This window comes from Anolis sagrei, chromosome 5 (genome assembly GCF_037176765.1).
Source record: "Anolis sagrei isolate rAnoSag1 chromosome 5, rAnoSag1.mat, whole genome shotgun sequence".
NCBI lineage: Eukaryota > Metazoa > Chordata > Lepidosauria > Squamata > Dactyloidae > Anolis > Anolis sagrei.
In genome coordinates, this window is record NC_090025.1 from 778,100 (window position 1) to 922,278 (window position 144,179).

Consider the following 144,179-nt stretch of genomic DNA (forward strand, 5'->3'; position numbering starts at 1 on the left):
GCAGAACTAACTCAGTTTGGTGCCACTTCAACTGCTCTATGCTAAGAGGTCGTGCATGTTTCCTGCATGGCAGGATGGGATTGGAGTAGCTGGCCCGGGAGCGTGGGGGGGGGGGGGTGTCTCTTCCAACTCGGGTATTACTATTACTATAGGATTCTATGATCCTGGGAATTGTGGTTTCACAAGGGTCTGAGCCTTCTCCGCTGAAGAGGGCCGCCCCCCCCCGCCCCAAACTGCAACTCCCAGGATACCAAGGGACTGGCCCTGGCCCTCAAAGGAGCGTCTATTATTGTTGTTGTTGTTGTTGTTGTTGTTTCAGATATTTGTACCCCGCCCTTCTCACTGCAGCATGCTGACTCTCTCCTGCTCTCCCGCAAAACTACAACTCCCGGGGTTCCTGTTGCCAAGGGCGGCGTGAAAGGATCAGATCTACCTCTCAAACTCCGGGGAGGATCGGGGCCCCCCAGCAACGTTGCCTTGGCTTTGGGAGAAGGAATGGCAGGAGGAGAAAACACAGAAAAAGAGAGAGAGCGAGAGAGAGAGGGAGAGAAAAGAGAGAGAGGGGGAGAGCTCTGCCCAAAGGTGGCAAAACAGCCAGCTTCAACCCTTCCTTCTTCTTCCTTCCTCTTTCCTTCTCCTACTTCCTTTCTTCTTTCCTTCCTTCCCTCATTCTCCTCCTTTATTTTTCCTAGCTTCCTTCCTTCCTCTTTCCTTCCTTTTCTTCCTCCTTCCTTCTCTTTCCTTCCTTCTTTCCTTCTCTTCTTTCCTTGTCCTCCTTCCTTCCTTCTCTTCCTCCCTTCCTTCCTTCTGTTCCTTCTTTCTTTCCTTCTCCTCTATTTTTCCTAGCTTCCTTCCTTCCTCTTTCCTTCCTTTTCTTCCTCCTTCCTTCTCTTTCCTTCCTTCTTTCCTTCTCTTCTTTCCTTCATTCTCTTCCGCCTTCCTTCTCTTTCCTTCCTCCTTTCCTTCTCTTCTTTGTTGTCCTCCTTCCTTCTTCCTTTTCCTTCCTTCCTTTCTCCCTCCTTCTTCCTTCCTTCTTTCTTCTCTTCCTTCTTTCCTTGTTCTCCTTCTTTGTTCCTTCCTTCCATCTTCCTTTCTCCCTCCTTCTTTCTTCCTTCTCTTCCTCTCTTCTTCTTCCTTCTTCCTTCTCTTCCTTCTTCCCTTCCTTCCTTCTCTCCTTACTCTTCCTCCTCCCTCCCTCCCTTCTTTTGCAGCCTGGTGTTCGTTCACACCTTCCTTCCTTGTCCCGCTCTCGCTTCGGGTGTGGCCGGAGGCGGGGGGGGGGGGACTTTCTGCCCCTAGACTCCCTCCCCCCCTCCCGGCTTCTCCTCTTCAAACCCAGGAAAACCCAGCGGGAGGGGTCAGGAGGGGAGGCGCGAAGGCCCCGAAGCCTCCAGATCTCTCCTGTCCTTGGAAGCTAAGCAGGGTCTGCCTTGGTCATTACTTGGATGGGAGGCCGAGGCAGATGGGGTAGGCGCTCCTCCAGAGGCAAAACCTTCTCTTGGGCCCCACCCAGCAGACCCACCGTGGAAGGCCACCAGATCTGGTGGGAGTGGGAGTGGGGCCTAGGAGCGACGGGTTCAAAGTACAGGAAGAGAGGTCCCAACTCAAGAGGAGAAAGGCTCAAGAGGAGCTGTTCAACCCCGGGGGGGGGGGTTGTAGAGAGTGGACTGCCTGGGCTGGATGACCCTTGCGCGGGCGGGGGGGGGGGGTGAGATATGTTCTGGGTGTGTGGGAGCCCCCTTCCCTGGAGGCCCTGAAGCAGAGCCTGGGGGGGGGGGGGGGGGGAGTGCCGAGAAGCCATTCAGCAGTGGAACTCTCTGCCCCGGAGGGAGTGTGGTGGAGGCTCCTTCTTTGGAAGCTTTTAAACAGAGGCTGGATGGCCATCTGTCAGGGGTGCTTTGAATGCAACATTCCTGCTTCTTGGCAGAATGGGGTTGGACTGGATGATGGCCCAGGAGGTCTCTTCCAACTCTTGGATTCTAGGATTCTATGATTCTATGAGAAGGCAGAATGGAGATGGACTAGGTGCCCTCGGGGGTCCCCTCCACTTCTAGGTTGCTCTCGTTCTACAGGCAACAGGCCCAGGGTCCTCTCTCTCTCTCTCTCTCTCCTCCGAGGCCTTTGGGCGGAGGGATTCTGGGGGAGGGGGTCTGCTAATCCGGCTCTGGCCCTCCACCCCTCCCTCTCTTCCTGCCGCCCTTAATAAATCCGGAGCAGGAAGTGCCACCTGGCCCGGGCCCCCCGCAGCGACGCCCCCCCCCCCAAGATGCCAGGAGGGAGGGAGGGGGAAGGGGAGGGGGGCAATGGCGTTCTGGGGTTGTGCAAAGGGCAGCGACCACGCACCAGGAGGCACCCCCCCCCACACACACACTTCCTTGATGTGGCTCCCAAGCCTCTCCTTCTCGGCAGAGAGGAAAGGAGGGAAGGAAGGAATGGAAAAGACATAAGGAAGGAAAGAAGGAAAGAAAAAGAAGGAAAGAAAGAAAGAAATAAGGATTGGATGGGTGGGTGGAAGGAAAGAAGGAATGAAGAAGGAAGGAAAGAAGGAAAGAAATAAGGATGAAAGGAAGGAAGGAAGGAAGAAAAAAGAAGGAAGGAAGAAGGAAAGAAAGAAAGAAGAAATAAGAATGGAAGGAAGCAAGGAAGGAAAGGAAGGACGAAGGAAGAAAGAAAAAAAGGAAGGAAGAAGGAAGGAAAGAAGAAGAAAGGAAAGAAAGAAAGAAAGAAAGAAAGAAGGAAAGGAAGGAAGGAAAAAGAAGAAAAGAAAGAAAAGGAAATAAGGATGGAAGGAAGCAAGGAAGGAAAGGAAGGAAGAAGGAAGGAAGGAAAGGAAGAAGAAGGAAGGAAAAAAGAAGAAAAGATAGAAGGAAAGAAGGAAAGGAAGGAAAGAAAGAAAGGAAGGAAGAAGGAAAGGAAAAAGAAATAGGAAGGAAGGAAGGAGGAGGAAAAATGAAAGGGAGGAAGAAGGAAAGAAAGAAGAGAAGGAAAGGAAAGGAAAGGAAAGGAAAGGAGAGAAGGAAGGCCTGGTTGAACTTTTGCTCCCAGAAGAGGAGGAGGAGGAGGAGGGAGGGGGGGAAGGGGGGAGGGGGAGGGTGCCCCTCCCCCAAACACCGAGCAGCCTCCTTCCCCGCCCACGAAGACCCCGCGAGGCGCCCTTCTGTGGACGGATCTTTTTTCCCTCGTGGATCTCGTGGCCTGGCGTGGCAGCCTCTGGGCAGCTGCCCTGGCTCTAAATAAGGCTCCAAAAGGCCACAACAAACCCACTCCTCCACACAAACATACACGAAGAAGAGGAGGAAAAAGTGTGTTAAGCTGTCTTTAGGATTATTCGTGCATTAATTCCATTTTTTATAGCAACTACAAGCTGATCGTGAGCCCAGAGTGTGATGTGTCGGCTAAAAAGGTGCTGCTCTAGAGCTGTCAGAGCTGTTCAGCAGTGGAACTCATTGCCTCGGAGTCCAATTGAAGCGCCTCCTTTGGCGACTGTTAAAGAGAGGCTGGATGGCCATCTGTGTGTGTGTGTGTGTTTTGAATGGAAATGTTGGGGAACCTGAGCTGTGAGGCTCAAAAATAACCCTCAGTTGGGGTGACTCAACCATAAGTAGAGCAGAGTACCAGAAGTACACTTCATAACCAGGAGAAACTTACATGGGATGAGCTGGGATTGGCGTCTATATCTTCGGCTGGATCGGGATGGCAGAGTCAGAACTTGAGGTCCAAAAATAGGCATTGAAGCAAAAGAAATACATTCTGGATAGAAAAGGTCTTGGAGCGCACTTGCTGACTCAGTCTCATCTTCCAAAGAGGTGAAAGGGTAAAAAGTTAAAAACATCCATGCAGCTACATTTTGCCTAAAGAGAGAGGCAAAATGCGTCCTCACTGGAAGGAAGAAAAAGGCAGAAGAGAACAATGGTGGAGACCACGTGGTCAACCTAGGGCAATACAGCGGAAGTTCCCTCACAGAATTCCATTCCTGTATCATCAAAGGGAGAGGAAGTGGCTAGCAGGGGGAGTAAAGGCAAAGCTCTTTTGGGAAACATGCTTAGGAATGCGGAGGGGGGGGGAGGGGAGGAATCCCTCTAATCCTATCTCTGGTCTGCCTACTCATTGAGGTCTGGAGATCTCATCTTCTAAAGTACCTAAAAGGTAAATAGTCCATGCAGCTAAAGAGAGAGGCAAAATGAGTCCTCACTGGAAGGAAGAAAAAGGCAGAAGACAAAGCTCTTTTGGGAAACATGCATAGGAATGGGGGGGACGGGGGGGGGGGGAGAGAAATCCTTCCCTCCATTGGTATTTCTGTCTACTCATTGAGGTCTGGACATCTCATCTTCTAAAGGATGTAAAAGGTAAATAGTCCATGCAGCTACATTTTGCCTAAAGAGAGAGGCAAAATGCGTCCTCACTGGAAGGAAGAAAAAGGCAGAAGAGAGCAATGGTGGAGACCACATGGTCAACCCAGGGCAATGCAGAGGAAGTTCCCTCACAGAATTCCATTCCTGGATCATCAAAGGGGGGGGGGAGATGAGAGTGGCTAGCAGGGGGCAAAGCTCTTTTGGGAAACATGCATAGGAATGGGGGGGGGGGGGAACGGGACGGAGGGGGGGAGAAATCCTTCCCTCCATTGGTATTTCTATCTACTCATTGAGGTCTGGAGATCTCATCTTCTAAAGGATGTAAAAGGTAAATAGTCCATGCAGCTACATTTTGCCTAAAGAGAGAGGCAAAATGCGTCCTCACTGGAAGGAAGAAAAAGGCAGAAGACAAAGCTCTTTTGGGAAACATGCATAGGAATGGGGGGGACGGGACGGGGGGGGGGGAAGAGAGAAATCCTTCCCTCCATTGGTATTTCTATCTACTCATTGAGGTCTGGAGATCTCATCTTCTAAACGATGTAAAAGGTAAATAGTCCATGCAGCTACATTTTGCCTAGAGAGAGAGGCAAAATGCGTCCTCACTGAAAGGAAGAAAAAGGCAGAAGAGAGCAATGGTGGAGACCACATGGTCAACCCAGGACAATGCAGAGGAAGTTCTCTTACAGAATTCCATTCCTGGATCATCAAAGGGGGGGGGGGGGGGGGGAGTGGCTAGCAGACGGCATATACATACACTTACTAGCTGTCCCCTGCCAGGCGTTGCTGTGGCCCAGTCTGTTGATCTGGAAAATAAAGTAACGAGAAAGTGTTGGTTTCTAATATATGTGATTTCTTTTATGTTTGTGGGTAAACAGTATTTCTTGCTGTTTCTTTGCCAGTGTGGATGTGGAGAGTGTCTGGTTTGCCCACTCTGGAATATGCAACATATCATAGTCCTTCTTTAAAGGTCCCTTTCAAGTCTAGGATACTATATCTCTCTGTGTGTAAATCATATCTATCTATCTATCTATCTATCTATCTATCTATCTATCTATTCCTGTCAGGAGGACTCTGATTACGTTTTCTTGCCCTGATGAAGGAGTTGGACTGGATGGCCTTGAGTATTTTCTGTTGGTCATGCATAGGGGTTCTGTGTGGGAAGTTTGGCCCAATTCTGTTGTTCGTGGGGTTCAGAATGCCCTTTGATTGTAGGTGAACTATAAATCCCAGCAACCACAACTCCCAAATGTCAAGGTCTATTCACCCCAATCTCCATCTGTGTTCATATTTGGGCGTATTGAGTATTCATGCCAAGTTTGGTCCAGATCCATCATTGTTTGAGTTCACAGTGTTCTCTGGATGTAGGTGAACTACAGCTCCCAAACTCAAGGTCAATGCCCACCAAACCCTTCTAGTGTTTTCTGTTGGTCATGGGAGTCCTCTCTGCCAAGATTGGTTCAATTCCATTATTGGTGGAGTTCAGAATGCTCTTTGATTGTAGGTGAACTATAAATCCCAGCAACTACAACTCCCAAATGTCAAGGTCTATTTCCCCCAATCTCCATCTGTGTTCATATTTGGGCGTATTGAGTATTCATGCCAAGTTTGGTCCAGATCCATCCTTGTTTGAGTCCACAGTGCTCTCTAGATGTAGGTGAACTACAACTCCCAAGCTCAAGGTCAATGCCCACCAAACCCTTCTAGAGTTTTCTGTTGGTCATGGGAGTTCTGTGTGCCAAGTTTGGTTCAATTCCATCTTTGGTGGGGTTCAGAATGCTCTTTGATTGTAGGTGAACTATAAATCCCAGCAACTACAACTCCCAAATGTCAAGGTCTATTTCCCCCAATCTCCATCTGTGTTCATATTTGGGCATATTGAGTATTCATGCCAAGTTTGGTCCAGATCCATCATTGTTTGAGTTCACAGTGTTCTCTGGATGTAGGAAAACTACAACTCCTAAACTCAAGGTCAATGTCCACCAAACCCTTCTAGTGTTTTCTGTTGGTCATGGGAGAACTGTGTGCCAAGTTTGGTTCAATTCCATCATTAGTGGAGTTCAGAATTCTCTTTGATTGTAGGTGAACTATAAATCCCAACAACTACAGCTCCCAAATGACAAAATCGTAATTTTTTGCGTGATGGTCACTCCTTGTATTGTGAGACGTTTTGTTGCCAGGGAGGAGGGGGCCTCTCAATGGAGAGGAGGGGCCCCCAGGGGGGATTCCACGCCCCTCTCTTGAGGGACTCCGCCCCTTAGGCGCCCCCCTCCCGCTTTGGAAGAGCTCCCGAGAGACAGATTTTCGGGGTCAGCCTTCTTCTCGCTAGACCTCGATAGACTGAGGGACCTTGGAGAACTACAAGTCCGATTCGGGCTCTCTCTCTCTCTCTCTCTCGCTTTCCCTCGGAGCCTTCCCTGCAGATGACTGGCTCCAAATGGAGAGGCAAGTCCAAAGGGAAGTTACTTTTTTGGAGGGTGAAGCCTTGAGCTTCCTGGGTCTTACCTTAAGAGCCTGGGAAAACTGCAACTCTCTGTGCCTCGATTTCCCCCCAAAAAGGCTGTTTGTGCGGTAAGTGAAATTCTCCCCCCTTTGATTTCTCCAGAAATCCTAACTACTTGTTGTGTATTGTCGAAGGATTTCATGGCCGGAATCACCGCGCTGCCTGGCCATATTCTAGCAGCATGCTCTCCTGACATTTCGCCCACATCTCTGGCAGGCACCCTCAGAGGTTGTGAGGTCTGTGGGAAACTAAGCAAGTGGGGTTTATATATATATATCCCTGTGGAATAATGAACTCTTGTCTGCTTGAGGCAAGTGTGGATGTTTGGGTTGATTAGCATTGAATGGCCTAGCAGTTTCAAGGTCTGGCTTCTTACTGCTTGGGGAAAATAATAAGAAACTTTGTATTGTCGAAGGCGTTCATGGCCGGAGTCAATGGCTTGTTGTGAGTTTTCAGGGCTGCCCGGCCATATTCTAGCAGCATGCTCTCCTGACGTTTCGCCCACATCTCTGGCAGGCATCCTCACAAGTTGTGAGGTCTGTGGGAAACTAAGCAAGTGGGGTTTATATATATATATATATATATATATATATATATATATATATCCCTGTGGAATAATGTCCAGGGTGGGAGAAAGAACTCTTGTCTGCTTGAAGCAAGTGTGGATGTTTGGGTTGATTAGCATTGAATGGCCTAGCAGTTTCAAGGTCTGGCTTCTTACTGCTTGGGGAAAATAATAAGAAACTTTGTATTGTCGAAGGCGTTCATGAGCGGAATCACTGGGTTGTTGTGAGTTTTCAGGGCTGCCTGGCCATATTCTAGCAGCATGCTCTCCTGACGTTTCGCCCACATCTCTGGCAGGCATCCTCAGAGGTTGTGAGGTCTGTGGGAAACTAAGCAAGTGGGGTTTATATATATATATCCCTGTGGAATAATGAACTCTTGTCTGCTTGAAGCAAGTGTGGATGTTTGGGTTGATTAGCATTGAATGGCCTAGCAGTTTCAAGGTCTGGCTTCTTACTGCTTGGGGAAAATAATAAGAAACTTTGTATTGTCGAAGGCGTTCATGAGCGGAATCACTGGGTTGTTGTGAGTTTTCAGGGCTGCCTGGCCATATTCTAGCAGCATGCTCTCCTGACGTTTCGCCCACATCTCTGGCAGGCATCCTCAGAGGTTGTGAGGTCTGTGGGAAACTAAGCAAGTGGGGTTTATATATATATATCCCTGTGGAATAATGAACTCTTGTCTGCTTGAAGCAAGTGTGGATGTTTGGGTTGATTAGCATTGAATGGCCTAGCAGTTTCAAGGTCTGGCTTCTTACTGCTTGGGGAAAATAATAAGAAACTTTGTATTGTCGAAGGCGTTCATGAGCGGAATCACTGGGTTGTTGTGAGTTTTCAGGGCTGCCTGGCCATATTCTAGCAGCATGCTCTCCTGACGTTTCGCCCACATCTCTGGCAGGCATCCTCAGAGGTTGTGAGGTCTGTGGGAAACTAAGCAAGTGGGGTTTATATATATATATCCCTGTGGAATAATGAACTCTTGTCTGCTTGAAGCAAGTGTGGATGTTTGGGTTGATTAGCATTGAATGGCCTAGCAGTTTCAAGGTATGGCTTCTTACTGCTTGGGGAAAATAATAAGAAACTTTGTATTGTCGAAGGCGTTCATGAGCGGAATCACTGGGTTGTTGTGAGTTTTCAGGGCTGCCTGGCCATATTCTAGCAGCATGCTCTCCTGACGTTTCGCCCACATCTCTGGCAGGCATCCTCAGAGGTTGTGAGGTCTGTGGGAAACTAAGCAAGTGGGGTTTATATATATATATCCCTGTGGAATAATGAACTCTTGTCTGCTTGAAGCAAGTGTGGATGTTTGGGTTGATTAGCATTGAATGGCCTAGCAGTTTCAAGGTATGGCTTCTTACTGCTTGGGGAAAATAATAAGAAACTTTGTATTGTCGAAGGCGTTCATGAGCGGAATCACTGCGTTGTTGTGAGTTTTCAGGGCTGCCTGGCCATATTCTAGCAGCATGCTCTCCTGACGTTTCGCCCACATCTCTGGCAGGCATCCTCAGAGGTTGTGAGGTCTGTGGGAAACTAAGCAAGTGGGGTTTATATATATATATCCCTGTGGAATAATGTCCAGGGTGGGAGAAAGAACTCTTGTCTGCTTGAGGCAAGTGTGGATGTTTGGGTTGATTAGCATTGAATGGCCTAGCAGTTTCAAGGTCTGGCTTCTTACTGCTTGGGGAAAATAATAAGAAACTTTGTATTGTCGAAGGCGTTCATGGCCAAGAATCACTTGCTTGTTGTGAGTTTTCAGGGCTGCCTGGCCATATTCTAGCAGCATGCTCTCCTGATGTTTCGCCCACATCTCTGGCAGGCACCCTCAGAGGTTGTGAGGCCTGTGGGAAACTATGCAAGTGGGGTTTATATACCTGCAGAATAATGTCCAGGGTGGGAGAAATATATATATGGGCATGGGCATATAGGGCAACACTATAGATCTTGCCTGCTTGAGGCAAGAGTGGATATTTCAGTTGATTAGCATTGAATGGCCTAGCAGTTTCAAGGTCTGGCTTCTTACTGCTTGGGGGAAATAATAAAAACCTTATTGATATTCCGCTCTATCTCCCCAAAGGGACTCAGGGTGGATTTCAAACATAAAAAGGCAAACATTCAATGCCCGAAGACAACAACAACACATCCATAATAACAACATATATACAACCCAACATATTAATATGAATTATAACTTAACAAACTAAAATTAAATAAAAAAGTGCATCCTGTTATAACAGACATAAGGCGAGACTGTTTTATTGTTTTGATGATTGTTGATTGCTTTATTGCTTATGGATGTTTTGTTTTAATTTGTTTAATTTAATTGTAGTGTGTAATTATAATTGGGTTGTTGTAGGTTTTTTCGGGCTATATGGCCATGTTCTAGAGGCATTTTCTCCCGACGTTTCGCCTGCATCTATGGCAAGCATCCTCAGAGGTAGCGAGGTTGTTGGAACTAGGAAAATGGGTTTCTATATCTGTGGAATGACTGGGGTGGGACAAAGGACTCTTGTCTACTGGAGCCAGGTGTGAATGTTTCAACTGACCACCTTGATTAGCATTTGATTGCCTGGCAGTGCCTGGAGCAATCTTTTGTTGAGAGGTGATTAGATAGTAGTCAGTTGAACCTTCCGGACAGTCTTCAAAGGCAACCCCATGTAGAGAGCGTTGCAGTAGTCTATACGGCCAGCATGACTGCATGGAGCGCTGTTATGTGTCTATACTGACCTTATAATCCGCTCCGAGTCCCTTTGGGGTGATAGAGCGGAATATAAAGTATTATTATTATTATTATTATTATTATTATTATTATTATTGCCCATGCCTGGTCTTATACTGACCATATAAATAAGCCGTATGAGGAGCAGCTTAAAGAGCTGGACATGTTTAGCCTGAAGAAGAGAAGATTGAGAGGAGGCATGATAGCCATGTATAAATATGTGAGACGCAATGGAGCAATGGCTTCAAACGACAGGAAAGGAGATTCCATCTGAACACGAGGAAGAACTTCCTTACTGTGAGAGCCGTTCAGCAGTGGAACTCTCTGCCCCAGTGGGAGTGTGGTGGAGGCTCCTTCTTTGGAAGCTTTTAAACAGAGGCTGGATGGCCATCTGTCAGGGGTGATTTGAATGCAACATTCCTGCTTCCTGGCAGAATGGGGTTGGACTGGATGGCCCACCAGGTCTCTTCCAACTCCAGATTCTATGATTCGATGAAATAAAGTCTTATTGTTGTTGTTATTATTATGATTCCTTGGGAACTCAGACTTGGCCACGGTGATCCGTGTTCTGGTTACATCCTGAATAGATTACTGCAATGCGCTCTACATGGGGTTGCTTTTGAAGACTGTGCAGAAGCTCCAAATGCTCCAACAGTTGGTAGCCAGATTGGATGGCCATCTGTCGGGGGTGCATTGAACGCAATTGTCCTGCTTCTTGGCAGAATGGGGTTGGACTGGATGGCCTATGAGGTCTCTTCCCACTCTATGATTCTATATAATCCAGTGCAATGCAGTTCAAGCTACATTATATGTGTCTATACTGACCTTATAATCCGCCCTGAGTCCCTTTGGGGAGATAGAGCAGAATATCAATAAAGTATTGTTGTTGTTGTTGTTGTTGTTGTTGTTATTATTATTATTATTATTATTGACACAAAAGCATAGCATGTCACAGCAAATGAGATCTATATAATAATAATAATAATAATAATAATAATAATTATTATTATTATTATTATTATGTTGTGTCAGGAGCAACTTGAGAAATAATAGGTTGTTGTAGGTTTTTTCGGGCTGTATGGCCATGTTCTAGAGGCATTCTCTCCTGATGTTTCGCCTGCATCTCTGGCAAGCATCCTCAGAGGTAGTGAGGTCTGTTGGAACTAGGAAAAAGGGTTTATATATCTGTGGAATGATGACCAGGGTGGGACAAAGGACTCTTGTCTGCCGGAGCTAGGGGTGAATGTTTCAACAGACTACTTCAACCAGAGAAGTCAGCCATAGCCGAGCACCTGAGGAACCAACCTGAACACAGCAGATTATTTGGGAACACAGAAATGCTGGACCACTCTCACAACCACCATGTCAGGCTACACAGAGAAGCCACTGAAATACACAAGAAGCAGGTGGACAATTTCAACAGAAAGGAAGAGACCATGAAAATGCACAAAATCTGGCTCCCAGTATTAAAAAACTCAAAAATTACAACAGCAAAACAACAGAGAGGAAACAAACAAGGACATCTAATCACCTCTCAACAAAAGATTGCTCCAGGCACTGTCAAGCCATTATATGCTAATCAAGGTGATCAGCTGAAACATTCACCCCCTAGCTCCAGCAGACAAGAGTCCTTTGCCCCACCCTGGTCATTCCACAGATAGATAAACCCATTGTCCTGTTTCCAACAGACCTCACTACCTCTGAGGATGCTTGCCATAGATGCAGCAGGCGAAACGTCAGGAGAGAATGCCTCTAGAACATGGCCATAGAGCCCGAAAAAAACCTACAACAACCCAGTGATTCCAACCATGAAAGCCTTCAACAATACATTGATGAATAATAATAATAATTATGTAATTCAGTGCAGTTTAATCTGCATGAAGAGGGTCTCCACTGACCGTCTAATGCAGTCCAAAGTGCAAGATATGGCAGTGCGGATGAGGCCCAGGGCACTCTGAGAGCGGTGGGACTCATAGGTTTCCAAGGCCGAGCCAAAGGGCCAGGGTCCTGCGCTGCAAAGCCTCCCTCTAATTGGGACTGGGATGCTGGGTGGCCTTTCCTTGCAGAGGTCACCTCCAGGGCAGATGCCTCTCTCTCTCTCTCTCTCTCTTTGGAATCAAAGGCAGTCTGGCTTGGAGGAAGGAAAGATGGGCGGAGGAGGAGGAGGAGGAGGAGGGGCCAAGGCCAGGGTTCAAGTTAAAGTCAAGGGAGAGATGGGGAGGGGGTGTGGGGAGGGCCAGCTGTGCAGGAACACCTGGAACGACATGGGAAAGAGGAGTTAATCTGGCAACAAAAGCCGGGCGGGTGGGCAGTGATGCCCATCACAAGAAGGTCAGGAGAAGGTCTCAGGAGGCCTCTCTTCTCTGCAGCTGGGGCTCCCAGGCCTTGAAGAATCTCCCCCCCCCCCCAGGATCCTGTGGACAAACCTCTTGCCATGGGGGGGGGGGCTGCTCTTTTGGGTCCCCATCAAGCCACTTCCTCCGTTTCTAGAATTATGGAGCAAGAGGCATTGAAACTCATAGAATCATAGAATCAAAGAGTTGGAAGAGACCTCATGGGCCATCCAGTCCAACCCCATTCTGCCAAGAAGCAGGAATATTGCATTCAAATCACCCCTGACAAATGGCCATCCAGCCTCTGCTTCAAAGCTTCCAAAGAAGGAGCCTCCACCACACTCCGGGGCAGAGAGTTCCACTGCTGAACGGCTCTCACAGTCAGGAAGTTCTTCCTAATGTTCAGATGGAATCTCCTCTCTTGTAGTTTGAAGCCATTGTTCCCTTGCGTCCTAGTCTCCAAGGAAGCAGAGGAGGCCTTCTCCTTCCTATCCAGGAGGAGAAGGCCTTGGCCATGAAGATAAACCCAACCAAGGAGGAAGCCTTGAAGAGGGAGCCATGAGGGTGCCCAGTCGGGTCTTGCCATGTCGTAATGGGGTCTTTCATAAAAACATGAACAAAAATAGGTTCTTGTGGTTTTTTTCGGGCTATATGGCCATTGTTGCAATCCAGAGCAGGGAACGAGGCCCTAAGATAACTCTCCACCACACTTGGCTGTGAAAAACAATCCTTTTTTATTGAAGAAAAATAGTTACAAAATAAAGGAAAAATGCAAGTCAAAAGCCACAGCAAAATCAGCAAACATGAATTTAAATGGACAAAGCAAAACCAAAAGCCTCACTGGGAAATACTGGAACCTGTTAGCAATCCACTAACCGTACTTGATATCCTAGAAATCTTCCCAAACTATGGCCAGGGAACCGGGAGAACTGCCAAGGTCTTCATCAATTCTGAAACGATGCCTGAACTGAGACAGTCAGCCCGGCGGAAGGCAATTAAAACCCAAGAATCGGTTCCGTGAACCGCCCTTCTGTTTTGAAGCCAATGTTTTTAATTCTTGAATTCGGGAGGATCGACGCAAACTGAGTGATTTATTTCTATCTTGCCAAATTTGGCCCCTTCTGTTCTCATTAAGGTTCCCAGGTGCAGAAGGGAGGGAAAGGTCATGGCTTCCCTCTGAAACATTCTCAGGAACACTGGTACTTTCATTTTCCAAATCTACAGCAGTTCCTTCCTCACTAATTTCAGGAGCATTGGCATCAAAAGGTACATTTCCATTAGCATCAGTAAATATACTTTCATTAGCATCAGGAGGAACAAACAGAGAATCAGGTTCAAGTTCAAACTCAGGCTGAACCCCAACAGCCATGTTCTAGAGGCATGCCTCTAGAACATGGCCATATAGCCCGAAAAAACCCACAAGAACCTAGTGATTCCAGCCACGAAAGCCTTCGACAATACATGAACAAAAATGTTTATTGAATTGCAAAAACTTCCTGGGACACCCTGTTCCAATAGCACATTTTGCTATAGTTTTGCAATGAAAATCTCATTGGGTCTCAACCAATTCAATATCATTTCTGGCAGCGAGAAAAAGTTTCTTTCAAAGTAAGGACCGCACAATTAAACAGGAAATAATACTTTCAAACTGTTAGAGACCCTAAATTGGGTCTTCTTAGGTCCATGCAGTCACGGGAACGCGTAAGGAAGGAAACAGTCCCAAAAGAGATGAAAAAAAACAAGGTTTATTTTAATTTCTTTATGAAGAAGACGGACAGCCGGGTAGCATGCGCAGATGCTACCTTTCCAGTGACTGCCGTGCCCCCTTGGCTTTTGACCACCAAATATATAACCTCAAGTAAACAAGAACATTTTTTGTCATGGAAAGTACTCTGTTTCCAGCCCCTCTCCCTTGACCTTTTGATGGAAAGTACCTTCTTGTACATGCAGACTCTGCACTTTGCCACAACCTTTGAAGTTAACCACAACGTATCCCCTATAAGAAAATACCTTCTTGTATCTCTACATGTCACATCTTGTTTCTTAAAAACATTTTCTTCCGTATTGCTCTTTTTTCTACAGAGAAAGGGTACGTCTCTCTTTTGCTGTTAATTTCATTCAAAACCCCTTACTTAGTATTTGCTCAAAGACCCTTTCAAAACCAGGAACAGAAAATATGTCACATTTTGTTACATAGTGTTATTACATGTTTATGGTTTTAGATTATTTTAACTCTTCTGTGCTCTATCTTGTAATAATAATAATAATAATAATAATAATACATTATTATATAATATTATATATATACTAGCTGTACCCGCCACACGTTGCTGTGGCCAACCCCCCCCCCCCTTTCACTCCTTCCTTCCTTCCTTCTCTACCTCTTTCCTTCCTTGCCCCCTTTTTCTTTTCTTTCCTTTTTCTCTCTTCCTTCTCTACCTCTTTCCTTCCGTCCTTGCTTTTTGCTTCCATCCTTCCTTCTCTCTTTCCTTCTTTTCTTCCCTCCCTCTTTCCTTCTTTTCCTCTTTCCTTCACTCCTTCTTTCCTTCCCTCCCTTTTTCTTTCTTTCTCTCCTTTCTTCCTTCTCCACCTCTTTCCTTCCTTCCTTCGCTTTTTGCTTCCATCCTTCCTTCTCTCTTTCCTTCTTTTCTTCCCTCCCTCTTTCCCTCCTTCTTTTCCTCTTTCCTTCACTCCCTCTTTTCTTCCCTCATTATTTCTTTCTTTCTCTCCTTTCTTCCTTCTCTACCTCTTTCCTTCCTTCCTTCGCTTTTTGCTTCCATCCTTCCTTCTCTCTTTCCTTCTTTTATTCCCTCCCTCTTTCCTTCCTTCCTTTTTTCTTCCTTTCTCTCCTTTCTTCCTTCTCTACCTCTTTCCTTTCCTTTGCTTTTTGCTTCCATCCTTCCTTCTCTCTTATCTTCTTTCCCTCCCTCTTTCTCTTCTTTCTTTCTTTCCTTCTTTCTTCCTTCCTTCCTTCATTCCTTTTTTTCTTTCTCCCCTCCCTTCCTTTTTATTTCTGTATTGTCATTTAGCTTTTCGTCATTTAGCTTATTTGGGGTTTTTTTTCTACTGTTTTTGGAAGGGATTTTATGAGTGATGGTCACTTGTTGGTCTGTTAGAGGTATAGTGTCCAAATTTTGTGTCAATTTGTCCAATGGTTTTTGAGCTATATTAATTCCACAAAAGAAGATTACATTTTTATTTATATAGACTAGCCGTACCCTGCCAGGCGTTGCTGTGGCCCACATGGGGGTTCTGTCTGGGAGGTTTGGCCCAATTCTATCATTGGTGGGGTTCGGAATGCTCTGTGATTATAGGTGAACTATAAATCCCACCAACTACAACTCCCAAATGTCAAAATTCTATTTTCCCCAAACTCCACCAGTGATCATATTTGGGCATATTGAGTCTTCGTGTAGAGTTTGGTCCAGACTCATCATTGTTTGAGTCCACAGGGATCTCTGGATGTAGGTGAACTACAACTCCCAAACCAAAGGACACTGCCCACCAAACCCTTCCAGTATTTTCTCTTGGTCATCGGAGAACTGTGCGCCAAGCTTGGTTCAATTCCATTGTTGGTAGGGTTCAGAATACTCTTTTATTGTAGGTGAACTATAAATCCCAGCAACTACAACTCCCAAATGACAAAATCATTTTTTTGAGTGAAGGACATACATTGGACTGTTAGCTGTCTTGTGTCGAAATTTGGTGTCAATTCGTCCAGTAGTTTTTGAGTTCTGTTAATCTCACAAACGAACATTACATTTTTATTTATATAGATTATAACATATATTATTATTATTATTATTAATAATAATAATAATAATAATAATAATAATAATAATATAGTATTATTATTATATCTTGTAGGTCTTACATTGTAAATTGTTCTGCTTTTACTGGGTCTCCAGACAGTGGCTTAGAAATCCCATGAATTGATAGACACAGTCAGCATTGTGGGATAGAAACACAACAATTGGGGTATATATATACACAAAAATAACAAGGACACTCAGAAGCCAGTAACAGTGATGATTGATTGTATTGTGCCATCAAAAACAACCTCTTAGCAAAACACAGTCCCGTGGTTCTCATTAGATCATCATTGCACACATGTACAGAATGCACCAAGCAAGTTAAATATCACGCCAGAAAAGAGGAGACACGACGACAGATTAACCACAGGACTCCATTTTGCTAAGATGTTGTTTTTTCCTTGTCAGTTAAAATGGAACAGTTGCATTCCCTGGATCATAGAATCCTAGAATCCTAGAGTTGGAAGAGACCTCCTGGGCCATCCTCCAGTCCAACCCCATTCTGCCAAGAAGCAGGAATATTGCATTCAAAGCACCCCTGGCAGATGGCCATCCAGCCTCTGCTTAAAAGCTTCCAAAGAAGGAGCCTCCACCACACTCCCTCCGGGGCAGAGAGTTCCACAGCTGAATGGCTCTCACAGTCAGGAAGTTCTTCCTCGTGTTCAGGTGGAATCTCCTCTCTTGTAGTTTGAAGCCATTGTTCCCTTGTGTCCTAGTCTCTCTCCAGGGAAGCAGAAAACAAGCTTGCTCCCTCCTCCTCCCTGTGGCTTCCTCTCACATATTTATACATGGCTCTTATCATGTCTCCTCTCAGCCTTCTCTTCTTCAGGCTAAACATGCCCAGCTCCTTAAGCCGCTCCTCATAGGGCTTGTTCTCCAGACCCTTGATCTGCTCCCTCCTCCCTGTGGCTTCCTCTCACATATTTATACATGGCCCTCATCATGTCTCCTCTCAGCCTTCTCTTCTTCAAGCTAAACATGCCCAGTTCCTTAAGCCGCTCCTCATAGGGCTTAGCTGCTCCTCATAGGGTGGCTAAGGAAACAAAAGACTGGAAACATGACAGATGTTTCCAGTCTTTTGTTTCCTTCCCAAAAGCATTGGAATGGAGGAAGGAGAGGAGATGCTCCTCCAAGGCTTATTATTAACTTTATTTATACCCTGCAAAATCTCCCAAAGGACTCAACGCGGCTTACGAAGTCCAAGGCCACCGACAACAACAACATATAATACACAATAAAACTCATAAGCAAATAATAAACATCAAGCAAACAATAAAACAGTAAAACGATGACACCATGACGCAATTAAAACCTAAAGGCCGGGCCAAATGTAATAGACAAAATTTGAAAGGTAATATGTAGAGATATTATGTGCAGATAATCCTGAATCTCTAACAAAGTGCATTTGGGACATGATGCCAGGAGTTTCCTAATCTGGGAAGGCACACTGGAACAGCCAGGTCTTCAGGCTCTTCCTGAAGACTGCCAATGTTGCGGCTTGTCTGATGTCCTTGGGAGAGAATTCCAGAGTCGGGGGGCCACCACAGAGAAGGCCCTGTCCCTCGTCCCCACAAAACGCACCTGCGACACAGGTGGGATTGTGAGCAGGGCCTCTCCAGATGATCGAAGGAAGCCAGGGCTCTAAGGAGGCCTTCTTCCCCGGAGGGGCCTTTGCAAAAGCAAGGTTTCCTTTCTCTCTTGGCCTGCTTGTGTCTGGAGGGCCGTTCTGCTTGGAAGCAGGAAAGGAATGCAATGGTTGGGAGGAAGAAAGAAAGAAAGGAAGGCGCAGGAAAAAGGAAGGAGGAAAGGGTCCTCTGTGTGACCCTGGGAGCCCTTTGTCCCACTCCTTTGAGGGGATGATTCAAATCCCTTTCTGAGTCCCAATTTATGGAGTTCAGTGTGCAATGAATGTAGATTGACAACAAACTGCAGCATTTTGGAAGCTGCAGTTTGCCCTCCTTGGCAGGAAAGATGCAACTCCGGGACCCCCTCCCATCAAGCAGTGTAGAGGCAGCCAAAGGCACACTGTGGTTGGGCAGTGCATCATCTCCTTCATGCATTGCAGTGTGGGGTCGCCAGATGCGCCACCAAAATTGTGATGCAGAAAAGCAAGCGCTTTTGTATCTCAAAATCAAAGTGCATCTACACTGTAGTGTTAATGAGGTTTGGGACCCCTTGAGTTGCCATGGCTCAGTGTTTTATAACAACAACTACAACAACTACAACAAGACTTTATTTGTATTCCACCCTATCTCCCCAGGGGGGCTCAGGGCAGATTCCAACCAGCAGAAAACACAGAGGGAACCTTCAGTGGCTCAAGACAGAGAAAGGAAAGAAAGGCCATACACCTTTCATAGAATCCTAGAATCCTAGAAGAGTTGGAAGAGACCTGGTTGGCCATCATCCAGTCCAACCCCATTCTGCCAAGAAGCAGGAATATTGCAATGAAATCACCCCTGACAGATGGCCATCCAGCCTCTGTTTAAAGGCTTCCAAAGAAGGAGCCTCCACCACACTCCCTCCGGGGCAGAGAGTTCCACTGCTGAACGGCTCTCACAGTCAGGAAGTTCTTCCTCATGTTCAGGTGGAATCTCCTCTCTTGTAGTTTGAAGCCATTGTTCCATTGCGTCCCAGTCTCCAGGGAAGCAGAAAGGAAGCTTGCTCCCTCCCTCCTCCCTGTGGCTTCCTCTCACATATTTATACATGGCCTTCATCATGTCTCCTCTCCGCCTTCTCTTCTTCAGGCTAAACATGCCCAGCTCCTTAAGCCGCTCCTCATAGGGTTTGTTCTCCAGACCCTTGATCATTTGAGTCGCCCTCCTCTGGACACATTCCAGCTTAGAGTCAATATCTCTCTTGAGTTGGGGATGCCCAGAATTGGACACAAGAAGTGAGTTTGGGACTCTTCTCAGGGAGATTCCTGGTTTTCCCAAAGTGCTTCTGAGTGCCATTTTCCAAAAGGTTATGGAGATTTCCATTTCCCCAAAAGTGGTTCACTACTCGGGGCAGCAGCACCCGTCTCAAGAGGGTGGCATGCCTCATTTTGGGGGAGGGGGTGCTTTTCCTGGGATCCTGGGGCGCCTGTCTTTGCCCAGGCTTTGGGGGCTTCTCCGGCGAGGTCTCCTTGGCCGCCCCCCCCCCCCCTTCTCCATCATCCTCTGGCCTTGGAGGCGCTTCTGCCGGGCTTCTCCTCTCGGGCCAGGTGCGGGTGGCGGGGCGGGTGTCCACACAGGCCTGCCTTGTTCGCCGCGGATGAAAGGACCCTTTGAGCCACTGTTTACCAACCAGGGGGGCCACCGAAAAGAGGGAGGGAGGGGGGCAAGGAGGGAGGGAGGGAGGGAAGCGCCCTGGTGCGCAGGCGCGGGAGGAAGCCAGGCATCAAGGCATTGGCTCCATCCTTACCATCAGGCCAGGATTTTAATTCGGGGGGGGGGGGGTTGATGGGGGGGGGGGGAGCTGAGGATCTACCCTAGCAAACCTTTTGTGTCGTTATCTCAATACTCCCCCCATGCATATGGGATCGATCTATTGAGCATGGGGATCAGATCATGATAAGAAGAAGCATCATAGTTTAAATAATGTACCAGGAAGGCCTTCTCGCGGACCACCATCAGAATTTCGGGGGGGGGGGGGATGAAGCCCCTCACCCCCCCCCCCCCCCCGGCTACATGCCTGATTACCATTATCCTTGTGGAGAGGAAAAGCGGGGTACCAATCAACATCATCATAAACATCACCATCCAGGCCCGTACCCAGGATTTTGATTCGGGGGGATTGGGGGGGGGGCTGAGTCTCGCGGACTACCATGAGATTTGGGGGGGGGGGGGTTCTGAAGCCCCTCAAGCCCCCCCCCCCCCCGCTACATACCTGTCACCATCACCATCACCTCACTCTGTGGACTCCATGCAGCTTTGTATTCGGACCCAAAGCAACCCCATAGATTTCAGGGGCCTTCCTAAGGCAAGGAAGGGACCCCCCCCCGTCCTTGGCGCCTCTCTCCCTCCTCCCCCGTGCCGGCAGGACTGAAGACCGACAGGTCGCAGGTTCCAATCCGGGGAGAGCGCGGGTGAGCTCCCTCTATCAGCTCCAGCTCCTCATGCAAAGGGGACATGAGAGAAGCCTCCCACAAGGATGATAAAAACATCAAATCATCCGGGCAACGTCCCCTGGGCAACGTCCTTGCAGACGGCCAATTCTCTCACAACAGAAGCGACTTGCAGTTTTTCACATCGCTCCTGACACGACAAAAAAAAAATGGAATCAAAGAATAACAGCTCAATGGCCACATTCCCACTTGTGCGCCCAAGTCGCCCCCCTCCTTTTACATTTTGCGGGGCTTAATTTATCTGTTCAGTAGTTCTCAGCCTTCCAAATGCCGTGTCCCCTTAATACAGTTCCTTATGTGGTGGTGACCCCCTACCATAACATTATTTTAATTGCTACTTCACAACTATAATTTGGCTCCTGTTATGAATTATCTTGTAAATATCCGATATGCAGGATGTATTTTCATTCATTTGACACAAATACTCGATACACCCAAATTTGAATACTGGTGGGGTTGATTATGTCATTTGGGAGTTGTAGTTGCTGGGATTTATAGTTCACCTACAATATCAAAGAGCATTCTGAACTCCACCAATGATGGAATTGAACCACGCTTGGGTCACAGAGCTCCCATGACCAACGGAAAATAATAGAAGGGTTTGGTGGGCATTGACCTTGGGTTTTGGAGTTATAGTTCACCTCCATCCAGACAGCATTGTGGACTCAAAACAACGATGCATCAAATACTCAGTATGCCCAAATGTGGACATGTGGTTTGGGGAAGATAGTCCTTGACATTTGGCAGTTGTAGTTGCTGGGATTTATAGTTCACCTACAATATCAAAGAGCATTCTGAACTCCACCACCAAGCTTGGCACACAGAGCTCCCATGACCAACGGAAAATAATAGAAGGGTTTGGTGGGCATTGACCTTGGGTTTTGGAGTTATAGTTCACCTCCATCCAGACAGCACGGTGGACTCAAAACAACGATGCATCTGGACCAAACTCAGATACTCAGTATGCCCAAATGTGGACATGTGGTTTGGGGAAGATAGCCCTTGACAATTGGGAGTTGTAGTTGCTGGGATTTATAGTTCACCTACAATCAAAGAGCATTCTGAACCCCGCTAACAATAGAACTGGGACAAACTTCCCACACGGAACCCCCACAACCAACAGAAAATACTGTGTTTTCCAATTGTCTTTGGCAACCCCTCTGACACCCCCTGGCGACCCCCCCCCCCAGGGGTCCCGACCCCCAGGTTGAGAAACACTGTTAAGTCATCATTTGTGTTGATATGTTGGGTTGTTTACATTTTTCTTTCCGTGTCATTGAGAAACTGCAAGTCGCTTCTGGTGTGAGAGAATTGACTGTCTGCAAGGACGTTGCCCAGGGGACGTTGCCCGGATGTTTTGATGGGTTTTTTTTTTACCGTCCTTGTGGGAGGAAGGCTTCTCTCATGTCCCCTTTGCATGGGGAGCTGGAGCTGACAGAGGGAGCTCACCCGCGCTCTCCCCGGATTTGAACCTCCGACCTGTAGGTCTTTAGTCCTGTTTCCGGCACCAGGGTTGAACCCATTGAGGCACCAGTGGGGGCTCCATGGGTTTGTTAGTATGTTGGGTTGTTTACATTTTGTTAGTCTGAAGGGGTTTGTTGTTGTGTTCAGGCATTTGAATGTTTGCCTTCTGAGTTTGGAATCCACCCTGAATCCTTCCAGGGAGGGAGGGGGGGGGGGTATCAATAAAGTCGTATTATTATATTGATTATTATTCCTCAGGCCAGGGAGACTCCTCTGAAATCAAACCTACCGCACCTTGTCTTCCAGGACTGACCCTGCTTAGCATCCAAGAAAAACACACACACACACACACACACACATATATATCTATACCCACCTAGATATGCCTATATAGCAGTCATGGGCAAACTTCTGCCTTCCGGTAGGCTGTTGGGAATGGTGGGAGTTGGAGTCCAAAACACCTGGAGGGAGGGCCGAGAGGGCTGTTGTGATTGTTAAAACTACAATCACAACAGCCCTAACATGGCAGAGGTTGGACTGGGTGGCCCTTAATTGATCTCTCTTCTCACTCTATGATTCTAATGTCTCCATCATTAATGTCACAATCTTGCCTATTATATGGATATGGTCATTATATTACTATATAAGAAATATATAGTCGCCTTCGGGCTGGTATGGGAGGGATAGAAATAATGTAAAGAAAGAAAGAAAGAAAGAAAGAAAGAAAGAAAGAAACATATAAATCAATTATATGTATATATATATATGTGTGTGTGTGTACACGACACTTGGTGTGCCTTGTAAACAGCCCGAGTCCCTTTTGGGAGATGGTGGCCGGACATAAATAATGATGATGATGATGATGATGATGATGATGATGATGATGATGATGGTTGTGTGTGTATAAGCACACACAGATGCACACATACATCTATACATATTTATACCTATCTATTGTTGTTGTTCATTCGTTCAGTCGTCTCCGACTCTTCGTGACCATCCCACGCCAGAGCTCCCTGTTGGCCGTCACCACCCCCAGCTCCTTCAAGGTCAGTCCAGTCACTTCAAGGATGCCATCCATCCATCTTGCCCTTGGTCGGCCCCTCTTCCTTTTTCCTTCCACTTTCCCCAGCATCATTCCCTTCTCTAGGCTTGGCTGTCTCCTCATGATGTGGCATTCAAAGGACTTCAACTTTGTCTCTATCTATATAGATCCATATTTATATCTATCTATATAGATCCCTATTTTATTATTTATTTATTTGTGACATTTATATGCCACCTATCTCACCGCAAAGGAGACTCAGAGCACAATATCAGTATTATATATTACTATATTATACTACACCCTTCTGTTGTAACATTATTAGTAATATTACATGTAATATAAAATATACCATTATAATACTGTATTATTGTTATATTGCATTACATTATAATAGTAAAAATATTATATGTATATACAATATATAATATTGTATAATATTATTAGCATAGTCCAGGAGACAAGGTGGGACTGTCTTCCTGCCCCCCCCTCTCTTCACTCTGACCCATAATAATAATAATAATAATAATAATAATAATAATAATAGAATCCTAGAATCAAAGAGTTGGAAGAGACCTCCTGGGCCATCATCCAGTCCAACCCCATTCTGCCAAGAAGCAGGAATATTGCATTCAAATCACCCCTGACAGATGGCCATCCAGCCTCTGTTTCAAAGCTTCCAAAGAAGGAGTCTCCACCACACTCCCTCCGGGGCAGAGAGTTCCACTGCTGAACATAGAATCCAAGAGTTGGAAGAGACCTCCTGGGCCATCCTCCAGTCCAACCCCATTCTGCCAAGAAGCAGGAATATTGCATTCAAAGCACCCCTGACAGATGGCCATCCAGCCTCTGCTTAAAAGCTTCCAAAGAAGGAGCCTCCACCACACTCCCTCCGGGGCAGAGAGTTCCACTGCTGAACGGCTCTCACAGTCAGGAAGTTCTTCCTCATGTTCAGGTGGAATCTCCTCTCTTGTATCATAGAATCAAAGAGTTGGAAGAGACCTCATGGGCCATCACCCAGTCCAACCCCATTCTGCCAAGAAGCAGGAATATTGCATTCAAAGCACCCCTGACAGATGGCCATCCAGCCTCTGCTTAAAAGCTTCCAAAGAAGGAGCCTCCACCACACTCCCTCCGGGGCAGAGAGTTCCACTGCTGAACGGCTCTCACAGTCAGGAAGTTCTTCCTCATGTTCAGATGGAATCTCCTCTCTTGTAGTTTGAAGCCATTGTTCCGTGTATATAATATAATATAATATAATATAATATAATATAATATAATATAATATAATATAATATAATATAATATAATATAATATAATATAATATAATATAATTTCGGCCATGAAAGCCTTAGACAATACAATAATAATAATAATAATAATAATAATAATAATAATAATAATAATCTTTATTTATACCCGCCACCATCTCCCCGAAGGGGACTCTGAGCAACTTACATGGGACCAAGCCCGGACAAGAATTACAGTATAACAATACAAATTGCAATCAAATAAACAACATAACAGTAAAATATAAAACATCAAAGCATATAAAACAATATACACAAAACATAGGAACTAAGCATAATGGCAGACAAACAAAGGGTGGGCCGCATGTACATAAAATGGTTCAAAAACTCAGGGTGAGAGAAGGGGGCAGAACTCATTGTAAGGGAGAACTTGTAGAGAGATAGGGTCCCACACAGAACCCCCCACGACCCACAGAAAACACTTAAGGCTGTCCAATCCAACTCCCTTCTTCACCAGGGCAAGAAAACGTAATCAAAGCCTTCCTGACAAAGAGCCATCCAGCCACAGATAGATAGATAGATAGATAGATAGATAGATAGATAGATAGATAGATATGATTCACACACACATAAAAGATATAGTATGATATATTGGAAAGGGCCCCTTAAAGAAGGGCAATGATATCCTGCATGTTCCAGGGTGGGCAAACCAGACACTCCCCACATCAACACTGACCAAGAAACAGCAAGAAATACTGTTTACTCACAAGCAGAAAGGAATTACATAGATTAGAAACCAACACTTTCTCATTACTTTATTTTCCAGATCAGCAGACTGGGCCACAGCAACGCCTGGCAGGGGACAGCTAGTTCTATAATATAGAAGCCCCCGGTGGCACAGTGGGTTAGACCACTGAGCTGCTGAACTTGCTGACCAAAAGGTTGCAGGTTCAAATCCAGGGAGCAGGGTGAGCTCCTGCTGTTAGGCCCAGCTTCTGCCAACCAAGCAGTTCGAAAACAAGCAAATGTGAGTAGATCAATAGGTAGCGCTTTTGCAGGAAGGTAACGATGCAACCTTTTGGTCAGCAAGTTCAAAATGAGTCCACAGCAGACACTCTGCTGGCTGTTGAATTGGATCCCACGTTGGACACTTTCCAAGTTAATTATTATTATTATTGTTATTATTATTATTATTATTATTATTATTAGAAACACAACAAGATGAGTCCACAGCAGACACTCTGCTGGCTGTTGAATTGGATCACACATCAGACACTTCCCAAGTTCCGTATTATTATTATTATTATTATTATTATTATTATTATTATTATTATTTGAAACACAACAAGATGAATCCACAGGAGACACTCTACTGGCTGTTGTATTGGGTCACATGTTGGACACTTCCCAAGTGTCTAGGACTGTGTGATGGATCGGCAAATATTATTATTATTATTATTATTATTATTATTATTATTATTATTATTATTATTATTATTATTTTGTTGTGTTTCCAATAATAATAATAATAATAAAAATAATAATAATAATATCGCAGTTTAAGAAATTAAATAAATGCCATTTTTGCCCCTCACTTCCTCCTCCTTTCAAAGCTTCTTTCAGGAAGGCATTTATAAACCCGAACCTTTCCTGCGTTTTCGAACCGGGTTTTGGGGAACAGTTTCCCTTGCTTGCCTTTTCCATTTTCCTCAGCTGCTTCCAGCTCCAGAATGTCGGAAGAGCAGAACATGAGACGCCCAGTTTGGTTGTACTGCCGGTTTTAATAGTAACTATTGAGATTTACTATTCTATATTTTACACACACACACTAGCCGTCCCCTGCCACACGTTGCTGTGGACCAGTCTCTTTATATGTGTTTTGTGTAGGTATATGTGTGTATATATGCGGTTTTGCGTATGCATTGTAATGCATTTCTTTAATATTTTGGCTTTCTAAGTCTCTTCTGCTGTGTTTTCCAGTGTTTTTATGAGTGATGGTCACTCGTTGGCTTGAGAGGTGCCTTGTGTCCAAATTTGGCGTGAATTCCTCCAGTGGTTTTTGAGTTATGCTAATCCCATAAATGAACACATACACACACACACATATATATTCATTTATGGAGTTAACATAACTCAACAATCATAGGAGGAATTGACACCAAATTTGGACAAATTTGGACACAAGACACCTCTCAGGCCAACGAGTGACCATCACTCATAAAAACACTGGAAAACACAACAGAAGGGACTTCAAAAGGCACAAAATAAAAATACATTACAATGTTCATGCTTATCTTCTTACCTAATTGGATTTACCTATTCCTTTAAAGTGCATTTTACTTATCTACATAAATAAAAACGTCATGTTCGTTTGTGGGATTAAAAGAACTCAAAAACCACTGGATGAATGGACACCAAATTGGGACACAAGGCACCTCTCAGGCCAGGGAGTGACCATCACTCAGAAAAACACTGGAAAACACAACAGAAGGGACTTCAAAAGGCACAAAATAAAAATACATTACAATGTTCATGCTTATCTTCTTACCTAATTGGATTTACCTATTCCTTTAAAGTGCATTTTACTTATCTACATAAATAAAAACGTCATGTTCGTTTGTGGGATTAAAAGAACTCAAAAACCACTGGATGAATGGACACCAAATTGGGACACAAGGCACCTCTCAGGCCAGGGAGTGACCATCACTCAGAAAAACACTGGAAAACACAACAGAAGGGACTTAAAAAGCCAAAATATAAAAAAATACATTACAATGCATACACAAAACCACATATACACACACACAAAACACATATAAAGAGACTGAGCCACAGCAACGTGTGGCAGGGGACGGCTAGTGTGTGTGTGTGTGTATTATTTTATATATATATATATATATATATAATACACACACAGACACATATATAAAAATAATACACACACACACACACTACACACACACACACATAAATAATACACACACACTAGCCGTCCCCTGCCACACGTTGATGTGGCCCAGTCTCTTTATATGTGTTTTGTGTGTGTATATATATGTGTATATATGCGGTTTTGCGTATGTATTGTAATGCATTTTTTATATTTTGGCTTTCTAAGTCTCTTCTGTTGTGTTTTCCAGTGTTTTTATGAGTGATGGTCACTCGTTGGCCTGAGAGGTGTCTTGTGTCCCAATTTAGTGCCAATTCCTCCAGTGATTTTTGAGTTCTGTTCATCCCATAAATGAACACACACACATATATATATATATATATTCATTTATGGGATTAACATAACTCAAAAACCACTGGAGGAATTGACACCAAATTTGGACAAATTTGGACACAAGGCACGTCTCAGGCCAAGGAGTGACCATCACTCATAAAAACACTGTAAAACACAACAGAAGGGACTTCAAAAGGCACAAAATAAAAAAATACATTACAATGTTCATGCTTATCTTCTTACCTAATGGGATTTACCTATTCCTTTAAAATGAATTTTACTTATCTATATAAATAAAAACGTCATGTTCGTTTGTGGGATGAACAGAACTCAAAAACCACTGGATGAATGGACACCAAATTGGGACACAAGACCCCTCTCAGGCCAACGAGTGACCATCACTCATAAAAACACTGGAAAACACAACAGAAGGGACTTAAAAAGCCAAAATATAAAAAAAAATACATTACAATGCATACGCAAAACCACATATATACACACACAAAACACATATAAAGAGACTGAGCCACAGCAACGTGTGGCAGGGGACGGCTAGTGTGTGTGTGTGTATTATATATATATATATAATACACACACAGACACATATATAAAAATAATACACACACACACACTACACACACAAACACACATAAATAATACACACACACTAGCCGTCCCCTGCCACACGTTGATGTGGCCCAGTCTCTTTATATGTGTTTTGTGTGTGTATATATATGTGTATATATGCGGTTTTGCGTATGCATTGTAATGTATTTTTTATATTTTGGCTTTTTAAGTCTCTTCTGTTGTGTTTTCCAGTGTTTTTAGGAGTGATGGTCACCCCCTGGCCTGAGAGGTGCCTTGTGTCCAAATTTGTTCAAATTTGGTGTCAATTCCTCCTATGATTTTTGAGTTATGTTAACTCCATAAATGAATATATATGTGTGTGTCTCTGTGTGTGTGTTCATTTATGGGATTAACAGAACTCATATATATATATATATATATATATATATATATATATATAATATATATATATATATATATATATATATATATATATATATATATATAAACTAGGCTTGGGCAATCCATGGTTCTAAATGGTTCTAAAGTACTTACAAAACTAAAGTTCTGGTGGTGAAAATTTCAGTACTCTAACAAAACTTTCAAAAATTTAATTATGATTTAACTATAGGTGATTTTTATGACAGAACCAATTAGGAACTGCCATTTATAATGAAATTTTGAGAGAGTTGTTAGAGTTCTGAAATTTTCACCAGCAGAACTTTAGTTTTGTAAGTACTTTAGAACCATTTGGAACCATGGAATGCCCAAGCCTAGTTTATATATGTGTATATGTATATGTATATGTGTATGTGTGTGTATGTATATATATATATATATATATATATATATATATATATGAGTTCTGTTAATCCCATAAATGAACACACACACACAGAGAGACACACATATATATATTCATTTAGGGGATTAACATAACTCAAAAATCATAGGAGGAATTGACACCAAATTTGGACAAATTCGGACACAAGGCACCTCTCAGGCCAGGGAGTGACCATCGCTCATAAAAACAGTGGAAAACACAACAGAAGAGACTTAAAAAGCCAAAATATAAAAATTACAATGCAATGCATACGCAAAACCACATATATACACATATATATACACACACAAAACACATATAAAGAGACTGGGCCACAGCAACGTGTGGCAGGGGACGGCTAGTGTGTGTGTGTGTATTATATATATATATATATATATATATATATATATATATATATATAAAATACACACACACACACTATACACACACACATATAAATAATACACACACACACATATATAAATAAATAATACACATATGTGTGTGTGTATTATTTATATATATATGTGTGTGTGTGTGTGTGTATAATGTGTGTGTGTATTATTTATATGTGTGTGTGTGTGTATTATATATATATATATAAAATACACACACACACTATACACACACACACATATAAATAATACACACACACACATTATACACACACACACACACATATAAAATACACATATATATATATATCACACACTATATATCTTGTTAATAATGTTGGTGTGATGTCCTGTGATGCCTTCCTATGGCCCTCTCTTGTGGTCTCTCTGGAAGCCGCCCTTCCAATCCCTTTTGGGAGATGGTGTCGGGATGTAAATAAACGTGTTGTTGTTAATATATATTGTTGTGTTTCAAAAAATAAGGAAAAAATATCTTTCTTAAGAATCATGATTATGACTGGAACAACAACAATAATTTCAGCCAACTCTGTATGAATGAGGATCCTTCACAGAGAGAATCTCCTTCGCCATTCGAGGCAGGAACAACAAGGACAACAACAACAACAACACGGTTATTGTAGAGTTTGGGAGGTCCTCCCCTTAAGGTAAAATTTAAGATGGGTTTGGAGTAGGTTTGGAGTCCACATTTGTATAAATCACCTTTAGGAGAAGGCAGGGATTCCTCTTCCTCTGAAGAATCGGGAGGGTTGCTGGAAACCGGTGTTGTTGTTGTTGTTGTTGTTGTATTAATAACAATGATACAGCTGTGGCGGGTTCTGGAGGTTCTCCCCTCAAAGTGACCCAGGCCCCGATCCAGTCAGTCGAAACTGGATTTGGACCCGGTTTTGAGCTGAAATATTCCTCCTCCCCCCCCCCTTGCACCCAGGAGGGGAAGAATTCTCCTTTCTAAGAAATTGTTGTTGTTGTTATTATTATTATTATTATTATTATTATTATTATTATTATTATTATTAAAACCCTGTGCCGGCAGGACTGAAGACCGACAGGTCGCAGGTTCGAATCTGGGGAGAGGAGGATGAGCTCCCTCTGTCAGCTCCACCTCCTCATGCAGGGACATGAGAGAAGCCTCCCACAAGGATGATAAAAACATCCAAAAAAATCATCCGGGCAATGCCCCCTGGGCAACGTCCTTGCAGACAGCCAATTCTCTCACACCAGAAGCGACTTGCAGTTTCTCAAGTCGCTCCTGACACGACAAAATTATTATTATTATTATTGGAAATCATTATTGTGTTAATAATAATAATAATAATACGCCACACAGTCCTAGACGCTTGGGAAGGGTTCGACTTGTGATTTTGTGATAAGAAATCCGGTATAGAGATGTCGTTTGCTGTGACATACTGATATAATAATAATAATAATAATAATAATAATAATAATAATAATATAATGAAATATAATATAATAATAAGGGTTAATTCGAGGCCAGATGTCAAAGGGTAGAGAATAATAATAATAATAATAGTAATAATAATAAATCACACAGTCCTAGACTCTTGGGAAGGGCTCGACTTGTGATTTTGTGATACGAAATCCAGCAGAGAGATCTTGTTTGCTGTGACATACTGTGCTTTTGTGTCAATAATAATAATAATAATAATAATAACCCTCACTACCTCTGAGGATGTTTGCCATAGATGTAGGCGAAACGTCAGGAGAGAATGCCTCTAGGCCATGGCCATATAGCCCGAAAAAACCTACAACAACCCATCGTTATTATTATTATTATTATTATTATTATTATTATTATTATCCCTTCCCTGGCCTTTGTTTCCTTCCCTGAAAGGGGATCCGACTATACATAATAATAATAATAATAATAATAATAATAATCCTCATTCCCTCTGAGGATGCTTGCCAGAGATGCAGGCGAAACGTCAGGAGAGAATGCCTCTAGGCCATGGCCATATGGCCCGAAAAAACCTACAACAACCCATTATTATTATTATTATTATTATTATTACTATTATTATCTCTTCCCTGGCCTTTGTTTCCTTCCCTGAAAAGGGACCCGACTATACATAATAATAATAATAATAATAATAATAATAATAATAATAACCCTCACTACCTCTGAGGATGCTTGCCATAGATGCAGGCGAAACGTCAGGAGAGAATGCCTCTAGACCATGGCCATATAGCCCGGAAAAACCTACAACAACCCATTATTATTATTATTATTATTATTATTACTATTATTATTATTATTATTATTATTATCCCTTCCCTGCCGTTCCCTGGCCTTTGTTTCCTTCCCTGAAAGGGGACCCGACTATACATAATAATAATAATAATAATAATAATAATAATAATAATAATAATAGTAATAATGTGGGAATTTAGGTGGTTCCTCCCTGAAAGGGAAAGGCTCCGATTCAACCCATTTCAACTGAGTTTTGACCAGATTTGAGTAGTTACATTTTCCTTTCACCGCCTTCAGTTCAAAACGTTGGAATAGCAGAATTGGGGGGGGGGGGGGGGGGGATAAAAAGAATTCTTCCTTCTAAGAATCGTGAGCGTTTCTGAAAGTCGGGACTGTATTGTTGTTGTTGTTGTTGTTGTTGTTGTTGTTGTTGTTGTTGTTGTTGTTGTTGTTGTTAGCAGGGCAATGTTTTGGAGGCTGGAAGGGAAAGGTCCCGATCCGGAGAGCGTCAGCTGGGTTTGGGCTGGGAAGATCCGGCCTTCCTTTGTGGACTCAAAGGCTGTGAAAAGCGTACTGAGGGAGGAAAGGAAGGAAGGAAGGAAGGAAGGAGGAAAAAGAGAGAGAAGGAAAAGAAAGGGAGGAAGGAGGAAGGAAGGAAAAAAGGAGAGGGAAAGAAATAAAAGGAAGGAAGGAAGATGAAGAAATAAGGAACGAAGAAGGAAGGAAGAAAGAAAGAAAGAAAGAAAGAAAGAAAAAAAGGTGAGGAAAGAAAGGAAGGGAAGGAAGGAAGAAGGAAGGAAGGTAGAAGGAAAAAGAGAGAAAGGAAGGAAGGTAGAAAGAAAGAGTTAGAAAGAAAAAGGAAAGAAGGAAAAAAGGAGAGGGAAAGAAATAAAAGGAAGGAAGAGGAAGAAATAAGGAAGGAAGGAAGGAAGGAAGAAAAAAGGAGAGGAAAGAAAGGAAGAAAGGAAGGGAAGGAAGGTAGAAGGAAAAAGAGGGAAAGAAAGGAAAGGAAGGAAGGGAGAAAGAGTTAGAAAGAAAAAGGAAAAGGAAAGAAGGAGAAGAAAAAATAAAAGGAAGGAAGGAAGAGAAAGGAATAAAAAGGAAGGAAGAAGGAAAAAAGGAGAGGGAAAGAAATAAAGGGAAGGAAGGAAAAAAGAAAAAGGAGAGGAAAGAAAGGAAGAAAGGAAGGAAAGGAAGGTAGAAGGAAAAAGAGGGAAAGAAAGAAAGGAAGGAAGAAAGAGTTAGAAAGAAAAAGAAAAGAAGGAAAAAAGGAGAAGGAAAAAATAAAAGGAAGAAAAGAAGAGAAAGAAATAAAAAAGGAAGGAAGGAAAAAGAAAAAAGGAGAGGAAAGGAAGGAAGGGAAGGAAGGTAGAAGGAAAAAGAGGGAAAGTAAGTAAGTAAGGAAGGAAGGAAGGAAGAGTTAGAAAGAAAAAGGAAAAAAGGAAAAAAGGAGAAGGAAAAAATAAAAGGAAGGAAGGAAGGAAGGAAGAAAAAGAAATAAAAAAGGAAGGAAGAACGAAAAAAGGAGAGGAAAGAAATAAAGGGAAGGAAAGAAGAGGAAGAAATAAAAAGGAAGGAAGAAGGAAAAAAGGAGAGGGAAAGAAATAAAGGGAAGGAAGGAAGAGGAAAAAGAAAGAAAAGAAAGGAAGAAAGAAGGAAGGAAGGTAGAAGGAAAAAAAGGAGAGGAAAGAAAGGAAGAAAGGAAGGGAAGGAAGCAAGAGGAAGAAAAAAGGAAGGAAGGAAGATTTAGAGCAGGCAAGATTAAAAAGAGGAGGAAGAAAGCCCCTTTTGATTTCCCAGCTCACCCAGTCCATAACGCTGGTTGATGTATTGTTTTAATTGTGACTTATGTTTAATTGTGGTTTTACTCTTGTACTTGTTTGTATTGGCACCCAAGGAAAGGCATTGAATCTTGCCATTATCTATGTGTAAACCCCCCCCCCCCCCCCGGTGAGAAAGGCGGGATAGAAATATTGTACATAAAAATAAATATAAATAAATAAATAATAAAATAAAGAAATAATCAAGCCGTGCATTTAAATTTACATTTGATTGGCATTACATTGGCTTGTTTACTAGGAACCCCTCACTCGAGACTTGGGGCCAGGAGGACTGCGATTTGTTGTTGTTGTTGTTGTTGTTGTTGTTATTATTATTATTATTATTATTATTATACTGTTGTCGTTGTTGTTGTTGTTATTCTGTTGTTGTTGTTGTTGTTATTATTATTATTATTATTATTATTATTATACTGTTGTTGTTGTTATTCTGTTGTTGTTGTTGTTATTATTATTATTATACTGTTGTCGTTGTTGTTATTATTATTATTATTATACTATTGTCGTCGTCGTTGTTGTTGTTATTATTATACTGTTGTCGTCGTTGTTGTTATTCTGTTGTTGTTGTTATTATTATTATACTGTTGTTGTTGTTATTCTGTTGTTGTTGTTGTTGTTATTATTATTATACTGTTGTTGTTGTTGTTATTGTTGTTGTTGTTGTTATACTGTTGTTATTCTGTTGTTGTTGTTATTATTATTATTATTATTATTATTATTATTATTATTATTATTATTATACTGTTGTTGTTGTTGTTGTTGTTGTTGTTCCCTGGTCCGCTTTGGGGGGAAGACCACCCAGAGAGCAGCGCGCCTCCTTCCCTCCTTTTTTCACCTCCCTTCTCCCTTTTCGTCCTTCTTCCTTCAAACGTTCCCCTTCCCTTCCCTTCCTTTCCTTCTTTTCTTTTATTTCTTTTATTTCGCCTTTTTTTCTTTCGGTTCTTCTTTCTCCCCCTTTTCAATTATTTCCTTCCTTTCCCCTTCCTTTCCTTTTTTTTTTTGCCGTTATGCCTTTCCTTCCTCTCTTCCTCCTTCACCTTTTTTCTTTCTCCTTCATTTTCTTTCTGTGTTTTCTTGTTATTTCTCTCCCTCCCTCCTTGCTTTCTTTTCCTCCCCCCCTTCTTTCTTCTTTATCCCTTTCCCTTCTTTCTTGCCGTTGTTCCTTTTTCTCTTTCTTTCTTTCTTTCTTTCCTTCTTTCTTTCTTTCCCTTCTTTTTTCTTTCTCCCCCCTTTTCTTTCTTTCTGTGTTTATTTCTTGGTTATCTCCCTCCTTCTATTCTTTCCCTCCCTCCCTCCCTCCCTCCCTCCCTCCCTCCCTCCCTCCCTCCCTCCCTCCCTCCCTTCTTTCTTGTCTTTCTTTCTTTCTTTCCTTCCTTCCTTCCTTCCTTCCTTCCTTCCTTCCTTCCTTCCTTCCTTCCTTTCTTTCCCTTCTTTTTTCTTTCTCCCCCCTTTTCTTTCTTTCTGTGTTTATTTCTTGGTTATCTCCCTCCTTCTATTCTTTCCCTCCCTCCCTCCCTCCCTTCTTTCTTGTCTTTCTTTCTTTCCTGTCTTTCCTTCCTTCCTTCCTTCCTTCCTTCCTTTCTTTCCCTTCTTTTTTTCTTTCTCCCCCCTTTTCTTTCTTTCTGTGTTTATTTCTTGGTTATTTCCCTCCTTCCATTCTTTTCCTCCCTCTTTCCCTTCCTTCCTTCTTTCTTGTCTTTCTTTCTTTCTTTCTTTCTTTCTTTCTTTCTTTCTTTCTTGTCCTTCTTTCTTTCCTGTCTTTCCTGTCTTTCCTGCTTTCCTTCCTTCCTTCCTTCCTTCCTTCCTTCCTTCCTTCCTTCCTTCCTTCCTTCCTTCCTTCCTTCCTTCCTTCCTTTGCTTTTTATCCCTCCCTCCCTCCCTTTCTTTCCTTCCTTTTTTCCTTCTTTTCCTCTGGGACTGACTCGCGAGGAGACCCCTGATCCGGGCTCTCTTCCATCCTGGAGGGAGACCCCCCCCCCCCGGGCGCTGCTGCCGCTGCTTTCAACACACGCCTCCGCCCATGAAATCTCCACGCGTGCGCCTGGACCTCCTACTTTTCCTCTTCGCCGCAGCATTCCCACATTTTTGAGAAAAGGAAAGAGGGAAAGAGCATCTGTCTTGGCGAAGAAGCCCCGAATACACGGAGGTGGCCTTTTCAGCCCCGAAGTTGGCGAAACCGATGGGGAAAAAAGGAAGGAAGGAAGGAAGGAAGGAAGGAAGGGGAAAGGGGAGAGGGAGGAGGTCCGCCAGACCCAGCTCTTTCCTTGTGCCAGGAACTGGAAGAAAACCAGCCCACCCAGTGCGGAACTGGGGAAGCATGGGACCTCCTGTCCCCTAAACCCAATTCGGGATTAGATGCTGCGTCCACACGGCGGAATGAATGCAGTTCGGCCCCTGGGAGCTGTAGTTCGGCGAGGCGCTCTTGGAAAGCGAAGGGCCTTGAGGAACTGCAACTTCCAGGATCCCACCGCCTTCGTGGCAAGGGGCCTGCGTGTTGTGTCAATGCGAGACACCGAGGCCCCTGGAAGGTGGCAGGGGAGGGGGCGGGGGGCTTCCCTGGAAGGCCTTCTTAACCCGGGTCTCTTTCCTGGCCAAGGTGGGACTCCCAGGCTCTCCTTCGCTCAAGTGGCCACCTGGGAAGGGGGAGGGGTCGCAGGTGAGGGCATTTCCGCAGGTGAGGAATAATAGAATCCTAGAACCCTAGAATCCTAGAGTTGGGAGAGACCTCGTGGGCCATCATCAAGTCCAACCCCATTCTGCCAAGAAGCAGGAATGTTGCATTCAAAGCACCCCTGACAGATGGCCATCCAGCCTCTGTTTCAAAGCTTCCAAAGAAGGAGCCTCCACCACACTCCCTCCGGGGCAGAGAGTTCCACTGCTGAACAGCTCTCATAGTCATAGAATCATAGCATCCTAGAGTTGGAAGAGACCCCCTGGGCCATCCAGTCCAACCCCATTCTGCCAAGAAGCAGGAATATTGCATTCAAATCACCCCTGACAGATGGCCACCCAGCCTCTGCTTAAAGCCACCCAAGAAGGAGCTTCCACCAGACTCCCAGGCAGAGAGTTCCACTGCTGAACGGCTCTCACAGTCAGGAAGTTCTTCCTCATGTTCAGATGGAATCTCTCTTGTGGTTTGAAGCCATTGTTCCCTTGCGTCCTAGTCTCCAGGGAAGCAGAAAACAAGCTTGCTCCCTCCTCCTCCCTGTGGCTTCCTCTCACATATTGATACATGGCTATCATATTTCCTCTCAGCCTTCTCTTCTTCAGGCTAAACATGCCCAGCTCCTTAAGCCGCTCCTCATAGAGTTTGTTCTCCAGACCCTTGATCTGCTCCCTCCTCCTCCCTGTGGCTTCCTCTCACATATTTATACATGGACCTCATCATGTCTCCTCTCAGCCTTCTCTTCTTCAGGCTAAACATGCCCAGCTCCTTAAGCCGCTCCTCATAGGGCTTGTTCTCCAGACCCTTGATCATTTCAGTCGCCCTCCTCTGGACACATTCCAGCTTAGAGTCAACATCTCTCTTGGATTGTGGTGCCCAGAATTGGGCACAATATTCCAGGTGTTCCAGATGTTTGATATTGCTTGTTTTCGATGCTTATTTAACCTGTTTTATTGGGCATGTCCCTTTGTACCTGCCCTGAGTCCCTTCTGGGAGATGGAGGCTGGGTACAAAAATAAAGTTGTTGTTGTTGTTATTGTTTTATTTACATTATTTCTATCCTGCCCATTTCAGCTTCCTTACCATTGGAAATTACCTAGGGCCGCCTCTGATGATATGGCATCATGGGATTTGTAGTCTGGTGAGGTGCCAGAGAAGGCTCAAGGCCTTGCAAAAGTACAACTTCCAGGATTTGTGCAAAGTCAGTGACAGTGTGGTCCAATTTCTGCAAAATTAAGATTTTACTCTGATCTTTAAGAGTTTTCTGTTTTCTTCTAGCTTTTGGTTAAAAAAAAAATACAGACCAAAAGGCAAGAAAAGACTCCTAATTCCTATGAAATATATTTCCTCCCCTCTGTGTGTGTGTGTGTGTGTGTGCTTTGCTCAAATAATGTATGTTCCAGTTGCACATCTCTGGGAAGAATGCCACTTGAGCCATATTTAAAGCCACCAGGAAGGCCTTGCCACTCAAAAATATGGATTTCCTTCCCGATTTGGGCCCTGCTTTTCAACTCTCAAAAATCACTTTATAATTACGATCCGCCAGATAATGCCCCATCCCACTGATACATTAAAATCCAGTAATTTAAATGAGCAGGGGCAATTGGTAATGCTAATGAGCAAAGAAATAATCAGGGAAATGGCTGGGTAAAGTGATAAGTCCTTAATTAATGTTGGAATCGCTCAGAATCAGTTATAATTAGCCAAGGCAGAGCACTGCATCCACAAAAGATAAGTTTAAGCTGGAATTAATGTTTGCAGAAATTCGACAAAGCTGTGGCTGTGAAATTCCCCTTTTGCATGAATCTCAGTGCTTTAGACGAGTGAGTCTGGGAGCTTAGATATTTCATTCAGGTGTCACTTTAATTAATTCCTAAATTGCAAAAGTTATCGTCTGTCAGATTCCCAAAACGGTTAGGTGAAAATGCCCAACGATGGCCTTCCAGATGTCAAACATTGCCAGAAATGTGCGCATGAAACAACACCTGAGGCCAAAATCCAATAATATTGGCCATAAAGAAGGCAGTGTACAATGAATCACACTGCTGTGCCACCAAATTATAAAGATCCGTGGGGAAAAGTAGGGAACTCTATTTGATAATAAAAGTCCCAATGCGGCTTCACTAAAATTATAACGACCACACAGCAGCCTACCAAATTATAATGATGACACCACTCCAGATTTGCTCATTAAAAATATAGAGGGAGAATAGTTGTTGGGCCAACTGTCTATTTAACAGTTAGGAACTGGGAACCACTGGAACTGTGAGAGTTAATTTATTTTTATTTATTTAAATTGTGGCCAAGTTTTCTATACCGGCCTTCTCACCTCAACGAGGGACTCAGGTCGGTTTACAGCATATAGGCAAGTACAATAATATATAAGTACAACAAAGTGCAACGTCATTACATATTAAAATAGTACAATAGAATACAATAAAAACATCATCATCCCAATTACCTAAGCCAAGTCGTCAGTCCAGTCATAGTCATAGTCATAATCACAGTCACAGTTCATCATCCTTCTTCCTTGTGGACGGAGGTTCTAGGTTCAGTCTTCAAATGCCACATTCCAGAGCCAGGTCTTTAGTCATTTCCTGAAAGTCAGGAGGGAGGGAGCAGATCTAATCTCTAGTGGGAGGGAGTTCCAAAGCCGGGGAGCCACCACCGAGAAGGCCCTGTCCCTCATCCCCACCAAACGTGATTGCGAAGGTGGTGGGACTGAGAGCAGCCCTCCCCGGAAGATCTTAATAGCCTTGATGGTTCATAGGGGAGAATCCGTTCGGACAGGTAAACTGGCTTTATAGGTCAAAACCAGCACTTTGAATTGTGCACGGAAGCTAATTGGCAGCCAGTGGAGCTGGCGTAACAGAGGGGTCATATGGTCTCTGTACCTGCTCCTGTTAGCAATCTGGCTGCCACTCGTTGGACTGATTGAAGTCTTCAGAGGCAACCTCACGTAGAGAGCATTGCAGTAGTCTAAACGGGATGTAACCAGAGCGTGGACCATTGTGGCCAAGTCAGACTTCCCAAGGTACTTCCCAAGGTTAAAAGAATTCTTTAAAAGGTTTCCGCTGCCACCATATTACTAAAGAAGAGGCTGAGGCACTATTGCGAGTTTGTTCAGTAACACACTCTGTGTTACTCTAGTTTTCTTAGAGGCTGATAAAAAGCCGACTTGAATAACACTTTTGCCACAAAAGTATTCACACTGAGGCTGATATTAGTTGGCTCCCTCCTCCTCCCTGTGGCTTCCTCTCACATGCTTATACCTGGCCCTCATCATATCTCCTCTCATCCTTCTCTTCTTCAGGCTAAACATGTCCAGCTCCTTAAGCCGCTCCTCATAGGGCTCGTTCTCCGGACCTTTTATCATTTTAGTTGCTCTCCTCTGGACACATTCCAGCTTAGAGTCAATATCTCTCTTGAATTGTGTTGCCCAGAATTGGACACAATACTCCAGGTAAAGTGGTCTAACCAGAGCGGAATAGAGCATGGGGAGCAGGACTTCCCTGGATCTAGACACTAGGCTCCTCTTGATGCAGGCCAAAATCCCATTGGCTTTTTTTGCCGCCACATCACATTCCTGGCTCATGTTTAACTTGTTGTCCACATCTTTTTCACACCTACTCCTCTCCAGTCAGGCATCCCCCATTCTGTATCTTTGCTTCCCTGGAGACTAGGACGCAATGGAGCCATGGCTTCAAACTACAAGAGAGGAGACTCCACCTGAACATGAGGAAGAACTTCCTGACTGGGAGAGCCGTTCAGCAGTGGAACTCTCTGCCCCGGAGGGAGTGTGGTGGAGGCTCCTTCTTTGGAAGCTTTGAAACAGAGTCTGGATGGCCATCTGTCAGGGGTGCTTTGAATGCAATATTCCTGCTTCTTGGCAGAATGGGGTTGGACTGGATGATGGCCCAGGAGGTCTCTCCCAACTCTTTGATTCTAGGATTCTAAGCCTACACTTGGAGGAGGATCCTTGTCTTGGAAGATCTCTACTACATACATCTCTGCGCCAACGCTGCCACCTACAGGCCGGCTTGGGTACTACGCCAGCAACCAGGATGCCAAGAAGGAAGCTGCACCTGCCTAGGGAAACCTCGGCCCTCTCTCCAGCTGTTTTGGACTTCAACTCCCACAATTCCTAATAGTGAGTTGCAGTCCAAAACACATGGGGGGGGGGGGCGAAGTTGGCCCAGGCCTGGTCTAGATGGAGGGAAGCCCTAGCTGCATTCTCTTCTGCTTTGGTCAAACCTCCTCACCTGGGATAGAACCATAGAATCCTAGAGTTGGAAGAGACCTGGTTGGCCATCCAGTCCAACCCCATTCTGCCAAGAAGCAGGAATATTGCATTCAAAGCACCCCTGACAGATGGCCATCCAGACTCTGTTTCAAAGCTTCCATAGAAGGAGCCTCCACCACACTCCAGGGCAGAGAGTTCCACTGCTGAACGGCTCTCACAGTCGGGAAGTTCTTCCTAATGTAATAAGACTGTGTCTAGTTCTGTGCAAAGCAATGCAAGGAGATGGAGAAGAACAGTGCGGTCCAGAGAAGGGCCACCAAAGTGGTCGAAGGCCTGGAAACTATAAATCCCTTTGAGGGGTGACTGAAGGGGCAATTTGGGAGTTTTAGCTTGCAGAAGAGAAGGTTGGGAGACAGGACATCACGATGGCCATGTTTACATACCTGCAAGGAGGTCCTATTGAGGATGAATGGGCAAGGCCTGTTTTCCGCTCCTCCAGAGACTGGGACCCAATGGTGCTATGCATTCCAATGGCAGGAAAATACATTCCTTGTACACATTAGGAAAATATTTTCCTGGTGGTAAAAGCTGTTTGAGGGCAGAATACGCTGCTGCCTGGAAGGCCGTTGGGAGTCTCCTTCTCCAGAGGATTTTAAACAGAAGCTGGGTGGCCATCTGTCAGGAGAGCTTTGACTGTGTTTTCCTGCACAGAAGAATATGATTGCACTGCAGAACCTTTGGGGTCTCCTCCCACTCTATATCATTCTATGATCCTTGGGATCTCTTCCAACTTAATGGCTCTCTGTCCTGCAAACCTGGCTCTCCTGCAAGGTCAGTTTTGAGGAAACTTTGTGTTTGTGTTTATACCTGTTTGGCTTGATTACCTGTCTGGCCACTTGGTGTCGCCCGCAGTGGTTTCCAAGACGGACATCACAAAATCCCTACAGGAAAATCCGAAATCGGTCCCCCTTCTTATGCAGAAAAGCCATTGCTTGTGAATGATGATGATGATGATGATGATGTTTCAGGAGGAACGTGGCAGGGCCTTCCTAACCCAAAGGCAGCAGTGAACATAGAATCCCAGAATCCTAGAGTTGGAAGAGACCTTGTGGGCCATCGAGTCCAACCCCATTCCTCCAAGAAACTGGAAAATCACATTCAAAGCACCCCTGACAGAGGTCCACCCAGCCTTTGTTTCAAAGCCTCCAAAGAAGGAGCTTCCACCACACTCTGGGGCAGAGAGTTCCACTGCTGAACAGCTCTTTCTCTCTCTCACTGTCAGGAAGGTCTTCCTCATGTTCAGGTGGAATCTCCTTCCTTTCCTGTCACTTGAAGCCATGGCTCCATTGCGTCCTAGTCTCCAGGGCAGTGAGTGAATGCAACGCCACACAACCAACATGGGATGGCATTACCGTTCACCTCTTCACGTTGCAAAGGTTGTTGTTGACCCTTTGCCATAAACGTAACCTATAAAAGGGCGCTTCACTTGTCACAAGCTCAATGCTGGAGGACATCTACACGAGAGGATGTGATAATGCGGATGGACACAGTCCTAGAGATTAAACCATTTGCAAAGCCCTGTTCTTTGACTGTGTTCTTTATTTGTGATGCGTGTGTTATGGTTTGAAATGGGATGAACTGTACATTGATGCAGGAAGCTGGTTTCTTAAACCCAAGGGAGTTATGCGATGGAAGGCGTTGGACACGTTTGCGCAGCAGAAGCAGAGATGCACAGGCGAGATGTCCAACCCGAGCCAGTAATGTCCTTATTGAAACTGGCAGTTGTGCTCCTTTGCTTGCGCATCCAGTTTTGCAGTGTCCAGCATGGCACCGTTTGTGTGCTAAGTCCACAATTTACAAATATGAAAATAGCAATGCGCAGGCAATATGTGCAATTTCAGCCAATGCGCTGATGCCTGTCCTTGCAGAAATTGCGGGTCTTTGCTTTCACATCCATTTGTGAAATGGCACAATTGAACAAGAGAAAGCACTTGACCATTTATGGCACTTCTGATGGATAATAATGCATGTGGAGTCCCTCATATCAGATCTCAGTCATTATTGACTCTTAGTTGAGCGCATGTTCTTGATGGGTCAGCAAGGATGGTGCTGGTTTTGGCCCAGTTGGCCATAGCCAGAATACTGGACATTGGCCTGAGCATGGCCTCATGGGGGCCTTAAGGATGGTTAAAGGGTGATAGCCATGTTGGCACATGGAGCAATGCTCAGGTGTCATTCTCCAAAATAGGAGTTCCAGAAGGAATCCCATGCTCCCATCAGGTTGTTTGGGAGACAGAGAAAACATCCTAGTCATTTTATGTGCTGCGATCACACTTTAAAGCAGGCATGGGCAAATTTTGGCCCTCCAGATGTTTTGGACTTCCACTCCCACAATTCCTAACAGCCAGTAGGCTGTTAGCAGGGGCGGTTCATCCATTACGCAAAGTAAGCGGTTGCAGTACACTTTTTTTGCCAGGAGCGCAGGTAGGCTGTTAGGAATTGTGGGAGTTGGAGTCCAAATCACCTGGAGGGCCAAAGTTTGCCCATGCCTGCTTTAAACCAAACTCAGGACCTTTCCCCAGCCAGATGTGGGCCTTGTATTGATTGACTGGACATTCGCATACCTGTGGAAAATAGGGCACATGGAAAGGAAATGATGTGGGCTCATTGGGGAACATGGAGGTGTTTGCAAGGTGGCTGCTCAACACCGGCATTCATTCTGTTGCTGTTCGTTTGGCTTCCTTGAAGGCAAGGCAATTCCCACCTGTGGTCATTACTAAAATGCCCTGGAACAGGAGCACCGTCCTCTCCATGCGCTCCTCTTGAGGAAGTGTGCTTACGAGAGATGGCTGACAGGAAGGCGGCCTTTGATATTTTGGGGAGGCCTCTCCTACAAACACTGTCTTGCGGCGCATCTACACTGCAGGATTCATGCAGGTTGACTCCACTTCAACTGCTCTGGTGGAATGCTATGGGACCATGTTGTAGTTCCACAAGGACTTTAGCCTTCTTCTGACCAAGAGTGTTGGTGCCTTGTGTCAAACTGCACTCATCCTACAACAGGTATGGGCAAGCTTGGGCCCTCCAGGTGTTTTGGACTTCAACTCCCACAATTGGGCCCTCCAGGTGTTTTGGACTTCAACTCTCACAATTGGGCCCTCTAGGTGTTTTGGACTTCAACTCCAACTCCCAGTAGGCTGTAAGGAATTGTGGGAGTTGAAGTCCAAAACACCTGGAGGGCCCAAGCTTGCCCATGCCTGCTATGTCCCAATTGGTCCCACAACTGACCAGGAGGACCACTGTCTTGTCTGGATTGAGCTTTGGCTTGGGAGCTCTCACCCAGTCCATCATAAGGACCAAGCAGAGGTCCAGGAACTGGGGAGCTTCCTTGCATTTGGGTGGAAAGGAGTAGTAGAGTTGTGTGTCATCTGCGTATCTGTGTCATCACACTCCAAAATCCCTGACGACCCCGCCCAGTGGTTTCATATAGATCAGGCCTGGGCCAACTTGGGTCCTCCTTCCCTCCGGGTGTTTTGGACTTCAACAATTCCTAACAGCTGACCGGCTGTTAGGAATTGTGGGAGTTGAAGTCCAAAACACCTGGAGGGCCACGTTTTGTCCATAAGTGTCCTAGAGTGTTGATACCCCTTTCATTCTTGTCAGTACTTGACCATTTCGAGCACTTCTGATTGATAATAATGCACGTGGAGACCCAACTCCATCACTTGAAGGTCCAATTTTGCCATTCCCTCCTCCCCATGGTATAGCCTCATTGGAGTGGGGCTCCGGCCACCTTGTTCCGGGGTCCATGGCCCTTGCAGGGCTGGGCTCACGTCCAAACAGGTGCCTTTCAGGTGAACATGGGTGCCTTCGCAGTTGGCCAAGTCCTCCTCCAATGGGTTCTGGCTCCAAGTCCTCACACGGTGCTGGTGCAATTCTGCCCGGGGTCCTCTTCTTTGGGGGTGGTCTCTGCCTTCATCTGCAGTAGCCGCCGATAAGACCAGCAGAAGCGTCTCGAGGATGGAGGGGTCTCAGTCGTTTGGTCACTCACTGCCATTTGGTCACTCACTGCTGTTTGGTCACTCAGCTGTGGAAAGACCCAAGCGAGATGGTGAGACACACTCTCTTTACTCAAATCTCAGAGTTCAACAGGGACAAATGCAAGAGACTCCACTTTGGCAGAAAAAACGAAATGCAAAGAGACAGAATGGGGGACAATGTCTGGCTTGAGAGCAGGACGTGTGAAAAAGATCTTGGAGTCCTCGTGGGGAGGAAGGTGAACATGAGCCAGGAATGTGATGTGGCGGCAAAAAAAGCCAATGGGATTGTGGCCTGCATCAATAGGAGCCTAGTGTCCAGATCCAGGGAAGTCCTGCTCCCCATGCTCTATTCCGCTTTGGTTAGACCACTTTACCTGGAATATTGTGTCCAATTCTGGGCACCACAATTCAAGGGAGGTATAATTGACTCTAAGTTGGAATGTGTCCAGAGGAGGGTGACTCAAAGGATCAAAGGTCTGGAGAACAAGCCCTATGAGGAGCGGCTTAAGGAGCTGGGCATGTTTAGCCTGAAGAAGAGAAGGCTGAGATATTATGAGAGCCATGGATCAATATGTGAGAGGAAGCCACAGGGAGGAGGGAGCAGATCAAGGGTCTGGAGAACAAGCCCTATGAGGAGCGGCTTAAGGGCTGGGCATGTTTAGCCTGAAGAAGAGAAGGCTGAGAGGAGATATGATGAGGGCCATGTATAAATACGTGAGAAGAAGCCACAGGGAGGAGGAGGGAGCAAGCTTCCTTTCTGCTTCCCTGGAGACTAGGATGCAATGGAACAATGGCTTCAAACTACAAGAGAGGAGATTCCACCTGAACCTGAGGAAGAACTTCCTGACTGTGAGAGCCGTTCAGCAGTGGAACTCTCTGCCCCGGAGTGTGGTGGAGGCTCTTTCTATGGAGGCTTCTAAACAGAGGCTGGTTGGCCATCTGTCAGGGGTGATTTGAATGCAACATTCCTGCTTCTTGGCAGAATGGGGTTGGACTGGATGGCCCAGGAGGTCTCTTCCAACTCTTTGATTCTAGGATTCTATGAAATCTAACCCTCACCTTTTTTGGCTTGATGACTTTGACAAAATTAGAGTGTGCATTAGATGGGTGCCCAGAGCTACAATGATGATGACGATGGACTGCAATGGTGTAAAGCCCAAAACACCTGGAGGGCCAAAGTTTGCCACTACCCAGTTCTAGGGGATGCTGGGAATTACATCCAGAAGGCTGGATGATGTCCATCATAGGACGATAGCCTGCTGAGATAGCTTCAAAAACAACGCATGTGCAAATGCCTGAGCATTAGGGGTGATTTGTATGCAATATTCCTGCTTCTTGGCAGAATGGGGTTGGACTGGATGATGGCCCAGGAGGTCTCTTCCAACTCTTTGATTCTATGGTTCTATGATTACCCTATTTACTCAAATCTAATGCTCACCTCTTTTGGCTAAGTTGCCTCGCTAAAGTTGGGGTGCGCATTGGCTTTGTGTATTACAATATGGCAATCATCATGCTGAATAATAATAATAATAATACTTTATTTATACTCCGCTACCATCTCCTGAGGGACTCGGTGCGGCTTACATGAGGCCGAGCCCACAACACATCAATACAAGCAATAACAACCACAATACGAAGCAAAATAGAAATACTAGGTAAAGGTAAAGGTAGTCCCCTGACATTAAGTCCAGTCATGTCTGACTCTGGGGTGTGGTGCTCATCTCCATTTCTAAGCCGAAGAGCCAGCGTTGTCCATAGACACCTCCAAGGTCATGTGGCCACTGGCATGACTGCATGGAGTGCCGTTACCTTCCCGCCGGAGCGGTACCTATTGATCTACTCACATTTGCATGTTTTCGATCTGCTAGGTTGGCAGAAGCTAGGGACAAAGCAATTAAAATAAATCTCAAACACAAATAGCATAAACATTGAACAATAGCACAATACACATTTAAAATCTATGGCTGGGCCAAATGTAATTAAAGTTAAAAAATAATGCTGGCCATGAACAAGATGGAGGAGGAGGGGCGTTGGTGGAAATGTACAAGCAGTCCTAAGTTGGTATAAAGTGCTTTTGGAGGACATAATGCTAAGGGTTCAATATTCTGGGAAGGCACACTGAAACAACCACATTCTCAGGCTCCTCCTAAAGACTGCCAGAGTTGGGGCATGCCTGATGTCCTTAGGGAGAGAGTTCCAGAGTCGAGGGGCCACCACCGAGAAGGCTCTCTCTCTCATCCCCACCAATCGCGCTTGCAATGCCAGTGGGAGTGCAAGTAGGGCCTCTCCAGATGATCGGAGAGATCGTGTGGGTTTGTACACAGAAATACGGTCACACAGGTAGGCAGGTCCCAAACCATTCAGGGCTTTGTAGGTAAGCACCTGCACCTTGAATTGGGACCGGAAGATGAACGGCAGCCAATGGAGCTCCTTCAAGAGGAGGGTTGACCGCTCCCTGCAAGGAGCCCCGGTTAACAACCTGGTCGCTGCCCGTTGGACCAACGAGGAGAGGTGGGCACAAAAAAAAATCATTGTTGTTGTTGTTGTTGTTGTTGTTGTTGTTGTTGTTAATATCTGCTTTCCTCTCATAAATGAGAGTCAAATCAGCTGGCAACACTAAAAATACTACAAATTACAATTTCGAATCGACAACATAGAATCCTGGAGTTGGAAGAGATGTGGTGGTACATCCAGTCCAATTCCATTCTGCCAAGAAGCAGGGAAATCACATTCAAATCACCCCCGACAGATGGCCATCTAGCCTCTGCTTCAAAGCCACTGAAGAAGAGGGATTCCTGGGAAGGAATCTCACGGGAGCATTGCAGTGCATCCAAATAGCTGGGAGTCACTCTGGACCGTGCTCTAACCTACAAGAAGCACTGCCTGAACATCAAGCAAAAAGTGGGTGCTAGAAACAATATCATACGAAAGCTGACTGGCACAACCTGGGGATCACAACCAGACACAGTGAAGACATCTGCCCTTGCGCTATGCTACTCTGCTGCTGAGTATGCATGCCCAGTGTGGAACACGTCTCACCACGCTAAAACAGTGGGTGTGGCTCTTAATGAGACATGCCGCATTATCACGGGGTGCCTGCGCCCCACACCACTGGAGAAATTACACTGCCTTGCCGGTATGGCACCACCTGACATCCGCCAGGAAGTAGCAGCCAATAGTGAAAGGACCAAGGAAGAGACATCTCCATCTCATCCCCTGTTTGGGTATCAGCCAGCACGTCAACGACTTAAATCAAGAAATAGTTTTCTAAGATCTACAGAGACACTCGCTGGAACAACTCAGCAAGCAAGAGTCCAAAAGTGGCAGGCTCAAACCCAGAACCTCAATCTATGGGTGATACCAGATGAGAGACTCCCCCCTGGGCACAGAGAAGACTGGGCGACTTGGAAGACGCTGAACAGACTGCGCTCTGGCACCACGAGATGCAGAGCCAACCTTCAGAAATGGGGCCACAATGTGGAATCCTCGACATGCGAGTGTGGAGAGGAGCAAACCACTGACCACCTGCTGCAATGCAACCTGAGCCTTGCCACATGCACAAGGGAGGACCTTCTTGCAGCAACACCAGAAGTACTCCAAGTGGCCAGATACTGGGCAAAGGACATTTAACCAACTACCAAACTCACAAATGCTGTATTTTATCTGTTTGTTTGCTTTGTTCTGTTAGAAATGTAATATAATTGACTGGTTGATCTGACACGACAAATAAATACTGAAGAAGAAATGGCTAAATAGTTAAAATAACCTAAAACCATAGAAAACAATTAAAAGCACAGCACCCTCTGCTTCATTCTAAACTCACCAAACTACAAACCCCATGAACCCAGAGCACTGAGCCATGACAGATAGACAGGCACCCAACTGCGCTAAGTGCATGCAGTGTGGCTGCACCCAAGGACTCCTGCAAGAAGGGGGGCTTCCAGCTCTGGGGGGCAGGGGCTCTTTGCACCTGGACAGTCTCCTCCTCTTCCTTCTTCTCCTCTTCCTTCTCCTCCTCTTCATTCTCCTTCTCTTCCTTCTCCTCCACCTCTGTCTCCACCGCTTTGGGGCTCTTGCGCTGCCACCCCTTCCATCCCGAGAAGCCCTTGATCATCCTGCAAAACACAAGAAGCATTGGAAGTTCAACAGGGACAAATGCAAGATGCTCCACTTAGGCAGAAAAAACGAAATGCAAAGAGACAGAATGGGGGACAATGAGGCCTGGCTCGAGAGCAGTACATGTGGAAAAGATCTTGGAGTCCTCGTGGACAGGAAGTTAAACATGAGCCAGGAATGTGATGTGGCGGCAAAAAAAGCCAATGGGATTTTGGCCTGCATCAAGAGGAGCCTAGTGTCCAGATCTAAGGAAGTAATGCTACCCCTCTATTCTGCTTTGGTTCGACCACTTTACCTGGAATATTGTGTCCAGTTCTGGGCACCACAATTCAAGAGAGATATTGACAAGCTGGAATGTGTCCAGAGAAAGAGGGCGACTAAAATGATCAAGGGTCTGGAGAACAAGCCCTATGAGGAGCGGCTTAGGGAACTGGGCATGTTTAGCCTGAAGAAGAGAAGACTGAGAGGAGACATGATGAGAGCCATGTATAAATATGTGAGAGGAAGCCACAGGGAGGAGGAGGGAGCAAGCTTGTTTTCTGCTTCCCTGGAGACGAGGACACGGAACAGTGGCTTCAAACTACAAGAGAGGAGATTCCACCTGAACATGAGGAAGAACTTCCTGACTGTGAGAGCCGATCAGCAGTGGAACTCTCTGCCCCGGAATGTGGTGGAGGCTCCTTCTTTGGAAGCTTTTAAGCAGAGTCTGGATGGCCATTTGTCAGGGTTGATTTGAATGCAATATTCCTGCTTCTTGGCAGAAGGGGGTTGGACTGGATGCCCCATGAGGTCTCTTCCAACTCTTTGATTCTATGATTCTATGAGAGAACAAGGGAAGGAGGAAAGGAAGGGAGGTAGGTAGGTAGGAAGCAGAGAGGTAACGACAGGAAGATAGGTAGGAAAGAGAAAAAAGGAGAAAAGGGAGGGAACAGAGAGGAAAGGAAGGGAAGGAAGAAAGTTAGGTAGGAAAAAGAGAGGGAAGGGGAAAGAAAGGGAAGGAGGAGAGAACAAGAGAAGGAGGAAAGGAAGGGAGGTAGGTAAGTAGGTAGGGAGCAGAGAGGTAAGGACAGGAAGTCAGAAAGATAGGTAGGAAAGAGAAAAAAGGAGGAAAGGGAGGAAAGAAGGAAACAGAGAGGAAAGGAAGGGAAGGAAGAAAGGTAGGTAGGAAAAAGAGTGGAAAGGGAAAAGAAAGGGAAGCAGGAGAGAACAAGGGAAGGAGGAAAGGAAGGGAGGTAGGTAGGTAAGTAGGTAGGAAACAGAGAGGTAAGGACAGGAAGTCAGAAAGATAGGTAGGAAAGAGAAAAAAGGAGGAAAGGGAGGAAAGAAGGAAACAGAGAGGAAAGGAAGGGAAGGAAGAAAGTTTGGTAGGAAAAAGAGAGGGAAGGAGAAAGAAAGGGAAGCAGGAGAAAAAGAGGAAAGGAGGAAAGGAAGGGAGGTAGGTAGGTAAGTAGGTAGGAAACAGAGTGGTAAGGACAGGAAGATAGGTAGGAAAGAGAAAAAAGGAGAAAAGGGAAGAAAGAAGGAAACAGAGAGGAAAGAAGGGTAGGTAGGTAGGAAACAGGGAAGGATGGGAAGACAGAAGGATAGGTAGGAAAGAGAGAAAAGAAGAAAAGGGGGAAAGAAAAGGAAGGAGGGAAAAGAATGGGAAGTAGAAAAGGGAGAAAGAAAGGGAAGGAGGAAAAAGAGGGAAGGAGGAAAGGCCGATCCCTTTTGAATAAATCTTGACAAGAAAACTCTGTGAGGGGGTCACCCGAGAGCTGCCCTAAGTCTGAAATGACTTGAAGGCACACAACAACGACAACAACAGAAACTATAGTCTGGCTCCCCAATGGCCTGAAGGATCATGAACTGTCCCTCTGCACAAGAAGCTTGAGGACTCTTGCACGAGAGGGCCAAAGTGTGTGGACCAAGGCTCCAGAGGGATCTCAATGCAGGCAGGAACCAAACATTTGTGCTTCTGGGTTGACCCAAGGAAGGCCATATTGTCTTGCTTGTTTCCTGGAGTGAAGAGACTGCATTTGGCCACAATAGCCTCAGCGACCCAGCACGTCTTCTGTGTTTAGGACTATCAGAACTTATGGATATCTCAGAAGGGTGAGGTTCCTCAAGAGAGAGTAATGAGGCTCCATCAAGGGAATGGAGTAGACTCAACCAGGACCATTCAGTGGGGAAGAGGGTCTCACAGATCCTTTCTCAGGGCGCGTCCATACTGTATACTTAACACAGATTCACCCCACTTGAACTGTCATAACTCAGTGCTATAGGATCCTGGAAGTTAATGAGGCAGTCGCACTTTTTGGTACAGAAGACTCAAGACCTTAAAGCTTTATCTTCCCAGGATTCCATAGCGTTGAGCTGTAGCAGTTCAAGTGGCACCAACCTGCTTCAGTTCCACCGTGTGGATGTGCTTTCGGAGTATAGGTTCAAGGCTGAGAGGAGACATGATAGCCATGTATCAATATGTGAGAGGAAGCCACAGGGAGGAGGAGGGAGCAAGCTTGTTTTCTGCTTCCCTGGAGACTAGGACGCAATGGAGCCATGGCTTCAAACTACAAGAGAGGAGATTCCATCTGAACACGAGGAAGAACTTCCTGACTGTGAGAGCCGTTCAGCAGTGGAACTCTCTGCCCCGGAGGGAGTGTGGTGGAGGCTCCTTCTTTGGAAGCTTTTAAGCAGAGGCTGGATGGCCATCTGTCAGGGGTGATTTGAATGCAATGTTCTTGCTTCTTGGCAGAATGGGGTTGGACTGGATGATGGCCCAGGAGGTCTCTTCCAACTCTAGGATTCTAGGATTCTATGTTGACTTGGAAGGGTCCCCAAGGGGTCATCTAGTCCACCCCACTGCAAGGCCAGGGGTGAATCTTCAGCGGAGACTTACCGGTGCCAGTTCTTTATCACCGCAAAGACCAGGCCGGAAAAAAGAGCCACGCATACCAAGGCCACGAAGAGTCCGGCCAGGATCTGGAACAAGCGGAGCTGGGAAAGCGCTGCAGGCGAAGAGGAAAAGACAGTGACTTCCGTGGGAAGGAAGACTGAGGCCAGAGCCATGAGACCAAGTTGGGATCCCCAGGACTGCAACTCCCAGTATCCCCAGCCATCAGGGAATAGTAGCCACCCTGGGCTTTATCACAGCAGGCTGGGAACGCGCAATTGCAGCAGGATCTGGTTGGCATTGTGCTTGAATCTCGACTCATTTGCAGGAATGGCATCATCCTGATGGCTAACTGCTAGGTCAGGATGAGACAGCGAGTTTGCATGTACGATGCAAGGCCATGAGTGAGTTAGTGTCTGTCTAAGCATCAGGGAGGATGCAACACAATAAGTGATTGGCTGGGTTTTGTAGAGCAGCCAATATGTTGTATTTTAGTGGGTTGATGTTGTTATTATTATTTATTATTATTTACAGCTTTTCTATTCCGCCCTTCTCACCCGGCAGGAGACTCAGGGCGGATTACAGTGTACACATATATAGCAAACATTCAATGCCAATTTTTGACATACAAACATATACAGAGGCTATTTCACTTTTTTTCTGGCCACCAGGGGAGCTGTCGCTTTCATCGTCCATCTGCGACGCTGATGATGCATTTCCGCATTCCCCGCATGCTTCCCCGCTGGAATGCTTTGTTGGAGTCTTCTTTATGGCCCCATAAATCAGTTAATTTAGCCTCCCCACACTTTTTAAAGGTAGTACCTAATTTTCCTACTTGACAGATGCAACTGTCTTTTGGGTTGCAAAGGTCGACAACAGGATACACACAATTGGTTGGAAACCCACTCCAACCCGGGCTGGCTTCGAACTCATGACCTTTTGGTCAGAGTGATCTTAATGCAGCTGACACTCAGCCAGCTGTACCACAATCTCAGTGTTGGTGTGTTGCTGATCATTGATGGGCTTTGAGAGCAAGAAAGAGAGATCTATGTGGGACTATAATGGAGAAAAGGCTGATAGTAAGGTAAGGAGAAACTGTGATTTGTATAGACCTGTGTGTATTTTTGCTCCTGAAACTTCAAGAGAAAAGCCTTCCTGATTTGGAAGGAACAACTCTGCTGTTGGCTTGTGTGTTCTCCTAACCAGGATCCTCCCGATTACAGAGAGACTTGGAGCTTTCCTCACTCAAGGTTGAGCGCAAGAACGTTCCTACAAAAGCCACATCAATGAATTCAATGCGCCACTCTTCCTTATGTGATCATGTCCTTCTGCTGCACCTCCTTCTTGTGGGGATTCTTTCAAGAGACCCCCCCCCCCCAATGCAGAAGGATGAGATTTGAATTTCTTTTTCTTGCACTGCTAGTTTGTATGAATTTATTTAGCCACGCATTTTGCAATCGGGTAGCTTCCCCAGGCTGCAGTCATAGGGCCAGCAACCTGGCTATCATCGTTAGTCTTTAGACCCACCCCTTTCCCCAGGGTTTTGGAAGCAAAGGAGGACTTTTGTTCAGTCTCACTGTTTGGAGCCTAACAGCAGGACGTGTGGGCTTCTCTTTCCCACCTGCACAAAGGCTTCACTCCTCACAGCTCTGCTGGGGGTGTTCTGTCGCACACTGGGTCTGAACAAATTGTCTTTCTTCTATAGGACATATACTTTAACCCAGTGGGAAGCCGGGGTGCCTCAAAGAGAGATTCTTAGGGAATTCCTGAAGTAGTAGTCTTTAGGGTCTTTAGTGGTACAACAAAGTCTTTATTAAGGAACAAATAACAACTCTTCAAACCAAGGCTTGTATTGTCGAAGGCTTTCATGGCTGGAATCACTAGGTTCTTGTGGGTTTTTTCGGGCTATAGAGCCATGTTCTAGAGGCATTTCTCCTGACGTTTCGCCTGCATCTATGGCAAGCATCCTCAGAGGTTGTGAGGTCTGTTGGAAGTAGGAAAAATGGGTTTATATATCTGTGGAATGGCTGGGGTGGGGCAAGGAGCTCTTCCCTGCTGCAGTTAGGTGTGAATGTTTAGCTGATCACCTTCATTAGCATTTGAAGGCCTGCCTGAGCCTGGGAAAATCTGTTGCTGGGAGGTGTTTTTAATACTGGCTACCAGTATTAAAAAACTCTAAAATTATAACAGCTAAACAACAGAGAGGAAAAAACCAGGCACAGATTAACACCTCCCAGCAACAGATTTTCCCAGGCTCAGGCAGGCTTCAAATGCTAATGAAGGTGATCAGCTAAACATTCACACCTAGCTCCAGCAGGGAAGAGCTCCTTGCCCCACCCCAGCCATTCCACAGATATATCAACCCATTGTCCTACTTCCAACAGACCTCACTACCTCTGAGGATGCTTGCCATAGATGCAGGCGAAACGTCAGGAGAAATGCCTCTAGAACATGGCTCTATAGCCTGAAAAAACCCACAAGAACCTACTTCAAGGCTTTCTTATTCTAGTCTTTAAGACACTGGCACTGACTTGGATTAACTGTACTTTCTCAGCATGAGGAAGAACCCTTTATAATCTCTCCCAGGCTGTCTATCATCTGGGCCTCACTGGTCTGGGTCTTACTACTGATCCCAAATGCGTCTGGACATCGAGTAAACCTACCAGCCAAGGCTTGGAGATACTTCAGCTGGAATTCCGTGGTTCTGTAATGCTGTCCTGTGGGAACTTCAGGGCTGTTTTCCCCTCTGGTGCTGTGAGGCTGAGAGGCTGTGAGCTCTCAACCAGAGTCTTTGGGATCCTTTCCTTCTGTTCCTGTTTCCCTGGATAATCCCCGGATGGTCCCCGGATGGTCCCCGGATGGTCCCCGGATGGTCCCCAGATGGTCTTGAGGAATGAAGCTTTTCCTACGGGACGAGCTGTCTGCGTCCTATAGACTAGCTTCCTTGTGTGTGACTGACTAGAAATAGCTCCCTTCCCTTCTCTAAACCCAAAAGGGGGCGGGACTAGAGAACCTAATGATGATGAACAGGTGGCCTGCCCTATAACTGCAAACTTTAACAGGAAGCCACCCTTCTGCAAAATCCCAAGCCTTGGAGTGCAAGCAAACACTTAATACAAGGCAAATAGAGTTGGAGCTCCTGGTACAGCTGCACCAGAACAGGGGGAGGAAAGGGATAGTTCCACAGCTTTTGCTGGAGGAATACAGCCAGCCTTTGCTGGGCAACGGGACCGTTCCTACAGCCTTCGTGGAGTAATCTAAGGGACACCTTTTCAGCTTGGCAGTTCTACAGCAACCTTGCCTGGTAAGGGACCACTCGGGCAATCCATAAAGCAGCTTGGAACCAGGAGTAGGGGCCTCACGCCAGCAAGGTAAAGAGAGATTGCCCAGGGAGGAAGAAAGGAACAGTTTACCACCAGTTGCCTGCCCTTGATAGCAGATTGAGGAAGCTACCGGTTTTCCAAGGTTATAAAGCATTTAATTCATTTGTTTGAAGATTTAAGTCCAAAGAAAGAACTTTGTTGAACTTATTTTGGGAAGTCTGACTTGGCCACGGTGGTCCATGCTCTGGTTACATCAGCTTAGACTACTGCAACGCTCTCTACGTGGGGTTGCCCTTGAAGACTGCTCGGAAGCTTCAAATGGTCCAGTGCTCGGCAGCAAGGTTGCTAACAGGAGCGGCACTCAGGGAGCACACAACTCCTCTGTTGCGCCAGCTCCACTGGCTGCCAATTAGCTTCCGAGCACAATTCAAATGCTGGTGTTAACCTATAAAGCCCTAAACGACTCCGGCCCTGTTTACCTCTCCGAACGTGTTCTCCCCTATGAACCATCAAGATGATTAAGATCGTCTGGAGAGGCCCTGCTCTCAGTCCCACCGGCCTCGCAAGCGCGTCTGGTGGGGACGAGGGACAGGGCCTTCTCGGTGGTGGCCCCTCGACTCTGGAACTCTCTCCCACTGGAGATCAGAACCACCCCGTCTATCCTGACATTTAGGAAACAGGTGAAGACCTGGTTATGGAGACAGGCATTCGATGAGTGAGCCAGATATGGATGGAGGATGATGAACAACGAGTTAGTGTGACGACTGACCATTGTAGTTATTGATTGTAATGGCTGTTTTAATGTTTTACTGTAATATGAATTATGATGTTTTATGGATTGTATGTGATATTATGGTTGGAAACCAGTCTGAGTCCCTCAAGAGAGGTGAGAAGGCCAGTATACAAAACTTTTAAATAAATAAATAAATATAGCATTTAACTCATTTGTTTGAAGATTTAAGCCCAAATAAAGAACTTTGTCGAACTTATTTTGCGCCTCAATAGAACTTTGTGTTGGGAAATCCAAGGGGCCCTTCAGCTGAGGCACCCCGGCTTCCCATTGGGCAATACAGAGAGCATGTCCTGTAAACAGACATTATTTCAGGCTTAGCGTGCGACAGCACAGACGCCCCTTTCTTTCCTCTGAGTCGTACTCACTCTCTGCACTGAAGTCAATGGTGCCAGTTGCTTCGCCAAACTGGTTGCCAACCTGGCAGACGTAACTCCCAGAATCCCCCGCCACAACGTCTTGAATCTCCACCCGGAGGCTATTATAGGATGGGAAGGGCACAAAGCGGCGTCCGGCTGACGACTGGGAGCCGTTGGTGCTGGCCAGCAGCCGTCCTCCTTTGTAGAGGGCCAGCCAGGAGCGCGGGTGGCTGTCCACTTGGCAGGAAATGATGCCCACCTTCCCCTCTTGGTTGTCCAGGTAGGCGCCCAGGGAGGGGCTGTCGGGTGGATCTGGGGGTCAAAGGGCAGAATTGGGGCAAAGCATTAGCTCGGTAGGTGCAGTCACTCCTGCAAAGAGAGGTGGGCTCTCCTGTGCAGGGTGCTTAGAACAGCTGCCACTCAGAAAGGCTTTAACTGGGCATTCCCGGTTAGAAGCACAGAACCCAAGAGTTGGAAGGGGTCCCCAAGGAGCATCCAGTCCAACCCCGTTCTGCCATAAAGGAAAGGCAGCATTCCCAGCAGATGGTCCTCTCCCCTCCAAGAGATGTTAGACTGGCATTGCTCTCTGGCCTGGCAAACCGGTTGGGCTGGGCAGCTCCTGAAATGGGCAGCAGCCTTTATTATTTATTATTTACAGCATTTCTATTCTGCCCTTCTCCTCACCCCGCAGGGGACTCAGGGCGGATTACAGTGTACACATATATGGCAAACATTCAATGCCAATTTTTGACATACAAACATATACAGACATACACAGAGGCTATTTAACTTTTTTTCTGGCCGCCAGGGGAGCTGTCGCTTTCATCGTCCATCTGCGATGCTGATGATGCATTTCCGCATTCCCCGCATGCTTCCCCGCTGGAATGCTTTGCTGGAGTCTTCTTTATGTCCTCATAAATCAGTTAATTTAGCCTCCCCACACTTTAAGGTGGTCCCTAATTTTCCTACTTGACAGATGCAACTGTCTTTTGGGTTGCAAAGGTCGACAACAGGCTACACAATTGGTTGGAAACCCACTCTAATCCGGGCTAGCTTCGAACTCATGACCTTTTGGTCAGAGTGATCTTAATGCAGCCGACACTCAGCCAGCTGCGCCACAATCCCGGTGCTAGCAGATCTAGTTATGTGGGGACCTTTCTAGATAGAAAAGGGATCCTATTGTGCAAAATACAGTTCTGATGGACATGTGGTCACATGCCTGCAGAATGATGAAGTGGCTAGTGATGTCTCACCTAAGGGGCATGCTGAAAAGGCTGAGTGTTGACCATGGGACAGTCGTGACAAAGGGTTGCACCATTCATTGTGTCCCTGGCTGATGACCAACAAGCAGTGGGTATAAAAGGCGGCACTAAATGCTTGTTCTTTCTCCTGCCATGCATCTCTTGCCAACGTCGCTTGCCTGTGCGTTTCACTGAATGTGTCTGTCGCCTGCATTGTGAGCATATCACTGTATATGCCACTGACTGACTGTGAATCAGGGGGTCCTGATCTGTGTGTGCATATCTGTACCCCTCTATCCTGTCTTGGTCAGGCCACACCTGGAATCACACTGTGTCCAATTCTGGGCACCACAATTCAAGAGAGATATTGACAAGCTGGAATGTGTCTAGAGGAGGGTGACTAAAATGATCAAGGGTCTGGAGAACAAGCCCTATGAGGAGCTGCTTAAAGAGCTGGGCATTGCTGCTATTGTATTAATTTGATTGTTTTAACTAGTTATAATTGTTGTTGTTATACTGTATTTTGTATATTGTATTTTGTGAACTGTTGGGCATCGAATTGTGCCTTTTGTAAGCTGCCCTGAGTCCCCCTTAGGGGGTTGGGAAGGGCGGGGTAGACGTACACGAAATAAATAAATAAATAAATAAATAAATGTTTAGCCTGAAGAAGAGAAGGCTGAGAGGGGATATGATAGCCATGTATAAATATGTGAGAGGAAGCCACAGGGAGGAGGAGGGAGCAAGCTTGTTTTCTGCTTCCCTGGAGACTAGGACGCAATGGAACAATGGCTTCAAACTCCAAGAGAGGAGATTCCACCTGAACATTAGGAAGAACTTCCTGACGGTGAGGAGAGCTGTTCAGCAGTGGAACTCTCAGCCCCGTAGTGTGGTGGAGGCTTTTAAACAGAGGCTGGATGGGCATCTGTTGGGGTAGCTTTGAACGATTGTCCTGCTTCTTGGCAGAATGGGGCTGGACTGGGTGATGGTCAAAGAGGACTCTTCCAACTCTAGGATTCTAGGATTCGATATCGAGCAAAGTGTCAAGACTAAAAGCCTCCTGAGCTTGAATGAAAACTGAACCAATGAATTTTTTCTAAAGAGTGAGCAGCACAAGGTTAGGCAGTGCTGTTTGACTCTGCAGATCAGCACTCTGCGGTATTTGTGTTTCTGCTCGCTTCTGAGACATTCAGTCCAGTGCACACTGTTTCCAGGGAGGATGTGCTTGGGAAACTATAAATCATGCACATATCCCACCTCAACAGAACTGGGGCTCCAAAAACATTTAGGATGCCACCCAATTCCCACTCGTTGCTTCCATACACTTGTGAATCTTGGCTAGAACTAAATCAATTGAGCCCGGCATCCTCAAGCTGCAGTCCTCCAGCTCTTTTGGACTCCAACTTCCAGAAACCCCTATTGCCAGCTTGTTTGATGGCCAGGAATTGTTGGAGTGGGAGGAGGGAGCAAGCTTGTTTTCTGCTTCCCTGGAGACTAGGACGCAATGGAACAATGGCTTCAAACTACAAGAGAGGAGATTCCATCTGAACATGAGGAAGAACTTCCTGACTGGGAGAGCCGTTCAGCAGTGGAACTCTCTGCCCCGGAGTGTGGTGGAGGCTCCTTCTTTGGAAGCCTTTAAAAAGAGGCTGGATGGCCATCTGTCAGGGGTGCTTTGAATGCAATATTCCTGCTTCTTGGCAGGGGGTTGGACTGGATGGCCCATGAGGTCTCTTCCAGCTCTATGATTCTATGAGTTTAGCTTGTGATTGTGTCTAACAATCAAGGTACTCTGCATGATGGGAATGACAATGAGGTTCATGTGTCTAATGATGAGGTTGCTCTAGATGCAGAGAATGACAATTCCTGTTCAAAGTGACTCTTCTGATGGGAGGGTTCCTGAAGGGTTTGGGGATGATGGTCTGTTCCCTGGGCCTGAATAGCTACCAGAGGATTCCCAAGGCCTTGAGCCTGAGAAAGGCTCAATGCCTGGTCCAGCTGCAGAAATTAATGAGCCAGTAGATAGGAGAAATGCTTTCAGTCAGCACAGAAAAACACACCAGGCTCTCAGGTGCTCTGCCAGATTGCAGGAGAGACTGATAGCTGATTCAAGGCTGAGAAGAAACCCATTTCTGGCCACTTGGGAAATTAGAGGGATAAAAGTGCCAAGTATAGAATCTGTAGCCAGACGAAGCAACATTGGAATTAGGTCAAGATCTCATCTTAGGTTCCTGGATGCCTTGCCTTGGAGAGATTCCTGAATTCAGTGCCTTGTTATTTCATGTGGAAGTGCTTTGTTTGATTTATGCTCAAGTACTTGGGAGTTTTTGCCTTGGAAGTTCCAGTATTTGTTTTCATGGACTCTTATGGACTAAGTTCCTGGATTATCTGTTCCTATCTGCCTTCTCTACCTATTGGGATTCACCTTTTACTGTGGATTGCTTTTTATTGCTACAGCTTTTAATTATCTTCAATAAACTGCTTGCATTTTACTTAGCTATGTGGTGTTTGAAGTCAGAGGGTTTTCTAGCTTAGAGTGCAACAGGAATCCTGGGAGTTGGAGGCCCAAAGAGCTGGAGGGCCGGAGTTTGGGGGTGCCTGCGTGATGCAGATCCCTTTCTCGCAGATCCCTTTGCACTCACAGAGCACGTTCAGGCTGACCAAGGGAGAGGTCACTTGTCCAGCAGCACCCTCCGCCTGGCACTGGTAGGAGCCGGCATCCGCTCTGGCCACGCGGCCCAGGAGAAGCTGTGGATCGGGTCCCTGGCGCACGTGCTTCCCGTTCCTGTACCAGGTGTAGTTCATGTCCCCCGAGGCCCGGCTGGACACTGCACAGGTCAAGGTGGCCGAGGCGCCTTCCTGGGCATCTGGCCCCGGATCAAGGGCCACCCTTGCGCCTGAGGAGAGAGAGAGAGCAGCGTGATACAGATGCCAGTCTCATAGAATAGAACAGATTAGGATGACGACAACAACGATGAGGATGTTGTAGGTTTTTCCGGGCTATATGGCTATGTTCTAGAGGCATTTTCTCCTGACGTTTTGCCTGCATCTATGGCAAGCATCCTCAGAGGTAGTGAGGTCTGTTGGAACTAGGAAAAAGGGTTTATATATCCGTGGAACAAAGGACTCTTGTCTGCTGGAGCTAGGTGTGAATGTTTCAACTGACGTCCTTAATTAGCATTTGATGGCTTGGCAGTGCCTGGGAGAATCTTTTGTTGAGAGGTGATTAGATGTGCCTAAAACGTGGCTATTCGAGCAAGCTTTTAGAAATACAGAGTAGCTAATATAGGAAATTGAATGACCTGACAATGGAACTGGGCATTGCTTGAGAATAATGAGACGCTGATGATGTTGCTTTTATTGCTTTTGGATGTCTTATACTGTTTAATGTTTTTTTTATCTATATTATGTTTTATGTGTACTGATTTGTTGGAAACCACCTTGAGTCACCGATTGGCTGAGAAAGGCGGGATACAAATACGGTAAATAAGTAATAAATAAATAAATTTGTGACTGAATCTGTGCAAAAACAAAAAACAACAGCATTGCATTCGTTTGATTTGTTGTTTTCTGTGCAGAAAACATTTGTAATAGGAGAAGTATTCTGTGCAAAATCACACATTAGGACAGAAAATGGCATTTTTGGTCCAGGAAACAATATTCCAACCGAGACATTTGTTACATAGGAAATATTGACTCCAGTGTAGACAAATGCTGATTTCTATGCCAAACCATCATGCATTAATTTTTGTAAGTCCCAATTTGTGAAAAGGCCCCCAAATGTGTATAGTTTTGCAAAGGTTTCCTTGCAATGGGGAAAAAATGTTTCCGTTCCTTGTTGCTTCCTTCCAGAAGAAACGTCTCTTTTTATCAGTTGCATACTTATTAGGCCTGGGTAACAACGGAAAAATTTGTTTCTAAAATCGATTCGTTTTTTGGGGGTTTTTGCGTTTCGATATTTAAAAGAATTCCGAAATTTTCCTTAAAAAAAGTTCGATATTTACGAAATTTCATAAATGGTAAAAAAAATTACAAAACAATAACGAAACAATAACGAATCGATTCGTTAATGGCGGCCGCGATCGCACAATACGCTAAAAAAACTTCTGAAGCTTCCCTCTCCCTCTGTTGTTGACTGTTGGTGTGATATTATAATTTTTTTTCACTAATTAAACAAAAAACAACTATAAAACTTGCCCCAGACATGCGGAAATAATAACGAAACGACCTCAAACCAATAACGAAACGAATACATAACGAAATACGAAGCATTTACGAAACGAATTGAAAAATTCATTTCGTTTTTAAGTTGCTCCAGAATGGTTTGTTATCGCTTCGTTAACAAAAAAATAATGAATTTTTAACGAATTACGAATTAATGAAACGAAACCGCCCAGCCCTAATACTTATGTGTGCAATGTTTCTGACACGAAATAATATAAAAGACGAAACTTAGTGGGCAATTACATCCCTAAATGTCATATTCATTGGCTACTCTGCAGTATGTGAGCAAAGATTCCAACCAATGTGCATGAGAATTTCTGCCAGCGATGGCCATCTATGCGCCATCCAATTCATGCTCTGCGCTATTTACATCCCCATTGTGTAAATAACATTGAGGCAGTTCTGCATTGTAAGTCGCATCCATACAACACTTCAATGCATGCAAAAGAATCCTGGCCAGTTGTGTGCATGGCACAGGTTTTGGGCAACCATTCCCAGAATCCCCCAGCTGGCATCCTGAGAGTTGTGGTTCTCAGAAGAGAGCAGTGTTTCTAGGTGCTGTTGCAATCCAGAGCAGGGAACGAGGCCCTAAGATAACTCTCCACCACACTTGACTGTGAAAAACAATCCTTTTTTATTGAAGAAAAATGGTTACAAAATAAAGGAAAAATGCAAGTCAAAAGCCACAGCAAAATCAGCAAACATGAATTTAAATGCACAAGAACAAAACCCAAAGCCACACTGCAAAATACTGTTACCTGTTTAGTGATTCACTAACCGTACTTGATATCCTAGAAATCTTCCCAAACTATGGCCAGGGAACCGAGAGAACTGCCAAGGTCTTCATCAATTCTGAAACGATGCCTGAACTGAGACAGTCAGCCCGGCGGAAGGCAATTAAAACCCAAGAATTGATTCCGTGAACTGCCCCTCTTCTTTGAAGCCAATGTTTTTAATTCTTGAATTCGGGAGGATTGACGCAAACTGAGTGATTTATTTCTATCTTGCCAAATTTGGCCCCTTCTGTTGTCATTCCAGTTAACAGGTGCAGAAGGGAGGGAAAGGTCATGGCTTCCCTCTGAAACATTCTCAGGAACACTGGTACTTTCATTTTCCAAATCTACAGAAGTTCCTTCCTCACTAATTTCAGGAACATTGGCATTTTCCAAACCTACAGCAGTTTCTTCCTCACTAATTTCAGGAGCATTGGCATCAAGAGGTACATTTCCATTAGCATCAGTAAATATATTTTCATTAGCATCAGGAGGAACAAACAGAGAATCAGGTTCAAGTTCAAACTCAGGCTGAACCCCAACAGGTGCAAAAAATGGGGAAGAGAGGAGAAGCGCTTACTTTCCACACTGAAGTGTATGGAGGCCTCGGATCTCCCGAAAGTGTTGTTGGCCAGGCAGCGGTACTGCCCTTCGTCCTGCAAGAGGACCTCCCGGATCTCCAGTTTCAGGGAATTCTGGGCCAAGTGGACCCTCAGGCGCCGGTCTGGCTGGGCGTCTGGACCACGGCTGGAAGCCACCGCCTTGCCTTCTCGGAGCAGGGCCAGCTCTGAAGGCGGGTAGCTCTCCACTTGGCACTGGATGACGGCCCGGTTCCCGGTCTGCGTCTCCAGGAAGGAGGTCAAGGAGGGCCTCTTGGGAGCATCTGCAAGGGAAGAGGACAGGCCCAGGTCAGAGGCAAGGAGCTGGAGGCAAGGACCCACCACGAGAAGGTCACTCAGAGATTGCTATGTGTAAAGGTACAGAATTGTATATAAGGAAGTCATGTACAGTGTATTCTCTCTCCTTGTGCTGTGATGCTGTTCGTCAAAGGCTCTATGTAATTGATTAAAAGAACCTGTCTGCTAAGACAAGATATAACCGTTTGCTGTGGTAAGTTTGTAGTGTCATCTAGATTGGAGGGGAAAACAATGGTAAAACTGACAATGGCTGGGCATGTGCTCAAGTGTCTGTAAAAGAGTTCCAGAGTGACTGCAGTTTGTGGGAAGAGTTGACTGAAAATACTGTGCAGGAAGAAGCTACTGGAAAGCACTGAAGTTGTGCAACTGATCTGCTGCTGAATTGTGAAATTAATCTCAACATGTTCTTTATCTGCTGTTATGATTTTAGAGTTTTTATAAATACTGGGAGCCAGAATTTGTTATTTAGGAAATTATATTTATAACCCAGGGACAAACACTACGTTGCATAGTGTAGAGGTCCAGCAACACCTGGAGGGCGGTGCAGCTCTTTCCCTGCAGGTGCTTTGGGAGATGTGCTCCTCTTCCTCCACCTCCCCTCCAGGCCAGGCTGTGACCACCCACAACCCATGAGATGATGTCCCAAAGGCTGAGGTACTTACAGAGCAGGCGGAGGGCCACCGGTGGAGAGGCCCGACTGCCCTCCAGGCTCTGGACTTGGCAGGAATAGGTGCCGATGTCCGCGGTGGAGGCCTCCTGGAGCAGGAGGGAGGGGGCCGGCCCCTGGGACAGCCACCTGGCATCCTTGTACCAGGTGAACAGGGCCCCCGAGGAGGAGGAGGAGGAGGTGCCTTCATCTTCGCAGGTGAGGGAGACTGGGCTTCCTTCGCACACCTCCGGACCAGGACGGATCACCACCCGAGTGGCTGCAGGGAGAGGAGAGGTAGGATGAAATGGGGGGGGGGGGGCTCTACACCCTCAAGGGGCTGATTGAGCCCAGGTGGACGCGTGAGGGAAAGTCCCCCAAAACAGCAGAGTATTTCATAGAATCCTAGAATCAAAGAGTTGGAAGAGACCTCCTGGGCCATCATCCAGTCCAACCCCATTCTGCCAAGAAGCAGGAATATTGCATTCAAATTACACCTGACAGATGGCCATCCAGCCTCTGTTTCAAAGCTTCCAAAGAAGGAGCCTCCACCACACTCCCTCTGGGGCAGAGAGTTCCACTGCTGAACGGCTCTCCTTACAGTCAGGAAGTTCTTCCTAATGTTCAGATGGAATCTCCTCTCTTGTAGTTTGAAGCCATGGCTCCATAACATCCTAGTCTCCAGTAAAGCATAGAATCCTAGAATCCAAGAGTTGGAAGAGACCTCCTGGGCCCTCATCCAGTCCAACCCCATTCTTCCAAGAAGCAGGAATATTGCATTCAAAGCACCCCTGACAGATGGCCATCCAGCCTCTGCTTCAAAGCTTCCAAAGAAGGAGCCTCCACCACACTCCCTCTGGGGCAGAGAGTTCCACCGCTGAACGTCTCTCACAGTCAGGAAGTTCTTCCTCATGTTCAGATGGAATCTCCTCTCTTGTAGTTTGAAGCCATGGCTCCATTGCGTCCTAGTCTCCAGGGAAGCATAGAATCATGGAATCCTAGAGTTGGAAGAGACCTCCTGGGCCATCATCCAGTCCAACCCCATTCTGCCAAGAAGCAGGAATATTGCATTCAAAGCACCCCTGACAGATGGCCATCCAGCCTCTGTTTCAAAGCCTCCAAAGAAGGATCCTCCTTAAAAATGCAAGAAGAATCCTTAGTATATAGAGCATTCCACTCATAGCAAGTGGAAACAGTATGGTGTGGTTGCAAAGAATTCTTATAATAATAATATAATAATAATACTTTATTTATATACCGCTCCATCTCCCCGAGGGGACTCAGAGCGGTTCCCAGGTAACATCACAAAACATACAAAGTAAAAACAACATAACTATAAGATTAACAAAACAAAATATAAGCATAAAAATTGTCACCAGAACACACATCTATTAAAAGTAATCCTGCCTGTTCAAGGCAATTAAAAATGTAAAAGGCCGGGCCAAGATTTGTGCAAGCCCCAAAATTCGAGGGGCCCCGGGAATAAAGTGCAAATCTATGGCAGGCAACAATCATATTAGACACGGGGTCTGTGGCTGTTCATTCCAGGGCCGATTAGAGGAAGTGATCTGGGTAATTGATAGAAAGAATAAGGCCATATTCGATAATGTGTGGGGTTGAGTTAGAAATGGTCATTTTCAAAGGCTTGTTGGAACCACCAGGTCTTCAAGCTCTTACGAAAGGAGGGGAGGGATGGGACCTGTCATTTCCCTTGGAAGGGTGTTCCAGAGGCGGGGGGCTACCACTGAGAAGGCCCTCTCCCTTGTCCCCACCAACTGTGCTTGTGATGGAGATGGGACCGAGAGGAGGGCCTCCCCAGAAGATCTTAGAGTTCATGCCGGTTCATAGAAGGAGATAGGCGGGGAGGGATGGGGCCTGTCTTATTTCCCTTGGAAGGGTGTTCCAGAGGCGGGGGGCCACCACCGAGAAGGCCCTCTCCCTTGTCCCCACCAACTGTGCTTGTGATGGAGATGGGACCGAGAGGAGGGCCTCCCCAGAAGATCTTAGAGTTCATGCCGGTTCATAGAAGGAGATAGGCGGGGAGGGATGGGGCCTGTCTTATTTCCCTTGGAAGGGTGTTCCAGAGGCGGGGGGCCACCACCGAGAAGGCCCTCTCCCTTGTCCCCACCAACTGTGCTTGTGATGGAGATGGGACCGAGAGGAGGGCCTCCCTGGAAGATCTTAGAGCTCATGCCGGTTCATAGAAGGAGATGCGATTGCGGGGATAGGCAGGGAGGGATAGGGCCTGTATATTTCCCTTGGAAGGGCATTCCAGAGGCGGGGGGCCACCACTGAGAAGGCCCTCTCCCTTGTCCCCACCAACTGTGCTTGTGATGGAGATGGGACCGAGAGGAGGGCCTCCCTGGAAGATCTTAGAGCTCATGCCGGTTCATAGAAGGAGATGCGATTGCAGGGATAGGCAGGGAGGGATGGGGCCTGTCTTATTTCCCTTTGAAGGGTGTTCCAGAGGCATGGGGCCACCACCGAGAAGGCCCTCTCTCTCTCGTCCCCACCAACCGTGCTTGTGACGGAGGTGGGACCGAGAGGAATATCTTAGAGCTCGTGCCGGTTCACCAACCGTGCTTGTGACGGAGGTGGGACCGAGAGGAGGGCCTCCCTGGAAGATCTTAGAGCTCATGCCGGTTCGTAGAAGGAGATGCGATTGCAGGGATAGGCAGGGAGGGATGGGGCCTGTCTTATTTCCCTTTGAAGGGTGTTCCAGAGGCAGGGGGCCACCACCGAGAAGGCCCTCTCTCTCTCGTCCCCACCAACCGTGCTTGTGACGGAGGTGGGACCGAGAGGAGGGCCTCCCTGGAAGATCGTAGAGCTCATGCCGGTTCATAGAAGGAGATGCGATTGCGGAGATAGGCGGGGAGGGATGGGGCCTGTCTTATTTCCCTTGCAGGGGTGTTCCAGAGGTGGGGGGCCACCACCGAGAAGGCCCTCTCTCTCGTCCCCACCAACCGTGCTTGTGATGGAGGTGGGACCGAGAGGAGGGCCTCCCCGGAAGATCTTAGAGTTCATGCCGGTTCATAGAAGGAGATGTGATTGCGGGGATAGGCAGGGAGGGATGGGGCCTGTCTTATTTCCCTTGGAAGGGTGTTCCAGAGGCAGGGGGCCACCACCGAGAAGGCCCTCTCTCTCTCGTCCCCACCAACCGTGCTTGTGACGGAGGTGGGACCGAGAGGAGGGCCTCCCTGGAAGATCTTAGAGTTCATAGAAGGAGATGCGATCATGGAGATAGGCCGGGCCCGAACCGTTTAGGGCTTTCTAGGTCATGACCTGCACCTTGAATTTGGCTCGGCAACTTATCGGCAGCCAATGACGCTGTTTTAATAGGGGTGTTGTATGCTCCCGATGGTTTGCTCCAGTAAGGAGCCTGGCTGAAACCCATTGTACCAGTTCAAACTTCCAGGCGGTCTTCAAGGGCAGCCCCACATAGAGCGCATTGCAATAGAGCGCATTGGATGTAACCAAGGCATGAGCTTAAGGGAGTGAGGTGCAGAAAGAGGAGGGTGTGATGAGTGGATTGAATGGATTGTATGACCGGGGTCTGGCGGGGGCCTCTTAAGGTCTGCCAAGGCTGAAGACACCATCCCCCAAAAATCTGGAACTTGGAAAACTGCATGATGGAGAACAAAGGAGGTGAAGCATTTGGTGGACTTGGGCATGAAAAGTGCTGAGGCGAAATCCAGAGGATTGGCCTGAGAACCTGTTTACGTAGTCAACTCCTTTATCTGTGCAACCACCACTGGGTCTGCATGCCTACTTCTGTCTCTCCCACTGAAAACAGATTAATGAACATGTTAAGGTTCAAGAACCATTCATGACATAGGGATGTGCCCCCATCACTCACTCTCCACCACGAAGTCCAGGGAAGCGCTGGCCTGGCCAAAGGCGTTGCTGGCCCGGCACTCGTAGTCCCCTTGGTCCTCTGGGCCGACCCCTGGGATCTCCACCCGCAAGGCGTTTGGGGAGGAGGAGGCCACCCTCCGCACCCTCTGCTCCGGGTTCCCTCGGAAGGCGCTGGAGGCCAGGACGGTCTCTCCTCGGAGGAGCAACAGCGTGGAGGGTGGGTTGCTCTCCACGGAGCACTCGATGGCCGCCAGCCTCCCCTTCTGGGTCTCCAGGAAGGACTGCACACGGACGTTCCTGGGTGGATCTTCCAGGAAAAGGAGACAGAAAGGGAAACAGAGTGAATCCACAGCTCCCTTGAGACAGAGCTTGGCAGCAAAGTGTGACAAAACATACACTTTTTTGATGCACACATGGAGGACACACAAAAATATCATGACTGTCGGGACTCAGGAAGGAAGACCTTGCAAATATGCCTTTCCTGGTTACAAATGTGCTATTCCAACGCTCAAGAGATTTTGGAACCAAGGTCAAAAAGAACTTTTCTAGGCAGTGCTTGTCGCTCATTTCACCCGCCTTAGTTCCATAGCTAACATTACCAGAACACATTAAAGTATTGTTGTTGTTGTTGTTGTTATATTTATTTATACCCTACTTTATCTCTCCTGAAGGAGACTCAAAGAAGGGAAGAAAGGAAGACAGAAAGAAAGAAAGAGATGAACTGAACCATCCAAACTGGGCTCTCCAGGCCAAGGGAGACTCCACCTCGGACCTCAGAAGAGCTGCAAGAAAACCGAGAAGAAGCCACGAGAGTCAAGACAGAGGTCCACCCAGAGGGAAAGGGTTCTTGCCAGACATCAAGGGAACCACTGACCACAGAGGGAAGAAGCTGAGGAGGAAACACAACATACAAACCATCTCCAGACCCACCAAGGAAATCCAACCAATGCTCCGTTCAGCAAAGGACAAGAGGGATCCTCTCACTTCTGCAGGAGTCTACCATTGTATCCCATGCAGCTGTGGACAAGTCTACAGAGGGACCACCAAATGTAGCGTGGCCCAGACATGAATCAAGGAACATGAAAGGCACTGCAGACTCCTTCAACCAGAGAAGTCAGCCATAGCAGAGCACCTGAGGAATCAGCCTGGACACAGCAGATTATTTGAGAACACAGAAGTGCTGGACCACTCTCACAACCAACATGTCAGGCTACACAGAGAAGCCATTGAAATCCACAAGCATGTGGACAATGTCAACAGAAAGGAAGAGACCATGAAAATGAACACAATCTGGCTACCAGTATTAAAAGCTCTAAAATTACAACAGCAAAACAGCAGAGAGGAAAACAGGCAGGGACATCTAATCACCTCTCAACAAAAGTTTGCTCCAGGCACTGCCAGGCAATCAAATGCTAATCAAGGTGGTGAGTTGAAACACTCACCCCCTCGCTCCAGCAGACAAGAGTCCTTTGTCCCACCCTGGTCATTCCACAGATATGTCCTAATTCCAAGAGACCTCACTACCTCTGAGGATGCTTGCCATAGACGCCGGCGAAACGTCAGGAGAAATGCCTCTAGAACATGGCCATATAGCCCGAAAAAAACCTACAACAACCCAAAGAAAGAAATTGCTGGAATGAAGATAGCTAAGAGGCGCCGAGAGAAGGACAAAGAAGCAGAGTGTGAATGAGAAAAGGATTGTGTGTTCATGTTTGGAAACTTCAGAAACCCCTATTATAAAAAGGCCGAGTTGCATCTCAGTCGCGTGGCACCATTTTCCTGTCGCACACCCAACAGCTTTGCCTGGCCAAAATAAACCTATTGCATTGGATCTCCTCACTTCTGATTGAAACAGAAATTCTAGAGGTTTTGGGCAGCACCCAGCAAGCCTCAACAATTCACCCAAGAGTGGCATGGCTCTCATTTGGGGGAAACTAAATTGGGGAGCAGTTCTCCCCCAAACCTCCCCTCCTCCCTTAAGCCAAAGAAGGGGTCATTTATGAGTTGTTTCCAAGCCCAGGGACTTACAGAGGACGCCCAGGGTGCCCAAGGTGGAGTTCCGGAGCCTTCCCTGCGCTGTCTTGACGGAGCAGTAGTAGGTCCCAGCATCCGCCACTGTGGCCCGGGGCAGCACCAGGGTCTTGGAGGGGCCCTCCGCACACCGCCGACTGTCCTTATACCAAGTGTAATGCCGTTCTCTGTCCACGCTGCTGTCCACTGAACAGGTCAAGTTCACCGCGTTCCCTTCCCGGACATCCAGAGGAGAGATCCAGATCCTCGCCACTGCAAAAAAGGCAGTTTCAATAAAGGCTATTCTTAGAATCATAGAATCATAGAATCAAAGAGTTGGAAGAGACCTCATCGGCCATCCAGTCCACCCCCATTCTGCCAAGAAGCAGGAATATTGCATTCAAATCACCCCGACAGATGGCCATCCAGCCTCTGCTTAAAAGCTTCCAAAGAAGGAGCCTCCACCACAATCATAGACACAATCATAAGCTGAACTCATAGAATCATAGAATCATAGAGTTGGAAGAGACCGCTTGGGCCATCCAGTCCAACCCCCTACCAAGAAGCAGGAATATTGCATTCAAATCATCCCTGACAGATGGCCATCCAACCTCTGTTTAAAAGTGCTAAGTGGTGAGGAGGAAGAAAAAGGAAAAAAAGCTGGCAGATATCAGAAATCCCTACATTTTAGGAACGTCAAAGGGAGAAGGAAGTCTGAAGGAGATCAGGCAGGCTAGCAGAGGAAACACTGAGCAATCCAACCCCATCCTAGAGACAGCTGTGCTGGCTGCAACTGATCTATATCGGGAGAGTTTCTGTTCCAAGCACCATGTCTCCTTCCAACATGGCATGATCATCAAGTTTGCAGACGACACCAAATTGGGAGGGATAGCCAATAGTCCAGAGGACAGGAGCAGAATTCAAAACGATCTTGACAGATTAGAGAGATGGGCCAAAACTAACAAAATGAAGTTCAACAGTGACAAATGCAAGATACTCCACTTTGGCAGAAAAAATGAAATGCAAAGATACAGAATGGGGGACAATGCCTGGCTCGAGAGCAGTACGTGTGAAAAAGATCTTGGAGTCCTCGTGGACAACAAGTTAAACATGAGCCAACAATGTGATGTGGCGGCAAAAAAAGCCAATGGGATTTTGGCCTGCATCAATAGGAGCATAGTGTCTAGATCTAAGGAAGTAATGCTACCCCTCTATTCTGCTTTGGTTAGACCACATCTGGAATATTGTGTCCAATTCTGGGCACCACAATTCAAGAGAGATATTGACAAGCTGGAATGTGTCCAGAGGAGGGCGACTAAAATGATCAAGGGTCTGGAGAACAAGCCCTATGAGGAGCGGCTTAGGGAACTGGGCATGTTTAGCCTGAAGAAGAGAAGGCTGAGGGGAGATATGATAGCCATGTATAAATATGTGAGAGGAAGCCACAGGGAGGAGGGAGCAAGCTTGTTTTCTGCTTCCTTGGAGACTAGGACGCGGAACAATGGCTTCAAACTACAAGAGAGGAGATTCCATCTGAACATGAGGAAGAACTTCCTGACTGTGAGAGCCGTTCAGCAGTGGAACTCTCTGCCCCAGGGGGAGTGTGGTGGAGGCTTCTTCTTTGGAAGCTTTTAAGCAGAGGCTGGATGGCCATTTGTCAGGGGTGATTTGAATGCAATATTCCTGCTTCTTGGCAGGGGATTGGACTGGATGGCCCATGAGGTCTCTTCCAACTCTTTCATTCTATGAAAGAAGGAGCCTCCACCACACTCCGGGGCAGAGAGTTCCACTGCTGAACAGCTCTCACAGTCAGGAAGTTCTTCCTCATGTTCAGATGGAATCTCCTCTCTTGTAGTTTGAAGCCATTGTTCCATTGCGTCCTAGTCTCCAGGGAAGCAGAAAACAAGCTTGCTCCCTCCTCCTCCTCCCTGTGGCTTCCTCTCACATATTTATACATGGCCCTCATTATGTCTCCTCTCAGCCTTCCCTTCTTCAGGCTAAACATGCCCAGTTCCCTAAGCCGCTCCTCATAGGGCTTGTTCTCCAGACCCTTGATCATTTTGCATTTATTTATACCATGAAGGCTGGTATAAATGAAGGCTGAGAGGAGATATGATAGCCATGTATAAATATGTGAGAGGAAGCCACAGGGAGGAGGAGGGAGCAAGCTTGTTTTCTGCTTCCTTGGAGACTAGGACGCGGAACAATGGCTTCAAACTACAAGAGAGGAGATTCCATCTGAACATTAGGAAGAACTTCCTGACTGTGAGAGCCGTTCAGCAGTGGAACTCTCTGCCCCGGAGGGAGTGTGGTGGAGGCTCCTTCTTTGGAAGCTTTTAAGCAGAGGCTGGATGGCCATCTGTCAGGGGTGATTTGAATGCAATATTCCTGCTTCTTGGCAGAATGGGGTTGGACTGGATGGCCCAGGAGGTCTCTTCCAACTCTAGGATTCTATGATTCTATGATTCTATGTTTCTTGTCTCAGAATTCACGGTTAAAAAGCAATGCAATTAAAGACAAATATTCAAATGGAATTGTAAAAGATGGAACTCCGTCGCTCTCCAAGGCAGTTGAACAACTCTTGGAAAGGTTCTTCCTAATGTTTGGGTGGAATCTCTTTTCTTGGAGTTTGGCTCCATTGGTTTGTGCCCAAGGGTGCATCCACACTGTAGAATTGATGCAGTTTGGCACCACTTCAACTTGGTTAAATGCTATGGAATCTGAGGAGCTCTAGTTTTACAAGGTCTTCAGCCTTCTCTGCCAAAGAAGGATGGTGCTTCACCAAACTACAGCTCACATGATTCCATCACATTGAGCCATGGCACTGGCCTCAGGGAATGATGGGGGTGTCTAAAAGGAAGTGGTGGTGGGAAAAGGTCAGTAGTGTCTTTCTTTGCTGCAGAGATACAAGCAATATATTCATTTCAAAGCAAAACCGGCTTGTGAGTGGTTATTTAATATTGCTATATAAAACCTACAGTCTTACAGGACATTGCAGTCCAACAGCATCTGGAAGGCTCCCATCTCTGCTTTATAGAACCACAGTTTCCTGACCATGGTCACAGTCATGATGATGATGAAGCTGATGATGATGATGATGGGACGCAATGGCCAGCAGTCCATCAGCCAGTCTTAGGGAACATTGCAAATTACAGTCCATTAAGATCTGAATGGATGGACATTGCCCATAACTGCAAAGATTATATTGGACAGCAACAATCCACAAGCCAGTCCTAGGGGATGCTGGGAAATGCAGTCCATTCACATCTAGAAGCCTGGATGAGGTCCATCATAGGACCATAGCCTGTGATATAGCTACAAAACCAATACATGTGCAAACGATTTAGAATTACCCTGTTTACTCACATCTAATGCTCACCTTTTTTGGCTAAATTGCCTCACCAAAATTAGAGTGTGCATTAGATTTCCATAATATGGTAATCTTACTGCAGAGCCGAAGCAAAAGGAGAAGCTGTTCAGGAGCATCTTGAACTGCTATTTGAGGGACATCATCTCTCATTTAATGGGCCAAAACTAACAAAATGAAGTTCAACAGTGACAAATGCAAGATACTCCACTTTGGCAGAAAAAATGAAATGCAAAGAGACAGAATGGGGGACAAGGCCTGGCTCGAGAGCAGGACGTGTGAAAAAGATCTTGGAGTCCTCGTGGGGAGGAAGTTAAACATGAGCCAACAATGTGATGTGGCGGCAAAAAAAAAAGCCAATGGGATTTTGGCCTCCCATCAAGAGGAGCCTAGTGTCTAGATCTAAGGAAGTAATGCTACCCCTCTATTCTGCTTTGGTTAGACCACTTTACCTGGAATATTTTGTCCAATTCTGGGCACCACAATTCAAGAGAGATATTGACTCTAAGCCGGAATGTGTCCAGAGGAGGGCGACTAAAATGATCAAGGGTCTGGAGAACAAGCCCTATGAGGAGCGGCTTAGGGAACTGGGCATGTTTAGCCTGAAGAAGAGAAGGCTGAGAGGAGACAGGATGAGGGCCATGGATCAAGAGGTGAGAGGAAGCCACAGGGAGGAGGAGGGAGCAGGCTTCCTTCCTGCTTCCCTGGAGACTAGGACGCAATGGAACAATGGCTTCAAACTACAAGAGAGGAGATTCCATCTGAACATGAGGAAGAACTTCCTGTGAGAGCTGTTCAGCAGTGGAACTCTCTGCCCCAGAGTGTGGTGGAGGCTCCTTCTTTAGAAGCTTTTAAGCAGAGGCTGGATGGCCATCTGTCAGGGGTGATTTGAATGCAATTTTCCTGCTTCTTGGCAGAATGGGGTTGGACTGGATGGCCCATGAGGTCTCTTCCAACTCTTTGATTCTATGATTCTATGATTCTATGAGGAACATCATCTCTCAGTGCTATGGGACCCTGGGATTTATAGTTTGGTGAGGCATCAGCCTCCTTTGCCAGAGAAGGTCAAGGTCTTGTAAAACTACAGCCCCCAGGATTCAATAGCATTGAACCAAGGCAATTCAGTTGGTTTCCTTCTGCAACAGAGATGCACCCAAGGTTTCCTTTTCTGTTGATGGAAACTTTAGTGTTTTAAGGAAGGAATCCTAAGCAGGAAGCCACTGGAATGTGAACCTTTTTCGGCCAAATGACAAAGAGTGCACTTCTTTGTATTGTTGAAGGCTTTCATGGCCGGAATCACTGGGTTGTTGTAGGTTTTTTTTCGGGCTATATGGCCATGGTAGGAGAGAATGACTCTAGACCAGTGGTTCTCAACCTGGGGTCCCCAGATGTTTTTGGCCTTCAACTCTCAGAAATCCTAACAGCTGGTCAATTGGCTGGGATTTCTGGGAGTTGTAGGCCAAAAACATCTGGGGACCCAAGGTTGAGAACCACTGCTCTAGACCATGGCCATATAGCCCGAAAAACCTAAAACAACCCAGTGCACTTCTTGTCACTCCATATTACACTCAGCAGCAAATACTTTTTTTGTTTACGGGTTTTGAAAACTGAGGTGCGCATTAGAGTTGAGTCTGTTGCGATCCTTCTCTGAATTGCAGCATCAGGGTTTGTGTCTGCTGCAATGTCGGGGTGGAAGCTGCCAAAGACTGGGATGCATACCGTTTGCGGTGAAGGTGGCGCTGGAGCTGGCCTTTCCCAAGGCGTTGCTAGCGGTGCAGACGTACTCCCCTTCGTCCTCCATCACCACGTCCCAGATCTCCATGCTCAGGCTGTTATAGGCGGTGGAGGCCTTGATTCGAGGGCTGTGAGTGGGGCTGGTGCTGGAGGCCAGGACCTGCTTCTCTTTGGAGATTTCCAGGAGGGCCTGGGGCTCGCTCTCGACCGCGCACTGCAGGACCGCCATTGGCTGGCCCTCCGTCCGGAGGAAAGAGGTCACCTGGGGTTTCCGGGGAGGGTCTGTGGATGGACAGATAAGGAGTGAGAGGCCCCATATTTCCTTCCCAAATGAGGGCTATCTGCTGTGGTTTATTCAGAACCTAGTCCATCAAAGACAGCGTAGCTTCACACAGTTGAAAGAGGAAACATACATTTACTCTTATTCAGCAGAGTCAAAAGCAAAAACTTGTGGCATTGCATCAAAAATAAATTCTACAGAGTAACAAACTTACATACTCCTTGTATGCATCACAAACCACAGAGAGTATGGCTTCCAACTCCCAAAAGAGAGCATCCTAAAGTACCTCCAGATAAACTCCACTGAGTGTGGCCCAAACTTACTGGGCTTAATGAGCACCTGCATATAATGATGACTCCTAGAATCATAGAATCCTAGAGTTGGAAGAGACCTGGTGGGCCATCCAGTCCAACCCCAGTCTGCCAAAAAAACAGGAAAATCACATTCAAAGCACCTCCGACAGATGGCCATCCAGCCTCTTCTTAAAAGCCTCCAAAGAAGGAGCCTCCACCACATGGCCAGAATGAGGTTGGTTCCTTAACACTACTTAATAGGCACGGGCAATCCATGGTTCTAAATGGTTCCAAAGTATTTACAAAACTAAAGTTCTGGCGGTGAAAACTCAGGGGCGCTGGTGCTTCTACAGTGTTGCTAAAGTACTGGTGGTGAAAATTTCAGAACTCTAACAAAACTTTTGAAATTTCATTATTATTTTGTTATTGGCGATTTTTATGACAGACTCAATTAGGAACAGCCAATTATAACAAAATTTTGAAAGTTTTGTTAGAGTTCTGAAATTTTCACCACCAGAACTTTAGCACCACTGTAGAAGCAAAGCACCAGTGCCCCCTAGTTTTCACTGCCAGAACTTTAGTTTTGTATGTACTTTAGAACCTTTTAGAACCATGGATTGCCCAGGCCTACTACTTAACCCTATCTACTCCAACCTTGGTGTTGATGCTTGCAAAACTCACCATTTTCAGTATACCTTAACACTATCCTCACTGTTGTTGTTGTTATTCTTCTTCTTATATTGGGGAGGGGGGATATGGGAAAGGTTGACCTACACAACCAATTCGGTCTAGGGAATGAGAGAGGGTACTCATAGTGCCAAAACGGTGTCCTGACATGCTAAAACTGAGTACCCAGGATGGCAGTCCCTCTGGATTAAGGTGGGGCTATTGAATGGCAAGTCTGTAAATGGAAAAACAGCTATCATCCAGAACCTAATCCTGGATGAGCATGCAGACTGTTGGGGTTCAGCCTGATCCTGATCTGTGTGAACAGGATTCTCGGATAGTTTTTTAAACTGAGCAAGCTCTCCCTGACTCTGACAGTGTGGAATCTGTTGTTGATGCAGAGGTCAGTGGGAATGAAAATGAAACCCAACAGTTAGAAGAGAATGTTTTGGAAGTTAGCCGTGATATCTCCCCACCTGGGCTTGATAATGAGGTCCGAAGAGAACAGATAGTCAGAGATAGATTTGTTTCCCAGTCTGTACGAAGGTCACAGCGCCTTCAGCAGAAAGAGGCCCAAACAGAAAAGTCAAGGGGCGTTTCTAAGAATAGCTTCTTTGGTTTAAGAGCATCCCTGCCGGGTGCTTCTTTAGGTCAAGCAACGTTCGGGACTGTGGCTGGTCTTGGCAGAATTCCTGTGTTCCATGGCCAGTAATCCCAGAGGCTTCTGTTTCCAAGTTCATGGTTAGTAAAAGGCTAACAGACTCCTGGTTATTGTTTTGTGGCTTTTGAAGTTTTGCTCAAGTTCAGAGATCCTATTGACTACTGTGTTTTTTTGTGGCTTTTTTACTCTGCATTTACCTTTCTTTTGTAACCAATTTTTCATCAATAAACAAGGATTGCTTTTCCTACAGTCCAGAATGGTGGATTTAATCTTATGGTCTTGTTTCTTGAACTGGGATGCAACACAGACGTGTGCATAATGAAGACCTGGTTGGATGAGGTGCTGGGGGGAGGGTAATCTCTCCCTGCTTTGTCCTATCAGCTGTTAGGAATTGTGAGAGGTGCAGTCCAAAACACTTGGAAGGCCGAAGTTAGCCCATGCCCACTTTAGAATCAAAATAGGGGGGTGCACAAATTTTGTTATGACAAACTCTGCTGGTACGGCTGTACCAGGAGCTACAATTTTATTTGCTTTGTATTAAATGTTTGCTTGCAGTCCTAAGTTTCAGGGTTCTGCAGATAGGTGGCTTCCTTTGGTTGCAGTCATAGGGCAAGTCACCTGTCCATCATCGTTAAGTTTTGGTTCCGCCCCTTGCTCAGGGCAATTGGGAAGGGAAGGGAGCCATTTTTTAGTTAGTCTCAGCAAGGAAAACCAATGTACAGGATGTGTGCAAGCTTCCCCTGTACAAAAGCTTCAACCCTTAAGACTTTCCAGGGGAGAACAGTCTTAAGAGTCTCCAAAGATTTCCAGGGAAACAGCCCTAAAGACCAAAGAACTCCAGCTGGAAAACATCTAAGCCTTTACTAGTAGGTCCACTCGGTGCTCAAGAAGCAGTTTGACCCGGTAGCAGAGCCCACATCAGTAAGGGTTAGATTACAGTCAGCCTGGGAGAAGTTAAAAAGGGGACTTTCCTTTAAAGTAAAGAAGTTATTGAAGACAGTTGCCTGTCCTTCGTGGGCAAGATTAGGAAGCCACCAGTGGCATAAAAGCCTGGAATCATTTGTTTAACTTTCTAAAGACAAGAGAAGTTTCTGTTTGTTCATTAATAAAAGACTTTGTTATACTTCACAAGCCATCTAAAGACTATTTGGCCACGGTGGTACACGCTTTGGTCACATCCCGCCTCGACTACTGCAACGCTCTCTACGTGGGGCTGCCCTTGAAGACGGCCCGGAAGCTACAGCTAGTCCAACGCGCGGCAGCCATGGTGTTAACGGGAGCAGGACGCAGAGAGCATACAACGCCCCTGCTGTCCCAGCTCCACTGGCTGCCGATTCGCTACCGGGCCCAATTTAAGGTGCTGGTATTATCCTACAAAGCCCTAAACGGTTCCGGCCCAAAATACCTTGCAGACCGCATCTCGGCCTATGAGCCCACGAGGGCCTTGAGATCTTCCGGGGAGGCCCTTCTCTCGGTCCCGCCTGCCTCACAGGCACGTCTGGCGGGGACGAGAGAGCGGGCCTTCTCGGTGGTGGCCCCCCGGCTGTGGAACACCCTCCCTGTTGAAGTTAGACAGGCGCCCTCCTTGTTGGCCTTTCGTAGGGGCCTGAAAACATGGCTCTTCGAGCAGGCCTTCAACTGAGAGTATCTTGAACGACACTGGAATGGACTAGGATTATGAAATTTGGCTATGACCCCAGGACTTGACGAAGCGGATTTTTTAGTATAAGTATATGTCATGTTGTATTGTCTGGTTTGTATTGTCTTGATTTTTGTACACTGTCCTTTATGTTGCTGTTCACCGCCCCGAGTCGCCTTCGGGCTGAGAGGGGCGGTCAATAAATGCAAAAAATAAATAAATAAATAAATAAATTTGTGGTGGAAAACCTCTGAGAACTTCTCCTTGGGCCCCCTGGCTTCCCGCTGTGCAAAGGTTGCACGTCCTGTCTTAAAGGAAATTCTTTACAGGCCCAGCGCGCGACAGAACACAAACGAAATAGCTTTTTTTAGCTGTGCACACCCCTAATAGGAAACAACACTTTCAAACCAAGGACAGAACATTTTTCAAATTTTGTTACATGGTGCTATTACCATTAAAGGGCCACTTACACACAACGGTGATGCTGACCGACGGGGAGATGTTGGTCCCGGTGCCGTTGGGTGCTTGGACCTTGCAGTAGTAGGACCCGGTCTCTTGGCTGGTGATGCTATGGAAGGCCAGTGTGGCCTCGCTGCTGCTGCTTCCCCCTTGAACCCGCTTCCCGTTCCTGAACCAGGAGAAGGTGGAGTCCTCCGGAGCACTTCCCATCACGTCACAGGTGAGGGTGAGGTCACTTCCTTCCCGCACCTCCGGAGATGGAGAGACCAGAACCCGGGCCGCTGGTCCAAGAAGAAAGGCAGAAGAAAGTAATGGGATAATGGTACAGGCCACTCCTGAGTTACAGACATCCAGCTTACAAATGACTCACAGTTAAGAACAGGTCTGAGACGAGAAAGAGTGGGAGGAATCTCCCCCTCGGAAGGAAGCGAAATCCACTCCTGGAAGAGTTATTATCATGGGGAAAGGGGTCTCCTGTTACACTCTAGCACTGAAACACCTTTTCACCCAGGATCGCACCAGAGTCCAATAATACTATCTAGAAATGTTTATTAAGCAAAGCAAGTACAAAGGGATAAAGGGGCAATTCCAAAAGAATCAGTAGAATAGAAAATACAAAATACCAGTAATCAAAAAATGGCAAAGGAAATGAAGTCAAGAGAAGCAGTTATGCAAACATGAATCCATAAACCAGAAAACAGGAGCTTCTTCCAAGGCAACCCCTTACAGGAACAAAGACATGAACCAGAACATGAAACATGAAGCATGAACTTGAGAACAGAGACAGGAAAATCTTCCTTTCGCAACACTATCTCCTCGGAGAAGCTTGAAGCCAAACTACTTAATTTAAGCCTATCAAGCCACCCATAACATCATGCCGAACACACTTGGACTTCAAGGTCTTCAAAGACTTCTTTCGGATTCTGTGAGAATATCTATTTTTTACTCCCTCCATTCTCATGCCTAATCTAGTTTCCAGGGAAAACTCCCCATCAGCCCAATGACTTTCACTTTCCCCTATAGCTTGGGAACCAGCACCAGAATCCAAAACAATGGCTTCCTCTGCCTCGGTCTCATCAGCCTGCAATTCTCTCCGATCTGAGCCCTGCAATTCTCTCTGATCACACACACAGGCTCCTCATTATGAAACCCATGCTCCTCATCCTTTGACAAATCCTCAGGTGCTTGCTCTGCTACAGCATTTCAACTGAAGCCGTCTCTCCAATCCTTGTTTTCATAACAAGCCAAATTTTCCAAAACCAATTCTTACAGGGTCAGAAAGTGGGGGAAAATCTATCTATCTATCTATCTATCTATCTATCTATCTATCTATTAGGGCTGGGCGGTTTCGTTTCGTTAATTCGTAATTCGTTAAAAATTCGTTATTTTTTTGTTAACGAAGCGATAACGAACCATTCTGGAGCAACTTAAAAACGAAACGAATTTTTCAATTCGTTTCGTAAATGCTTCGTATTTCGTTATGTATTCGTTTCGTAATTGGTTTGAGGTCGTTTCGTTATTATTTCCGCATGTCTGGGGCAAGTTTTATAGTTGTTTTTTGTTTAATTAGTGAAAAAAATTATAATATCACACCAACAGTCAACAACAGAGGGAGAGGGAAGCTTCAGAAGTTTTTTTAGCGTATTGCGCGATCGCGGCCGCCATTAACGAATCGATTCGTTATTGTTTCGTTATTGTTTTGTAATTTTTTTACCATTTACGAAATTTCGTAAATATCGAACTTTTTTTAAGGAAAATTTCGGAATTCTTTTAAATATCGAAACGCAAAAAACCCAAAAAAACGAATCGATTTTAGAAACAAAATTTTCCGTTGTTACCCAGGCCTACTATCTATCTAGACACTTAAGAAATGTCCCTGTTCCAACTTACATACAAATTCAACTTAAGAACAAACATACAGAACCTATCCTATTCATAATTTGGGGATTGCTTTATGAAGAGCTTTCCAAACTGTGTGTCATGGATTGATGTTGTCACTTTTGGGGGGGGGGGGATACCTTGTTTTTGTCTAAACTTTTTAAAATCCCCCAAAATCTGTAGATGTGTGAATCTTTCTGAAACTTCTGGGGATGGATGCCCCGGTTATGTTGTGCTATCTCCAAGTAAACAGCTGCTGTAGTTTTTTTTTTTAAAAAAAGTTTATAAAATCTTTGAAAATTCCCCCCAAATCCGTGGATAAGTGAAACATTCTGAAATTTGGTAAACGTGTTCTACCATTGGAGCAAATTTCACTCCAATAGCTTTAAAAATGAGGAAAAGTTAGTCTGTCCATACCCCCCTATTACCCCACTTTTTCCCCTCCTTTTTTTTTCTTTTACCTTTCCCCCTAAAAATTCAATAAAATTACTTTTAAAAAAATGAGGGAGAAAGGATCCCCGGAAAGTTTGCCCAATTATAGTAATTGTCTCCTCTGAGAAGCTTGAAGCCAAACGACGTAATTTAAGCCTATCAAGCCACCCATAACATCATGCCGAACACACTTGGACTTCAATAGTAATGAAATAGTAACACATTTTCATTACTCTTGTTATAGTAACAATTTTTTCCCTAACTCTACTTTAGAAACACTTTAGAAACAAACCGCCAGCACCCTTGTTTTGTAATTATTTTTGAACTATTTTTAATAGATTGCACATGCCGAAGAGACAGTAACAATGGCTGCACCAGCACTGGAGGTTGCTGATCAACATGGACTCACTTTGGACGTGGAAGTAGAAAGGCCGTGAGGAGGACCCATAGGGGTTGGTGGCTGTGACGTTGTAGCCGCCTTCGTCCGCTGGGGCTACGTCTCGCAGCTCTACCCGAATGGCGTTGGGGGCTTGGGATGTGATGCTGATGCGCTCGAGTTGGCTGTGGGCCCTTGAGTCGCTGGAGGCGATGAGGTTGCTCCCTTTGTACAGAGCAAATTGGGCTGGGGGCTTGCTGTCCACAGAGATTTCAAAGATGGCCACCCGTCCCCTCTTTGTCTCCACGAAGACGGCCACTTCGAGTTCCCCTGGGGGGTCTGGAAGGGAAAACACGCAGAAATAGCACTGCATTGCAACCAGCAACAGACACAAGTGTTGAGGCTCTGTGCCCCTAAGCCAGGCATGGGCCAACTTTGCCCCTCCCTCCAGGTGTTTTGGTAGGCTGTGAGGAATTGTGGGAGTTGGAGTCCAAAACACCTGGAGGGAGAGTCGAAGTTGGCCCATAGAATCATAGAATCCTAGAGTGGGAAGAGACCTCCTGGGCCATCATCCAGTCCAACCCCATTCTGCCAAGAAGCAGGAATATTGCATTCAAATCCCCCCTGACAGATGGCCATCCAGCCTCTGCTTAAAAGATTCCAAAGAAGGAGCCTCCACCACACTCCCTCCGGGGCAGAGAGTTCCACTGCTGAACGGCTCTCACAGTCAGGAAGTTCTTCCTCATGTTCAGGTGGAATCTCCTCTCTTGTAGTTTGAAGCCATTGTTCCCTTGCGTCCTAGTCTCTCTCCAAGGAAGCAGTTTAGGGCCCATGCCTGCCCTAAACTCTAGAGCAGTGTTTCTCAACCTTCCTAATGCCATGACCCCTTAATACAGTTCCTCATGCTCTGGTGACCCCCCAACCATAAAATTATTATTTTTGTTGCTATTTCATAACTAATTTTACTACCGTTATGAATCATAATGTAAATACCCGATACACCCAATTTTGAATACTGGTGGGGTTGGTGGGGGGGGGGGGGCATTGATTTTGTCATTTGGGAGTTGTGGTTGCTGGGATTTATAGTTCGCCTACAATCAAAGAGCATTCTGAACCCCACCAACAATAGAATTGGGCCAAACTTGGCACACAGAACTCCCATGACCAACAGAAAATGCTGGAACGGTTTGGTGGGCATTGACCTTGAGTTTGGGAGTTGTAGTTCACCTACATCCAGAGAGCACTGTGGACTCTAACAATGATCAATCTGGACCAAACCTGGCATGAACACTCAATATGTTCAAATGTGAACTCTGGTGGAGTTTGGGGGGAAATAGACCTTGACATTTGGGGGTTGTAGTTGCTGGGATTTATAGTTCACCTACAATGAAAGAGCATTCTGAACCCCATCAACGATAGAATTGGGGCAAACTTCCCACACAGAACCCCCATGACCAACAGAAAACATTGATGGTCTTTGGCGACCCCTCGGACACCCCCTGGCAACCCCCCCCCCCCCCCCAGGGGTCTCAACCTCCAGATTGAGAAACACTGCTCTAGAGTATGCTTAAAGACTTCAGTAGAAACATTAGGATCAGTTTTACTTTAGACTTCAGTAAGAACAGTATGTTTTCAGACTTCAGTAAGAACTGTATTGCTTAGAGACTCCATTGGACTTTCCGACTAGACAGAGACTCTGTTAGACTCTCAGAACAGAGAGATGCTTTGGACTTTGGGCTGTTGGTTGAAGAAAGATACCCTGTGTTTTCTGCACAGAGAAACTACCTCAAATTCTACCTGTAACTGGACTGATATGCAATGCCCCTGTATGCTGAATACATGAAGTTTGTGAGTAAACCAACTCTGTTACTTTTAAAGAGATCTGCTTATTTTTTACTCTTGAGAGCATGGTTTGAAGGCAAATATCTTTTAAGGGAGAGTAGATGTTTTGGGGCAACCGAAAAAAACACTTCTGAAACTCTGCTGCATTCTTCAATGTGTTTTTGTGCGCTGGCATATCTTTATCCCTAACAGTTCAAAGAATTACCTAGGTTGAACAGCTGAGCAACCCAACTGCCTTGCGTGAATGCCATTTCCCCAAAAGGTGATGCCTCTAACAGGTCTTGTTTTTGACCAAGAGGTTAGGGCATCCTTTTTCGAAAAAGTTGTGACTGGGCTCCACAATTGAAGGGAGATGTTGACTCTAAGCTGGAATGTGTCCAGAAGAGGGCGACTAAAATGATCAAGGGTCTGGAGAACAATCCCTATGAGGAGCGGCTTAAAGGGCTGGGCATGTTGCGCCTGAAGAAGAGAAGGCTGAGAGGAGACATGATAGCCATGTATCAATATGTGAGAGGAAGCCACAGGGAGGAGGAGGGAGCAAGCTTGTTTTCTGCTTCCCTGGAGAGATACTAGGATGCAATGGAACAATGGCTTCAAACTACAAGAGAGGAGATTCCACCTGAACATGAGGAAGAACTCCGTGACTGTGAGAGCCGTTCAGCAGTGGAACTCTCTGCCCCGGAGGGAGTGTGGTGGAGGCTCCTTCTTTGGAAGCTTTGAAATAGAGGCTGGATGGCCATCTGTCGGGGGTGATTGGAATGTAATATTCCTGCTTCTTGGCAGAATGGGGTTGGACTGGATGATGGCCCAGGAGGTCTCTTCCAACTCTAGGATTCTAGGATTCTAACAAGGCCATGCCTTTCCAAAAATCTCAAAATCTCCCAGAGGTTCTGGAGATTTCTATTTCAGTTGAAACTGAATATTTGAATGCCGGGCTCGATAGGCATTTGGTTGAAACTGAATGGTCATTAACAATGACAAATGCATCTCTGAAGCAATGTTGGCTATTGCAAGTAGTCACTAGATAACAAACACTGTATTTGTTGGGCCCAAAGCTAAATAAAGACCTCTTTTTACAGTCATTGTGTCACGTTGGGAATCACTGACCCCGTATTTTCCCCTGGATGTGTCAGATACATGGCTGTCAGCTGCACCCCGGGTTGGTGTAGGTAGCCAACCGTCAGCCCTGCCCACTGCTTACCTAAGCAGTTCGAAAACAGCTTTGGCTGCAATTAGAGAAATTAGGTACCGCTAAAAAAAGCAGGGGAGTGTTTTACAATGCCATAAAGAAAAAGAAGATCGGAAAATGCCGGAATGGGGAAGTCCTGATGGCTCTTCGTCATAGAGGATGGAGTGACAGGACCCCCCGTGGCACGACACAAAAACCTCCTGTTCTGTCTGTGTACTGTGTACTGTGTATACAAATGGCATTGAATGTTTGCTGTGTATGTGTACTTGTGATTCGCCCTGAGTCCCTTTCAAGGTAAGAAGGGCAGAATATAAATAAAGTATTATTATTATTATTATTATTATTATTATTACTATCTGAAACACCACAAGGTGAGTCCACAGCAGACACTCTGTTGGCTGTTGAATTGGTTCACACGTTGGACCCTTCCCAAGTGTCTAGGACTGTGTGATGTTTCGGCGAATAATGCATGCAGATCCCAGTAGGGTGGCCTTCTGTCAGCGCCGATTGTGTTTAAGTGCAGGCCAAGGTCTTGAGGCACTGCACCCAGTGTGCCGGTCACCACTGGGACCACCAATAATAATAATAATAATAATAATAATAATTATTATTATTATTATTATTGTATTGTCGAAGGCTTTCATGGCTGGAATCACTCAGTTCTTGTGGGTTTTTTCGGGCTATGGCCATGTTCTAGAGGCATTTCTCCTGACGTTTCGTTTGCATCTATGGCAAGCATCCTCAGAGGTAGTGAGGTCTGTTGGAAATGGGGAAAAAGGGGTTTATATATCTGTGGAATGACCAGGGTGAGACAAAGGGGCCTTTGTAAGTTGGGCTGGGTGTGAATCTTTCCACTGACCACCTTGATTAGCATACAATGGGCTGACTGTGCCTGGAGCAAACTCTTATTATGATTATTATTATTTGCAGCAGTCTGAGGAATAATGGGTTTTGTAGTTGAACACATTACCCAATAATATATATATATATATATATATATATATATATATATATATATATAGTAAAGGTCAAGGTTTTCCCCTGACATGAAGTCCAGTCGTGTCCGACTCTGGGGTGTGGTGTTCATCTCCATTTCTAAGCCGAAGAGCCAGCGTTGTCCGTAGACACCTCCAAGGTCATGTGGCCAGCATGACTGCATGGAGCGCCGTTACCTTCCCGCCGGAGTGGTACCTATTGATCTACTCACATTTGCATGTTTTCGAACTGCTAGGTTGGCAGAAGCTAGGGCTGACAGTGGAAGCTCACGCCGCTCCCCGGAATCGAACCTGCGACCTTTCGATCAACAAGCTCAGCAGCTCAGTGCTTTAACCCACTGCGCCACCGGGGGGCTCCCATATATATATATATATATATATATATATATATATATATATAATTTAGCAATGAAGACGAAACGGGGTAACCTGCTCCCTTACAGAGAACGGAGAGAGCGATGGGATCGGAGGTCTTGCTGGCGGTTGGGGTCTCCACTCGGCAGAGATATGTCCCAGCATCCTTCCGGGCCAAGGGGTGGAACTCCAGGGAATCCCCAAAGGCCTCCGAGAGAGGGAGAGCATCCTTGAACCAGGTGAAGTTGGAGGAAGAGGAGGAAGCGTTGTTGCTGCTCTGGAGGAGGCAGGACAGGCGGGCGGACTCCCCTTCGCGCACCGAGGAGGACGGCGAGACCAGGATCCTGGCCGCTAAAGAGATGAAGCAGCAAGACAGCACAATCATGATCCAGGCCGTTGCAACCAGGAGAGAGAGAGAGACAGGACGGTAGAGAGATTGACTCAAGTCTAATGCGCCACTGAATCTAATGTGCATCTAATGTGTTCTATGTTTCTACACTGCATGTTGACCCCACTTTAACTGCCAAGGCTCAAGGCTCTGGGAATTGCAGTATGGTAAGGTGCCAGCCCCCTTCGGCAGAGAAGAAAGACCTTTGCAAACTGTAACTCCCAGGATTCTATATCATTGAGGTGTGGAACTACAACTCACATGGCTGTTAAAGCAATGCCAAACTGCATTCATTCAATGTATTGTCGAAGGCTTTCATGGCCGGAATTATAGAATCATAGAATCCTAGAATCAAAGAGTTGGAAGAGATCTCATGGGCCATCCAGTCCAACCCCATTCTGCCAAGAAGCAGGAATATTGCATTCAAATCACCCCTGACAGATGGCCATCCAGCCTCTGCTTAAAAGCCTCCAAAGAAGGAGCCTCCACCACACTCCGGGGCAGAGAGTTCCACTGCTGAACGGCTCTCACAGTCAGGAAGTTCTTCCTCATGTTCAGATGGAATCTCCTCTCTTGTAGTTTGAATCACTGGGTTGTTGTAGGTTTTTTCGGGCTATATGGCCATGGTCTAGAGGCATTCTCTCCTGACATTTCGCCTGCATCTATGGCAAGCATCCTCAGAGGTAGTGAGGTCTGTTGGAAATCGGAAAATGGGTTGATATATCTGTGGAATGACCAGGGTGGGACAAAGGACTCTTGTCTGCTGGAGCTAGGTGGCAAGCTACCTCTGAGGATGCTTGCCATAGATGCAGGCGAAATGTCAGGAGAAATGCCTCTAGAACATGGCTCTATAGCCCGAAAAAACCCACAAGAACCTAGTGATTCCAGCCATGAAAGCCTTCGACACTAGGTGTGAATGTTTCAACTGAACACCTTGATTAGCATTTGATGGCCTGGCAGTGCCTGGGGCAATCTTTTGTTGAGAGGTGATTAGATATCCTAGATTGTTTCCCCTCTGCTGTTGTGCTGTTCTCATTTTAGAGTTTTTTTAAATACTGGTAGCCAGATTTTGTTCATTTTCATGGTTTCCTCCTTTCTGTTGAAACTGTCCACATGCTTATGTATCTCAATGGCTTCATTCAACCTCACAACAGGTTCTGTCTTAGGGTCGGCATAAATCAGAAATTACTTGAAGGCATGTAGCAACAACAACTAGTGAGAGCTACTGGATGGTGGAGTTGCCTGTTGCCTGGGAGTCAATTGGAATCTCCTTCTCTGTAGATTTTTATCCCGAGGCTGGGTGGCCATCTATTGGGAGGGTTCGGGTTGCTCATCTATTCCTTGGGTTGGACCGAATGGCCCTTGGGAGTCCCTTCCAACTCTAGTGGAATAGAGACAACCTGGGAGTCTGGCAAGGTCTCCTTCTCTCTCTGGAGGTTTCTAAGCAGGGGCTGAGTGGCCATCTGTTAAGAGGGCTTAGGTTGTGTTTACCTGCATAATAGAAGGGAGTTGGCTTGGGTGATTCAAGACTGGGTGTTTTGGACTTCAACTCCCACAACTTCCAGTGAGGTGGTGGATCTACCTCACTGGATCCTATTCTTGGTCTAACGTTGAGTCACTCCTGTCAAGTTCAGACTAAAACCAGGAATGGATTAGCTATGTCCCCCAGATGCCCCTGAAGATGGGTCTTACCTTCCACCACAAAGTCGATGGACGTGCTGGCCTCTCCGTAACGGTTCTGCGCGGAGCAGACGTATTGCCCTTCGTCCTCCAGGCCCAGGTCCTTGATGGTGGCCTTCAGGGCATTGTGGGTGGCGGCCAGGGTCACTCGGGGGTCGGTGGAGGCAGGGTTTCCGGTGCTGGAGCCCAGGGGGGCGTCGCCCTTGAACAAGGCCACCTCGGAGGGGGGGTCGCTGTCCACTGCGCACTGGATGACCCCCAGGCGGGCCCCCTGCGTCTCCAGGAAGGAGGTCAACACCAGTTGGCGAGGAGCGTCTGTGGACCGGAAAGTTCTTACAGTTTAATAAACTTCTCCCATGTCTTTATGATAGAAACAATTAGGAAATGACATTTTTCACCCAGGAACAAAAATCGTGTTACATATTATTATTATGTTTATGTTTATGTATATCCCGCTTTTTCTCTCCACAAGGAGACTCAAAGTGGATTCTGGAGATGGGCCTCTGAATGCTCACTAGGACTTCAATGGCCCAAGGAAGGGAATCAGTTGGCCAACGCCCTTCCGAGAACACATTGGAGGGCAAAGTATGACCTATGGAATGACCCAAATGGAGCTCCACTCACAGAAGACACGCAGCGTGACAGGTGGGGATGTGCGGAGGCCTCCCGTGCTCTGGGCCGCGCAATGGAAAGTGCCGGAATCGCTGCCGTTGGCCTTGGGGAAGACGAGGGCGTCCTCCTTGCCCTCTTGGAGCCACTTGCCATTCTTGTACCAGGTGAAGCGGGGCTCCTCTCCAGGGACCACGGTGGCCACGCAGGTGAGGGAGACCTGCGCACCTTCCGGAAGCTCCTTGGAGGGTTGGACCACCACCCTGGCCGCTGGGAGAGAAGAAGACAATGGGGGAAAGTTCATACAACCACACCCCAATTCTGGAGGAACCACTCTGGCTGCCTCTCAATAGAGTTCATGCCAGCATGAGCATGGGCATCTATGGGGGTGCCCTTGTGCATGTCTCGGAAACGGGGGAAATACAAAATGACATAACACACAAGAGGGTCTTCTCTATGGCTATGGGATGTCCTCCTCTTGGTGGAGTTATGGGCCAGGAAAAATCATTCCCAAGACATGGAATCCTAGAATTGATATCAAGCTGCTTTTAGGAGGATCTCCCTGAGAGAGAGATCCCTGAGGACTGCACCAAAGAGAGTCCTTAATAAACCTTGGTGAGGCCAGAGAAGGCCAATTTCAGCGATAAAAACATTTAAAATAATAAATCCTCACCAAAGCGGAGGAAGTTCAGCAATCGAGGTGTCTTTATTAGCGATTCAGCTGAGATCGGATGCATTGTAGGAATAATTCCACCACAAGCATAACGCTAGTGATTTTACAGAAATATTTATAGCGAAAATACAAAGGAAAACAATTCAAAACTCCCGCCCGCCCTCTGCCTCTGGAGGGCCAATCAGGAGGCTTTCCTTGCTTCTGAGGATGGACGAGTCAGAAGCAGGCAAGGCGGGACAACCGCAGACAATGAGGAAATGATGGGATTACAGATATCCTGCCAGCTGTGATGATTGTCTTTGTTTCTGGCCGGCAAGATACAATCTCTGTAAACAAAGGTTGTTCTGTCCATGATGAGTTTCGGTTGAGAATGACAACAGGGTGGACAGCGGACCTCAGGGGGTCAACGCTGCCCCTTTGTAATTTCAATCATTTTTTTCCTTGTCCTCAGGAACCCTTCTCTCACCAGACAGGCTCAGAAAATGAGAGAAAGAAGACATGGCTATTGTTTCATGCAGATCATAGAATCATAGAATCAAAGAGTTGGAAGAGACCTCATGGGCCATCATCCAGTCCAACCCCATTCTGCCAAGAAGCAGGAATATTGCATTCAAATCACCCCTGACAGATGGCCATCCAGCCTCTGCTTAAAAGCTTCCAAAGAAGGAGCCTCCACCACACTCCCTCCGGGGCAGAGAGTTCCACTGCTGAACGGCTCTCACAGTCAGGAAGTTCTTCCTCATGTTCAGATGGAATCTCCTCTCTTGTAGTTTGAAGCCATTGTTCCATTGTGTCCTAGTCTCCTGGAAGCAGAAAACAAGCTTGCTCCCTCCTCCTCCCTGTGGCTTCCTCTCACCTATTTATACATGGCCCTCATCATATCCCCTCTCTGCCTTCTCTTCTTCAGGCTAAACATGCCCAGTTCCCTAAGCCGCTCCTCATAGGGTTTGTTCTCCAGACCCTTGATCATTTTAGTCGTTAATCAACAAAAGTTAATCAACAAAAAAGAGTATCAGGGGAGGCAGGGGGTCTCCCTCGGGCATTTCCACATTTCCTGGTCACTTTTAGTAGGGCAAAAGTCAAGGGGGAAAGGGGGAAACAAACTACATTTCATACAATAATTTCTTTATACAAAGTTCATATAAAATTTCCCTTCCCACCCCACATCTTTATTTTATTACAACATTGATTTATTAAAAAGAAACTAGAAATCCCATGCCTCTGGGGAAGGTTTATGGAAGCGGAGGTGGCTTGTGATCCAAATCAGGCAGCAAAGAGTTATTTCTCTTGGTAGAAGTCAGCGGATGGGTGCTGAGTTGATAGATAACATGATCCATTGCTCGGTCCTTGGGGGAACTATAACTCTCACAAAGGGCAGAAGTCACTATCCCTTATTTGGGGGGGGGGGGGTGCTCGACATCATTATCGTAGAGTTGGAAGAGACCTCGTGGCCCATCCAGTCCAACCCCATTCTGACAAGAAGCAGGAAAGTGGCCTTCAAAGCACCCCATGTCCCTGGTAGGATTGGCACCTGGGATGTTAAACTGATCCGAGTGTGGAGAGGCTGGACCACAAATATCATATCCGGCCGGGCAAAAGTGACCAGTCCAGATGTCATGTCCGGGAGTGTCAACAGAGATAAGCAAGGAGGGGCAATCTATCTATATATATAAAAATGCTCTGTGCATAATGAGTACCTTAAAAACAAAAGAACCAATGAACGAAATCACACCAAATTTGGCAACAAAACGTCTCACAACACAAGGAGTGACCATCACTCAAAGAATTATGATTTTGTCATTTGGGAGTTGGAGTTGCTGGGATTTATAGTTCACCTACAATCAAAGGTGCCTTCCCCTACCCTGTTATACGCCTGCAAAACGTGGACTGTACAGAAGTCAACATCGACACTGAAATACAACACCGCCTGAGCTCTGCGAGTGCAGCATTTTTCTGAATGAAGCAGAGAGTGTTTGAGGACCGGGACTTCCATAGGGAGACCAAGGGACTTGTTTATAAAGCTATAAAGCTTCTCGGTGGTGGCCCCCCGGCTGTGGAACACCCTCCCTGCTGAAGTTAGACAGGCGCCCTCTCTGATGGCCTTTCGTAGGGGCCTGAAAACATGGCTCTTCGAGCAGGCCTTCAACTGAGTGTATTGGAATGACAATGGAACGAACTAGGACTACGAATTTTGGCTATGACCCCAGGACTTGACGAAGCGGATTTTAGTGTGGGTATATGTTATGTTGTATTTGTCTGGTCTGTGTCGCCACGGCTCACTGTACACTGTCTGTTTGTTGTTGTTCACCGCCCCGAGTCGCCCTCGGGCTGAGAGGGGCGGTCAATAAATGCAAGAAATAAATAAATAATAAATAAATTCCCCTCCCAACCCTGCTCTATGCCTGCGAAACGTGGACTGTCTACAGACGTCACATGCAACTCCTGGAACGATTCCATCAGCGCTGCCTCTGGAAAATCCTGCAAATCTCCTGGGAAGACAGGCAGGGAAACCTCAGCATGCTGGAAGAAGCAAAGATCACCAGCATTGAAGCGATGGTCCTTCGCCACCAACTCCGCTGGGCCGGTCACGTTGTCCGGATGCCCGACCACCGTTTCCCAAAGCAGTTGCTCTACTCTGAACTTAAGAATGGAAAACGGAATGTTGGTGGACAGGAAAAGAGATTGAAAGATGGGCTCAAAGCCAACCTTCAAAACTCTGGCATAGACACTGAGAACTGGGAAGCCCTGGCCCTTGAGCGCTCCTGCTGGAGGTCAGCTGTGACCAGCAGTGCTGCAGAATTTGAAGAGGCACAAATGGAGGGCAAAAGAGAGAAACATGCCAAGAGGAAGGCACGTCAAGCCAACCCTGACTGAGACCGCCTCCCACCTGGAAACTAATGCCCTCACTGCGGGAGAAGATGCAGGTCAAGAAGAGGTCTCCACAGCCACATACGGACCCACCCCCTGGACACCGAACTTGGAGGACCATCATCCTCAGACTATGAGGATCGCCTAACTAACAATCAAAGAGCATTCTGAACCCCACCAACGATGGAACTGAACCAAACTTGGCACACACAACTCTCATGACCAAACAAAAAACACTAGAAGGGTTTGGTAGGCATTGACCTTGAGTTTGGGAGTTGTAGTTCACCTACATCCAGAGAACACCGTGGACTCAAACAACGATGGATCTGGACCAAACTTGGCACAAACACTCAATATGCCCAAATATGAACACAGATGGAGTTTGGGAGAAATAGACCTTGACATTTGAGAGTTGTAGTCACTGGGATTCACAGTTCACCTACAATCAAAGAGCATTCTGAACCCCACGAACGACAGAATCGGGGCAAACTTCCCACACAGAACCCCATGACCAACAGAAAATACTTAAGGCCATCCAGAGCAGCCAACTCACTTTGGGCGCCGAAGAATTGCTCGGCGGTGGCACTTCCGAGGGTGTTGGTAGCCTGGCAGCGGTAGTCGCCCTCGTCCTCTGGAGCCACTTCCCGGATCTCCAGCCTCAAGGAGTTGCGAGCGGAGGAGACGCTGACCCTCTGGCTGGGCGCCGAGTGCGAACTGGTGGAGGCCAAGAGGTGCTGGGCCCGGAAGAGGCTCAAGGCGGAGGCAGGGTTGCTGTCCACCGTGCAGTGGACAATGGCCGAGCGGCCCTCCTGCGCCTCCTGGAACAAGGCCAACCAAGGGGTCCTGGGAGGGTCTGCGGAGGCAAAGAAAGTCCTTACATGAGCATCCTGTGAATGGGAGTTGTAGTCCAACACTGCTTTGGACGGGACTGCAGGGTAATGGACACTTGAGCTATGGCAGGAGTGATAATGATGATGCTGATGATGAAGGGAGCTAAGGTAGCTGTGGAGTGGCCAGATCTGCAGCTATGATAAGGGGACCTAAGGTAAGTGGTAGGTGATGGGAGTTGTAGTCCAATACATCGAGAAGGGGCTGCATTGGACGTGACTACGGGATGATAGACACTTTAGCTGTGGTGGGAGTGATGATGATGATGATGATGAAGGGAGCTAAGGTAGCTGTGGAGTGGCCAGATCTGCAGCTACAATAAGGGGACCTAAGGTAAGTGGTAGGTGATGGGAGTTGTAGTCCAAAACATCGAGAAGGGGCTGCATTGGACGTGGCTACAGGTTGATGGACACTTTAGCTATGGTGGGAGTGATGATGATGATGATGCTGATGATGAAGGGAGCTAAGGTAGCTGTGAAGTGGCCAGATCTGCAGCTATGATAAGGGGACCTAAGGTAAGTGGTAGGTGATGGGAGTTGTAGTCCAATACATCGAGAAGGGGCTGCATTGGACGTGGCTACGGGTTGATGGACACTTTAACTATGGTGGGAGTAATGATGACGATGATGCTGATGATGAAGGGAGCTAAGGTAGCTGTGGAGTGGCCAGATCTGCAGCTACGATAAGGGGACATAAGTGGTAGGTGATGGGAGTTGTAGTCCAAAACATCTAGAAGGGGCTGCATTGGACGTGGCTACAGGTTGATGGACACTTTAGCTATGGTGGCAGTGATGATGATGCTGATGATGATGATGAAGGGAGCTATGGTAGCTGTGGAGTGGCCAGATCTGCAGCTACGATAAGGGGACATAAGTGGTAGGTGATGGGAGTTGTAGTCCAAAACATCTAGAAGGGGCTGCATTGGACATGGCTACAGGTTGATGGACACTTTAGCTGTGGTGGGAGTGATGATGATGATGAGGATGATGATGAAGGGAGCTATGGTAGCTGTGGAGTGGCCAGATCTGCAGCTACCACAAGGGGACCTAAGTGGTAGGTGATGGGAGTTGTAGTCCAAAACATCTAGAAGGGGCTGCATTGGACGTGACTACGGGTTGATGGACACTTTAGCTATGGTGGGAGTGATGATGATGATCATGATGATGAAGGGAGCTATGGTAGCTGTGGAGTGGCCAGATCTGCAGCTACCACAAGGGGACCTAAGTGGTAGGTGATGGGAGTTGTAGTCCAAAACATCTAGAGGGGGCTGCATTGGACGTGGCTACGGGTTGATGGACACTTTAGCTATAGTAGGAGTGATGATGATGATGACAACAGGAGCTATGGTAGCTGTAGAGTGATGGGATTTGTAGTTTGTGGATGAATAGGGTTGTAGTCCAAAATGGGACTGTGTTGGAGCTGGTTGTGGGATGATTGAGGCATCAGCTACAGTGGGAGCTAGGATGATTGGAACTATGGGATGATGGGACTTGCAGCTATGATAACGGGACCTAAGGTAAGTGGTATGTGATGGAAGTCGTAGTCCAACATGTCTGAGGGACCTTCCACACAGCCCTATATCCCAGAATATCTGCCTTGAACTGGGTTATCTGAGTCCACACTTAGATAATGTGGGCTTTCCTGCCTTGATATTCTGGGAAAGAGGGCAGTATGGAAGGGCCCTGGATGGGGGATGTAGTTTGTGGATGATAGGGTTGTAGTCCAAAATGGAACTAAGTTAGAACTGTCTGTGGGATGAGAGGCATCAGCTATGGCGGGAGTGACGATGATGGGAACTCTGCTGGCTGTGGAGTGATGGGATTTGTAGCTTTCCATGAGGCTGTGATAATGGGGGCCTGTGGTGGGTGTTGTAGTCCAGTGCTTGCAGGAGGGACTACCCTGGACCTGGCTGTGAGGTTATGGAGGCTCAGTGTCTCCATCACCTCACAGTGTCTCCATCACCTCTGGCGCCCCACGAAAGCCCTGTGATTGGCCCTGATGCATGGCAAAGACCCCTAAATTCCAGCTCTATAGCACTATGATAATGGGGGCCTGTGGTGGGTGTTGTAGTCCAATGCTTGCAGGAGGGACTACATTGGACCTGGCTGTGAGGCAATGGAGGCTCAGTGTCGAAGCCCAGCATGTCCAGAAGGTGCATCGCTATGTGCTGGGAAAAGGAGGGACTCACAGAGGACGTTCAAGGGGAGGGCCTGGGAGGAATGGAAGATGAGGCTCCATAATCCACTCCAGAATGCATTGTCTCCCTTCATCCCGTCTCCCTCCCTTCTCATTCGCTGGAGCATCGAGGCAGCAGGAGCCTCCTGATAGGCTCTGGCACCCCACGAAAGCCCTGTTATTAGCCCTGATGCATGGGGGATGGCCAAGCCTCCCCTGATTGGCCTCTGCCTCCTGACAAAGACCCCTAAATTCCAGCTCTATAGCACTGTGATAATGGGGGACTGTGGTGGGTGTTGTAGTCCAATGCTGGCAGGAGGGACTACATTGGACCTGGCTGTGAGGCGATGGAGGCTCAGTGTTGAAGCCCAGCATGTCCAGAAGGTGCATCGCTATGTGCTGGGGCAAGGAGGGACTCACAGAGGACGTTCAAAGGCAGGGCCTGGGAGGCCTCGCTCCCCTTGTCGTTCTGCACTTTGCAGGAGTAGTAGCCGGTGTCTCCGACCGCGGCCTCCTGGAAGACGAGGCTCTGCGCCGTGCCCTCCTTGATCCAGAGGTTGTTCTTGTACCAGCTGTAATGGATGCCTTGCTCCTCTTCCCCGGGGACATCGCAGGTCAAGGTGACCGCTTCCCCTTCCCGGATGTCAGAGGAAGGGCTCACTGACAACACCGCGGCTGGGGAAAGAAGGAGGAAAACAAGAGAGAAAGGAAATATAAGTATTCCAGTACACTCACTCTCAAAATCATAGGACTATAGAGTTGGAAGGGACCCCATGTTGCAGTTGCAGAGTAGGCTTCACCTTGCTTCCAAACACCACCACACAAGAGCTGTAGTTTTATAGTTTATTGAGGAAAAAATCCAAGTCAAAATAAAGAATAAGCATTGTAAAGTTCCAAAGATTAAGGTTAAAAGCAGAATATAGTTCCAAAGATCTTCAGGTAAAAGCAGGAGACACAATCCTATTGGCAAAGTCCAAACCAGAGTCCCAGGTACAAGCAATGAAACAATTGCCCCATGAATCACAATGCAAGAAATCCCAAGCGTACTGCTTTCCAGGCTAAGGTTATTCCTTGAAGCTTTCAGGCTAATAAGCTATGTTGAACTGACACTTTCCCTCGGTTTGCAAGAAGCCTAAATACCTTTCTAACATGAAAACATTACATGAAATCATTGCAATGACCTTTCACCGAGCTGTCCTCTCATCTGCCAGCCAGGCGAGAACTCCGCCTGACCCTCAAATCAAGACGAGTTTGCCGGGTCAGGTCACTATCAAGGCTTTCAGTACTTTCAGTATCAACGTGGGAAGGAAGCAAATGCCTCCCCACCTGTTCACTATCTCTTTCGTTAAAATTCTTTTCTCCTGAGAATCGCTGTGTTGATGTTGACTCTGCACTGTCTTTGCTGTCTGTGGGAGCCACAGGCCCAGAGATCTGAGGCACAGAAAAAGAGCCAGGAATCTGAAACCCATCATCCTCATCATCACAGAACATGTCAGCCACAACACCCCAGGGGTCATTCTTAAACTGTTTGGGATTCGCTTTCCTCAACGTTTGGGTCACAACAGTAAAAAGTTCATGATTGCCAACCAAGTGGCTGTTTTAGATATGTACACTGTAATGGAAAAGCTAATTATAATGGAGGGTTTTTTTTGTCTATATTTATTTATTTATTTATAATTATTATTGTTGATATTATGGTAAGGGCAATCAGGAGCTTGTTACATTTGATTGGTCGTCGTGTTACCATGAATCCATAGCTTTTGCAGTAGAAATGCATCCATTTTAGAGTGGCTAGCAAGAAAAGGGGCGGAGCTAGAAGAAAAAGGGAACATTTTAAAAAGTAGTGAGTCTCTAGCCAGGAGCTAGAGGGAAGAGGATCGGTATTTAAGTTTGTCGCTTTCATTGTTATATTGAAGTAAAGAAAAAAAACTAATATAAGTCAAAATGCTCAGTTAGGTAGAACTGAGAAACAGATATTCCTTTAGAGACTAAGTTTTCAGTTAAACTATTGACGGAAGAGAGTGACTCAAAGTCAAAAGCTAAACAACCAGGAGGCTGAGGAGAAATATATTTTGAAGGAGAAGAAAGTGTCTTAACAGAGTGGAAACAAGGTAAACTGTTTTGAAAGTTATGTAATAACATTTTTTTATGTATTCAACAGAGTGAAAGACAGTTACAATAATATCCAAGTGGAACTGAAGTAAAGTACTTTGTAACAGATAAGCTTATGTGCCAAAGAATTCATAAATAAACATATTTTTGTTTCAACATATATATTAAAGTCTCGTGTCAAGTTACAGGACGAAAGTTACGTGGCTGGAAATCAGTTGGAGATCATATTGATGTAACCTGTGAGGAGTAGTTGGAAGCTACTCCAGGTTTCGGTTACACATTGGATTAACAGAGTAGAAACAAGTTAAACTGTTTTGAAAGTTATGTAATAACAATTTTTTTATGTATTCAGCTGAGTGAATGACAGTTACAATAATATCCAAGTGGAGCTGAAGTAAAGTACTTTGTAACAGATAAGCTTATGTGCCAAAGAATTCATAAATAAACATTTTTTTGTTTCAACATATATATTAAAGTCTCGTGTCAAGTTACAGGACGAATGTTACGTGGCTGGAAATCAGTTGGAGATCATATTGATGTAACCTGTGAGGAGTAGTTGGAAGCTACTCCAGGTTTCGGTTACACATTGGCTTAACAGAGTAGAAACAAGTTAAACTGTTTTGAAAGTTATGTAATAACATTTTTTATGTATTCAACAGAGTGAAAGACAGTTACATTCATATCCAAGTGGAACTGAAGTAAAGTACTTTGTAACAGATAAGCTTATGTGCCAAAGAATTCATAAATAAACATATTTTTGTTTCAACATATATATTAAAGTCTCGTGTCAAGTTACAGGATGAATGTTACGTGGCTGGAAATCAGTTGGAGATCATATTGATGTAACCTGTGAGGAGAAGTTGGAAGCTACATAATGACTCCAGGTTTGGGTTACACATTGAAGAAATATGCACAGACATCTAAAAATTGCATCATGTAACAAACATATATAAAGAAAGGTGACACAGAGAAAGAGATAGTGTGTTTCAGGTGAGAACTACAAGACACTGAATTCGTGAGGTTTGATTCCTCACTCTCCTCATGTTGCCTCATTGCCTCACATGCACATACGTATCTATATAAATAAAAATGTAATGTTTGTTTGTGGGATTAACATAACTCAAAAGCCACAGGACGAATTGACAACAAATTTGAACAGCATACACCTAACAACCCAATGAGTGTTCATCACTTCTAAAACACACACACACACAAACCAGCAGAACAGACTTAAAAAAAACCCAAAATACACCATATATACATATACACATGCACTCATATACATATTAGGGCTGGGCGGTTTCGTTTCGTTAATTCGTAATTCGTTAAAAATTCGTTATTTTTTTTGTTAACGAAGCGATAACGAACCATTCTGGAGCAACTTAAAAACGAAACGAATTTTTCAATTCGTTTCGTAAATGCTTCGTATTTCGTTATGTATTCGTTTCGTTATTGGTTTGAGGTCGTTTCGTTATTATTTCCGCATGTCTGGGGCAAGTTTTATAGTTGTTTTTTGTTTAATTAGTGAAAAAAATTATAATATCACACCAACAGTCAACAACAGAGGGAGAGGGAAGCTTCAGAAGTTTTTTTAGCGTATTGCGCGATCGTGGCTGCCATTAACGAATCGATTCGTTATTGTTTTGTAATTTTTTTACCATTTACGAAATTTCGTAAATATCGAACTTTTTTTAAGGAAAATTTAGGAATTCTTTTAAATATCGAAACGCAAAAAACCCCAAAAAACGAATCGATTTTAGAAACAAATTTTTCCGTTGTTACCCAGGCCTAATACATATACACATACATACACACATACATACACACACATATATATACACAAGCACACACAAATATACACACATACATATACATACACATATATATCATTAACACACAAATATATACATGCTCACATATATGCACACATATATACATATGCACATGCACACAAATATACATATACAAATACATACACACATGTGTACACAGAAATATGCATATAGACAAGTACACGCATATACACAATACATATATATACACCCATATATATATACCGTGTGTGTGTGTGTGTATGTGTGTGTGTGTGTGTGTGTGTGTATACACACATACACACACACATATATACACACACACGCAAACACACATATATACACATATACACACACAGAAAACACATATATACAGACTGGGCCACAGCAATGTGTGGCAGGGGATGGCTAGTATGTTCTATATAGGCAGAGGTGGGATATCCAAGGTCTTGGTATACAGTCCCTTGGGAATGCCCGCCCTGTCTCGTTACATACATCAGTCTGTAATGCAGTATTTACAGTGGACTCTGCAGAAGATACCTCAGCTGTCCTTCATATAAGGCAGTGGTTCTCAACCTGTGGGTCCACAGGTGTGTTGGCCTACAACTCCCAGAAATCCCAGCCAGTTTCCTAAGCTGTTAGGATTCCTGGGAGTTGAAGGCCAAAACATTTGGGGACCCACAGGTTGGGAACCACTGATACAAAGGGACATCAGCCTACAAATGAAAATTGCAAATGAAAATGGCTGTTTTCAAAGACTCTACACATCTTTTTAGCTGAAAGCATGCACCTGGCCTTCCTCTTTGATACTCACAGAAAACGTGGAGCGTGACGCCTTCCGCCACTACACTGCCCACGGGGTTCTCAGCCTCACAGCGGTAGAGCCCATAATCCCCGCGGGCCACGCTCCGGAGAGTCTTCACCTGTGCGCCTCCAGGGAGAAGGAGGCCGTCCTTGAACCACTTGTAAGCACTGACTCCAGGGAAGCTGCTGTTGACGCCGCAGGTGAGGGAAGCAGTGTCTCCCACCCGGATGTTCTTCGCGGAGGGGCTCAGCGACAGCGTCACCCCTTTGGGGACATCTGGGGGCAAAGGCAACACAAGCTGAGGCTGCGCCCACAATGCGGAATGAAGGCAGTTTGGCACCACTTGAATGTTAGATAGATAATGCATTGTTAGACAGGAATGTGTTGGTTGTAACCCTATTGTCGAAATACAGTTCTTGTTGGGACTCAGCCTGGGCTTGAACCTGTGAATGTGTTTCAGTCTCCTGATGTTTCTGTGTCTGATGTGGGTAATGAGGAGGGAAATCCGACCCCTGTTGCTTCTGATGTGGGGGATGCTGGGCCTGACTCTGAGGTGCAAGATGGAGACACTTTGGTCAATGAGTTTCATGCAGACATTGACAGAGAGGCTTCGGTGCAAAGGGCAGATTCTCATGAGAATGTTTCTGTCAGGCCTTGGGAGAAAGGTTTACTCCCTCCGCCTGTGAGCTCTCCAGATTCTAGTTTGGAAAACAGTCTGACACCTGGGAAAGTTAATGAGGAGTCAGATAAGCAGAGTCGGCGGCTGGAGATGAGCCAGAATCGACAAGAGGACCAATGTTTGTGTAGATCCGAAAGAATGTGTCAGTTAAGGTCAAAGACTGGAGGAAAACGAAACCAGTTTTTGGGATTTAAGATTTGCCTTTAGAAAATCTTGTCAGATCAGGCATCGCTTGGAAACCAAGTGCAAGCCTCATGGAATTCCTGTTTAAGTAGTCTCATCTTCATGGATTTTTCTAGCCTTTCAACTTAACTAGCAGCATCTGGTCTGTTCTTGCTTCATGTTTGATTCCTGTCTGGATAATCATTGCCTTGGATTGTATTTTTATGCTTTTTGAATGTTGCTTTTGATTGCTACATTTGGACACTGTTTTATCGTGCTACCTTTGAATGCCTTATTGCTTTTTGGAATCTTCTCTATCTTTACAAGCATTTATTTCTACTGGCTTTTTTGCTAAGCTTTAATAAAAAGGATTGTTCCTTCACTCAACGTGTGATGTGTTTATAGTCAGAGGGGCCATTTCCTGCTCTGGAGTGCAACAGTTCTAATGGATATGTGGTCACACACCTGCTGAAGGGTTAAGTGGGTGGTGATGTGTACCTGAAGGGACATGCAAAGGAGCTGAGTCATGACCATGTGACAAGCATGATGAGAGTTGCGTCATTCACTGTTGTCCCTGTTTGATGACAGGAAGCAATGGGTATAAAAGTGGGCAGCAAGCATGTGCTCTCTCTCATGCTATGATTCTCTTGCTTCTCACTGTTCATCCATTGTTGCTGTCTGTTACTTTCGTGAGTATATCTCTGTATAGGTGATCAGGAGATCCTGATGTGTGTATATAGCTGTACATAAAACAATATGTCAAGATTAAAAACTCCACCGAGAGCTTTGGAAGAAAATTGAGTCAATGTGTTTTCTAAAACAGTGAGCGGCACAAGGTTAGGCTGTGCCGTAAAACTCTGCTGTCAACTGATAAAGGACTCTGCTATGTTTGGGTTGAGTTTTATAGCTTGCCTCTGAGACAGTCAGGTGCGCAATGTTAGGGAGAGTGTGATTAAAGAAGGAGTAAACTGTACATCATGCACCCATCATGCTGTTTTCCAACACAAATTGAGTTCATGCTCCAGTGTGTGAACCCTAGTGAACCATCCATGCCTGCATCTGCGCTATAAAATGTCTGCAGTTTGATCCTGCCTTAAGAGTTGAGTTGGAACTCGCAACCTTCTTCAAGCCTTCACTAGTTATTTGTTTGTATATAATTCAGATTGTTTACAATATTGTCTATATGTGTATGGGTTTGCAGCTTTCCTTAAGTCTTTGTTGTGGGAGGGGCTACAGACCATGTGATCAGAACTGGGGCTGTTCAGGACTCAGACTCCATTTTAGAGACAGTATGCTTTCAGACGCTAGTAGAAACAGTACAGTTTAGAAGACTGTAGAAACTGAATGTTTTTAGAAATCGGGATTGTGGCGCAGCTGCCTGAGTGTCCGCTGCATTAAGATCACTCTGACCAAAAGGTCATGAGTTTGAAGCCAGCCCGGGTTGGAGTGGGTTTCCAACCAATTATGTGTAGCCTGTTGTCAACCTTTGCAACCCGAAAGACAGTTGCATCTGTCAAGTAGGAAAATTAGGTACCACCTCAAAGTGTGGGGAGGCTAAATTAACTGATTTATGAGGCCATAAAGAAGACTCCGGCAAAGCATTCCAGCAGGGAAGCATGCGGGGAATGCGGAAGTGCTTTATCAGCGTCGCAGATGGGCGATGAAAGCAACAGCTCCCCTGGCGGCCAGAAAAAGTGAAATAGCCTCTGTGTATTTCTGTATATGTTGTATGTCAAAATTGGCATTAAATGTTTGCCATATATGTGTACGCTGTTATCTGCCCTGAGTCCCCTGCGGGGTGAGGAGAAGGGCCGAATAGAAAAGCTGTAAGTAAATAAATAAATAAAATAATAAAAACTGAACGCCTTGGAGAATAGAGACTCCATTAGCCTCTCAGAACAGAGAGGTGTTTGAACTTTGGACTGTTAAGATTATGAGAAAGATCCCCTGTGTTATCGGCACATAGAAACGACTTCAAATCCTCTCTGTAACCAGACTGATGTACCTGTATGCTGAATACATGAAGTTTGTGAGTAAATCAAGTATATTACTTTTAAAGAAGTCTGCTTATTTTTGGTCTCTTGAGAGTATGATTTAAACCAAGATGTTTTAAAGGAGAGGAGATGTTTTTTGGACAACTGAAAACAACACTTCTGAAACTCTGCTATATGTGTGTGTACGTGTGCACGTGTGTTTTTGTGCATTGGCATATCCTTGTCCCTAACAGTTCAAAGAGATACCTAGGTGTATCTGTTTAAGAGCTGAGAGACCTAGTTGCCTTGCATGAATACTAGTGGAGATTTACTATTAAGGAGAAGGTCAACTCAAGCAAATTTTTAACTCTTCTCAGGGAGATTCCTGGTTTTCCCAAATAGTTCTGAATGCCATTTTCCAAAAGGTTATGGAGATTTCCATTTCCCAAAAGGTTATGGTATGATTTTCCCAAAAGGTTATGATTTCTAACAAGGTCATGCCTTTCCAAAGATCATAATTCTCCAAAATGTTGTGTCTCAATGCTATGGAATCCTGGGAGATGTAGCTCGGCCCTCTTGTGTAGAGAAGGCTGAAGACCACGCAAAACCGCAACTCCCAGAATCCCATCGCATTGAGCCATGGGAGTTACACATGGTGCCAAAGAGCATGAATGCAACGGTGTGGATCCACGTACATTTGACGCTGAGGGTGAGCCTCCCTGCCGCCGTCTGTCCCCCGACGGAGAGCTCGCAGCTGAGCTTCCTCCCGTGGTCCTTCCAGGAGGGAGTCAGCCGGAGGATCTGGCGCTTGACCGCTCCGCTGGTGTCCAGCTGGACCTCCTCGGTGACCTGAGTGTCCTCCGCGACGTAGCCCACCCACCGCAGGGCGCTGCTTTCGTCGAAGGGACAGACGTAGGGGCTGGAGCACTTGAATTCCGCCGGAATCCCCTCGCGGAGCTCTTCTGGGGAGGAGACGCCGGGCCGTTCTGGGGCGTCTAAGGAAAACAGAAGAGGAATTACCTGTGTAACGAAGCCTCCCTTCTGCTGACACCAAAGAAGTACTATTTCCACTGAATGTGAGGAAGTACTAATTTTCCTTGATGCCAACAATATTTGTAATGAACCTTCTTTTAGATATCAATTAAGCTGCCACCAATATGTTTAGAGACGCTGGTTTATGTCTCTGTTTATCTTTAGTTGTATTGTGAGGTGACGTTGGTAGTGTGGAATGTACCAAGCATAAAAGCAATGGAGAAGGCAGGTTTGAAATACAAAGAGAACAAGTTTTATTGTTAACAGAACATAATTGTTGCAGTTTTGAGAATTTGAACTTGGCACAAGGCTTGATGTTACAAAATGGCTGGTTTGAGATACATTCAAGCTTCTGATGTTACAATTCTATAAACTCCTTCTTTAGTGAAGTGCTTTTTATTACTTCAGAGTTCCCTATTGTGAATATTCCACACTGTTTGTCCTATACTCGGATCAAACCACTTTCCTTACTGGCAATCCTTAAAACCCCTTCTGTTAGATTCTTTTAACCTAAGCAATCTAACAAGGTAACACTTTCAGCTCTCTTGCTGAAGAAATATTCACAAATCCTAAGAACTAACTGAATTCTCACAGCTCCACAACCCAGAGCCCTAACTGACTCTGATCCTCTTCCCCGGGTCTCATCCACCGGACTAAACTACTTTTCCCAGAGTCCTTTCTTGACTCTGCTATTTCCCAGAGCCCTTAACTGGCTCTGCTCTTCTCCTCAGGGTCTCTTCCTCCTGACTGGAAATTAACTGACACTTTCAAACCTTTTTCTCCTTAAGCTCCGCCCACCTCCTCTTCTGCCTTGTCTTGTCATGTCACCATGGCAACCTATCCCTCACAGCTAGGCCATGGCAATAAATGTAATACATAAATACAGTTTAAACACATTATAAATAACACTTTATAATAAACATTATAAATACAGTTTAAACACATTATAAATAACACTTTATAATAAACACATCTCTACACCTGCATTGCCTCCAGTCTCATGCACCACTGAATCTAATGCGCACGTCCATTTTCCAAACCCGGAATTTGTAAAAAAGCTGGCAAATGCCATGCACAGTGGCCAAACGTGGACTCTTTACAATTTGGCCAAAATAGGTGTGCGTTGCAGTTGCTGCCGGCTTAGGACACCTTCTTTAAAACACAAAAGTGTTACAACACCAAAGATTCCAGCAACATAAAGCAAAGATGTATCATCAAAGGCTTTCATGGCTGGAATCATTGAGTTGTGGTAGGTTTTCCTGGCTGTCTGGCCATGTTCTAGAAGCATTCTCTCCTGACATTTCACCTGCATCTAGGGCATTCATCCTCACCTCACAACCTCTGAGGGTGCCTGTGCTGGTATGGCTGTACCAGGAGCGCTGACTTCATTTTCTTTCTCTTAAATGTCTGCATGCATTCCAAGGTTTCAGGCATCCTGCAAAGGGGACTTCCCTCGGTTTGCATTTATAGGGCCAATGACCCATCAATCATTGTTAAGTTTTGGTTCCGCCCCTTTCCCCAGGGCCCTGAGAGGAGAGGGAGCCATGTTTAGTTCAGTCTTACAGAAGGAAATTAAGCTACAGGACATGGACCAGCTCCACCTGCAGAAAAGCTTCATTTCCTACAGCTTCCGGGGAGAAATAGTCCCAAAACACTGGCTGGGAACTTACAGCCTCTCAGCCTTACAGCATTTGGGGGAAATAAAGCCTTGACTGGTAGGTCTGCTCGGGACCCAAGAAGTAGTTTGGAACCGGTAGTAGGACCCACGTCAGCAAAGCCTAGATAGTAGATTGCCGAGGAGAGGTTAAAAAAGGGTTTTCCTTTCAAAAGAAAAGAAAGTTCTCAAAGCCAGTTGCCTGTCCCTTGTAGACAAGATTAAGAAAGCCACCAGTCATTTGTATGATTGTCGCTGAAGACTGAAGAAGTATTTGTTTAATTTGTTCAACAATAAAGGACTTTGTCGATTGCTGAAGTTCCCTCCTCTCAGGATATTTCTGCCTCTTTGCAACCCTGGAACATGTGATGAGCTCCGTGCTTCTCCATGCTTGCAAAGGCTGGCGTGTTCTATGAGGGGGAATGTCTCAGTGTGATGAGGTTGATTGCCAGAGTTTCCTCCTTTCAGGACACTTCTGCCTCTTTCCAACCACGGAGGGCTACGCATAACTGCCAGAAGTAGTTTAACTCATGTGATGAGCTCCATGCCCCTCCATGCTTGCAAAGAGGCTGAAGTGTCCTTCCAGGGGGAATGTCTCCATGTGATAAGGCAGATAAACACCCAAGATGGGAGGGCTTGGCTGGTGCCTTCCTGCCTGGCAGAAGAGGATCAGACTGGATGACCTTTGGGGACCTCTCCCAACTCTGTTATTCTAGGCCAGTGGTTCTCAACCTGGTGTCCCCAGGTGTTTTTGGCCTTCAACTCCCAGAAATCCTAACAGCTGGTGATCTGGCTGGTATTTCTGGGAGTTGTAGGCCAACAACCTCTGGGGACCCCAGGTTGAGAACCACTGTTCTAGGCTTCTCCTCCTCCTCCTCCTACTTACCAGCCACAGTCAGCTGAAGGGCCTTCTGCTCGGTCCAGCGGTTGCCCTCACTGACCTCAAAGCGGAAGTTGTAGCTGCCGGCGTCCTGGCCGGTGAGGCTCCTGAGGAGCAGGGTGCAGTTGCGCCGGAGAGGGTCTCCCAGCAGCTCGGTGCGGTCCCGGAACTGGGCCTCGGCCATGTCGGGTCTGGCGGAGTGGAAGGCCACCACCTTCTTCCCAGCCTGGTCCTTGTACCAGATGGCGGCGATGCCCTCGCGGGGGACGGCCACGTTGTTCGGGAAGAAGAAGGTGCAAGGGAAGACCGCGCAGGAGCCCCGCACGCTCTTCAGGCTCCCCGGGTACGAGGCGCCCCACGAGGCCCAGGCTGCAAGGAGAAAGACTTCAGCAGGGGTGAAAGGTCACAGAGGGAGAGCAGACGGAGCACACCTGCCTGCCCACCTGTCTGCCTGCCTGCCCAGGAGAGAGTTCAGGTGCATACAGCTTGCAGAGAATGGCCAAGAAGAAGAAGCATGAAAGTGCATTGAGGGTGACACTGCAGACATGTGTCACGTTGAAGCCAGGCTTCTCCAAGAGACCACCTCTGGCAGCAACACCACAGGCCCTGTTATTTGCTCTTTAGAGAATTCTGTTGGAGTCTTAAAATATACTAACTATTCTGGAGAGACAATGCTGGGTCACTTTAAGCATTTTAAGTGCTGATTCACAGTGACTCAGCATGAGGATAAGGAAGCCCCAAAGTTAGCTTTGCACCAGGTGGAAAAGATAACACAAGCATGAGTGGAACATGACAGTTGCAGGAAGAGAGTCCACCTACACATCAGGAAGAACTTCCTGCTTCCTGGGAGTCCAGTGGCATCTCCTTCCTTCTCTAGAGCAGTGGTTCTCAACCTTCCTAATGCCACGACCCCTTAACATGCTTCCTCATTTATGGTGACACCCAACCATAACATTAATTTCGTTGCTACTTCATAACTGTCATTTTGCTGCTCTTATGAATAGTAATGTAAATATCTGATATGCAGGATGTATTTTCATTCACTGGACCACATTTGGCACAAATATCCAATACACCCAAATTTGAATACTGGTGGGATTGGGGGAGGGTATTGATTTTGTCCTGTGGGAGTTGTAGTTGCTGGGATTTATAGTTCACCTATAATCAAAGAGCATTCTGAACTCCACCAACGATAGAATTGAGTCAAACTTGGCACACAGAACTCCCATAACCAACAGAAAATACTGGAAGAGTTTGGTGGGCATTGACCTTGAGTTTTGGACTTGTAGTTCACCTACATCCAGAGAGCACTGTGGACTCAAACAATTATGGATCTGGACCAAACTTGGCACAAATTCTCAAAATGCCCAAATATGAACACTGATGGAGTTTGGGGAAAATGGACCTTGACATTTGGGAGTTGTAATTGCTGGGATTTATATTTCACCTACAATCAAAGATCTTTCTGAACCCTACCAACAATTGAATTGGGCCAAACTTCCCACACAGAACCTCCATGACCAACAGAAAATACTGTGTTTTCTGATGGTCTTTGGCGACCCCTCCGACACCCCGTGGCGACCCCTCCAGGGGTCCCGACCCCCAGGTTGAGAAACACTGCTCTAGAGGTTTTTCTAGGAGAGGCAGGATGGCCATCTGTCAGGAGGGCTTGAAGTGTGTCTTCCTGCCTGGTAGAGTGGGTTTGGACTAGATGTCCTTTGGGGGTCCCTTCCGACTTGGATTTTAAGTTTCTATTTTCTGTGGTTTCTATTTCCCCTCCGTCCTCCCTCCCTCCCTGCTTTGCAGAAACAGTCGGAATTTGGGTTTTTTGCGTGTTATCTAAAATAGTGTAAAATATAATGAAATGGATAAACATTTTAACTATGAAATCCCCAGGAAGCTCCCTCTTTGGATGCTTTTAAACAGAGGCTGGGTGGCCATCTGTCGGGAGAGCTCTGGTTGTCTTTTTCCTGTATGAAGGCAGATTGGGGTTGGACTAGATGGCCCCTGGGGTCTCTCCCAACTCTAGAATTCTATGGGGACCGTGAAGGGGTCTCCATAAGTTGGGAAGGCCCTGAAGGCACGCAATGAGAAGAACATACCTTGGAGGACATGTTGAGACAATCCCAAAATGAAGAGGATCACCGGCATCGCGATCCTTGCAGATTAATCCCGGGCCAAGTCCTGAAACAGGGAGAAGGAAGAGGAAAGCAAAAGTCATGGCGAGTTAGGAGGGGCATGTGGCTTAAAGAAGGGGGTTGGACTGGGTGGCCTTTGGGTGCCCCTTCCAACTCTATAGAGAAATATAGGCTGCCTGGGAGTTCATACACTTTCCTTCTCTGGAGGTTTTGAAGCCAAGGCTGGAGGGCCATCTGTCAGGGGGACTTTGATTGTGCTTCTCCTGCCTGGCAGAAAGAAGGGGGTTGGACTGGGTGGCCTTTGGGCGCCCCTTCCAACTCTGCAATTCTATGATTCTATGTCATCATCATCATCACCGTCTTGGGATCTTGCGACCAAGCCAACCAATCTTTATGATGGGAAAGTACATGGTGTTTTTGAAAGAAATGACATAAGAAGCCATTTAACATCTTAATACAACTTATATATACCATCAGTAAGCATCTTAGCATTTTGCACACTCTAATGTGCAATAATAATAAACATAACAATAACCTGCTACCCTTCTGGGTTTCAATCTTCCCCTCTTTAAACATATTATGCTTATAATCTGTGCTGGTAAGGCTGTATCAGGAGCTCCAACTTTATTCGCTTTGTATTAAATGTTTGCTTGCAGTCCAAGGTTCCAGAGATTCTGCAGAAAGGTAGCTTCCTTTGGTTGCAGTCGTGGGGCAAGTCACCTGTCCATCATCGGTAAGTTTTGGTTCCACCCCTTGGCAATTGGGAAGGGAGCCATTTTTAGTTAGTCTCAGTAAGGAAAACTAATTTAGAGGACGTGTACAAGCTTCTCCTGTACAAAAGCTTCAACCCTTAAGACTTTGCGGGGGAGAACAGTCTTAAGAGCATCCAAAGATCTCCAAAGATTTCCATGGAAACAGCCCTAAAGCTTTGAGGAATTTCGGAGGGTAAACAGTTTGGAAGACCAAAGAACTCCAGCTGGAGAATCTACTGGCCTTACTGGTAGGTCCACTCGGTGCTCGAGACGCAGTTCAACCTGGTAGCAGAGCCCACATCAGTAAGGCTTAGATTACGTCAGCCTGGGAGAAGTTAAAAAGGATTTTCCTTAAAGTAAAGAAACAGTTATTGAAGACAATTGCCTGTCCCTCATGGACATGATTAGGAAGCCACCAGTTGCATAAAAGCCTGGAAGCATTTGTTTAACTTTATTGAAGACAAGAGAAGTTTCTGTTTAATTGTTCATTAATAAAGGACTTTGTTATACTTCACAAGCCATCTAAAGACCGTTTGTGGTGGAAATCCTCTGAGAACTCTTCGGGAGCCCCTGGCTTCCCGCTGGGCAAAGGTTGCACATCCTATTTTAAAAGCAATTCATTACAGGCCCAGCGCATGACAGAACATAATCCTATCACCATTTTCTATCCATTTATGTATATTTTATTATGATTCCCATGCCCTCTTTTTTGTGCCCCCTTCACCTGGACCAACTCTTATTTCATTGCCCCCAAATTCCATTGTTTCTGTTGCAGGTTTCTTCCCCTTTCCTTCAATGACTATATATATATTCAATGAATTTATCCCATATGTCCCCAAAATTTGTTTGTTTCCATTTTAAACTTTAATGTTACAAGCTAATTTGCCATTGATATATTCCAAATTTCCAAACCAATCTCACGTGGGGAATGGGCCCCTTTTCTGCCTATTCTGCCTTGGCCAGACCACTTTACCTGGACTCACACTGTGTATAGTTATGGGCACAGCAACTGAAAGGAGAGGTTGACTCTGAACTGGAATACTGTGTCCAGAGGAAGAGGGCAACTCAAAGGGTCAAGGGTCTGGAGAACAAGCCCTATGAGGAGCAGCTTAAAGAGCTAGGCATGTTTAACCTGCAGAAGAGAGAGAAGGCTGAGAGGAGACAGGATGAGGGCCAGGGATCAAGAGGTGAGGCTTGGGAAATCATAGAATCATAGAATCCAAGAGTTGGAAGAGACCTCATGGGCCATCCAGTCCAACCCCCCGCCAAGAAGCAGGAACATTGCATTCAAATCACCCCCGACAAATGGCCATCCAGCCTCTGCTTAAAAGCTTCCAAAGAAGGAGCCTCCACCACACTCCGGGGCAGAGAGTTCCACTGCTGAACGGCTCTCACAGTCAGGAAGTTCTTCCTCATGTTCAGGTGGAATCTCCTCTCTTGTAGTTTGAAGCCATTGTTCCCTTGCGTCCTAGTCTCCAGGGAAGCAGAAAGGAAGCTTGCTCCCTCCTCCTCCTCCCTGTGGCTTCCTCTCACATATTTATACATGGCTATCCTATCTCCTCTCAGCCTTCTCTTCTTCAGGCTAAACATGCCCAGTTCCCTAAGCCGCTCCTAGGGAGGAAGGAGTAAGCTTCTTTTCTGCTGCCCTGGACACATTGGAGCAATAGCTTCAAACTACAGGTTAGGAAGGAGATTCCACCTGGAGTTGAGGATGGACTTCCTGACTCTGTGAGACAGAGAGCTGTTCAGCAGTGGAACTCTCTGCCCCAGAGTGTGGTGGAGGCTCCTTCTTTGGAGACTTTCAAACAGAGGCTGGACGGGGGTGCTTTTAATGTGATTGTCCTGCTTCTTGGCAGAATGGGGTTGGACTGGGTGGCCCACCAGTCTTGTCCAACTCTAGGAATCTAGGATTCTATTTTGGCAACTGGATATCCCTTCAGCCCTCTTGCAGTTTCAGTGACCGAGGAAAGAGGCATGGCTGAGGCTTTCCTTAGGAAAAAGCAAAGTAACAGCATCTGGCCCTGGGTTTGCAAAAGTTTCATTTCTCTTCCTTCTGCAAGTGATGCCAAGCCCAAGGTTTCAGTTTCGCTTCCTCTCTGCAGCAGAAAGGCCAGGCTCCAATGCCCCTCTGGGTATGGCCGGTAGGGCTGGGCGGTTTCGTTCGTTAATTTCGTAATTCGTTATTGATTCGTATTTAAATTAGCTTACGATCCAATATTGAGCCATGCAGGAGCAACTAAAAATCGAAACGAATTTTTCAATTTATTTCGTAATTGTTTCGTAATTGGTTCAAAATCGTTTCAAAATTGTTTCGTTATTATTTCCGTATGTCTGGTGCAAGTTTTGTAGTTGTTGTTTGTTTTATCAGTGATAAAAAAAAATTATCACACCAACAGTCAACAACAGAGGGAGAGGGAAGCTTCGGAAGTTCCCCCTCTCCCATTTGGAGGGTTTTTTTAGCGTATTGCGCAATCGCGTCTGCCATTAATGAATCAATTCAAAATTTACGAAATTTCGTAAATAACGAAATTTTTTTAATGAAAAATTTGGAATTCTTTAAAAAAACAAAATGCAATGGACCCCCTAAAAACAAAAAGAGTTTAGAAACAAATTTTTCCGTTGTTACCCAGCCCTAATGGCCAGGGATGGAAGGATCGTTTACGTCAGTGGTTCTCAACCTGGGGGTCGCAACCCCCAGAGGGGTCGTTTGACCATTTCAGAGGGTTTGCGGTGCCACCTGGGCGCGTGCTCCCAGGAAGAATCTTTTATGCCTTGCCCCAGTTACACTCTGTAACACAATTTTTGTCCCTGGGTTATCGATGTCATTTCCTAATTGGGGCTATAATAAAAACATGGGAAAAGTTTTTCAAACTGCAGAAACTTTGTTTTTAATGGACATCTTGCTCCTGCACATTTTACTCTCGTTTTCCAATGAACATCTCATCATCGAGTCTCAACCTATTCAACATAGTTTGTGCCACAAAATGAAGCTTCTGAAGTAGAGCATTGAGTTTGCAAGTAAGCACTGCACAATGAAACAGGAAAGAACACTTTTGAACCAGGAACAGGGAAAATGTTTCAAACTGGGTTACATAGTGTTATGGAAACCTCTTGATTTGCGCCTGCAGCCAGATCTCTGGAAACTTTGCTTCCCTTCTGCCAAAAAGACTTCAAATCCTCAATGAACCCATCCTCGAAATGCAATTGCCTGGAATTGGAAACAGCCCCCTTTTTGGAATTTGGTTCTCATTCCAAAATTTGGTTAGTGCTTTACATTTGTCTGCATTTATTTATTTCGTATCAAAAGCATTGCAGAAATTAGTATAAAACCAATGAAAATAGAAGGTGTGCAGGTGGCTAAACATCCTTTGACCAAAAACGGACAACAGCAACGGCATTGTCTATAGCCTCCAACAATTAGAATCATAGAATCATAGAATCCAAGAGTTGGAAGAGACCTGGTGGGCCATCATCCAGTCCAACCCCATTCTGCCAAGAAGCAGGAATATTGCATTCAAAGCACCCCTGACAGATGGCCATCCAGACTCTGTTTAAAAGCTTCCAAAGAAGGAGCCTCCACCACACAGAGAGGCAGAGAGTTCCACTGCTGAACGCTCTCACAGTCAGGAAGTTCTTCCTCATGTTCAGATGGAATCTCCTCTCTTGTAGTTTGAAGCCATTGTTCCATTGCGTCCTAGTCTCCAGGGAAGCAGAAAACAAGCTTGCTCCCTCCTCCTCCTCCCTGTGGCTTCCTCTCACATATTTATACATGGCTCTCATCATATCTCCTCTCAGCCTTCTCTTCTTCAGGCTAAACATGCCCAGCTCCTTTAGCCGCTCCTCATAGGGCTTGTTCTCCAGACCTTTTATCATTTGAGTCGCCCTCCTCTGGACACATTCCAGCTTAGAGTCAATATCTCTCTTGAATTGTGGTGCCCAGAATTGGACACAACATTCCAGATGTGGTCTAACCAAAACAGAACAGAGGGGTAGCATGACTTCCCTAGATCTAGACACTATGCTTCTATTGATGCTCCAATTCTTCCTCTGTAAATGAGGCATGGAAGAGTGGACAAGCATACAGTTGCAGAGTTGTCTGTTCTGCACCACGGTCACACAAGGTGTGGGATTCTTTTAGGTAGTGCCATTTTGACAGGTTGTCTTTTGATCTCCCACTCCACTTCTGAGTCTGTTCAGGGACTTCCATCCATCTGCATGTCCCACTATGGAAGCAGTTAGGCGTTTGCACCCCATTTTTGTCTCGTTTGGAACAACACAGGGAAGTCCTTTCATGGCTATGTAGCTTTTATAGTTCACTCAACACGACTGACGTTTTGGGCCATCAGTGAATGCAATTCTAAGGGGAGGAAGCAGTGCTGTATCCTTGGATAACATGGTCGGTTCCAGGTAGCAAAACCTTTTATAATTATACTAGCTATCCCCTGCCACGCGTTGCTGTGACCCAGTCTGGAAAATAAAGTAATGAGAAAGTACTGGTTTCTAATATATGTAATTTCTTTATGCTAATCAAACAGTATTTGATTAGCAACTACTAATCCCAAATGTCAAGGTCTATTTCCCCCAAACTTCATCTGTGTTCACATTTGGGCATATTGAGGATTCGTGCCAAGTTTGGTCCCGGATCCATCATGATCTGATCTCTAGATGTAGGTGAACTACAACTCCCAAACTCAAGGTCAATGCCCACCAAACCCTTCTAATGTTTTCTGTTGGTCAGGGGAGTTCTGTGTGCCAAGTTTGGTTCAATTCCATCATTGGTGGAGTTCAGAATGCTCTTTGATTGTAGGTGAACTATAAATCCCAGCAACTACAACTCCCAAATGACAAAATCATAATTTTTGAGTGATGGTCACTCCTTGTGTTGTGAGACATTTTGTTGCCAAATTTGGTGTGATTTCGTTCATTGGTTCTTTTGTTTTTAAGGTACTCATTATGCACAGAGCATTTTTATATAGAGAGATTTACAGAATTAATTACCACCGCCTTCACTTTCTATTCCTTTCCCATTGATACCCCACCAAGACAGGGCACATGCAGAATGCATCACGCATTGCAACATGCAAAGCACATTGTGCTTGAATGCCCATGTTAGACATATGTACATCCAATGTGCATGACACATTCATGTGGATGTATGTTGGTTGCCAGGATTCAGTTGTGTAACATTGGCATTCATCACATGGGTTGCATGGGGCAAAAAACACTGTGTAACAAAATTTGAAAATAAATCTATTCCTGGTTTGGAAGTGTTATTTCCTGTTTCATTGTGTGGTCTTTACTTTGAAAGTCATCGTTCTACTCCAGAATCTTCGTCTTTTTGACACAAACTATGTTAAATCAGTTGAGACTCTATGAGATATTAATTGGAAAGCCCAGTGTGGAACACATCTCACCACGCTCAAACAGTGGATGTGGCTCTTAATGAGACATGGAGTGCCTGCGCCCTACACCACTGGAGAAATTACACTGTCTAGCCGGTATGGCACCACCTGACATCCGCCGGGAAGTAGCAGCCAATAGTGAAAGGACCAAGGCAGAGACATCTCCAGCTCATCCCCTGTTTGGGTATCAGCCAGCACGCCAATGCCTTAAATCAAGAAATCGTTTTCTAAGATCTACAGAGACACTCGCCGGAACACCTCAGCAAGCGGTAGTCCAAAAGTGGCAGGCTCAAACCCAGCACCTCAACCAATGGCTGATACCCAATGAGAGACTCCCCCCTGGGCACACAGAAGACTGGGCGACTTGGAAGGCGCTGAACAGACTGCGCTCTGGCACCACGAGATGCAGAGCCAACCTCAAGAAATGGGGTCATAAAGAATTTAAGGAAGTCACATGGCTACAATATTTGCAGATTAAAGAACATTTTGCGTTGTTGTAGGTTTTTTCGGGCTCTATGGCCATGTTCTAGAGGCATTCTCTCCTGACGTTTCACCTGCATTTATGGCAAGCATCCTCAGAGGTAGTCAGGAGAGAATGCCTCTAGAACATGGCCATAGAGCCCGAAAAAACCTACAACAACCCAGTGATTCCGGCCATGAAAGCCTTCGACAATACAAAGAACATTTTAATTCAGATAAACAATTAGGCTTTAGTGCAAAAGATGAATTCTGGGATAAAGTTATACAAACAGGAAAGAAATTAATAATGGATTGGCAAGACAATATATATGAGGATACGGTTTTATTGTTCTATCAATGGGTTCGTGGACTGAGTATTGTTTTAATAAGTGTTATGATAATTTAGTTATAATTGCTATTGTTTTAACTTTGTATGTATTTATTTATGGTTTTATACTGTGTTATTGATTTGTGGCATTGAATTGCTGCCTTTATTAGCCGCCCTGAGACCACCACCCCCCTCCCGGGGGTCCCTGGAGACTAGGACGCAATGGAGCAATGGCTTCAAACGACAAGAGAGGAGATTCCATCTGAACATGAGGAAGAACTTCCTGACTGTGAGAGCCGTTCAGCAGTGGAACTCTCTGCCCCGGAGGGAGTGTGGTGGAGGCTCCTTCTTTGGAAGCTTTGAAACAGAGGCTGGATGGTCATCTGCCGGGGGTGATTTGAATGCAATATTCCTGCTTCTTGGCAGAATGGGGTTGGACTGGATGATGGCCCAGGAGGTCTCTTCCAACTCTAGGATTCTATGATTTTAAGACCTTCCTGACTGTGAGAGCCGTTCAGCAGTGGAACTCTCTGCCCTGGAGTGTGGTGGAAGCTCCTTCTTTGGAAGCTTTTAAGCAGAGGCTGGATGGCCATCTGTCAGGGGTGATTTGAATGCAATATTCCTGCTTCTTGGCAGAAGGGGGTTGGACTGGATGGCTCTAACTGTCATGTTAGCTGTTCCCCTTCCAAACCCAAAGGCCTCAAGAGCTCCATAAATGCTGGATGGCTTCCAACTCTATGATTCTATTTCTCTACTCTTCAATATTTGATCGAGAACAGTTCTGATATGATAAACAAATAAATCAGAAAACTAGAGCCCAATGTGCTCTAGCAGGATGCCCCTTGCAAAAGACAAGGTTTTTGCAGTTTAATAAACTTTCCCCATGTTTTTGTGATAGAACCAATTAGGAAGTGACATTGATGACCCAGGCACCAAAATCATCGTGTTCCAAGGAGTCACCCTACCTTCTCCTGCAGCTTCTTTGGGTTCCTTCAGGAGATGAGTTCAGGACCATGGAGGTGTCTTCTCCCTCCCAAGGCTCCCAGCCAATGCGAGGTCCGAAGGCTCCTGCTCCCTCGCTCCCTCTTTGGGTCAGCTTTATTGCCTCTGGTTTTGGGAAGTCCCTGCTGTCATGTCAGCTGTTCTCCTTCCAAACCCAAAGGCCTCAAGGGCTCCATAAATGCTGATGAGGCTCCTTGGGAGGAGGAAGTGGGGGGGGGGGGGGGAGGAGGGGAATGGGTTCACATCCACAGCCTCCCTCCCTCCCTCTGTCCAGAAGGCTTTAAGCCAGTGGTTCTCAACCTGTGGGTCCCCAGGTGTTTTGGCCTACAGCTCCCAGAAATCCCAGCCAGTTTACCAGCTGTTAGGAACAATGGCTTCAAACGACAAGAGGGGAGATTCCACCTGAACATGAGGAAGAACTTCCTGACTGTGAGAGCCATTCAGCAGTGGAACTCTCTGCCCGGGAGGGAGTGTGGTGGAGGCTCCCTCTTGGAAGCTTTTAAGCAGAGGCTGGGTGGCCATCTGTCAGGGGTGCTTTGAATGCAATATTCCTGCTTCTTGGCAGAATGGGGTTGGACTGGATGATGGCCCAGGAGGTCTCTTCCAACGCTTGGATTCTATAATTCTATGACTATGAGAGCTGTTCAGCAGTGGAACTCTCTGCCCCGGAGTGTGGTGGAGGCTCCTTGTTTGGAAGCCTTGAAACAGAGGCTGGATGGCCATCTGTCAGGGTGCTTTGAATGCAATATTCCTGCTTCTTGGCAGAATGGGGTTGGACTGGATGATGGCCCAGGAGGTCTCTTCCAACTCTTGGATTCTAGGATTCTATGACTTCTGGGCAGAGGGAGGGAGGGAGGCTGGGACCACATGACCCACGGATGAGGGGGGAATAACAGGGACCAGCCCTTTCCTATGGGGAATCTCAGGGGAGAAGCCAGCCTGGGGCTCTTGGGATTCCGCCACCTGGTATTGTGGTGTGCTTTGGCCACACAGGGCCTGGCTACTGGCACAAAACCTTGAGTTACAAACATCCGACTTACAGACGACTCATAGATAAGAACAGAGATCAGACAACAGGAAGTGAGAGTGAAAGGGTCTTTGACTGAAATTTGCAAATGCTAATCAAGGTGCTTTGAATGAAATTAACAGCAAAAGAGAAATATACCCTTTCTCTCTAGAAAAGGAGCAACAGGGAAGAAAACGTTTTTAAGAAACAAGATGTGACATGTAGAGGTCAAACAAAGTTCAAGCCTACATAGGAAGTAGTTGTGTTGTGGTTAAGTTCAAAGGTTGTGGTTAAGCAGAGTCTGCAGGTACAAGAAGGTACTTTCCATCCAAAGGTCAAGGGAGAGGGGCTGGAAAGAGAGTACCCACCACATTGGGAGGGATAGCCAAGACTCCAGAGGACAGGAGCAGGATTCAAAACGATCTTGACAGATTAGAGAGATGATGGGCCAAAACTAACAAAATGAAGCTCAACAGTGATAAATGCAAGATACTCCACTTAGGCAGAAAAAACGAAATGCAAAGATACAGAATGGGGGACAATGCCTGGCTTGAGAGCAGTACGTGTGAAAAAGATCTTGGAGTCCTCGTGGACAGGAAGGTGAACATGAGCCAACAATGTGATGTGGCATCAAAAAAAAAGCCAATGGGATTTTGGCCCGTATCAATAGGAGCCTAGTGTCTAGATCTAGGGAAGTAATGCTACCCCTCTATTCCGCTTTGGTTAGACCACTTTGCCTGGAATATTGTGTCCAGTTCTGGGCACCACAATTCAAGAGAGATATTGACAAGCTGGAATGTGTCCAGAGGAGGGCGACTCAAAGGATCAAGGGTCTGGAGAACAAGCCCTATGAGGAGCGGATTAAGGAGCTGGGCATGTTTAGCCTGAAGAAGAGAAGGCTAGAGGAGATATGATGAGAGCCATGTATCAATATGTGAGAGGAAGTCACAGGGAGGAGGAGGGAGCAAGCTTCCTTTCTGCTTCCCTGGAGACTAGGACGCAATGGAACCATGGCTTCAAACAACAAGAGAGGAGATTCCACCTGAACATGAGGAAGAACTTCCTGACTGTGAGAGCCGTTCAGCAGTGGAACTCTCTGCCCCGGAGGGAGTGTGGTGGAGGCTCCTTGTTTGGAAGCTTTTAAGCAGGGGCTGGATGGCCATCTGTCAGGGGTGCTTTGAATGCAATATTCCTGCTTCTTGGCAGAATGGGGTTGGACTGGATGATGGCCCAGGAGGTCTCTTCCAACTCTTGGATTCTAGGATTCTATGATTCTACTTTCCATGACCTATTACTTGAGTATAAAGGTCAGCAGAAACAGAGGAGGGGCGCGGCAGTGAAGGGTATCATCTGCGTATGCTGCCAGGCTGTCCGTCTTCTTCATGAAGAAACTAAAATAAACTTTGTTTTTCGATCTTTTTGGGGACTGTCTCCTTCCTTACGTGTTCCCGTGATGTGGACCTAAGAAGATCCAATTTAGGGTCTCTAACAAGAGGAATCTTCAGCTCAGTAGGAAGGGAAATCTAGACCTGGAAGAGGGATCATCCACAGCCTCCCTCCCTCCCTCCCTCAGTCCAGAAGGCTTCAAGCTGTATCTCTTGCATTGGAGAGGGATTGGCTGGTGACTGATGGAAGAGCACTTTGGTTGTCTTGATCTTCAATGGGAGGCTGAGCTTCTCCTATGCTTCTGCAAAGGTGTTTAGAGTGGCTTGTAGGTCTTCTTCTGAATGTGCACAGGTGACGTTATCATCAGCATACTGGAGTTCTATAACAGATATTGTAACCTTGGTTTTGGCTTTCAGTCTGCTGAGATTAAATAGCTTGCCATCTGTCTGATAGATGATTTCCATAATAATAACCAAACCCCCCCCCCCTAGTTTTGACATTACAATTTATATATGTGTCCATATATCTTATAAGGGGTTGGTTTAACTCAGGCATGGGCTGGGGAAGGCATTTAATTTGGTTGTGCAATGTATTGTCGAAGGCTTTCATGGCTGGAATCACTGGGTTGTTGTAGGTTTTTTTCAGGCTATATGGCCATGTTCTAGAGGCATTTTCTCCTGACGTTTTGCCTGCATCTATGGCAAGCATCCTCAGAGGTTGTGAGGTCTCTTGGAACTGGGAAAAAAGGTTTATATATCTGTGGAATGACCAGGATGGGACAAAGGACTCTTGTCTGCTGGAGCTAGGTGGGAATGTTTCATCTGACCACCTTGATTAGCATATAATGGCCTGACAGTGCCTGGAGCAATCTTTTGTTGAGAGGTGATTAGATGTCCTTGTTTGTTTCCTCTCTGCTGTTGTGCTGTTGTAATTTTAGAGTTTTTTAATACTGGTAGCCAGATTTTGTTCGTTTTCATGGTTTCCTCCTTTCTGTTGAAATTGTGTACATGCTTCTTGTGGATTTCAATGGCTTCTCTGTGTAGCCTGACATGGTGGTTGTGAGAGTGGTCCAGCATTTCTGTGTTCTACTCGATGTATTCATGAATATTCCCTGGTGTTGCTTGAGTGTCATTGGGACCACTGCCTGTCTGCTTTCTCCCTTCTCCAGCTCTGAGAAGGAAAGTCTTCCTTACAATGTCTTATTATTGCCACCTGGCAGATGGTACAGGGTGACAAAGGCAAGGACAAACAGACGGAAGGAATGCTCTTATCCTAGAGCTGTGGCTATGCTGAACTCCATGGCTTCGCATTGGTGTGGCATTTGGGGTTGTGTGGTAGTGGTGGCAGTGCGGAAGGATGGGTGTGTTGTTTTGTGGTGCATGCTGGGGAAAGCATTTACAGTAATTTCATTGTGCAATGTACCATGACAATAGGTTGTTGTAGGTTTTTTCGGGCTATATGGCCATGGTCTAGAGGCATTCTCTCCTGACGTTTCGCCTGCATCTCTGGCAAGCATCCTCAGAGGGAGTGAGGTCTGTTGGAACTAGGAAAAAGGGTTTATATATCTGTGGAATAATGTCCAGGGTGGGACAAAGGACTCTTGTCTGTTGGAGCTAGGTGTGAATGTTTCAACTGACCACCTTGATGAGCATATGATGGCCTGGAAGTGCCTGGAGCAATCTTTTGTTGAGAGGTGATTAGATGTCCTTGTTGTAGGTTTTTTCGGGCTATATGGCCATGTTCTAGAGGCATTTTCTCCTGACGTTTCGCCTGCATCTATGGCAAGCATCCTCAGAGGTAGTGAGGTGTGTTGGAACTAGGAAAAAGGGTTTATATATCTGTGGAATAATGTCCAGGGTGGGACAAAGGACTCTTGTCTGCTGGAGCTAGGTGGGAATATTTCAACTGACCACCTTGATTGGCATATAATGGCCTGACAGGACATCTAATGACCTCTTAACAAAAGTTTGTTCCAGGTACTGTCAGGCCATTATATGCTAATCAAGGTGGTCAGTTGAAACATTCACACCTGGCTCCAGCACACAAGAGTCCTTTGTCCCACCCTGGTCTTTCCACAGATATATAAACCCTTTTTCCTAGTTCCAACAGACCTCACTCCCTCTGAGGATGCTTGCCATAGATGCAGGCGAAACGTCAGGAGAGAATGCCTCTAGACCATGGCCAATCAGCCCGAAAAAACTTACAACCCAGTGATTCCGGCCATGAAAGCCTTTGACAATACAATGACAATAGTTATTATATTCTATAATATAGAAGCCCCCGGTGGCGCAGTGGGTTAGACTGCCGAGCTGCTGAACCTGCTGATCAAAACGTTGCAGGTTTGAATCCAGGGAGCAGGGTGAGCTCCCACTGTTAGCCCCAGCTTCCACCAACCTAGCAGTTCGAAAACATGGAAATGTGAGTAGATCAATAGGTACTGCTTCTGCAGGAAGGTAACGGTGCTCCGTGCAGTCATGCCTATGGCCATATGACCTTGAAGGTGTCTACGAACAATGCAGGCTCTTCGGCTTAGAAATGGAGACGAGTCCCAGAGTTGGACACAACTAGACTTAATGTCAGGGAAAACTTTTACCTTTACTGTTCTATTCTATTTGGAATTCAACATGGGTCTGTTTCTGGCAATATGAGAAAGACTGATAAGATAAGGAGAGCTGCGGGATGGGACGGAGGGGTGGTCCGGCTCAGCATCCTGTTTCCCAAACAGAAGCCATTCCTGGAATCCCTCAATCCGGACAGGGACGCGGTGCCACACCCGCCCCTTCCCAAATCCCCAATGGAGCCAAGACGATAAATCACAGCAATGGCCATTTGTTAGCGTTCCAGGCAAGGCTGGGGTGCCCTTCCGGTCAGTGCCCTTCCGGATGCTCTTGAGCTTCTCTGGCCGCGCATTCATGTCCGCACACACTTCGCCGTTGCCAAATAATAATAATAATAATAATCTTTATTTAATACCCTGCCACCATCTATCTCCCCAATGGGGACTCGGAGCGGCTTACATGAGGCCAAGCCCAACAGCATATTACAATAAACTAGAACCAAAACACAATAACAACACAATAAAATACATACAACATATGAGTACAAAAAAACCATGATAAAGCAAAATCATACACGATAAAATAAGCATGAGTGGGCCGCATGTGCAAGATAAAAACTTTGTTGTTGTTCATTTGTTCAGTCGTCTCCGACTCTTCGTGACCTCATGGACCAGCCCATGCCAGAGCTCCCTGTCGGCCGTCACCACCCCCAGGGTCTCCTTCAAGGTCAGTCCAGTCCCTTCAAGGATGCCATCCATCCATCTTGCCCTTGGTCGGCCCCTCTTCCTTTTTCCTTCCACTTCCCCCAGCATCATTCCCTTCTCCAGGCTTTCCTGTCTCCTCATGTCGTGGCCAAAGTACTTCAGCTTTCCCTCTTGTCTCCTTCCCTCCAGTGAGCTTTAGTCGGGCTTTCTTTCCTGGAGGATGGACTGGTTGGATCTTCTCACAGTCCAAGGCACTCTCAGCACTTTCCTCCAACACCACAGCTCAAAAGCCTCTCTCTTCCTTGGCTCAGCCTTCCCGAAGGTCCAGCTCTCACATCCGTAGGTGACTACTATGGGGAAGACCATGGCTTGGACTAGGCAATGGATCTTTGTTGCCAGTCTGATGTCTCTACTCTTCACTCTTTGATCGAGACTGGACATTGCTCTCCTCCCAAGAAGGAAGCGTCTCCTGATTTCCTGGCCACAGTCTGCGTCTGCACTCATCTTTGCACCTAGAAATACAAACCCTGTCACGGCCTCCACATTTTCTCCCTCTATTTCCCAGTTGTCAATCATTCTTGTTGCCATAATCTTGGTTTTTTTGATGTTTAGCTGCAACCCGGCTTTTGCGCTTTCTTCTTTCACCTTGGTGAGAAGGCTCCTCAGCTCCTCCTTGCTAAAAACTAAAACACTGAAAATACTAAAATTAGGATGAGACAGGAATGGAGCAGATTGTTTGTGGGGGAGAAACTCACAAAGGAGTGGGGTCATAAATATGGACCTTCATACGGGTGGGAAGTTATACTCTGGGGACAAATAAACGTTGAGGGGGGTGCAACTGTGTATGATAATATGGCTACTCTCCAAAAGCGCATTGGAAAACCCAGGTTTTGAGATCCCTCTCGAAAGTTTCTAAGGTGGGGGCCTTCCTAATCTCACCAGGCAATGAGTTCCAGAGTTGGGGGGGCACAGAGGAGAAGGCTCTCCTCCTTGTGCTTACAAGAAGAGCCTGTGATAATAGCAAGGGCAAAAGGAGAGCCTCCCCCGAGGATCTAAGAGCTCAGGCTGCTTCATGGAGAGAGATCCGGTCATGAAGGTAGGCAGGTCCCAAACCACCTACCTTCGTGAGAGCTCTTCCAAGGAGAACCTGAGTATGACACTGTGTGCAACACTGTTTTTGTTCCCGGGTAGGCCTGTCAGTTTTAGTTCGTTAATTCGTTATTTCGTAATTTATTCGTTATTTTTACCATATCCGACGCGATTTCAAAACATATTTTCAAACCCGGAAGGGTTTAAAAATATCGAAACAGCAGCCCCATTTTTTTTACGAGCTTCAGCTCGTCTCGTTAATGGGATGGAGGCTGCTGTGCTGCTGGTGCCTGGGAGCCAATCCGGCGCTCCCAAGCACCCCAGCAGTAAATGGGGCGGGCGGCGCGAAGGGGCGGCGCGAGCAACACAGCTGGGAGGAGGAGGAGGGCGCAGCAGCCGGAGCCGATCGGATGGCGCGCGCGCTCCTGCGCCCTCCTCCTCCTCCTCCTCCTCCTCCTCCTCCTGGCACTTCCTGCAACACAGCTGGGAGGAGGAGGAGGAGGGCGCAGGAGCGCGCGCGCCATCCGATCGGCTCCGGCTGCTGCGCCCTCCTCTCTCTCTCTTCGCTTGGCTGCAACGACCTTCTCCTGTTTCTGTCAATCATCTGCCCCGCCGGCCAATCACATCTCCCTCCCTTTCGCACGCGCCCTTCTCCCCTGCCTTCGCCTTGACCATCAGTTTCCCTCCCCACACACGCCTCAACCTGCCAACCAAGCTTCACAGACCAAGCAAGTATTCAAATACGTATTTTTTTTGAGGAAGAAAGTATGTCCCTTCAGGCTTTCCGTAGGTGAAGCAGGGAAAGGGATGCTTTCTTTGCTCACGCCGTCGAGCAGTAAAGATGGCGGCGCCCAGGAGAGCAAAGTGATAGCGTTCTGGAGGGGGATCTTTTGGCCAAGCAGGTAGGTGGCTCCTCATAGTTACTCAGGCTATTTATTATTTAGGCCTGTTTGATCAAGAAAAAATTTGTTTCTAAAATGTTTTGTAAATATTTACGAAATTTCGTAAATAACAAAACATTTTTTTGGAAAGTTTTGTAAATATTTTAAATATCGAAACAAAAAAACACCCCAATTACAAATCGATTTTAGAAACAAATTTTTTCTTGATCAAACAGGCCTATTCCCGGGTTATCAATGCCATTTCCTTATTGGTTCTATCATAAAAACATGGGAAAAGTTGATGAAACTGCAAAAACATTGCTTTTGCAGAAAATACATCCTCCTATAGCCAGGGGCGGCTCGTCCATTATGCGAAGTAAGCGGTCGCAGAACACTTTTTTTGCCAGGGGTGCAGAGGCGCCTCTGTAAATGCCCCACGACCGCCACTTGAGGAGGCGCGCCCCCTCGGCTCACAACAGCCCTCGCAGTCTGGGGGGAGCCTCGGCTTTCTTGCCTGGCTGCCGGGCGATCCTCTTCCCAAAGGGGCCGGGCCCTTGAGCCTCGCCTCGCCCCTCTCGTTCCTGCTCCACCCGGCCACCGGGTGCGCGAGCAGAGCTGGCGCTCAATCGTTCTCCACGTTCGATCCCTTCCCCATGACCGGCTCCCTTTCCTGATCCCCCGGCGCTCCACCCGCCTCCTCTCCTCTCCCCAATCCGCGGGTGGGCCAAGGGACGGAGCCGCTGCGCCTGGCCTGCTTCGGGTCCGGAGGCGTGTCTGAAGACCGCAGCGTGCGCACCAAAAGTCGCCTCTTCTCCTGACTTTCTCTTCAGCCATTGGGACCAAGAGAGAGAGAGAGAGAGCCCCTCCGGCTGGAGGTATCTCCCACCTCCGCTCCCTCCTTTGTTTTTGCGCCTACCTTCAGGAATGGTGGGCATCTCCACCTCTCTCTCTCTCTCTCTCTCTCTCTTGGTCCCAATGGCTGAGGAGAAGGTCAGGAGAAGAGGTGACTTTTGGTCTTCAGGCACGCCTCCGGACCCAAAGCGGGCCAGGCAATGGAGCAAGTGCGGCCAGTGTAGTTACTGGGATGTATAGTTCACCTACAATCAAAGAGCATTCTGAACTCCACCAATGATGGAATTCCACCAAATAGGGCACACAGAACTCCCACGACAAACAGAAAATATATATCAATGATTGGTTGGGGGGGGGGGGAGGGTGCCAAAGTACTGTTTGCTTACCTTTGAAAATTACCTAGGGCCGCCTCTGCCTATAGCACATTTTGCTCTAGATTTTCAGCGAATATCTTGTAGAGTTTCAACTGGTTTGACCTAGTTTCTGCCACAAAAGCAAACTTTCTGGGCTATAACAACTACTGCACAATCAAACAGGAAATAATACTTTCAAATTTAGAGGAGAACATTTTTAAAAAAATTTCAATCTCCACTTTTATTGAAACACAACCAAACGGATGCACTTTGATCAAGTTCTACCGTGTACAAGACTTTTGCCGCCCAGGCCTTCCAGAGTGATCTTTCTTCTAGAGAACTAAATGGGGAAGATCCTGTGTGAATAATCCCTTCACTTTGGAACAGATTCCTTCAGTAGCCCCACACCACTGGAGAAATTACACTGCTTAGCCAGTATTGCACCACCTGACATCCGCCGGGAAGTAGCAGCCAAGAGTGAAAGGACCAAGGCAGAGACATCTCCAGCTCATCCCCTGTTTGGGTATCAACCAGCACATCAACGACTTAAATCAAGACATAGTTTTCTTAGATCTACAGAGACACTCGCTGGAACACCCCAGCAAGCGAAAGTCCAAAAGTGGCAGGCCCAAACCCAGAACCTCAATCCGTGGGTGATACCAAATGAGAGACTCCCCCCTGGGCACTCAGAAGACTGGGAAACTTGGAAGGTGCTGAACAGACTGCGCTCTGGCACCACGAGATGCAAAGCCAACCTCAAGAAATGGGGCCACAAAGTGGAGTCCACAACATGCGAGTGCGGAGAAGAGCAAACCACTGACCACCTGCTGTAATGCACCCTGAGCCCTGCCACATGCACCATGGAGGACCTCCTTGCAGCAACACCAGAGGCACTCCCAGTGGCCAGATACTGCTCAAAGGACATTTAACCAACTACCAAATTTGCAAAATCTGTGTGTTTTTTTTCCTTTTTCTTTTTAATCTGTGTGTTTGTTTTGCTCTGTTAGAATTGTAATACAATGGTTGCTGATGACACAAGTAGCGCAACACCAAGCACTCTACTGCTCCTTGGCAAAGAACACCTGGGCTTGATGGCATCACCACCTGGTTGCCAGCCAGCTGGGCACACTTCACCATGCTGGTCTGTGAACTGGAAGGCTTGTCCCAGGCGCAATGCCTCATCCACGGAACGCCCCACAGGGAGGTCACTGATGGTGATCTGCCGAACAATGTCGTTAGCGTCAGTTTTGAGCAGGCCTCTCTATGCAATGCCCTCACCCTCCTTCAGCACACCAAAGTTCTTGCAGATGTTGTGGCTGACATCAGACACAAGTGGGATGTTTGTGGAACCCAGCCCTCCATCTTTTCTACATCCAGGCAAGTTGAGAGTCAACAGAGGCAGAAGGAACCTCACAATTGATCTTGTGGAACTCCTCAATTTGGTCGCTGAAAGCTATAATCTCCATAGGGCACACAAAGATGAAGTCCAACGGATAGGGAAAAAACCTACGTTTTCCTTTGTAGACTGACATAGAATCATAGAATCATAGAATCCAAGAGCTGGAAGAGACCTCCTGGGCCATCATCCACTCCAACCCCATTCTGCCAAGAAGCAGGAATATTGTCGAAGAGTTTCATGGCTGGAATCACTAGGTTCTTGTGGGATTTCTCGGGCTATAGAGCCATGTTCTAGAGGCATTTCTCCTGACGTTTCGCCTGCATCTATGGCAAGCATCCTCAGAGGTATGAGGATGCTTGCCATAGATGCAGGCGAAACGTCAGGAGAAATGCCTCTAGAACATGGCTCTATAGCCCGAAAAAACCCACAAGAACCTAGCAGGAATATTGCATTCAAATCAACCCTGACAGATGGCCATCCAGCCTCTGTTTAAAAGCTTTCAAAGAAGGAGCCTCCACCACACACCCTCCGGGGCAGAAAGTTCCACTGCTGAACGGCTCTCACAGTCAGGAAGTTCTTCCTCATGTTCAGATGGAACCTCCTTTCTTGGAGTTTGAAGCCATTCCTCCATTGCGTCCTAGTCTCCAGGGAAGCAGAAAGGAAGCTTGCCTCCTCCTCCTCCCTGTGGCTTCCTCTCACATATTTACACATGGCTCTCATCATATCTCCTCTCAGCCTTCTCTTCTTCAGGCTAAACATGCCCAGCTCCTTAAGCCGCTCCTCATAGGGCTTGTTCTCCAGACCCTGGATCATTTGAGTCGCCCTCCTCTGGACACATTCCAGCTTAGAGTCAATATCTCTCTTGAATTGTGGTGCCCAGAATTGGACACAATATTCCAGATGCGGTCTAACCAAAGCAGAATAGAGCATGGGGAGCATGGCTTCCTTAGATCTTTAATTCCTTGATGGCTCCATCCGCCACTGCTGTGGCCTGAAAGTCTGGAACTGACTTCCCAATCTGGACATTCCTGGTAGGCATTTCCTTGCTCTAATAATAATAATAATAATAATAATAATAATAATAATAATAATAATACTTTATTTGTACCCCGCTACCACCATCTCCCCAAGGGACTTGTTGCGGCTTACATGAGCCCCTGGCTCCTCTTGATGCAGGACAACATCCCATTGGCTTTTTTTTGCCGCCGCATCACATTCCTGGCTCATGTTTAACTTCCCCCCCACGAGGACTCTAAGATCTCTTTCACACGTCCTGCTCTTGAGCCAGGCCTCGAGAGCCTGCCCAAGTGGAGTCTCTTGCATTTGTCCCTGTTGAACTTCATTTTGTTAGTTTTGGCCCATCATCTCTCTAGTCTGTCAAGATCGTTTTGAAAATGACAATTCAAGGTTGGCTGGCAGAAAAGCCAATCAGCAGGTGGGACGTCCCTGGGAAGGGATCTCTTTGGTCAAGACAAAGTCCAAGACGTGGCCATGAGCCTTGGATTAGCTCAATTGTTTAGTTCCATACTTAACAAAGGTGTGAGGCTGGGCTATCCATAAAGAGGTTTCCAAATGTGCCTGCTCTAGGCCTCTGTTTCTGTGATCAGCAATCTCTCAGCCTCAAGTGGGGTCATGGGATTAGACAAATATTCTCTGGCTTATCTGGTCTGGCACGGGAAACGGTCTCTCTCTGCATATACATATACAATGGATTAGGATGATTTATCTGGTTGGGAAACAGCCAGAGGGATTTGCCCAACCTTCCTGCTCAGGAAATCTCTCAGCGAGGTTACAAAGCGGTGGAATGTCTCTGGGCTACGTCTTGCTATATTTCATAAGGAAGTGTATACATTTTATATAAAAGAAAGAGACACAGTATCCGGAAAGATGCAAATTGGGCAGGAAGTCCGGAAAATAGATACACTTTATTTATTTATTTATTTATTTATTTATTTATTTGGGGTTCTTTTACCCCGCCCTTCTCACCCCGAAGGGGACCCAGGGCGGCTTACACAGTAAAGACACGATTAGATGCCTGCATCACAACAATCCTCACAAATTACAATAAATTCACAATTACCAACAGCTTCATGCATTATTCCAATAAAATCAATAAAATCAATAAAATCAATACAAACCTACTTCCTCCCTTACATTATCAGTGTTTGCTGTCTCATAGATCTGCTTTTAATACCAATTCGTCAATCCTGCTGGTCTTAATTGCCTGGTTGCCCAAAGGCCTGGCCCCATAACCAAGTCTTCACCCTCCTCCTGAAGGAGAGGAGGGATGGTGATGCTCTGATTTCCCCAGGGAGTGAGTTCCACAGGCGAGGGGCCACCACTGAGAAAGCCCTGCTCCTCGTCCCCACCACCCTCACTTGTGAGAGTGGTGGGGTCGAGAGCAGGGCCTCCCCAGATGATCTCAAACTCCGAGGTGGGACGTAGCGGGAGATACATTCGGACAGATACACTGGACCGGAACCGTACAGGGTTTTATAGGTCAAGACCAGCACCTTGAATTGTGCTCGGAACTGAACCGGCAGCCAGTGGAGCTGGCATAGCAGGGGGGTGGTGTGCTCCCTGTATGACGCCCCAGTGAGCAATCTGGCTGCCGCTCGCTGGACTAGTTGAAGTTTCCGAACAGTCTTCAAGGGCAACCCCACGTAGAGAGCGTTGCAGTAGTCTATTCGGGATGTAACAAGAGCGTGGACCACCGTGGCCAGATCAGACTTCCCAAGGTACGGGCGCAACTGGTGCACAAGTTTCAATTGTGCAAAAGCTCCCCTGACCACCGCCAAGACCTGGGGTTCCAGGCTCAGCGATGAGTCCAGGATCCCTCCCAAGCTGCGAACCTGCGTCTTCAGGGGGAGTGTCACCCCATCCAGTACAGGCTGTAACCCTATGCCCTGTTCGGCCTTACGACTGACCAGTAGGACCTCTGTCTTGTCTGGATTCAATTTCAATTTGTTAGCTCTCATCCAGTCCGACACAGCAGCCAAGCACCGATTCAAGGTCTGGACAGCCTCCTTGGTGACAGGTGAGAAGGAGTGACAGATCTGGACATCATTTATTAAAGAGTGAAATGATAAAGTCTTTGCAGGAGAGAAGTTGCCGCTGTTCCGCTCCTGATCTCCACTGCTTTGAAGTAGCAAAAGTTTGGGGAAAAGAAATTATTGTGGTGCCCTTGGTGAACTATAGATTTTTTGAGGGTGGTCACTATGGCTCGACAACAGAAAGAGGTTTGCAGAGAGAAGTGCAAGCAAAGATGGCAAAGAGGTCCATCAGCAGGGATGCAACTGAGCCACTTGGGTAAATCTCAGTGGGCAAATCTCTCCCCCGAAAAGCCTCCCAGAGTCCAGCAAAGGCCTCTTCCAGCTCTGAGTGGGGAAACTGGGCAAAGCTTCTGATGGATGCCCCTCTCTTCCTGTCCATCACTTCCACCAGAACTGGCTGGGGCTGACTTGGATGGTCTCCAATGCTGATGTTGCCGAAACTCACAAGGAAGGAACAAAAGAGCATCGGGCTCCCATCTCCAAGTCACAGAGAGGGAGACGGGGACCGGAGAGCCGGCCCAGTTCCTCCTCATGGTGAAGTCCCTTCCTCCTGATGAAATGGGGAGAAGATCTGGAGGAAAGGAAAGCACTGGACCCATAAACCACAAGGGGACAATGTGCGGATGGGGAATCCCCCAGAGATCAACTTCTGCTCGTCAGATTTCCTTCACTTTTATGTCTGTGTCCTTGCAAAGCATTATTAACTGGTGGTATCAAGACTGGGGTGGGATTGTGTGGCTACATCCACACTCTAGAAATGGTGCACCATGGAACCACTTTCTTTGCCCTGGCTATGGAACCCTGGGAGTTGTAGTACTACACAATAACCCTGCTAAGGTATTTCCGTGAGAACAAGAAGGTTGGGTAAATCCCTCTGGCTATTTCCCAAGCCAGGTAATCTTCAAGTCCTATTGTGTGTGTGTGTGTGTGTGTGTGTATATATATATTCATATACAATGGATTAGGATGGATTGTGTGTATGTATATGTGTATGTGTATATAAATATACAATGGATTGTGTGTATGTATATGTGTATGTGTATATATATATATATATATACACATACACATATACATACACACACACACACACACTAGGCTTGGGTAACAACGGAAAAATTTGTTTCTAAACTCGTTTCGTTTTTAGGGGTCCATTGCATTTCGTTTTTTTAAAGAATTCCGAAATTTTCCTTTTAAAAATTTCGAAATTTACGAAATTTCGTATAATTACGAATCGATTCGTTAATGGCGGACGTGATTGCGCAATATGCTAAAAAAAACCTCCAAATGGGACAGGGGGAACTTCTGAAGCTTCCCTCTCCCTCTGTGGTTGACTGTTGGTGTGATAAAACACACAACAACTATAAAACTTGCACCAGACATGCGAAAATAATTACGAAATAATTAAGAAATAATTTCGAAATAATTTCGAAATAATAACAAAATAATTACGAAATAAATTGAAAAAATTGTTTCGAATCTAATTTACTCCTCACACTATTCCTGCATGGCTCAATATTGGATCGTAAGCTAATTTAAATACGAATTAATAACGAATTACGAAATTAACGAATGAAACCGCCCAAGCCTAACACACACACACACACACATACATACACACACATACAGAGACAGGTAATTTCCTGTGTCAGCCCAGATAAGTCCAGAATTGTCCATCTAGCTAAATGATGATCTTGAGGCTGAGAGATTGTTGGCTGTGGAAACGGAAACTCAGAGTGCATACGTTTATTGACAGACCAACCCTTGATTGCTCAGGATCATCCCCATTTGTTCTAGGGTCCTCACACCTTTGTCTGAGAAAGCTTCTATCTTCATCAATATGGAACTGGACAGTTGAGCTAATCAAAGGTTCATTATAATTTCTTTAATATTGTCTTTGCAAATTATGCTTGCTCCCTGGGGGCATCCCACCATCTGATCGGTTCTTCAGCTGGCCCGTCCCTAGCTGTCAGTTCCCCGCGAAAGAGAATCCTCACCTGGACGCACCAATGTCAGCAGATCTCCCAGCCAATTAGGGCACGGATCCAGACCAGGCCCTCTTTTGACCAATCAGGGGAGGGAGCAGGAGTTTTGAATAGCTATCAAACTTTACAAGATGTTGTGCTTTCTCTGTATGTCTGTGTTTGTACATTTTGAAGCATCTGCTTGTACTTGCATCCCTTTTGCCAGATTGAATAAACCTCTGTGACTTGTCTTCAACCTGATGACTGCTTCTCTGTCTTGGCCCATTTGGTTTAGCTTATGCTTGCCGGGCACAGGTCCTTTTATCCACAATCTTAGTTCATTCACTTCACAAGCATTGTATAAATTCATGGTCTCAAATTGCAATCATTCATGGTCTCAAACTGCATTCAAAAAGAACCTTAAAACCTGGCTCTTCCGCTGCGCCTTTGGTGAGAAGGTATACAACCTCACACTATTGCTTAGCCTCAATGTTTTGTCAATGTTTTGTCCCCAGTTATAATGAGCTCCCCTCCGCAAATAACTTGCTTCTCCGTAATCTCACCCAAGTATTTAATAAGTTTTTAATTAGTTTTTCTTTTAATCATTACATGTAGCCTGCCCATTGTCACTGTGATTGTGTTTACTGTAATTTTATATTGTTATGCATTCATTCTGGGCACCACAATTCAAGAGAGATATTGACTCTAAGCTGGAATGTGTCCAGAGGAGGGCGACTCTAAAGGATCAAGGGTCTGGAGAACAAGCCCTATGAGGAGAGGCTTAAGGAGCTGGGCATGTTTAGCCTGAAGAAGAGAAGGCTGAGAGGAGACATGATGAGAGCCATGTATAAATATGTGAGAGGAAGCCACAGGGAGGAGGAGGGAGCAAGCTTGTTTTCTGCTTCCCTGGAGACTAGGACGCAATGGAACAATGGCTTCAAACTACAAGAGAGGAGATTCCACCTGAACATGAGGAAGAACTTCCTGACTGTGTGAGCCGTTCAGCAGTGGAACTCTCTGCCCCGGAGAGAGTGTGGTGGAGGCTCCTTCTTTGGAAGCTTTTAAACAGAGGCTGGATGGCCATCTGTCAGGGGTGATTTGAATGCAATGTTCCTGCTTCTTGGCAGAATGGGGTTGGACGGGATGGCCCAGGAGGTCTCTTCCAACTCTTTGATTCTATGATTTGATTCTATGATATGTTTTATGTAATTATGATGTTGTTTATTGTTATTGTTTTTGTTTTTATTATGCTGTAATTTGTTGTTTGGGCTTGGCCTCATGTATGCTGCCCCAAGTCCCCATCGGGGAGATGGTGGCAGGGTATAAATAATAATAATAATAATAATAATTATTATTATTATTATTATTATTATTACTATTACTATTATTATTATTCTGCAGCATAGATCCACCCCAAATCCTGGGGTTCATTGTCACCCCAAAGCTCAATACAGGATGCACAAGCCAGCCTTGTATCTCAGAGTAATACTCCAATGGCCTTTGGATATTCTTCAATAGAGTCTCTAACTTCTCCTTTGTGCATATATTTTAACCTCGTGTGCAGGATGTACTCACTCAGCAAACACAAGTGGCAACGGGCAGTTTCGGTTTCCCAAAAATGTATTTAAAAATGAATGAAGAAACGAAACCTAAAGTCCTTCCCAATGAGGTTTGAAAAATGGTGAAGCCAGTCCCTAAAAGGATCCCATCCATCCACATAATAAATAATAATAATAATAATAATAATAATAATAATAATCAACTTTATTTATACCCCGCCACCATCTCCCCCAGTGGGGACCCAGGGTGGCTTACATGAGGCCAAGCCAAAGAACAAATTACAATGAAATAAAATACAATAAAATAAAAAGCAAAAAGCAAACAACAACATTGTAAAAGACAAAAACAATAAGCAATATACACACAACATAAGAATGCAATGAACAATCATAATGGCATGTGAGATTCCATCTGAACATGAGGAAGAACTTCCTGACTGTGAGAGCTGTTCAGCAGTGGAACTCTCTGCCCCGGAGGGAGTGTGGTGGAGGCTCCTTCTTTGGAGGCTTTTAAGCAGAATCTGGATGGCCATCTGTCAGGGGTGCTTTGAATGCAATTTTCCTGCTTCTTGGCAGAATGGGGTTGGACTGGAGGATGGCCCAGGAGGTCTCTTCCAACTCTATCATTCTATGATTCTATGTACAATAAAATGATTAAAAACTCAGGGTGAGATAAAAGGAGCAGATTCATTGCAAAGGAGAACTCATAGAGAAGCGGGGTAGGGGACAGGCCTTCGTATAAGGGGGAAATGTACTCCTAGGACAAAAACGATCGGCCCCTCTTCCTTTTTCCTTCCATTTTCCCCAGCATCATTCCCTTCTCCAAGCTTTCTTGGATGCCTGGCTCGAGAGCAGGACGTGTGAAAAAGATCTTGGAGTCCTCGTGGACAACAAGTTAAACATGAGCCAGGAATGTGATGTGTCGGCAAAAAAAGCCAATGGGATGTTGGCCTCAGGCATCAAGAGGAGCCTAGTGTCTAGATCTAAGGAAGTCATGCTCCCCATGCTCTATTCTGCTTTGGTTAGACCACTTTACCTGGAATATTGTGTCCAATTCTGGGCACCACAATTCAAGAGAGATGTTGACTCTAAGCTGGAATGTGTCCAGAGGAGGGCGACTAAAATGATCAAGGGTCTGGAGAACAAGCCCTATGAGGAGCGGCTTAAGGAGCTGGGCATGTTTAGCCTGAAGAAGAGAAGGCTGAGAGGAGATATGATGAGGGCCAGGTATCAATATGAGAGGAAGCCACAGGGAGGAGGAGGGAGCGAGCTTCCTTTCTGCTTCCTTGGAGAGAGACTAGGACGCAAGGGAACAATGGCTTCAAACTACAAGAGAGGAGATTCCATCTGAACATGAGGAAGAACTTCCTGACTGGGAGAGCCGTTCAGCAGTGGAACTCTCTGCCCCGGAGGGAGTGTGGTGGAGGCTCCTTCTGTGGAGGCTTTTAAGCAGAGGCTGGATGGCCATCTGTCAGGGGTGATTTGAATGCAATATTCCTGCTTCTTGGCAGAATGGGGTTGGACTGGATGGTCCAGGAGGTCTCTTCCAACTCTTTGATTCTAGGATTCTAGGATTCTATGATTCCTGACTTCTCATGATGTGGCCAAAGGACTTCATCTTGGCCTCTACTACACTTCCCTCCAATGAGCAGCCGGGCTTTCTTTTCTGGAGGATGGACTGGTTGGATCTTCTCGCGGTCCAAGGCACTCTCAGAACTTCTCTCCAGCACCACAGCTCAAAAGCAACTCTCTTCCTTTGCTCGGCCTTCCCTAAGATCAAGCTCTCACATCTGTAGGTTACTACGAGGAATACCATTGCTTTAACTATGCAGATCTTTGTTGCCACTATTCACTATTTTGTTGAGATTGGTCCTTGCTCTCTTCCCAAAAAGTAAGCATAAGCTGACTGGCACAACCTGGGGATCACAACCAGACACAGTGAAGACATCTGCCCTTGCGCTATGCTACTCTGCTGCTGAGTATGCATGCCCAGTGTGGAACACATCTCACCACGCTAAAACAGTCGATGTGGCTCTGAATGAGACATGGCGCATTATCACGGGGTGTCTGCACCCCACACCACTGGAGAGGTTACATTGCTTAGCTGGTATTGCACCACCTGACATCCACCGGGAAGTAGCAGCCAATAGTGAAAGGACCAAGGCAGAGACATCTCCAGCTCATCCCCTGTTTGGGTATCAGCCAGCACGTCAATGACTTAAATCCAGACATAGTTTTCTAACATCTACAGAGACACTCACTGGAACAACTCAGCAAGCGAGAGTCCAAAAGTGGCAGGCTCAAACCCAGAACCTCAATCCGTGGGTGATACCAAATGAGAGTCTCCTTCCTGGGCACACAGAAGAAGACGGGGTGACTTGGAAGGCGCTGAACAGACTCTGCTCTGGCACCACGAGATGCAGAGCCAACCTCAAGAAATGGGGCCACAAAGTGGAATCCACGACATGTGAGTGGGAGTGGGGAGAAGAGCAAACCACTGACCACCTGCTGCAATGCAAACTGAGGCCTGCCACAGGCACGATGGAGGACCTTCTTGCGGCAACACCAGAGGCACTCCAAGGGGCCAGAGACTGGTCAAATGATATCTAATCAACTACCAAGCTTGCAAATGTTGTGTTTTGTCTGTTTGTTTGTTTTGTTAAAAATAAATAAATATTAAAAATAAATAAAAATAAATAAATACTGTTTTATCAAGATTGGTCCTTGCTCTCCTCCCAAAAAGGAAACGCCTTCAGATTTCATAGAATCATAGAATCTAAGAGTTGGAAGAGACCTCCTGGGCCATCATCCAGTCCAACCCCATTCTGCCAAGAAGCAGGAATATTGCATTCAAATCACCCCTGACAGATGGCCATCCAGCCTCTGTTTCAAAGATTCCAAAGAAGGAGCCTCCACCACACTCCCTCCGGGGCAGAGAGTTCCACTGCTGAACGGCTCTCACAGTCAGGAAGTTCTTCCTCGTGTTCAGATGGAATCTCCTCTCTTGTAGTTTGAAGCCATTGTTCCATTGCGTCCTAGTCTCCAAGGAAGCAGAAAACAAGCTTGCTCCCTCCTGGCTGCAGTCTGCGTCTGCACTCATCTTTGCGCCTAGAAATGCAAACCCTGTCGCTGCCTCCACGTTTTCTCCCTCTATTTCCCAGTTATCCATGAGTCTTGTTGCCATCCTCTTGTTTTTTGTTTGTTTGTTTGTTTAGTGGTATATTTTAAAATTATGTCAACACTCTGCGTCACTGGTTTCTGCTTCCATGCTGATGTAGACTTATGGCTGACAACCACACACTGCCTCGAGTCCCGGCTTTGTGCAGTGAGGTGGCATAGGGATACATACTAGGCTTGTTTGATCGTGTTCGTTAGTTTCTAAAGTCGTTATTAATTCGTATTTAAATTAGCTTACGATCCAATATCGAGCCATGCAGGAATAGTGTGAGGAGTCATTAAGAATCGAAACAATTTTTCCAAATTTTCGTAATTATTTCGTAATTATTTCGTAATTATTTCGTAATTATTAAGACGGGAAAGAAGGAGAGAAAAGGTGCCAGCGTTGCCTTTCCTCCCCATCCTCCTCCTCTTCCTCCTCCTCCTCCTCCTCCTCCTCCTCCTGGAGATTCCACCTGAACATGAGGAAGAACTTCCTGACTGTGAGAGCCGTTCAGCAGTGGAACTCTCTGCCCCAGAGTGTGGTGGAGGCTCCTTCTTTGGAAGCAGAGGCTGGATGGCCATCTGTCAGGGGTGATTTGAATGCAATATTCCTGCTTCTTGGCAGAATGGGGTTGGACTGGATGATGGCCCAGGAGGTCTCTTCCAACTCTAGGATTCTATGATTCTATATTTTATTATCTTAGTACTTATTTTATTTTATTATTTTATTATTTTATTATTTTATTATTTTATTATTTTATTATTTTATTATTTTATTATTTATTTTATTATTTTATTATTTTATTATTTTATTATTTTATTATTTTATTATTTATTTTATTATTTTATTATTTTATTATTTTATTATTTTATTATTTTATTATTTTATTATTTTATTATTTTATTAAAGTGATTTTAATTTGTATTTTTACTAACTTAATGTATTTTAATTTCATCCTGAATATAATTATTCTAATTTGGTTTCTGTTAGTTGTAAGCTTTATCACCAACAGTCAGCAAGAGAGGGAGAGGGATGCTTCAGAAGTCCCGTTTGGAGGTGTTTTTAGCACATTGTGCAATCGTGTCCGCCATTGATGAATCGATTCATAATTAACAAAATTTCGTAAATTTCGAAATTTTGAAATCTTAAATTTCGGAAGTCCTCTGAAATTCGAAACGCTGGCGCCCCCTGGAAACGAAGCAAGTTTAGAACCAATTTTTTTCTTGATCAAACAAGCCTAATACATACATTTGCTGATTTTGGTGGAATGACACTGTCTTTTCTGCTGGCCAAACTGGGATCTGGCTCTCCATAGGGCTGTGTGAGCGCATGTGTGGGCGCATAGGGATGCACAACCCCCCCTCCCTTGTTGGAACTCAGTGCGCATTCCTCTCTGATGAAAGGAGGAGCGCCTTGTTCTGCAGAAGCATGACTGGAATTTGCAAAACGCTCCTTGAGGAGGGAAGCAGCCCGTGGATTCTTGCGCACCTTTCTACCTGTTCTGTGCCTGGCGCGGGCTTCCTCTCCTCTCCCGGCTCTGCCAGAAGAGCTCTTTGGCTCCTTCTTATCAGGAGGCATTTCGCTTGCAGACCCAGCCCAAGACTGCAATGCAATGCCATGCCTCGGATGCTCTTTTGCTTGACTTACTCACTCTTTGCTCTTGCAAAGGAGACCAGGGAGACCTCAGCCCCAATGGGAAACACTGCTTTGCTCTCAGCAGCAAGGAGGAATCGGTGACCTTTGCCACACTTCTTGAAAAAGTGAAGCATTCAGCTCTGTGATGAAAGAGGATTGCAGACATTCCTGGCTGGCAAGTCCCACAAAGACCATAGAATCATAGAATCCTAGAATCAAAGAGTTGGAAAAGACCTCATGGGCCATCCAGTCTAACCCCATTCTGCCAAGAAGCAGGAATATTGCATTCAAATCACCCCTGACAGATGGCCATCCAGCCTCTGCTTAAAAGCTTCCAAAGAAGGAGCCTCCACCACACTCCCTCCAGGGCAGAGAGTTCCACTGCTGAACGGCTCTCACAGACAGGAAGTTATAGAATCCTAGAATCAAAGAGTTGGAAGAGACCTCTTGGGCCATCATCCAGTCCAACCCATTCTGCCAAGAAGCAGGAATATTGCATTCAAATCACCCCTGACAGATGGCCATCCAGCCTCTGCTTAAAAGCTTCCAAAGAAGGAGCCTCCACCACACTCCCTCCAGGGCAGAGAGTTCCACTGCTGAACGGCTCTCACAGACAGGAAGTTATAGAATCCTAGAATCAAAGAGTTGGAAGAGACCTCCTGGGCCATCATCCAGTCCAACCCCATTCTGCCAAGAAGCAGGAATATTGCATTCAAATCACCCCTGACAGATGGCCATCCAGCCTCTGCTTAAAAGCTTCAGTCAACACTCTTTTTTGGGGGCCCGTCCTTTATCCCAGGAGCTCTAGCAACAAACAGGAGGGTGCCCAGACACCGCCATTCCCTGTAAACACAAAAGCAATTGTTACAAAAGGCAAAAACCGCAAGATTTCCAGGTGCAGGAATATCATAATTTTGAGTCAAATATGCGGATCTTTGCATGTCTGTATGTCCCCGATTGTGGAAATCATGGGACTTTTTTTCTCTGGGTTGTTCCTGGGTTTTAGATGTTTGTTCCTGATTGGTCAGTTTCTAAAAAGAAGGTGACACTTGAGTATCATAGAATCCTAGAGTTGGAAGAGACCTCCTGGGCCATCCAGTCCATCCCCATTCTGCCAAGAAGCAGGAATATTGCATTCAAATCACCCCCGACAAATGGCCATCCAGCCTCTGCTTAAAAGCTTCCAAAGAAGGAGCCTCCACCACACTCCCTCCGGGGCAGAGAGTTCCACTGCTGAACGGCTCTCACAGTCAGGAAGTTCTTCCTCATGTTCAGATGGAATCTCCTCTCTTGTAGTTTGAAGCCATTCTTCCATTGCGTCCTAGTCTCTCTCCAGGGAAGCAGAAAACAAGCTTGCTCCCTCCTCCTCCCTGTGGCTTCCTCTCACATATTTATACATGGCTCTCATCATATCTCCTCTCAGCCTTCTCTTCTTCAGGCTAAACATGCCCAGCTCCTTAAGCCACTCCTCATAGGGCTTGTTCTCCAGACCCTTGAACATTTTAGTTGCCCTCCTCTGGACACATTCCAGCTTGTCAATATCTCTCTTGAATTGTGGTGCCCAGAATTGGACACAATATTCCAGGTCAAGTGGTCTAACCAAAGCAGAATAGAGCATGGGGAGCATGACTTCCCTAGATCTAGACACTATGCTCCTATTGATGCAGACCAAAATCCCATTGGCTTTTTTTGCTGCCACATCACATTGTTGGCTCATGTTTAACTTGTTGTCCACGAGGACGCTAAGATCTTTTTCACACGTCCTGCTCTCGAGCCACGTGTCCCCCATTCCATATTTTTGCATTTCATTTTTCCTGCCAAAGTGGAGTATCTTGCATTTGTCCCTGTTGAACTTCATCTCTCTAATCTGTCAAGATCGTTTTGAATCCTGCTCCTGTCTGGAGTCTTGGCTCTCCCTCCCCATTTGGTCCCGTCTGCAAACTTGATGATCCTGCCTTCTAGCCCTTCATCTAAGTCATGAATGAAGATCCTGAGCAGGACCGGGCCCAGGACAGAACCCTGCAGATGGCACTCCACTTGTCACTTCTTTCCAAGATGAAGAGGAAGCATTGGGGAGAATCACCTTCTGGGTTCGTCCATTTAACCAGTTACAGATCCACCTCACCGTAGTTTTGCCTAGCCCACCTTGGACTAGTTTCCTTGCCAGAAGGTCATGGGGGACCTTGTCGAAGAAGGCCTTCCTGAAATCCAGTAGAAGGCAAAAACTTTGTTTGTGTGCCAGGAACTTTATCAAACATGTGGAGGGCACATTTTTCCTGGCCAGGACAAAGTTGTGCCCCCCTCGTCAATGTTGTACACCATTTCACAAGAAGAGCAATCAGGAACAGCCATGTATAACCCAGGAACAGCACCCTGTTGTTTGACGCCACAAGCACACAACCAAATCTGTCTGGACAGATCGCCAGGCAGACAGCCTCTAAAGTGTCAATAATGGCAAAGTTCCGTTCATGGCTTGAAAGTGTGTGTTTCTGTTTGATGTGCAGTGCTGACTTGGGCAGAAGTGGTCCTATCCAGTAAACTTTGTTTGTGTGGAGATACTTCATGAAACTTGTGGAGGGCATAGTTTCTCTGGGCACAACAAAGAACGGAACTTTTGCAGTGATTCGCTGCAGTGATTCTCCGCATATCTGCATCTTCGGTGGGACTTCCGCCAAAAGTTTCCAGCAGAAGTCCCTTGGCGGCCACCTTGGGAGCCTCTAAATCTCACAACAAAGCATCAAGTCTGGATAACGGAGGCAGAAATCATAGAATCATTGAATCCTAGAGTTGGAGGAGACCTCCTGGGCCATCATCCAGTCCAACCCCATTCTGCCAAGAAGCAGGAATATTGCATTCATTCAAATCACCTCTGACAGATGGCCATCCAGCCTCTGTTTAAAAGCTTCCAAAGAAGGAGCCTCCACCACACTCCCTCCGGGGCAGAGAGTTCCACTGCTGAATCCTGGGAGCAACAGATCTGTCTGGGGATCTCTTCTGAAGCCCCGGAATTTTTTGCCCTCATTAATGAAAGGGTCTTTGAGTGAAATTTGCAAATGCTAAGCAAGGGCCTTTGAATGAAATTAACAACAAAAGAGAAATATACCCTTTCTCTGTAGAAAAAGAGCAACAGGGAAGAAAATGTTTTTAAGAAACAAGATGTGACATGTTGAGGTCATACAAAGTTCAAGCCTACATAGGCAGTAGTTGTGTTGTGGTTAAGCCAAAGGTTGTGGTTAAGCGCAGAGTCTGCAGGTACAAGAAGGTACTTTCCATCAAAAGGTCAAGGGAGGGGGGCTGGAAAGAGAGTCCTTTCATGACCTATTACTCGAGTATAAAAGTCAGCAGAAATAGAGGTGGGGCGCGGCAGTCACTTGAAGGGTAGCATCTGCGTATGCTGCCAGGCTGTCCATCTTCTTCATGAAGAAACTAAAATAAACCTTGTTTTTTGATCTTTTTTGGGGACTTTCTCCTTCCTTACGTATTCCCGTGATGTGGACCTAAGAAGACCCAATTTAGGGTCTCTAACATTAACACTAATAGATGCTTTTGAACTGTGGTGTTGGAGGAAAGTTCTGAGAGTGCCTTGGACTGCGAGAAGATCCAAGCAGTCCATCCTCCAGGAAAGAAAGCCTGACTGCTCATTGGAGGGAAGGATACTGGAGGGAAAGCAGAAGTCCTTTGGCCACATCAGGAGGAGACAGGAAAGCCTAGAGAAGGGAATGATGCTGGGGAAAGTGGAAGGCAAAAGGAAGAGGGGCCGACCAAGGGCAAGGTGGAGGGATGGCATCCTTGAAGGGACTGGACTGACCTTGAAGGAGACCCTGGGGGTGGTGACGGCCAACAGGGAGCTCTGGCGTGGGCTGGTCCATGAGGTCACGAAGAGTCGGAGACGACTGAACGAATGAACAACAAAACACTAACACCCGTGATTTAGTGCTGTCTGGAAGCGCCCACAGACTTTGGATTTTTACATGTTTTGGAATACTTCCTTCTGATAAATGAAGAGATGTTTCTTCATGACCTGGAAAGTTACTTTTTAAACTGGAACTCTCCGGAGAGAAAGATGCTTCTCCAAGCTTGGAAAAGTTACTTTTCTGGACTAGAACTTTCCCAAATCCCTCAGGGATGGAGATCTTTTCCTGAGCTTTGAATCTTTTGAAATAATAACTCCACTCTCCCTTGAGATGGCATCTCCAGGCTCTGAGAAGTTCCTTTTTCCTCTGTTTTACTTCTGTGTTGGGCATATGCTTTGCCTTCAGAGAGTCCAAGGTTCCTCTTCGAGTGTGGAAAAGTTCCTTTTTCGGGCACCAAACCCTTTAGAGCTGACAAACTTTGTCTAGAACATAAAAAGTTACATTCGTATTATGATTAGAACTCTCCAAACGCCTCCAGAGAAGTAGAAACCTCTCTGTGTTTCAGAAAGTTACTTTATTGGACTCAAATTCTGCAAAATCTCCAACCCCCAAAAGTAACTGAATCTGGGACTGCCTTTGTGCAAAGCATGTGCTTGAAAGAGAAGAGAAACAGAGAGCAACCCCTTGGGTCCCTTGAGCCCTGAAACCCGACTCTGCTCCACCATCGCATTGATGAAATGCTCAGCTCCAGAGCGACGGCTTGGTATTAAAAAAATAATGAGGGGAAAGGTCCGGATTGCAAAGGGAAAGAGGGAGAAAAGGGGGTCCTTTGGGAAATTGGCAATAAGAAAAGGGATCCAGTGGTTCCACATAGTGTCTAGATCTAGGAAAGTCATGCTCCCCATGCTGTATTCCGCCTTGGTTAGACCACTTTACCTGGCATATTGTGTCCAATTCTGGGCACCACAACTCAAGAGAGATATTGACTCTAAGCTGGAATGTGTCCAGAGGAGGGCGACTCAAATGATCAAGGGTCTGGAGAACAAGCCCTATGAGGAGCGGCTTAAGGAGCTGGGCATGTTTAGCCTGAAGAAGAGAAGGCTGAGAGGAGATATGATGATAGCCATGTATAAATATGTGAGAGGAAGCCACAGGGAGGAGGAGGGAGCAAGCTTGTTTCCTGCTTCCCTGGAGACTAGGACGCAATGGAGCAATGGCTTCAAACTACAAGAGAGGAGATTCCATCTGAACATGAGGAAGAACTTCCTGACTGTAAGAGCCGTTCAGCAGTGGAACTCTCTGCCCCGGAGTATGGTGGAGGCTCCTTCTATGGGGGCTTTGAAACAGAGGCTGGATGGCCATCTGTCAGGGGTGATTTGAATGCAACATTCCTGCTTCTTGGCAGAATGGGGTTGGACTGGATGATGGCCCAGGAGGTCTCTTCCCACTCTAGGATTCTAGGATTCTATGTTCAGCAGTGGAACTCTCTGCCCCAGAGGGAGTGTGGTGGAGGCTCCTTCTTTGGAAGCTTTTATACAGAGGCTGGATGGCCATCTGTCGGGGGTGATTGGAATGCAATATTCCTGCTTCTTGGCAGAATGGGGTTGGACTGCATGAAGGCCCAGGAGGTCTCTTCCAACTCTTTGATTCTATCATTCTATGATTCTATGATTCTGGTGCTTTTGTTGATTTGCTCTGCTGCAGGGAGATGCCTTGCGCACCAGATGCCTTGCAGAAGAAGTAGGGAGCAAACTGGAAGGATGGAAGGATGGAAGGATGGAAGGATGGAGCAAGGAAGCCCAGCAACAAACCCAAGGTCTTCCAAGGCTTGCAAAGGGGATGCTGCCAAGAGAAATCAGTGAGGAATTTGAGGGAGGAAACTCTTTCCAAAGGAATGCCAAAGCAAAACATGCAGCTGGCTGTCAAACCGGGCTGTTTCTTGGAGCGTGGGAGACTCCTTGTCTTTCCCAAAGTGGCATAAAAGTGAATTAATGCTGAGCTGGGGTTCTTTGCTGGGCCTCATGCGTTTCCTCTCCTCCACGAGTAGCTTTCACTTCCTTTCTTGTTGGTTTGCTCTCACCCGGACAGACAGGCCTCCTTCTCCAGACACATGCTTGAGGAGTATTATTGACGTCCCATCCTCCACCTCCTGATCTCAGGGCAACAAGGCAGGGAAGTCTCTTCAACAGAATTTAGCAACGGAAAGGAGCGGAAAAGGCATTTAAAGAGACGTAAAGCAGATTGAACCTGCTGACAAGTGAAAACAAAGCAGTTGACGTGAAGGAAAGCAGAGTGGGAGCTTCTCCTCCTCTTCTCCTTCCATAAATAAAGATATTTGTCATGTTTCTTTTCCTCCTCTTTATGGAATCTTACAACCACAGAGGGGAAACAGACCCCCAGGGTCATCCAATCCACCCCACTTCTGCTAGGTAGGGCAACACAATCAAAGCCTTGTCGAAGGTTTTCATGGCTGGAATCACTCAGTTGTAGGTGTTTCAGGCTATATGGCTATGTTCTAGAAGCATTCTCTCCTGACATTTCACCTGCATCTGTGGCAAGAATCCTCAGAGATGCTTGCCATAGACACAGGTGAAATGTCAGGAGATAATGCGTTTAGAACATGGCCATATATCCCAAAATACCTACAACAACCCACAATCAAAGCCCTCCTGACAGATGGCCACCGAGCCTCTGTGTCAAAACCTTCAGAGAAAGAGGCTCCATGGAACCTCCAGGCAGCGGAAGCAGGAGCAGCAGCACCTTCCACTGCCAAAGAGGTCTGACCATCAGGAAGTTCTTCCTCATGTTG

At 46.1% G+C, this 144,179-nt stretch overlaps 1 protein-coding gene and 1 pseudogene across 1 annotated transcript; both read right to left on the reverse strand.

Moving 5' to 3' along the window:
• Positions 1-43,320: 43,320 nt before the first annotated feature.
• On the reverse strand, positions 43,321-116,017 carry SIGLEC1 (sialic acid binding Ig like lectin 1). The gene is made up of 22 exons (XM_067468422.1): positions 115,881-116,017; positions 107,939-108,020; positions 105,843-106,205; positions 102,966-103,265; positions 99,466-99,732; positions 95,149-95,403; positions 92,219-92,518; positions 88,140-88,394; positions 87,528-87,830; positions 85,535-85,798; positions 81,101-81,406; positions 78,393-78,662; positions 74,369-74,665; positions 69,301-69,555; positions 67,274-67,579; positions 63,434-63,697; positions 62,435-62,737; positions 59,500-59,754; positions 55,629-55,931; positions 51,154-51,262; positions 48,130-48,274; positions 43,321-44,206 (listed from the first exon to the last, which is right to left on the reverse strand). The coding sequence occupies exons 2-22, from the start codon at positions 107,985-107,987 to the stop codon at positions 44,036-44,038; spliced, it is 5,340 nt and encodes a 1,779-aa protein (XP_067324523.1). The 5' UTR covers positions 107,988-108,020; positions 115,881-116,017; the 3' UTR covers positions 43,321-44,035.
• A 9,732-nt stretch (positions 116,018-125,749) lies between these two features.
• Positions 125,750-127,184, reverse strand: LOC137097063 (peroxiredoxin-2 pseudogene; annotated as a pseudogene).
• Positions 127,185-144,179: the final 16,995 nt, after the last annotated feature.

Bases quoted from the DNA above. Each gene is read 5' to 3' on its own strand.
- SIGLEC1 (XM_067468422.1), bottom strand. From the start codon at position 107,987: ATGCCGGTGATCCTCTTCATTTTGGGATTGTCTCAACATGTCCTCCAA. The intron at 88,395-92,218 runs GTGAGTTGGCTG...CTTCTCTCCCAG, and splicing joins GCAATTCTTCGGCGCCCAAA to CGGCCAGGGTGGTGGTCCAA. The intron at 63,698-67,273 runs GTGAGTGATGGG...CTCTCCCTGCAG, and splicing joins CCTGGACTTCGTGGTGGAGA to CCACTCGGGTGGTGATCCGT.